General features: G+C 39.6%; 2 protein-coding genes across 2 annotated transcripts in view; both read right to left on the reverse strand.

The window, feature by feature from the left end:
* Positions 1 to 25,777, reverse strand: part of ARHGAP15 (Rho GTPase activating protein 15) — a 313,756-nt gene extending 287,979 nt beyond the window's left edge. Inside the window, exons 1-2 of the mRNA XM_059820503.1 lie at positions 25,742 to 25,777; positions 25,225 to 25,404 (exon numbers count right to left, since the gene is read on the reverse strand). Of these exons, the coding sequence (XP_059676486.1) occupies positions 25,225 to 25,404; positions 25,742 to 25,777 (216 nt within the window). The remainder of the gene's footprint in view (positions 1 to 25,224; positions 25,405 to 25,741) is intronic.
* Positions 25,778 to 58,086: 32,309 nt separating this feature from the next.
* On the reverse strand, positions 58,087 to 117,075 carry KYNU (kynureninase). The gene is made up of 14 exons (XM_059820633.1): positions 117,008 to 117,075; positions 112,105 to 112,294; positions 106,613 to 106,733; positions 99,778 to 99,860; positions 93,650 to 93,711; positions 92,276 to 92,347; positions 90,800 to 90,874; positions 89,323 to 89,469; positions 83,159 to 83,257; positions 82,307 to 82,380; positions 64,962 to 65,014; positions 63,363 to 63,448; positions 59,787 to 60,017; positions 58,087 to 58,239 (listed from the first exon to the last, which is right to left on the reverse strand). Exons 1-14 carry the CDS (start codon positions 117,038 to 117,040, stop codon positions 58,087 to 58,089), a joined length of 1,479 nt encoding a protein of 492 aa, XP_059676616.1. The 5' UTR covers positions 117,041 to 117,075.
* Positions 117,076 to 144,179: the final 27,104 nt, after the last annotated feature.

Raw genomic sequence — 144,179 nt, forward strand, 5'->3', positions numbered from 1 at the left:
CACCGAATCATTAAGGTTGGAAAAGACCTGTAAGATCAAAGTCCAACCAACAACCCGACCCCACCATGCCCACTAAACCATGTCCCGCACTGCCACGTCCACACGTTCCTTGAACACCTCCAGTGATGGTGACTACAGCACCTCCCTGGGCAGCCTGTTCCAGTGTTTCGCCACTCTCTCAGTAAAGAAATTTTTCCTAATATCCAGCCTGAACCTCCCCTGGCACAGCTTGAGCCCATTTCCTCTTGCCCTGTCGTTAGTCACTTGGGAGAAGAGACCAACACCCACCTCCCCACATTTCTTCAGAAGAAAAGGTAACAGAGACTACAAGGCAGTATAGTGTGACATTAGCACACTCTGCTTTTTTTCCCCTAAGGCTTGCAGGGAGATAGAGGCACTAAGTGCAGTTTCAGACCTGCCCCCACCAGCCCACATTTACTCCTCACCCTCCCACCCCATCTCCAGACCCCCCAAAAACTCACTACTACGCGGGTGACCAAATGCTTTCCTCGGGAATAGGAACTTGCATGTATGGAGCTTTTGTGCACTGGCTACAGACCAGATAATCTCTCTATGCATCATTTAATAAGAAAACCACTTCACAGTCCTTACAGGCTTGAGTTTGTTACATATGACATACTCTCAGCAGAATCTGCAGACTGAAGTCAGTGGGGGGAAAAAAAAAGAAAGCAGGATTGTGTTGCATTCCCCCTGCATGTCTCCCTTTGAGCACACTGCCCTCTATATTCAGTTCAGATCTCCAGAGCCTGTGAAAATAATGATAATGGTTTTGCTTCCCTTGACCTCTTGCTCCCTTATAAATCAGAATCCTATAGACCTTTCCCACAGTGCGAGGGTCCTCCTTCGTACTTGAGCCTGTGAAGGCAGGTATTTTATATCAAGGCAATTTAATCACGTGGGCATGCTCCCTGGCTTCAGAACTTGCTGTAGACAAGCACCACAGTGCTTTTACTGCAGAAGTACCTCCATTTATTCAGCCACATCATTCATGAAATAAGAGCAAAATAATTATTTGGATCTTATTTTAAATTTCAGCCAGTGTTAAGATGAGGTGATTCTCTGTGATCAGAAAATAAATAATCATGAATTTGATTACAAAACATGGTCTATTTGAAACTATGTCGCCTTCTTTCCCAAAATTGTTGGAGGGGTGCTCCAATTTTGGGGTACCCAATTTGGGCTAATATTTTAACTCCAAGGATAAGCCTACATCAGCCACTAAGTACTTTTCTCCATTAATGGCTTGCTGTTTCCCAGGAGCAGATTTTCCCTAGAGTGGAGCCCTTTTGTTCCTCTCTAGCTACTCAAATGGACTTTGAAATTTGTCCAATTGATCCTTGCTTTGAGGGAGTCCCAGCTGATGTAGTTGGCTTCATTTTTAGCCTTTTCAGGAACAGGAGATCTGCCAAAAGCATATGTGGAAGAGGAGACAGCCACAAAAGGTTCTTACCACCCATATAAGTTTGAGAAATCCTAAGGCTGCTGTGAATCTGACTGTGGGTCGTTCAGATCTGCATACCTGGGGATCAAACTATCACAAAGGGACCAACAGCTGCGTTGCCTCTAATGCTCAGGATTTCCAATTGGAAATCAAGCTGGAACCTGGTCTCAAAGCTTCAGTATGCTTAATTATATTAAATACAATACTCATTGATTTGAGAAAAGAACATTTAAATTGAGGCTTTTTATATATTTGTACTAGCCTTTTCTGTTACAGCCTGTAATATGTAACAAAAATACAGCAACGCGCACACTGTGACAGTATTCATCTAGCCATACATAAAAATATATATTATGAAATAAAATATTTTGTAAGTTTCCTATTCAGATTTTTCTATTCATAATGCAGTTTTTACTTTTGGTTCACCAGGATACTAAAATATATTAATCTTAACTACTGCAGGTGCTTTGGTAAAATTACAGATGAGTAGTGCACCAATGATAGAGGAAGTAAGGAGTAAAAACAGCAGGAAGAAAAATGCAGTAGACATCAGTATTTCAGTGTTCTTTGCCTCTGACATCTATGTCTGCAAAAATCTGTTCTTTGGTGTTATGTCTATAAAAGGTAAAAATCAAAGTTAATACAGACAGAGAGTAATGATAGATTATCTTTTCGTGTCCCCTTTGGATCTTAGAAAAATAAAGACAATAAATGTGAGAACTCAGCTATGACAGCAAACTGTGTCAGCAACTCTCACCTGAAATTGCACCCCAGAATAGTATTCTCAGGGCGAGGGGAAAGCAAAAAAAAAAAAATCATTAAAACTTAGTAAGTAAATGTGCAAATAAATCCAAAAGAATTGCCTTTACAAAATCACATCCAGCACATATACTACAATCAAAATGCACTCAAAAGCTCAGTCTCTCCTGAAAGGACTGTCTTAACAGAAAGAGCATAATTAACATTGATGTCACACTCCTGCAAGTCATCAGTTACTGTATACCATATAAATACCCTTGTATAAAATATTATTAATATTCCTAAACAAATGCTCAGTCCTCTCCCGTGGACTGCCTGTTAGTGCATCTCTTTATCCTGCCTGCCTAATTCTTTCTCTCGGATTTAAACAAGCCAAAAACTCACCTTATGCTACTGCAGAAGCAATTTTTATTTTTGAAGGTTAATCCAACTCAGCAGGATTTAGGGATGGCACTTTTGCTTGGTCGTAGGCATGTTGGCTCAGGCCAGACAGCTGTTTGGACATTCTCCACTGGGAATCTTGCCCTCAACACCCACAGTTGATGCACATACATGGTCTACTGGCTGCCTACTTCCATGCCCATCTGTTCAGATGGCATGGTGCCCACTCACAAGTTCGCTGGATCCTTGCCCTTAGTATGTAGATGCCAGGCAATGATGGGCTTAGATGGGCAGCCTGCAAAATACTGAAAGTGATCATTTTTTTCCTGTAGGAAGTCCTTCCTCTGCGATAGCACTGAAGCATGGACACCACATGCTACCCTACACTTAATAACACCTGTGGACATATATGTGCCAGAAATACAAAGCGGAGGGGGGAATATATTGGGGAAAAAAAAAAATTTAAAAAAAAGGAGTGATACAAGGAAATTGAAAAGATCCTTGTGTAAGAATACGCTCTACATTGTCAATGGCAGTGGAGGGATACCCGGGCTAACTTGAAACAACCTGGCTCAAGCACCAGAGCAGCATAGCCATGGCCACATGAACCAGACAGAGCACAGCCTAGTTTACACTGCTTCCCAGGCTAGCCTGCTTCCGAGACCCAACTTAGCTTAAAACTACCCTGGGCGCTGCACATCACTCAATGACCATAGCCTATAAAAACACATTCGAAGGTAGATCATACTGAAAGCAGTGTGAACCAAATCCAGACCTGTCAAAAATTGTTTACCCTCAATGCACATTCCATATATATAGTATTGCATAAAATATTCCACGGTAAACAATGGAACCAGTAAAGATTGATAGTCAAAAAGTCATTTTAATAAAGATTCATTTTAATTTGTGTCATTGCCCTTTGAAATAATAACTGAGAAAACCCTGCTTCGTAACAAGGGACTCTTTTTATAAAAATTAGTAGAGAAGAAAAGCTTCTGTCTGTTTTTTTGAGTCCAAAAGTGAACATTATTGCAGATTTTTTAAGACAAAGCAATAATGTTAAAATTAAAATATAATTTTCTTCCCAAATATAGTTTTATTAACAGCAAATTGACAGCTAATAATAATTTTATTACTTTAAATAATAAGCCACATTTTAATTGAAATTATTTGAACAACTTCATATGTACATATAAATCCCACCGTATTTTTACAGGCCATTTATAGTTCTTTTGCTGTCCTCCATACACTGTATGAGAGTCATTAGAAAAGTTACATCTATAGTTTCTCCTCTTTGATTAGATTACTCAAACTTTGAAAAGGAGAAGGGAGAGGAAAATCAAAGAGATCTCTGCAGCAGAGACTATGTCTAACGGAGTCTTCCAGGACTCCTCCTTTCTGCCAACACTCTGGCGAACAAACTATCACACTTACAAACACTCATGGAAAATTAATAAAATGACTTGCAAATACCCACAAATCATAGTGACAAAATTATTCTAACAAGTGTTTTTCTCTTTTTTCTTCCCCTTCCCCTTGCTGAGTGCGCCCCAACACTGCTTTAACGATTTTGGACGCTTGCTAGCAGGCTGAAAAAGAGATATAAAAGCTACGGCATGGCTGGGTCTGCAGCCTGGCTTGGGGCTCTCATCTAGTCAGCAGTGGAAGCCTGGGCTTGAAGGCACATTTAAGCTGTGTCTAACTTAGTGTTTACTCTGGGGTGACTGGATTTGAGCGCGCTGTCCCTACCCTAGAGAATTGTTTGCTGCGCGGAGACATCAGTCTTGTCTTTGAGCATGCTCCGCCGAATCAGTCATGTGTGACTACTTGATCTGTTTTGGTCTGGACATATTGTCAAATCGTTGTGTCCAAGTTTCACAGGAGCAGTGCCGAAAAAGTCCTGGCTCCAGAATGAAATTAGATTTATAAGCAACACAAGCCAAAAATGTCGCTATGAACATCCAGTGACAAAAATCAAAGAACCTGCATAAAAGCTATCTTGCTCTGACTTCCAAGCTTAGTTCAGCTTCTTTAGTCTGAAGGAAAAAACCACTAAGACTACCTCCTTAGGTGAAAAATTGGCAACGCAGAGGTAAGACATTGGCTTTTACAATGGAAGGTCCTTTGTTTTTGTCAGTACAGGAATTTTCACAAAGTACACTTTTAATGTGATTGGAAGGAACGTCTTCTAACACAGGTCACGGCTGAAAACCCCATAGCTAAATCTTATTAAAAACTATTCAGAGATCAAAATTAGAGACTGTAATACAGAACCACTTGGATACCTGTCAGATTGACAATATCTAGATGGCCATCTAACTTGCCACCTGCTCCCCCTTCCCTTTGCACTAATAACCTGAGTAAGCTTGTGAATGCTTTTTTGTCCACCACTGTTGGCTCATATTAATCTCTCATATCATCACAACCTGTAATCTCTAAAAAAAATATAAAAAAAATCAGCGTTGCTTATTAGCATTGTTCAGAGCACCAAAGGGCATACTCAACAGAAGAAAGAATGCAGCAAAGTTTTCAAACAGATTTTCGCAGGTGCCATTATAAACACTAAGACGAAAGAAACAGAGTAATCAAAATAATAACTGATCTAATTCAAGTAGCTTCTTAAGCAAATTGGTGATTTTGCAAAGGGCAATTAGCAGGATGACTGCTTCCTATTCTAGTTGACATCACGATATTCTGCTAGGAAAAGAATGAAAATATTTAAAAGTTTAACTTTTCCTCACTCTTCCTTTGAGATTTTTAGTTTTATATTTAATCACAACCTTGCAGCAAACCAGGTAGGACAGCAGTTATTGCTAATATTGTTACCCAGCTCTGGGATTCTCCAATTGCAATTTGCCTTCATCTCACACAAAATTATTATCCTAGCGCTTTTGCCAAAATCTGCTGACACAGTAAAATACTGTAATGCAAAGGTCAGGTTGTTGGTCTTTTTTAAAATACCAAGATCAGTTCTTCAAATTTGTATTTGGCTTCAGGGTTCTTGATTTGATTCTTTGTCACACAAGTTAAAAATGAAAAAAAAAAAAAAAGAAAACCTGCCATCCATGTGTGTCTTGGCAAAGTAGGAACTACAATTGCAAAACGCTATTGTCCGCATCGCTTAAGTACTATTTCATTATTTGCCCTTCATAGAGAAAGAAACATTCTAAATAATACAACACTCCCTTTTGTGCTGACTCCACAAATTGGTCCATGTACTGAAGAGAACCTGTAAGAGAGGGAAGTGCATATTTCTGATCCAAGCACACTGAATCTCCAGGTTTTACTCTTGTGGCATTGCACTGACAGCAAACCACATAACGCTAATACGGCGGATAAAGAAAAGAAGAAATGGAATTATCCTGTTTGAAACTTCTGAAGCACCTAGGCAGGCTGGAAATTGCCCCGATTTGATTTTCCTCATTCTGTTCTGATAGAGAAGTCACCTACCTTGCATATAATAGAAAACCCTCAACAAAACAAGAATCATTCACTGCCACCTGAAATGTGAGCAGTGTATAAAGGCAGCACTTAATCTGGGTGCACTGCCAGAGAATTTGATTAAAAAAAAATTAAAAAAATTAAAAATTAAAAAAGAGAAAATAACACACATCAAGAAAACAAATGAGTCAAATGTTATTAGAAGCTTTAGTGGTACACAAAAACAGAACTTTGAGTATATATTTCAGTGCAAATATACCATGCTGTACAAACATATACTACACTATCAGCAAAGTCACAAAGACACACCATGTAATGGAGAGAAAAAGGCTTTGATTTATCACTTATGTGCTGGATTTCTTCTTCTTTCCTCCCTAGTCCAATGAAGGCTTTCAAATAGCACCTGCCACTGAATATCTTTGCTTCTCCACCCCTTGACATGGATGAGGAATCAAGATGGCACTGTTTATAGAAATGTTTATATAAATATTTTATCCAAACTGTGCTGGACTTCGCCTAGGAAATTTCTGTTTGATATCTCCCTGGAAGGGATCCATTCCTTATTTGAAGGCATGAAAAAATGATGAATTTACCAATTCTCTTGATAGTTTCCCCCTAGTCTTTGCAAAATGTACTGTAACCCTCATTTTATTTGGGGGGGGGGGGTCCAACTTCCAGACATTTCATCTTGTATTGCCTTTTTCTGCTACATTAAAGAACCGTTGTTCTGCCCAATGTTGCCCCTTAATGTACGTAAGTAGGAAATCAGTTGCTTTTCAATTTCTTTCAGGTGATTTAAACCTGCTGAGGTCTGTAGGTCCTTCATTGGCAAGATAATTTTCCTAACCTCCAATACTTTTTTTTTGCCTCTTCCTTGCATCAATTTCATTACTTTAGAATCACTATTCTAGTTTCCTTTTCCTCAGTGCCACTGACAGAAATGAACACAAGGGTCAGCTCAAACTTTTTGACACCGAAACACCCATAGGAGCTATGTTTTGCAGTAAAATCTCAGAATACAGTTCCTAGTTCTGGGAACAGCATGGCCTGTGTTTCCCATATATACATAAATTTGGATAAATTAAAATGCACTTTCAGCCATTAAGCAATCCAGATCACTCTCCACAAGTGCCTTTACCCAGACCTATTTGCCAGTCCATCAATCTTCGCTTTATTTTAAAATGTTATTAGAACTGTTCTATTTACTTCCATATCATGGATAAAAAGAGTGATTAGTGTCAAGCTTAGTACTAGTCCCTGGAGAACAACTCTAAAAATTCACCCAGTTGATGATGATTCCCCAGGGACTACTTTCCGAAACGTGTAAATTAATCAGTTCTTAATCCATTTAAGATGTGCTTCACTGATACAGCACATAGCTAATATTTAATCAGAATGTCACGTACTATTAAGTCGAGTGTCTTACAAACTTCCACTACACTTCACAAACATGGCTGCCTTTTTCAACAAGACTTGCATCAAAAAAATAATGCTGTTTTATTGAGGTTTAAATTTGGTTTTTATTCAGTTATGATGATTGACATCAATGATATTCTTAACTTCCTTTTTTTTTTTTTAATTAAACCCTGCAACAATGTTGCCATTAGTTGACCCAATACTCCGTTAGGTTCATCTGCCTATAAAATTTTCCAAGGCATGCAATTTTCCCTTTTTGAGTATTGGCACAATGATTGCCCTCTTTGAACCTTTTGTAATTTCCATGACAACCTAATATTTGTTTAAGATTGAAATCAACAGGCAAGGACCACCTCAGAAAACTCTTTAAGGCTCTAGCATGATATTTATTTACATTACCTAAAATTTTGCCAGATTTTGCTAATTTTTCTGAAATTAGTATCACTGGTAGATGCCATTCAACATGTTATTAGCCATTAATACCATAGAAAGGTCATCATCGGTTTCTTGTAATCAAATCACACCCGATTTTAAAACAAACCCCCACAAATATTTACTGGCTGTTCCTGTCTTTCCTGCATCACTATTAACATCTGCATCACCTGAACAGTGTGCCTGTAAAAGTGCTGGCATTAAGCTTTTAAAAATCAGAGATAAACCAAGATTCTAGCCATCATTCCTGTGCACAGAGTTCAGAACTTAAAGAATTTGGAAAACTCCAGGACAGAGTAAAAGCATCAGTTTGGTCCAGCACTGCAGTGCTTGCAGGATTTGCCTCAGCGATACAGTCTCTGGGTGAAGTTTATTACAGGGAAGATTTTATACACTGTTTAGCATTTGGCTGCTTTTCACTGTGTAGAGGGCCTGTCTATCTCCATAATGGGTGCCATTACAAAAACCAGTCAATATATCTCAGTTTGTCACTACCTAGATTCAGTGACTACAGATTTATAAAATGGTGAATGCACGGCACATTGTCTTATAAAAAGAACAAAACTACCTGGAATCTACAATTTCCGCATGCTAAAATAACAAAGTTGATTTTGCGCTGCCCTGCATTTTATACAATCGTCTATTTATCTGTAAGAAAAGTCACCAAATCAAAAAACGGGATAATTTGTCTCATTTATTCAGGTGCACATACATTCAGAAAGGCAGAGGCAAGCTGGCATACTGCGTCACAATAATTTTTAAAATATCTGCTTATATCTTCTTGCAGGTTTAAGCATGCGTGTGTGTTAAAGTGGAACACAATGGAAGATAAATCCCCTGAATCATGATTTCTTCAGTAATTTATTACACATTGCCATAGAAACTAATTTGCAAATTATTTTCTATGTGGCTGTAGAAGAAACAAAACTTAAACAGTGCTCTGAATAAAAATCTTAAAATGTTCTAATGTCAGTACACAAAGGGCCATTCTCTTGCCACCTCAAATATCTAAAATGCTGTAAATGGAGACTGACCTAAAAAACCCTACTCCAGATCTGAAGATCGTCAGGTCTATTACACAAACCCATTCAGGCACAGATATAGCAGTTGTTGTAAATGTTCAGAAAAATTAGCATAAAGGCACATGTAACTCTAATAGGTGCTTAAGTATAACCAGTGGGAAGTGGAAATGGTTGTTTGCAATACTACTGTGAGAATTCATCTATTTATGGTGCAAACGCACACAGAAGCGTGCGATGCTGAATTTTTTCCCTGAACTTTATTCTTTTAATAATTACTGAAAGATTAAGAGGTAGTCAAACGGTATAGATGGACTTTTCTTTTCTTAAAATTGCTTGCATATGCTTTGTAAGTGATATTTTTCTGAGCCTAACACCCTCTGTTTTGTAGGTCATACGGATATCTACAGACTGTGCGGATACCGAAGGCGCTTGTCCTTTAGCCTTCTGCCTCACCACATGATTGAGCATCCATATACCTTACAACCATACACCCTGTCGAGCGTTATTCTCTTACATATCACAATTTACCTCGCTTTCTCCACTCAAACATGCAACCAAGCTGAGCAACAAGCTGCTTCAGCTGCCATGTCATTTCAGTTTTTACACATCTTCTCTTTTTATGTGTGCTCTACATCTCCGTGATGTCTCATCTCCCCGTTCCACTGCCATAGGCTACAAGTCAGGAACAAAGCTCAGGCTCAATGTCAAACAGAGTGAAAATGGGAAAATATCATAGAAGAGAAAATTAATGGGCACAAACACAGCTCTAAAACTTCCATCCTTGTGGGCTTTGCAACTTTCTCTCATTTCTTGGCAAAATGGGAAGTGGAGGAGAGTAATAGTGTTTGTAATAGAAAATGCCTTAAAAAGGTATTTAGCTAAGGAAATTACAAGTCCAAAAAATTCAAGGTGGAAATGTTATGCTTGCATATTAAGGAACAAATAATCCCGTGAAGTGTGCAATCAGCCCCCTTTCATCTGAAACATTAACTTTTTTCCACTCCCTCCCATTTTCCTGCCTTGCCCTTTTCCTTGCCTGACCACCATGGCTTGTGGAGGTTCGCATTTCCAAAAATGCCTCAGCAATCGATAGTCTAAGACACAGAAATGGACTCCAAGGCTTCTCTGCCTGAACCGAGGCCTTTCTCTCATTTCAAACTGGGAAATTTCAAGGTGAACCACACATGAAATCTCTCTTTTCTCCACAGGTTCACTAGTATGTCTTTAGAACAACAATGTTACCTTTCAGCTTTTCTCATTGATTTTTTTCTGTAATAAACATTTTTGTTTTCCTAAGGAAATTATGAAGTTTGCAACCTACATTTGAAAAAAAAAAATTAAAACCCCCAAAAATCAATACTTTAAAATGTCTGATCATACCCACACCGACATGGCCAGCAAATACACAGATTTCCATCACATGGAATCATGGTCTTATATGTCATTAGTCATTTGGTTACTATGAAATTTAACTCATAGCGTAAGACTTTTTAAAAAATAGGGATTGTATATTTCTGCAAAAAAGTAGAGGTCCCAGAGCACACTAATGGATAAAGAAAAGGGGATATTTTGTTTTTAGCCTTACACTATAGAATTACCTTATTCTAGAAAATACAATCTGGTTCAGAACCCTGTCTCTCTCATCCCCACGAGTTTATTTTTCAAAAAATAACACTCGTCCTCTTTTTGTAGATCCCCAAAATCAAACACAAGAGTAAATACTAATATCACAAATATTAACTTTGATATTTTATTTGGATCCAGATACTTGATTTGTCAGCTAAATTATTTGTTCAGGAGTTAGCATCATACTTTATGTGACCCTGTTTCTTATTGTGTATAAACCTTTCCTGAACATATTATATGTAAGCTTAATAAACCCTCTCACATTTAAATTTCAGTACTTGATCTTTTCACTATTTGAAACATATAATTTATATTTTTGAACTAACATGCTATAATTGAGCTTAACATATATTATGTATATTTTTTTTTAACAACTTTCAGATGAGCAAACTAGAGTTGAAAAATAAAATGCCTCTTTTTTGGAGGTGTGTGCATTCGCGATGCATCTTCAGTCTGTTTATTAAGTAATCATATCTGGGTACAAGTGTCAACACAATTTACATTTTGAATAATGTGAAGCAGATAACCTCAATTAACAAGTAATTAGAGTCATTTTCCTATTAAGCAGTTTCCCTAATTGTTTTTGAAACCTGGAACTAAAATTGTAATAAATAATAAGCGGCCAAAACATGTCCCTGCATTAGCTTAATCCACGCTTTTCCACTGGAGCCTGGGAAAAACGCCGCAGAAATACAGGCTGAATACCCACATGATATCGAGAGAAGAGGGAAATGTTTTGTAGCTGCAGACCTCTGCATAATCCACTTTTTTCTGTGGTTGTTTTGTGGGTTTGTTTTTTTTTTTCCTCAGCATGATTCTCTTTCCTTTCCCTTCCTTCTCTCTTTTCACCCCCATGATTCCCTATATGAACACTTAATGTATGAAGTATTTGACTTAATCATTACTGTGGATTGACTAGAGCTTATCAGGGAAAAGCCATCCCACAGTGAACATGTAGCATACTGTCTCTGTTGAACTACAATTTATAGTAGTGCAAATTCATTTGATACCTTATACCTTATATCCTACCTTGCCAGCCTTTTTTTATGTACCTTTTTTTATGTAAAATAATAAATATGACCTGGTTGTCCCAAATAGAACAATTTGTGGGTTTGCTGCTGGTCATCAAAAAAACCAAAAGTCCTTCCCTTTGATAGCAGTCTTCAAATAGATACATGTCACATATCAAGTACAATAAGTGAGCTCAGAGAACAAAAAAATTTCACGTGTATTTCCTCTGCTTACACTACATGATGTCATGGAAAACACCTATGTTGCACTCTGCCTGCCATAGCCAAAAGTGTGTGTGTGTGGGGAAAAATCTACTTAAATACAAAAAGAAATCCAGCAGCTGCTCCTCACCCTAAGCCAAAACAAACAAGCAAACTAAAAACTAGCAGAAAACCTACCCAAGAGTCCCAGGAAAAAAAAGCTAGTGCAATAATAGTCTCTTCACCCACAAAGTCCAGTCTAAGTCAAAGCCTCCTGTCTTGCAGATACATTTATCACAATTGCAGCTGGAGAGCTGTACTGGTAGGATATACCATTTTGCCCTGAAGGTAAGGAAAGAGAAAAACTTCTTATAGTCCACAAAGGAACCAAAGTACCTGTGACTGCTCAAAAAGGCTCTTAGCTAGTAACTAGACAGCCTCCCTGCCCCTCAAATAAACACCTTGCTGTTGTCTCTATGTCTACAGGAAATTTTGCCAGCCTTGGAGGAGTACAGGACTTATATTTTCTCCTTTTTAAAAAAAAATTCAATAAGGTAATAAATCAAAACCAGACTCCTGAAAATAAGAAGTGAAGACCCTCGGAAGATACCCTGAGAAATTCCAGGAAAACCTCTGGCAGCTATGGGAGGACATGAGCTCTTCAGAAGGAATACAAACATTTAAATAATATAGCTTGCTAGAAATTAAGCTTTGTGAGAAATCCCATTGATTTCTTTTAAGTCATTTTATTAAAAGGTCTATTAATGCTTGGCTTGCACTTTGTGGCTATGAGAGATGTTGGAATGAAGAGCTATCAAAGGTGGCTATCAAAGTTTTTTCTTTTTTCCATTTAACTTTTTCTAACTATTAAGCTGCTCATTTTGTGGAGACAATCATTAGTGTCTTTAATGTGAAACAAAGCTTCTGGATAAGAGCTGCTAGCTGAAGATCAATATGAAAGATATCATTTCAGTTACAGCTTTAATAACTGTAACAATAGGGAGCCTGGCATCGCTGGCTTTATGCATTAATGTAATTTAGGATCTACCAGGTACAAATCTTATCAAACGTTAGCAGTGGCTGCATTGGGATTTTCTACGTAAGGAAACTGCCTGATGAATGGGAAGTATTTTAAAGGTAAACTTTCATGTAATCAGGCTCATCTGCCATAAAAGCATGAAAGAATTTACATGAAGGAAAAAAAAAAAATAAAAGCCAAAAGAGATTCTTGGAAAACGACGGCAGTTTTTAAGGAACTGGTGGTGCATAGGCACATAATGTGCTCAGAGTATGTCGCTCTTGTTTAGATCGTTGTAAAAACCATACAACCCACAAGACTGGAGGATTAGGAGTTTCAGCCAAATTCAGTGCAATTAAAGTTTTTCTACAAATCACCATATGTAGAAGCCCACACCTACCTGGACATGCGTTGCATAGCCTTCAGCCAAACCACAGAACAGATGAGGAGCTTTTTCCCAGGCTGCCAGCAAAGCACCAGCGCTGCAGCCCCGGAGCGCGACCCTTCCTCCAGCCAGGGCCCACAGCTCCACGCAGCTGCAGCAAATTCACCTTTCCCACCCCATTTCTTCCAGCCCACCTGCCTCCAAATCCCTCAGCTCCCCACTTGCTCCGTGCTTTTTACAATCACCAGCCCATTACCCCAATCTTTCGCAGGCTTTTGAGATTTGCATGGTGGTATCATCCTTATCCTTCTGCAACAGTTTATCTTCAGTCATGTTGTTTCTTTTCCCAGCTCTTCAATTTCTTGATTGGAAAAAAAAAATCACCCCCCTCAAAAAGAAAATCATGCCTGAAAATGTTAAACCACAAATTTTAGATTTTCCCTGCAATGTTATTCTTAAAACCTGATGCAACCAATTGGCAGGTTTTTAAACAATTTGTTCAACTTCTGTCCAAATGTCTTCAGGTTTTAGTGCTTACAGGTGGCCACTTTAGATTTACACTTTAATTTTGAGAAAGATCTAAACTGGGAACACTGAATTTTCAGTTTATCATTTGCTGATAAAAAATGGAAAGCTCAAAGTTGAAGTAGCCAACTACTGAAAAGAGTTGGCACCTGGCACTTTAATTTTTAAACATTGTTTTTTTGTCTGTAATGAGGTTATAAATTAAGAGTCTGACTTCAGGACCACAATCAAGAAGAATGTGCTCTTAAGGATGACAGAACTGCTGATGTGGAGCTCAGTTGGTCCAAAACCCAGGTTTAGTCCAAATAAACACACAAAAGTTTGGATGCTCGTCTGGATTTTCTACCTGCCTTGGGGCTAGAGATGTCATGAGAACAGATTCGCTCATCACAGCTGCAGTACTTCCAGTTCTGGCCATGGATGAAATATCCAGAAAAACAATCTTTCTTGCAGAGCTCTGGGGGGTGGGGGGAAATAAGGGAAAATGGGGTAGGGTATTTCACAATCTTTCAAATTTGATTCCAAAACTGGGAGAAGATTCAGAGACTAGAAAGGATAGCACTTTTTTGCTTTACTTGGGTTGTGGCTGTACTCTTAAATGCAACATTTTACTGTAACTGTCAGAATATGTGGCAGCTCAGATAGTCAATAATCATGAAGAGAAAGGCATAACTGTTTCTAAAGTTTAGGCATACTCAGTACTGTCCTAAAGTAACAAATAAAAAATCGTGGTATCAGTCTCTGAAAGACAAATTTTTTTTTTTTCTACAGTCTGTATACTGAACAATGAAGCTCCTTCTTTTGATCAAGATGTAGGATCTTGGGCCCTTTGAAGGGGAAGGTTTGAATTCCAGTGGTGCCATGGCTGTGAAATCACAGTGTATGTGTGCATGCACACCCATAAATGCAAAATTGCAGATGATCAAGACCTATTTCCATTAAGGCTATGAACCTCACCAAACAAGAAATCAGAAAGAAAATAAAATATTACCGTGTTAACGTGACTGGATCGGATCCTGCACTTATTGCCCTTGAAAAAAAAAAAAGGCTGACTTCAAAGGGAATTTGATCTGATTTGGGGCAGGAGAATGCTGCTGTCAACTATTTGACTAAGAATAGGCATGTTGCCTAACAAGGACACTCTACGGTCTGTTTTAAAACCTCTTCTGCACTAAACAACATTTAGTAAGCATGTCCGTATATTGTGCAATAGCACGTGTATTTAGGGCATGCACAAAATAATTTGATCCCCGTTTCACTGCATCAGTAGTACAATTATTTCACTTCAGTAATGAAACAAACAAAAAAAACCCCTAGTTTTTTACCTCTCCTGTCATGTTGCATTGGGTCACTTTGTGTCACATGATGTGATATAATGTAACTCAATGCAAGGAGACACATGTCCCTTCTCATTGGAAATTTAAAGAAATGGAGCTTACTTTTCCCCTGTGGGAAACTGTACAGGTCAGGTGCCCAAGACTAGCTATGGGAAGTTTGATATCATCTCAGTTTCAGTACCTACATATTTCAAATCTTATGGCATTTTGAAAGGAAACGTGTTAGATGCCACAATTCAGCTGTAATACAGTACTTAATAAAGATAGTGTAAGAGTAATATAAGTCCACAGCTTATGTTCCTTGTCACGGTGTGCACTGACACATACTGCCGAAGAGACTCTTTTAAACAATACTTTTAAGCATACTTTTTGAAATATACACTATAAAACATGAAAGCCCTCAGAGAAACCTAATGCCGCTAAAAAGCACATGGGTAGAGAATCAAGGGAACAGAACTGATTAATGACGAAGCCAAAACAAGACTTTTTGATGAAAAATAGTGAAATAGTTAAGCACAGAGAATATAGATAAGTAAAATGTACAGGACCTCAGGCCAAGTTCCCCTCTCAGTTACACTAGCATAATTGTGGAATAATTCTGTTTCAATTAATAGAGTTAATATGATGAGAATAGAATTATCTACGTAATGAGCATGATTGAAACATAACAGTCGACCCAGCTCTGTGGCAGACTCTGTAACGCGTGCAAAGGAGATATGCATCATCCTCAGTCATGTTTTACAGGTAGAGAAAGAGAAGAAAGGACTAAAAATCTCTTGGCAGGCCAATGTCCAAGCTGGGACCGGGAAAACATGGCAAATTCCAGTCCAACCCCTTCTCCATTTGGTTGCAATAAATAAATACAACAGAAGGCTATCATGGAAGCCAAGTGAAATATTACGTGTATAAAATATTATCTCTCTAACATCACGGCATGTTGCTATCTCACTCCTGAAGCAAAGAGGTGTAGCTTTATAGTGTGTTGGGACATTTAGCATCAGGGCAGTAACTTCAGTGTCATTAACATGTCTATATATTTGAGTGCCACTGTTTACAGGATAAAATAGCAGAAAAATTAGAAGCCTGAGAAGCACATTCAGAACAGATGCAGGAAATAAGTTTTTCCTATTAGCAAAAAACACAAGGATATGTGGAATGGGCTATGAAATAATGAAAATGATATAAAAGAACTGGAATCATTTCAATTTGAATTAGACATTAAATTACAGAAAATAATACTATTGAAAGAGTTCTGTTTAGTTGAAACCTCATGTCTAGGTTTTCTTAGCGTGCTCAGTTGCCTTACCAGGACAGGCCAAAGGCTTAATTTTGCAGTTTTGGAAGTTTTGAGCTACAAGAACTTGATTCAACCCCATGATTGTCCTTTGGCTTTGAACAAGCTAAGCCAAAGGAGAGAAACTTTTAGAGTTGCTACAGTTCACCTCTTTTAACATCAAATTCATCATTTTTGCACATTTTTGATAGAAAGAATGAAGAGGGGGGAGGCCTTTTTTTCCTTTTTCCTCCTAAACTCTTGCTGGTTACACAGCCCCAGTCACCAGTTACCACGGAGAAACGAAAACCTCAGTCTGCACCTGTACCCTGCTCTAAAACAAGACATCCCACTCTGTGTGATTTGGCCAAAAAAAGATATTACCATAAGTTTGCACTGCTATTGCATAGATTGCAGTAAAACCAATAATTTCAAAAGAAGAAACACATATTTACCCCTTGAATTTCCCTGTGTTACTGAAGAACTACTAACACTACCCTAGAAGATATTTTCTGAGCATTTCTTTGTCTGCTTTTCTATCAGTTTGGAAAACCATGGTTTACTTCCCGAAGTGTCTTGAAGAAACAAAGGGAAAAAAATGCTATAATATTTTCCTTTTCCAAAAATACCTAACAGGGCAAATGAACAATAGGTAGCATTAGATTGAAGGGAAGAGTGCTCAAACCACCCTGCACCACAGGAACATCACCTGATACTCCCTTGAGGGAAAGGATCGTGTTTTAAGGGAAGCACCAACTGGTTAGGCAGAAGAGCAAGGTCTGGGCTGGACCGCCTGTCATCGCCTTTCCAGCAGGCACACATGCCTTGGTGTCGCCAAATGAAGGTGGGGACTGTGGCCAGACATCTTACAGGGTGAGTACAGAGTTCCTGGTCCTGCCCCAAGCTCTCCCACCAAGTGGTGACACCCCAAAGCCCCAGATCCTTGAGAAGAGCCAGCACTGGCATCTCATGTTTCCACAGCTACTGCCAGCATCAGAGACAAAAAGCACTGTCAAGAGGCAAGCACAGATGAAAAGAAACTATGAAACAAAGGAAGTGGAACATGGCTTTCAGATGGTAAATTAAATAATTTTTTCACAACCAAGTTTTCTTTTTTTTCCCCTCAAGATAGACATTACAACAGAGAGAAATGCCACAGCTGAAGAAAAATAAAACCCTCTTTAATTATTTTACCCTTTTTTAGTTTGTCCTATCAGCTTAAAAGTATTTTCTAAATATTTACACCACGCTTTCTATGAAACTCAAAGGGATTTACAGGCTTTGAGGAATGCATTGATCTTGTCAAACATCCCCCAAATTGTAGACAACTCTATTAATGATAATACAACTGTTTCATTCTTTCACTAGACGCTCAGAAAATGACGGGGAGATATTCGTAGAGAGGATGGAAAACTTCCTAGCAATGCATTCGGTTAGGAAGGTATTTCAATATCAAGCACTGCTTCGAACAATCGTATTTTCAAGCGACGGATGATGGGAACGTCAACGTTTCGGAGTCAGCAGCTCTTCTAGCTAGCATCTCCCCAATTTTTAAAGAGGGGGGAAAAAATAGAAAGGAAAAAAAGCAAGCCAAGCCATTTGGCATAGGCCTGGGCTTCTGCAGCATCAGCTGCTTCACCTGTAATCTCCAGTGCTGCTCTGCCCCCTTGTGCTGCTGCAACTGCAGAGCAGCCGCCCGCGCCTTTGTGCGGGCACCGCACGCCGAAAATCCCCCACTGTCACTTCTCACTTCTCTGGCAAGTTCAAGGTCAGTGCCTAGCTATTTTCAGCTCATCTCTTCTTGATCCATGCAGAGAAATGACAAGGTAACGTGATTTGGGGTCAGCTGTATTACAGGAACCGTTACATAAACGGAGAAAGTGGAAATCAATCCTAGCTGACAGTGTCTTCAGGATAATCAGCGCTCACTCCATGCCGCTGTCAGCTCTCCTGCATCAAACACCATGTTACTTCTGTCAGATCTCTTTAACAAAACCATATTCTCACTTTTGGCAAAGTAAATAAGTATTTCACCCGGGCTTGCATTTAATTCATTGTTTAGAGAACTTTAACACTTTGGACTTGCAAAGAGTCCCCATTTATATGGGAAAAGACGTCTTAGCCTGTCATGTCCATTACTGCCTGCGAAGGGCGTTGGCAAAGATACAGTCGAGTCTTATGAAATATCCCATTCCTCATATTTTGTGCTCGATTTCTTCATGCAGACGATTGTCCTCCAATTCTCCGTTATCGAGCAGAGCTCGGCTTCCCAAAGTGCTTACCTAACCCACGGTCATCCTCACCCCAACCGTATCAGGGCTTTTCCTCTAATGTTTTAGGACACCTTTCTCAATTTGTTTGATTATTATTATTTTATCTGAACCATTTCCTCCCCTAACTAGACATCTTCCCTAATGCAGAATTATGAACATATCATTTCACAAGATGTGCCGCGTTAGCCGTGTCTCGGTGACAGCACATGGTATGTCAGTTTAGGGAAAGAAGAGCGATTCTATCCCACCCACCTTGTGCTCCCATGAAACTGCCAAGCCTGCCGTACTCTGCCGAAGAACAATTTACCATAATATTAGTTGTCAGTAAATTCAAAGACGGAACTCCTAAAGCTATAAAATGGATTAGAAGCAATTTAAAAAAGAATTAACAAACTAGAGTAAGAGTATACTGTCAACAAACAAATGCTTCATCATAGCACTGTAATTTGGAATTTTAATTACCCCTCTGCTTCTGTAACAAAACAATGTCTGAACTGGCAGCCATTTGAATCTCTCACAGGTCATTGAGCATTCTAGTTAATTACTCTATGAATAGCCTGTTTTTCTCCCCTCTGGAAACACGTTTCTAATGGCAGTCAAGGTCTGACAAATGTGTCATCTACATAATTAGCTAGGAAGCAACACAAAACATTAAACATGCTTTGTGCCGACAACTATCAAAACATTTCATTTGTTGTCAATTATTCATTACTTTGTAGGTTCTGAAGGGGTTGTTATTATGGAAATAAGTCCAGATGCTAACAAGGTTAGAGTTTTTTATTCAAATTAGTAATCAGAGGACTAACTTTAAAAAATGTATCCCGTGTACGTTTATGGCAGCGTTCAATCAGTACTAAATTATAAACGAATTTAGTTAAGTTCAAGTTAAAATAGCCATGGCAGAGCACATACACTAATTTGTAGAGTTGCATCTCTCTTTGAAGTTTTAGGATCTAAGCTGAAGTAGCAAACTTTCAGAACCTTTGGCAAGACTAATTTGTGCTTGGTAAATAGAGTAAAGATTTTCACAGCATGAGATAATGTAAGATTGCAAAAAAAAAAAAAAAAACCTGGAGGTTTTTGAACCTTTTTTCTACCCTTCTGTCACACTGAGTAAAAGTCAAAATCAGCAATTCCGACTCATATAATATCTCGTCTGAACTTCAGTTTGGTTTAACAAGGAAGCCAAACCAGTTATATTCACCACTCCCTTAATAGAGCTGAAATGAATTTATCCCCGCTTTTAAGAAGAAATAGGTGCTGGTTATTTCTTTTTACTATGATCTCATTATGATGCTGCCTATCAAGCTATGCAGCTGAAACGCTGCAGTGAAATGTTTGGAGGAGAAATAAATGGGGAGTTTAACAATAAAATTAACTTCTTCCTTTTTAGCCAAGATTATTTCGGTTGAAGTGCTATAATACAAGTATACAATAAAGAATACCTTCTCACAGGGCATATATAAGAAAAAAAAGGAAAAAAAAAAAATCAGAAAAACAAAAGGCTCGTTCTGAGCCTGAAAAAAAGGCCTGCACACTAAATGCTGATCCTGACAAAGGGTTGGGAGGCAACTTGCATTGCTCCATTGAGAAAAAATGCTTATTGAAGGTAAACTGAACCCTCAAATATTCTAATGCATTAATATTCTGCTTTCAGCCTCTACATCAAAGGAGTTTATGGCATTCAGGACATACGTGAGCACGTAGGGGTGCGTCTGGGAGCGGTGCCCAGTGCAGGCTGAGGGCCTCTGCCCCGGAGCCGGAGCAGCTCCTCAGGTGGGAAGCAAGGGACACGCCTAGGAGACGGCTGAAAAACCGGAGTCAAGGGCCGAATGAGGCAGTCTGCAAGCACGACGCACACCAGAGAGGAGATCTAGGTTTTGAAAGCACAAAACCAGTTTGAATACAGTAAGGGGACATATGACACATTTCATTTCTCATTTTCCTGCTCTAGAAAGGAGAACGACTAATGATACTCAACAGATTTTTTTTTTTTTTTTTTAGGGACGACAATATTCATGTTCAAGAAGTAAAACTGGACTGTGTTTATGGACTCACTGCTTTTATACCTACTCTGAAATATTTGGGGCGAGCAAGGTGTAAGCTTGCATTTATTAACAATTACCACAGTTGTCATGGGAAGCTCATATATTTTTCTACATCTGCCCCTGTGCTAATACATGATTTGTGTAACAGCTTGAAGGGAACACAGCTAGTTTCTTATAGTGATAAAAGTAAATGCAACTATAATGGACTAGTGTATGATGATAAAATTTGCCGAGAATAAAGCCCGGGCAGTCACTATTAGAACACAATAAAGCGAATATTTTTCCCCCTCCGCCTCAAATGTACACAACTATGACAGAAGGTTTTCTGCTTTTAGAAATATTTTGTCATGATTTGTTTTTTCCTCCAGGAAATAAGTAAACTGAGAAAAAAAAGGAATCCTCAAAAACTTTCCCTAAATAAACTGTACCATAAAAGAAGCCCTGATGATCTCTCAGAGATTGAAATAATCCATTTTCAGCTAAAACTACCCATAGCAATGAAACTGAAAATACTCTAAAAGAGGGCTGGAGTCTGTCTTGTCATTAACATTAAACAGATAACATATTTATGAGGGAGTCAAAATATTTTGGAAGCCGATAATCCTGTAAGCTTAACGTGGTATAAAAACAACAAATAAATGCAAAGTGTTACTGTTACACATGCCTGCCTGATCAATGGTTTTCACATATTGATCTATAAATGGAGTTGACAGTCTGTGTTGGCTGCACATTTTCCAAGCAGCTCTATTTTTGTACAAAACCAATACGGGCAATTACCTTTGTTTGAGATGCCAAGTCTTATCAATTCAATGTGATTTAGTGTCATTTTAATTAAATATCAGGACCTACTTCGGGACAATCTATACAAACAAAGCCTCAAACTTGACTATAAGCTTGATTTGAAGTAAACATGTACAAGCCCTGCAATTTCAAAATATGGCTGAAAAACTCTGCTAGACAGAAGGCTTATATTTTTAGCAATTTTATTTCTGTCTTTTTGGCTAGCCATAACTTTGGCAAGTGTTCTATGATCACAGGAGTAAGAAACAAAAGAAGATGTCTTCCGCTTTCCCTGATAATGTATTAGGGAGATGAATAAACCTACCAGTTTGTTTAACCTCATCAGAAAAAGCTCTAATACATTAACATTTTGGAATGTCTAAATAGGTTCTAATTCTTAATACAGACGCCAATAAAAAAAGACATTTCATTGTTTGAAGTTGCTCTGAATGAAGCAAAATGCACTTCCCTGGGGTTTAACAGATGAAAATAGCAAATATTCATTTACATTGCTAGTTCAGACACTAACATTAAGCACAGAAAGAGCCCTTGCTTACCACAGCCTGTGCCCAGCTTCGTGATTCACACTCCTAAAACTCTACATTAATATCAATTTCAACCTTTGCACAAAGCTCAAGCATTTCCATCAAAATAAATAACGTAAACCCCCAAGAATCTACATTTAGCTTTTGCATCAGTTAGCCTATGCATTCCACATTTGCATCTTTACTACTATAAAATGCACAAGTGCATATGGCCCTACCGACGTATGATGCATATCCTTCTTTGTCACACTATAGAAAATAATCTGTCCACCTTCAAAAGTATAGCCCCAGGTGTGCTTACAAGCATCACAGCAAACGCTTGAGAATACAACAAATCCCTTAGAGAAAATTATGTATTTTCTTCTCTATAAATCACCAGTGATCGTTCTAGTTTTGTGCCTGGTTTTTACCCTTTATTGTCTGGAGCGTTTATTTTTTTTCCAAATATGTTTTAGAAATATGTATGTGTATTGATTGTTCAAAATGTGCCAAATGCTGATTGCCTTAATCCAGTGAAGTCAGTAGGTTTTGCATAAGTTGGGTAAAGAGGATTTAACCCATTTATTAATAGAAGATAGAGTACAGTGCACATGCTGAATATGGGCGATGAAAGAGTAATATGTAGTCCCTTATTCACCTATTTCTAGTTTTTAAAAAGAAAAATCTCTCTGATGACGGGGCAAAAATATTCAGTCAATGTGAAATAGAAAATAAGCATGATCAGTGGGTACCTTATAGATTATATGCATCATCTAAACAGAAGCAGAGTGTTGAAAAGAGAAAATTACCATATAGAAAAACAGCATAAATCCTTTTTATCTCCTAGCAGAAAATAATTAGCTTTGCTTAACATACTGGTAATATGTCTATTTTGGCAGGGTTCTATGTGCCTTTAGAGGCAAAAGTGAAAATTGTGTATTTAAGTGCACTGGAAAAGAGTGCCACAAATTTTAAAACAAGATTACTAAATGTATATATATACACACACATACGTGTATATCAGTTGGACCCTGCTTTTTCAAGATACTTGGACAGACAGAGACTATTCTCCTCCACCCCTTTCCCCCAAATCCTTCACAAGTCACATGCACAGATTCAGATATGTCAGCATGCAATTGGTACACGCAATTGGTATTTCACTGCTCTTTTAACTGGAATCTCACTGCATTTAAAGCACGTATTTGACAATGTTTGGATCCTTAGGAATTTTGCTTTTAGTTTGGGCTTTAGCAAACAACTTTAAGAGGCTTATTTAAGTAAATACGCCAAAACACTTTCAGTCTGTCAATATCTAGTCAGAAAATTCTGCACGGCAAAAAGAGATGAAAAGAATTGAAATAGAAAGGAAATTAGTAGCATGGCAAGCTTTCAATCTATTATGTCGGAGCCAAGTTTGCTTGGTAAAATGACATATACTCAGTAAAATTCCACTTTTATATAATTAGCTACTAAACAAATGTAACACAAAGCAACTTTTCAGCGCTCAGCCAATGAACATATATCGTACCTGCTATGGTTATTGGAATGCGGCAGTGACTATTTACATCTAATTTAACTTTTTAGAGCCCTTGCTATGTAACAGTCCAGCATACTATCCCCAAAACTAAAGTTATGTAACAAGGTAATATCAACAATGAGAAACTGCATGATAAAATCCTGCCCAAAAGTGAAAAATGCTAATTTTGTCTCATTTAGCAGCTGGATACAGAAATGCTCATTAGTTTTAAGAGGGTTAATCCTTTTAACTTTTGCATATTGATATGCCAATTATGCCTAATTGTACAAGAGGCATCAGTCAAGGTAATAGTGCATAAACACATGAAAGTTATTAAGTACATCCCAACATGTAATAAAGTAGGTGTTAATTGGTAGCTGAGTTCTGCAGGCTATTGAGGTGGATAATTCATTGAGAGATGGATCACTTGTAATTTCTCTACATAATTCCTTTTGCAGTCTCATGCTGTGATGTTTTCATGCTTGTCAAAAACAACTGCAGCCTAGTGCCTTTTGTTAAACACAGCCAATAAAATATGTTAGGCATCATTAAATATACTTAACTTTTAAACTTTTTCAAAGGTACAGTTCTTCCTGATAATACATTATAGTATTCCCAGTAAATTACTATAAGCATCGTTTCAGGTTTGTAATGGAGCAACATTTCACATCAGATAAAAAGGAAGAAACATGTACAGTGTGTCTGAGGTGAACAATATCGTTTAAATGGAAGGTAAATCAGTACCTTATCAGCTGCTAAGATCTAAACAGATTTTTCTCTCCACAGATGCAAGGTGAAATGAGTTAAGCTATACCAGAGAAATTAATGATTAAAACAATGCATTTCTAAATAAGTTTGAGTTTTGAGTTTGGAGTAAAAAGGGAAGAAAATACAGCTGTTATTGTGGGCTTCCTCCATTTAATAACTTTGTTAGAAAGCTGAATATTTCATAGGAATCCATTACATCAACAAAACAAAAAATTAATGGCTGGCATGGCTCTGAGAAGTGACTGAGACCTGGGACTCTGTCCCCAGCCAGCAGAGTTTTCTCCCTCATTTACATTCTGTGAGAACAGAATGGATCTGGAGTCCAAAAAGTGGCTAACATTGCATAAATAATTTTGTAACATCATATGGCCTCAGCTGCAAGTTGCCACCATTATGGAAGAAAATTAACCAGGGGAGACTCATACCAATCAGTTTGTTTAGTAGCTCAGAAGGAGTACAGGGGCAGGGACGCAACTGGCAATAGAGTTCATCGCTAACTATTTAATTTCAAAAAAAAAAAAAAGTAATGGAAAAAAAATTACTCAACTCTTTCAACTCTGTCAACTATTAAAATAATAAAAGAACTTTAGTGTCTGATTTTTACAATTCATTCACTCTTACAGCAAGATTTATTTTTGTTACTGACAAAGCTGTCTTGTATTTATTGAGTTGTAATTTCCATTTCTTTACTTTTCTCTGGTTTTAGCATTTGCCTTTTGAGAAATTGTGGCATATACATAATACTGCAAGTACTCTTCTCTACAGCAGCCGTATTCAAGTACTGTAACACTTGAGAGTTGAAATGCTGAGTAGATGCTTTAATCCTGGGCACCAAAGCCAAATTTTGTCTTTCAGTGAAGGAAAATTGTTATTCCAATGCCTAGCCATACTCCTAAAAATGTATTAGTGCCATTAAATCCCTCCTTGCAAGGGATGATCATGAAACCAGTATCTTAACCACAAAAGAGAATTCTGTAGTTCGTAAAAAATTGGAAGACTCAGAAAATATTAGTTACATTTTACTTACAGGCTCAGTGACTTTCACATTCTCGGACAGAATCATAGATTTGCTTTGGCTCAGTCTATCATGGTGACTGTTGGCATTTTTGATCCTCATTTGAACAGCCCCCGTACTGTGGTGGGAAGGATTAGGCTTTTCAGAGGACATGTCAGAAGTTGTAGACCTTTGCACAGTTACTGGGTTGACCTGAAGAACATAAAACAAGAGCATTAATCTAGGGACCCTTCATACAAAAATGTATCAATATGTCAGTTATATGTCACTGCAGTCAGGAGAAGAAGCTGAGTTATCTTGCTGGCAAGATCTTGGTCATCTTTGAACACCAGGATAACTATCAGCTGTGTCAGCCTGTAGTTTCATTATTGTCCTTATCACTCACCCATCCAAACTGCCTTGGAAGAGTTAGTTTATGTAAAAGATTATCCTTATCTCAAAAGCCATTCTCCTCTATGGTGTAATCTCCCTGCAAGCCTCTGTCACGTCCAGCTGGCAGCCACAACACTTTGTCTTTGGCCCTGCTCACACTACACATTTTAAATCTTGCAAAGGAAAACGACATGCTGTGAAGCCAATTAACATATCTTACCTCTACAGTTCGATACACGCGTGTTACAAGTGCACTACAGGACCGCACTGCAACCCTGCTAGTGTCCTAGATTCAAACCCAGATCTAATAACATTTCCCTTAATTTTATACAATTCTACCAACAGCGCAGATGGGATTTTTGTTTCTCTGTTAATTTGTAAAATTTTGAAATGAAGAAATGGCTGAGCATATCAGCTCTCAAGCCTTTGGAGGGACTGGGGGGAACTTGTGCAGAATGATCACCTTCTCTAGCAGTGCTGCTGTTCAATCTCCTGTCTCAGCAATAGTGCAAATCAACAAACTGTTCTAGCTATTCAAATTGCCCAAACATTTTCCATCAACAAGAGTTGCTTTATATTTCCTGCACAAAACATCAGGACAGTGATGTACAACACTTGCTCTATTTTCCTCCCCACTAGTTCACCCTGGCGCTACTATACATAAATTGTGGGTGAAGTAATATGGTAAGAGTCACAAGAAAACTTGCTATTTATATTGCTATGTAACTGTATGAGATAATGTGTAAGGAAGAGATACTATATAAGCTGGAATTGCTGGTTTCCCTACTGCGGAGCCATGGAAATGGAAATCCAGTCAAGTGCGGTTTATATTATAAACTGTTGAAAATCAGCATTTTCTGAACGGGTTTGAAAAGCACAGCTTTTTCTAGCAAAATCTCCCCAACCTCTGAAGACTCTAAAAGATTAAATTCCCTGATTTCAAGAAAGTCCATTTCTATGAAAGCATCAGAGCAGAGGAAGGTATGGTGCTGGTGTGAAGGTGGGAGAGGGAGATGAGGAGCGCTACTGCATGTCTCTAGGCAGGACCACAGCCGTTGTGCTGGTGGAAGGACACAGCTCTCATAGCTCCACCCTCTCCTAGCCCTGATAAATCAATTCCTTACAGGAACTGCCTTAGATGTAGAGGACAATAATCAGAGGTCATGCAGTCACAGAATGGTTGAGGTTAGAAGAGGCCTCTCGAGGTCATTTGGTTCAACCGCCCCTGCTCAAGCAGGACCACCTAGAGCAGGTTGCCCACCACCATGTCCAGGCAGCTTTTGAATATCTTCAGGGGGATTTAAACTCAAACAGCCAGAGATATGGAAAAGCAAGGAAACACAGCACTCTTGAAGAGAGAAATGAGAAGAAAGAGTTTCAATATTAGCTATTGCACACTCAACATTACGTGCCATGATAGAAACACTAACTTTAGAAAAAGCAACAGTTAAGCTTATGCTTGTTGGCCATTTCCTGCACTGAATTAGTTACTCAAAGGTCCCTACAGAAGTTGAGCCACAGAAAGAGAGGAGAAAAATTTGGCTAAAGCTGTTTCCTGCTACTCAGGAGTATGCATGTCTATTTCTGCTGCAGAGCTGGTATATGACACTGGAGAAAACTCTTTACATGGACCTTTAGGAGATGGCACTATGTGTTCTTCCTCTCTGAGACACTTCTCACCACCCTTTGGAGCAGTTACCACTCAAACCCATGTCGCAGGGACACTTTGCCATTTTGGCAGTAAGGTCTGCAGCAGCGCTAAGCAGGAAATGATTTTTTCCTCCTTCTAAACTTGGAGAGTCAAACCATTTTGTATTTCATGTTGGTATCAAACCAAGATTGCTTCTCAACAGATTTTCAGTAGGCTCCAGGCTGGAGAGCTGATCAGACTCGAGAGACGAGAGCAACACTGGCTCTGTCACTGATCCAATGTTTGGCTGGAGCACATCTCTCAGATTTTCTTCTGAAATCTCCCACCTATAAAACTCTGACATATTTCTTCTTGGGAGCATTATGAGTTTTAATTAGGTAGTCTCTGTCTGGTGTTGTCAGTACATGATGTGCTATAAAAAAGTTTAATAGTATGACAAAGTCATGCCCTGGATCTCAAGTAGTAGCACAGTCAGTAAATGGCAAGTCTGCAAAGACTTCTGAAAATTTATATTCTAATCTCATTGAACCTTAGTTAATTTTCCCCAGAACTGGAACTAATGCACACACATCAGAGCATTACAAGGAGACTTTCTGAGGCACTGAAATTACAGGAACTACCATAAAAGAAAAGAGAAAAAACCCCAAACCTCAACGTTTCCTCCATTAGTTTTTATTTGTCTTAGTCTAGAGCATGGTGAGATCCTGCTGAATGTGAAGGAGATCTTGCAGAAGATGAAGGAAAGGTACAAGGTACGGAAGTTGCTTCCTTAGGATTTCCATGTAGAAATCCTTTGCTGCCCAAATTCCATTAAGACTCCTGACAGCGTTATCGGCCCTGCATGCCAGTAGATGGCAGCCTGAATATGAGCTCCACAAACGCAACAGCATTGCATTCGCATTTGCGAGAAGAAGAATTCGGTAGTGCTTACACGCTGCCCTCATTTTTTTATTATTTTTTTAAACTTTTAAAAAATAACAGAGGGGAAGACAGTCAGGAAACAAATAGAATATTAACAGAAAACAGAAAAAGGATCCTATCCGATGCTTTTATGATTTAGTGCTTCCAAACTGTTACTAGCAGCGTCAGGGCCAAGTTTGGGCTGGTTTTGCAGGGGAATTCGTTTCACTTACTTTGGAAGGCAGATCCGCCAAGCCCTGTGCAACTGCTCGTGAGGCACTCCATGTTCATTACATAATTAGCTAATTTGCCTTTTGGCAAATAGTTAGCATCTGGATATAAATTTTAGTTCTGAAACCTCCTACGGTTGATTTGCTGGAGAAAAGCATTAAACGAAGACAGACTTTCCCCCCTCCCCTCCCTCTTGTTTATAGGGTTCCTGGAGCAAAAGGGCAGCAAGACTTTAAGGCATTCACCTAAGAGAAGAGGGACAGGGGAATACCCTGAAAAACCCTCTTGGAAGTACCTTTTTTGGGGCACTGTGGAACAGAAGCTGCATGTTGGATAAGGGCGGGGAAAAGTCAAGGAACACTACGGGTACAGGAAAAATCCTTAACATGAGGTTGGATGGATGATACAGGAAGAGGAAACTGATTCACAGAGTGGGGAAAAAAGGTTACATTGGATATGAGAAAGAAGAACTTTAATTTCTGGAGAGTGGGTAGATCAGCTTACTTATGGGGTAAGAAACACTACTGAGCTGAAGGGACAAAATCATCTTTCTGGCTGGGACAGCAAAACCAATTTAGTCCTACACAGACAGCCACTTTTGGAGATACCCTCAGGAGTTCAAAAGCCCTCATTGAAGGCAGAAGCAGTTCATACTTTAAATGAAATTTGCAACCTCAGTGGGTCAACACTTGCAGTCACTTTTCTCATTAATTGGTCCCTGTGTTTGGGATGCTCCGAGAGGAGATAAGCCTGCTTCAGCAAGTAGGACAGCATCTCCGTAGTGAATCAGGTTGAACTGAAGCCAGAGCTCAGACACCAACTACAGGTGTGAGGTGGCTGCTAAATAGTCAAGTGACATTTGACATATCTGGCAGAGTAATGGTTAAGATCTTAAAACCCATATTTCTAAATGTACAGTTGACTTTCAAACTCGTGGTGTGGAAGTAATGAGTATTACAGAGGTGAAAAACGGAAAGGTTATTGCCGATGCAAATCCGTACACACAGTAAACCCATCCCATTTCTGAGAATCAGGCCCAGGTTAAAAAAGTAACACAGCAAATTGTGGAGATCAGATTTCGGTCTTCCTCACAAAGTGCTGGGTCTTGGCAAAACTGATTTTAAGAACTTTTTTTGTAACGTTTCTATTTAAAACAGTGTTTTCACAAAACCTTGATGCATGATAACAGTGAAAATATTTAAATTAGTTCTGATTTTCCTTTGATAGGAAAAAAATACTTTTCTGCCCTTTCTCTTCAAAAAGAGAAAGGAGATGATAAAGGAAACAAAGTAAAATTGTCAACTTTCCAATGAAAAACAAAACAAAAAACCTCTTTCTTTTGCTATTTATAATTTCCATTAAAAAAAAGAAAAAAATATACTTTTTAGCTTTTTGCAAAAATTAAGGAAGTGAATTGTTCATCTCACTGCCATTCTTATGTCTTTGGTAGCTTAATTATTGTTTCCGTCCCACAGTGACAGCCAGCAAGTATTCCTCTCCTACAGCAGCCATGGAGCTAGAGGAAGTTTCATATTGCATTTATCAGATTTTTAACACATTTTGGCATGTTGCTTTGTCCAGAAATGGATCATATAATGAGTGGGCTGACTGGTATTACCCAAGAACTTTATTTCATGAGTTTTGGTACAGTATCGGTAAAGTTAGTATATAGGTTTTCTACAAAGCAAAGCAAAGCAAAGCATTAGTTCTTCAAGAAACAAGAGGATAGCAGTATTTCTAAATTTTGGCTTAAGCTACGCCTCTTTCCTACAGCTACATACAGTGAAAGACGGAATGCGAATGTTAATTCATTAGCAACTTGTACCAAGTAGTAGTTGCAGCAAGTACTTTTATCCAAGAAAGGAAAAAAATCTATCCATGATTAATATAATTTGTTGCATTTTTTTTCTCAAGATTATGAGATTAAAAACATTGTATATAATTTTCAGTATTTATCAAGATAAGCTTTTAATTTCCAACTTCAGTCCTTATGACATATCTACCAGTATCAAGTCAGAAGCATAGCGAACATGAAAATACTCAACATAGTAATGTGAAAACACTGCAAAATTAAAGTGTATTTTGTTACATTCACTAATTCCATCCTTCTGCTGAAGAGCATACTGTATGTGAAGAACATCCATTGAAACCTAATACAACAATATTACAAAAGAATAAAAATCAGCACTAGGTTCACCATTACACTAGACCCGTGAGCCTGAAAAACCATAAAAATGGAAGAGGAAGTAAGAGTTAACAAATGAAAAAACAAGCTAATGCCACACACGTGGTGAGTCAGAGCAGTCTTGTAAAGGAGAAAACTTACTGCTGTGTCTGTGAAAGAAGTGTTTAAAATCAACACACCTACATAAGTATTTCTGCTGTTGGGTTTTGCTCTTAGCCTTTGCTACACTGTTTGTTATCTCTGACGAAGTACGGCTCAGGGGCAGTTAAGTGCTTAAACACACAACTGATGGAAATAAAGGGGGACGGATGAAAAAACTATAGGTAAAGAGAGTGGGTAACAAGTAAACTGCCACATAGCTTTTTTCAATTATTCTTACCTGCACTCTACTCTGTCTTTATTTTTTTCTCAACCATCCCCACCACAATGCTCTCACAGCTAACACATCACACATCCGCGCCCAGGGCACAGACACAAACAGCAAAGGCTGCTGAGGGGCATGGTGTCCTGGGCTGGTGCCCAGAAGAGTCCTGAAGCCAGTGTATCTGAGTACTAGAAAAACAGAAAAATCCATTGTAATGAAAATACAAAGCAGATGTAACATTCCTATGCCTTTTCCTTTGCAGAAAGATGTCATGCAGCCTGGAATAATTTGTACTTAGGAAGCAGCATTAATTTCAACCATCAGTCATATCTCTAGGCAAAGTAGGAGATCAGAAATGACACTACATCACCATTGCCTGGGTCTTTACTCCAGTTTTATCCTTTTATATCAGATAGACAATACAACAGGATTTCATGCCGAGTTCAGTCTGCTGTTAAATGTTAAATGTCCTAAACTCAACAGCACAGTTTCCCTCATCAACCAAACTCGCATTCTCATCAGCAAACATCAGCGAGTTAGTTGATGTGTCCTAAGTCCTACAGAAGCCATGCTCATCAGCGTTAATTATCATACCCTCTTTTAATTTTTTTACCTGTTGCAGCCATATTAGACTTTTGGTGGTGTCTCTCAGAACAGGCAACACACTGAGCAAGGATCAAGGCGGTCATCTTACCTCATGTGTCTAAAGGCTGGCTTTGTAGTCACTCTTTTCTAGTCCAGTGTTTGAGGACTTTCTGCAAATAAAAGCAGAAATGGCCCACAGAGTTCTTCAGGCAACTCTAATTTAGACCTACAGTTATCCACGCCTCTCCTGTGATCAAAGAGCAGAGTAAAACATCTTTTCTGTTTTGTTTGCAGCAATATCTCACTGCCCAGCATTTCTCTGTTACCACATGTGGAATACCTTGTTCAGCACATCATTCACAATTTTATTTATGTTCTGAGCTATATAATCCAGTCTCTATGAAGGATGCACCTAAAGGTAAATTTCTTGACACAGTTTGGCCCGAATCATAGCAGACTTCCTAGGCAGTAGCGCAATACAGGAGGTAAAGCATTTTCAAGCATCATTGCTAAACAGCTGTTAGGCTACAGAATCTTTTATCCTCGAGATGTTAGCTTGATCCTTGACATAATGACCGTTTCAACATTCTCGGTTTATTCTCTTATCTCAAGACAGGGTAATATTTTACAATAACTCTTGGTTAATAACTACATAATTCTCATGACTGAAATCTGACAGCCTAATATCCAATAGGATATATCATTTAAAACAATTTCTTCCTAGTTTCTGTGATACAGGACACACAGTTCCAGACAGGTCTTAAAGGCCTGATCCTGATCTCAGGTTCGCAGTGAACCCACTGAAGTTAATGGAGTTACAGCAATGCAAAAGTAACATTAAGCACACCCAAGGAGGAAAGCCTAACCATTTATTGCATTACGGAGCCAGGTATGGAAATATACTTTATAACAGATTGCAAAAAAGAAGGACACAGACTTGCACCATTGTACAGCACTAACTATGTTGTTTAATTTTGGGTCTAAGAACATACTCTAAGGTCATTTTGATTACTTACTTCCTAAGAATTTAAAGTCTTAAAATGCAGTACTTCATTTCTCATTCCCAATAGTTACCACACATATTAGGAATATGTGATTCTCCACTTACAGTATGTCACAGACCTGCATGGGTGTGGAGTCTACACTGCACAATAACTTACAGACTGTTACAGTTTGATGCTTTAGGGATTTCCTGTCCATTGACCGCAGCACTAAAAATATGAGTGGCTTACTGCTCTGAAGATTGACTGCAGTTATTTCTATTTTTTCAACCCTAGCACCACACACAACCATAGCACCTTACACGATAAAAAAAGGGTGAAATAAAATAATAGAAGGATGATATTGAGTCCCACTTTCTAGCAGATGGCAGCAAAATGTCTTAACCAAATATACAGTTTTAGTGGAAATACTGTTAATCTTTAGAAACTGTTGCTTGGTTTGTCTCAAGGATTGGATGAAGAGAGACGTGAAGGCAGAAAATTTGAATAGCTGTGCTAGACTGGCAATAGCTATCAAAGAGGATTTAAGCAGGGAGCTAAGGTCCTCCTTTGTATCATTCTGAAATTTTGTAGAAGGTGATAGCTGAAAACCCCAGGGTCTGTTCCCTGCTATATGTAGACCCTTAAAAACAGCAGGATCAGATGTCAAAGAAAAACAGGGATCTGGAAAAGCTACTTGTAACCTATAGGTCAGAGATGTGTTATCTCTGGAAATGCTTTCCTATCTGGATAGAAATGGCTTGAGAATTAGAAAGAGAAGAGAATGTGAGACAGTTATTATTCCAAAGTTGTGTAAATACAATGACAAACTCTTCACATCCATATTTAATGACTACAGATCCAACTCTAATCCCGTAATCCTCTATGACCTGCTACCTACAGGATTTCCTTGCACAAATAAAAACTCGCTAGGAAATATCACTAGGATATTATTGGAAACAACAAAAACACATGCAATGGGGTAAAAGAGCTTCTTCAAGTCAGCAAGTGACTGCATATGGTCATGTCTCTTCTCGCATCACTTAGTTTCTTAATTATATTACATGTGAAGGTCTCAGGAAAGGTAACAGCTGTTTCAAAAGTTCGTCTGTCCCAATATATCATATGGGATAGCATAATGGAGTCTATTTTCACCACTCCTATGTCAATTTAATATCTCAGTTTCAAGTGGAACTTGAAGCTAAAAGTATCCTTTGTGTACAGTTTGGCCTGCATATGTTCTGGGAACAGTCGTCCATAGTAGAAATTCAGTTGAATATGTAAAAGAACATGCCTGGGAAACATTGGTACTTCTAGGTCTTCCTGCTGGCAGCGCGTTTCATTTCTTTCTGGAATGCATCTGATCCACGACACCTGCCTCCATTTTCCATGCTGTGCAAGCTAGGCTACAATCCTTCAAATGATGAATATTGGTCATATATACACAGTATTAAAAAACCAAACCATGAATATCATCCGATATGTAACACCTCTAACGCATCCTACGACACTGAATAGCAGAATGAGTATGGTTTAGTCGTTAGACCAATGTCAGCAAGTGGTTCCCAGCATCATAAAAGTTCATAACAATTTAATTGATTTAACACCAAGTAAGACCTGGGAAGTGCTAGAAGGGCCCAGAGGAGTACTGCTTGGTTACTCCTCACCTGCCCGCACCTATCAGGTGAGGAGAAGATAATTTCCTTCCACCTCCTTCCTTTCTGCTATACATTTATGTACTGCAGATAAGTACAAATTAGAGTCGTGTCTTTCTAACCACCACAGGTAAGACTGTTCTACACCTGCATGCGGTGCTTGGTGCACGGTAACTTTTTAGGTTAAAGCTGTCTAATTCTGAATAAAAAGAATCCAATGTTTTCTCTAGGAAGATCATATAAGAATCACAAATTTTCTCCGGTGCTTGAAAGAAATCTGTTCCTATAGCCTAAATGTTCAGAAAAGTGTTGTTACTTTTAATGTTGCCAGATCTGAAGTGATGAGATACTATGGGAAAGGTTATTCTTGCAGTATTTACAGATACAAGCAGAAGCAGAAGTGACAGAAATTTCAAAGTAAGACTGCTTGAAATACTTCCAGCTCAATTTTGCAGAACTTCTCACAGAGATTCAGATATTCATCCAAACTTCCCATGCTTACCTGAACTAGACATGTGGTGATGGTAATTTTGGAACAGCCCAAACTCTCTGGAGAAGTGGAAGAGTTAGTACTGCAAGACAAACTGATGTATTAGAAAAATATTTATAAGCGCCTGAAAGTGCTGCAAATAGCCGAAGAAAGAAACTTCCTATAAGCTCTAAATTTCACAGTTTTGCCAACAGAAATTTCGGTTTCAATTCGACAGCAGCTAAATAAACAAGCTGTCACAAGGCCAGCTCAGGTAGGACATTACAGCACATTTGTGACGTGCACCACATTCACGTACATGCACATGCTCCACTGGTTGATCTGCAGTGGAGGAATCACCTCATGTTGATCACTGAGTAAGACTATACACAAGTTTTATCCCACTCTACTTCTAAATCAGTTATGCGCTATTGAACACTTGGAGCAGTTGGAAGTTGTGCCTCAGTTTGCCTCCTGGTCCTTAGTTCCTGTAGCAGCAGCATCCCCCTCACTAGCAAAAAAAGCCTTCTTGAGCTCTCTTAAGCCTTTGGTGGAGCAGTGGCAGTTGTTTTAACCTCTTAGAGTATCTCAGAGTCCCTCAACTTAGTACTTTAAATGCACATTTGCCATGTCTTAATCTATTTTACAGTTCCATACACCCATCATCCTACAGAAGACATGTCTGTCATACTGAGATGCTGAGATTATTGAACAGGAAAGGCTTTAAAACTTCTCAGACTTTAAAAACAAATTAAACAATAAACTTCTAATAAAACTATTTATTTCTGACACTACCTGCCTCAATAGTTTCTACAAGAGGCTCGCCCCTTATTTGGAGAGCCAGACCCCCTCCCTGCCACTCCCCAGGATAATGCTCAATTCCCTGTGCTGTGCACACGAAACTGTCCCTCCTACCCTCTCTCAATCTTCCTCCATACATATCTGCAGCAGTTTTTGTGCTGTGATCCTGCAGCTGCTCCCTTACTTCTTCTCACTGCTCCCACTTCCCATCTGAGGGGGGAAAAAAAAAGCTCCAGACACTTTTAATCTGTTCCCACACTCCATCTCCACTTTCCTTTGCAGAGCTCCCAGTGCTGCTCTTGTAAGAGACGCTGCTGTGAAACGCAGCAAAGCCGGCACCTACAATTTTAGGAGAAAACTTTTAAGCTACAGCAGGAACTAGAAGGGGAAATTCTTTGTGGCTTGCATCAAGCAAGCCCCTCTTCTGCATTTCGTGGGGCCCCCGGCTTGCTTTCTTCACCAGCCGCCTCTGCCGTGGCCCAGAGCAGAAGGCGGCAGGGGTGCCTGCCCCACCACGCTGCTCTTCAGCACCACACAGCAAAGCGAGGAGAAGACAAAGGCGTTTGTTTTATGTGATAGCACCTGATATCACATTGCGCAGCTAAGATGTCTGCTTTCAGCAAAGGGGAAATACCAAGGATACTGTGGTGTCAAAAATACAGTTTCTTTGATTATGCAAGAAGTTTGAGCACAGGCTCTGTTAATTACATCTAAAATATTTACTGCAAATGTACATTGTTTCGTGAGGGACCAGTGAGAACATCATTTCACTAAGGTGGTTCAGGGTGACTCCAGAAACCCTGTATGCATGCTTTCTGCAGGCCAGGGGAGCAGAGCCCACCTGCACCACCAGTCCCACCACAGACGTGCTGCACTTGGTAGGAGCAGTCAGAGTCAGCAGCAATGACAGCAGGAGTGCGATGGTGCCAGATCCACGTGTGAACACCAACAGTCATAGTGAGAAGAGTGGCAGCCATTCATCTGCCCCCAACATTGTTAGGAGAAAAAATACCACAGCTGTCGGCTGTGGGTTTATTAGGTAGTGTGGGAACATGCAGAGCTGATGGACTCCTCAAATCCCTTGGTGGCTGAAATTGCTGCATTCAGCTCAAGTGAGCCCTTGCATTCCTATGTACCTGAGTTAAAATGTCCTTACACTGCATCAACATTACTCCCTAAACGTCTGTATCTTGATGCATGGTACAACTCTGGTAAGAAATCTCTGCATTTAACTCTTTTCATTCTTTTATTTTATACAATCTTTGCTCCACATCTTAATAGATTCCCTCTCTTCACTTACTCGCGCTCTAAGAAAGATTTTATAAAAAGACCCAAACTTTAAATGAAAATTAAAACTAGAAAAGAAGTTTCCAATTAACACACCTGTGCAGGAATTCTGAACATCTCAGGTCTATACAACTACACACTACTCAATCCAGAGCCAGTGCTAGACTGTCCAAAGGAAATTCAAGAATGGTTTGAAGACACCAGTTTCTCTAAGCCTCTGCTAAGACTGGGGGCACTCCTTGCCTTTACCAGGACCTAGGGGTTAATGAACGAGGAGGAACTGAGATGCATTTACTTGGGCTGTTTCCGCTTCCTTTGCCAGTCCAAGAAGAGTGGATGGATTAGTGCCACCTCCTAGTCCAAAAATCATCACAAGAATTTGATTACTCTTTACTACTGGTTACTATACTTTGCTTTTTTTGTTAATAAAGTAACAAAGCTGATAACAGAACTGCTGATAACAGAAATACTAATCTTTCTAGATCAAGCCTCAGCACTAAGCCCAAAGCACAAAAGGCAGCATGTATCAGAGCAGCTCAGTCAGTTGGAAAGTCTGATGTAACACCTTCCTAGTGGAAAATGTTGATTCATTTGTAGCAACACCATTCGTTAGAAATGCATTTTGCTTGAGAGAGCCTGGGGAGGCTTCTGTTGGTGTTTGCTGTGGATGCCTATTGCGTTACCATCAGGCTGTCCTGCAACATGTAGGGGAGTTTGGCTCCGGCCAGCATCACCATGTGGGTTGAGGATCCCCCAACCCGTGGGACACACTGCCAGTGTTGGGTCCATCTCCCACTGTGGACTGCTCAGTTCCTCCAACTCCACCGTCCCAAGCAGACATCTGGCTGGCCCAGCAGGAGGTGTCTCCTGAACCAGCAGAAACACCAGAAATGCTGAGAGCATCCTCCCAGCAGGCTGGTGATGAACCCACCAGCCATGGAGGTGACTTTCCTGAAGACAGAACTCCAGAGCTTCAATTTTCTTCACAAAATATCTGTGTCATTTCCCTCCTCACCCACAAAGGAAGAGAGTTTAGTAACATCCTGAGCAGCAGACAAACAAGTACAGGTGCTAAGGACTATGCCTTGCCTAGGAGGAGCTTTGGTATCTGGTTCAGATAGGCGCTTCGGTATCTGATTCAGCACCAAATACAGTGGTGGCTTTGCTCAGGGTGTGGCAGGAAAAGAAATAAAAAACAAAGAGCAAGAGCATACTTAAAGCATGTCTTTTCAGCTCTAAGCTACATTCACTTCTGGTTTTTCTTCCTCCTTTTCTCTCTCTCCCCTCTTATTATGTTGCAGTTGTGCTGAAAACTGATGGATGTCTTGAAGAAGGAATCAGAAGTCACTTTAAGTTCATTTTTTTCAAAGACTCTGCCTGTTTATTATATCAGGCACAGGCTTTGGAAGAAATATTCATGAAAAACCACAGTACAAACCCACAATACCCAGCTTAACAACAAGTGAATGATTTAATACCTGCCAATCTCAAATGGCAGAAAGTGTTATATTGTGTCTTAAACAACCTTAAACCACTAATCATAGCAATATCAAACTTGCTTAGTTAATTTGTTAAAGAAATGCTTCAGTAGGTATCTGTGCACTGTCTGAATTAGAATTTTACTATGTAACTTGCAAATACCCCCAGAAGTTTAGAAGCTAATTTGGAGAATACCAATATCTGTTAAATAACCTTCCAATATCTTTCCTACTTAATTCCCAAAACAGTTCTTTCTCACCCTAAGTAAGGTGAATGAGAATACAGAGAAATGAAGAGAAAAAGGCCAAAATTTTCAAACACGTATGAATTTTGGGTTCTTAGTTTCCAGCAAACAGGACTCATTTTTACACATGCCAGACCTCAACACTCCCAGGTGACTTGAGCCAATGATGCACTGAAAGTCTGCTCCAGCTTGACGTGGCTGCGTCCACAGACTGAGCTCTAGCATAAGTTAGATTTGCTCCATGGTCAGTTTGCAACATCTAAATATCCATGCCTGGAAAATTAATGCCTGTTTTTCGCATTCAGACAGCCTTCTTAAAACAAAAAAGCCATTAGCATTTCTTTTGTTCCTGTTTCAGCCAGCCTGGAAGTTTGCACCCCCAATGTGCTTCGAGTTGTAATGAAGATGATGGCAGTCCACGGACTCTGTGATAAGAGGTCTCACTCTTAAAATGAAAACAGATCTGCATTGAGGAAGTCCCTGTGCAAATGAGGAGCTAGCAGTGTTTGTTTTGTAGCGAGTCTCCAAAACAACCTTTTTATAGTATTTCTCAAAGCAGGGAAGACTGACAGAGGCATGTCAAGTGTGTGAAGGCACAATCTTAACATCCAGCACAGCAAAAGCACAACCACCTCAGTCCTTCAGAGGTCAATAAGAGAGTCGTCAGTGAAATTAAGGTTCATTGAGAAGGCTGGTTGAAGAAGACCAACCTTATGAGAAGGTTTCAGAAGCAGGTAACACCAATGCCTCCAGACCTAGACCAAGCTCACAGGTTCCCAAATGCACGCCCAACATGGAATTGTGCCGTTGTGAGCAAGATGAAGGCAGCAGGGCCTTCAGCCTACTCTGAGACTAAGAGGACATTACAGCAATTAGTTCGATGGTGACAAAAGCTGTTGGAAACCACCACAGGATGGAAAAAGGGACAGTTTTGTGCAAGTTGTGTAAGCAGATAAAGAAATCTGCTGTTGTGCTCTGAATGGCACTTGAATTACCATGGAAGATACATGGTCAAAAGCTGGGCCAAAATTTTATCCCATCTGTTTTCTTCAGGACTTCATGCTATCAACAAATGAAACCAGGAAAATGATCAAAGCATCTTCATATAGATGGTATCCACAAGTACCAGCTTCTGTTTTTGTAGCACTGAGAAATAGGTTTCATGCATCCATGTGGAAGTCTTACTTAGGAGAAAAGTGAAACGCAGAGACTTTAGCTAGAGCTCAAGTGATGCTTTGTTTTGTCTTCAAAAGAGATCAGCCCAAACAACGCCTACATATAACAGGATTAGGATACATTCTGTTCAACTGCCATGTTTCAGGTTTCTAATTAAGAACACACCTAAGCACTAACAGACTTCTCCAACACCAAGAGACAGTTTTTAGCAGCGTGCAGGCTTTAACAACTCATTAAATGGTTAACAACTCACACTGATGTAGCTGACACAGCACAGAGGCATCTAAAAAAATAGTCAAGAAAAATAGGCAAGTATCAGAATTACATATTGTGAGCCTCAAAAAATTCAGAAGACACTGCCTATAATCCACCAAGCTCCATGTGACTCGGTAGAAACAGGCCGTGAGAAGACAGCAGTTCCCACTGCTAAAAGTCTGTGGGACTTAGCAGCAAACCAAGCTGAAGTCTCAGAGCAGCACAGCAAAAGCCATCCTCACTACAGCACTAGAGATCACGATGGGTGCTCCATCCCACTTGTGTGGGATACAACTTTTTAGAGCCTGGCCTGAAGCTTGTCACTGCAAAGAAGTAATAACTTCTGGGACGAGAAATAGATAGAGAAATCCAAACCAGAGCTGTGTACAACTGTTTCAATTAAGCTAGCACCACACCAGAGGTTGCAGTGTTATGCCATCCAAAAATCAGGAGAACTAAAATGTGTCTCTGTCACCATTTTAGTTTCTGGTTCCTGCCTCACTCCAGGTGGGGAGGAACATGCCCAAGACCATGGTCTGATACAGACCTCTCCTTTGCTGCCCTGGTAATCCCAGTCCTGGGGAGAGGGACTACCGAGGGGGCCACACACTCATGCTCGGTCGGAAGAAGATGGAGTATCTCTTCCAAGCTAGGGTATCTCTTGTATCAAAGCAAAAGGAACTTTCTACAACAAATGCTGCCAAAAAGGCAAAGTTTTTTTGTAATTCAATAATAGTGTACAGCAGGAGCTTTAAAATACAGAGAGTGCTTCAGCTGTTCACTCTATTTGGAAAAGAAAATGAACAAATGTATGTTACAGATGTAATTGGATTGAGAGGTAAAGTGAACAAGAGATGCTGCTTTTAAATGAATTTCCTTTGGACACAAAGAGGTAAGTTGCAAGGAAGGGAGAAAATAAAGAAAAATAAATCTGAGAATTCAAACTACTTTACCAAATCTCACAGCTCTGTTGAAAACGCATTTCAAATAACTCTAAGACATTGCAGCAGTAACATAAAAACCACTACAAACACAGCCCAGGAAGAGAACATGTTCTTTTTATACAATTTCCCTGTCTGTGCTGATTTCTGTATGCAGGCAGGACAGCTTTATTTCTCCAAAAAGTACAGAAAAATTGAAATGTAATCTTAAAACACTACGCTAAAATCTGTCTCCAATTAGCATGCACAATTTCAAAATGTGCTTCAAGCCACGTGTGATATCTTTCAACTCTGACCCATATTTCCAAAAGAAAAACAAGTTGCTTCTTACGATAAGGCTATCAGTTACAAACATGAGTACATGTCACAAAGTTTGCAGCAAACTACGTGTTAACAGAAAAACAAATCTTCACCGTAGAACAAATCTTGCTAATTCTGGCTTTCCTTTATGTGCCCATATTCAAAGCATTATAGTGTGTTATTTGAACGTCTTCCTAAATTACTATTTCCTTGTAAGGCTCTGAAGGCCAGAAAGCAGTGTTTGCCCACTGACGGCAATGCAAAGCAGCCTTCCTGATAGAAAGCTTTGAGTGAGATGGGGACTCAGGACACACAACCTTTTTCTGGCCCGCTCCAAAGCAGAGGAGGAATGAGTTTGGATCTAAACAGCCTCATGCAGGAAACATGTTACCGTGACATCTCCATTGAACAGCTCTACGAGGAACAGCATTGAGCGTGCCCATAGACAAACCAAGGATATTTTTTGTACAATGTCCCTTATGCCTCCCCGTGTCCTATTCCTATTAGCACCAGCGATGAATAATAGAGTGGTACCAACCTTTTTGATACAGAGCAAGGCAAGAGATCCCTCTATCGATCTCTTCAGCCTCTAGCGATACTGAGTATCAACTAGATACCTGCCCTTACCACTCACTAACTCTTACAGTAGCCACTGCTACTAATCACCTCCCTCACGGTCAGCAGCAGGGAAGCCAGTTAATCAGAGTTAAATTGCACCTGGAGAAGACAAATGCTGGAAACGTGATCTAATCTCATTTCCCAGCCAGTGCCACCAGCCTTTTCTACCTTTTGGCGACAACTAGTTAGTACCGGCAGGGATAAGAGAAGTGATTGTGGTTTAGGAGACTAGAGAGGGTCAGATGTAGTTGCTTCTTGCGTAGGATGCAACAGATTTGCTGGATTCTGAATACTAATTTTACCTTTAAAACATCGTTTTACATCTATACCCTCTATGTCGTTGTTGCTCATTGCTTTCAAATTCACAAATGCCAACACAAATAAAATAATTGTGTAATTAACACCATCCTTATTGAATGCGTACAAGATACATGCAGTTATGATTATTTTAAAAATCTTTAGCAACAGGTTTCCTAAACTGCATTAAGATGAATTTAAGGCTCCTTACCTACAGCCTCACAGATGTCGTCGTCTCATCTCAAACTGCCATCAACCAGCAACAGTTTTAACTATTTCAAAAAACGGAAAACATCTAGGTCACATGTCTATAGACAGCATTCGGGTTAATCTCCCACAGCTCATAAAGACAGAAAGAAAGCAGGAAAAAAAAGTAAAATAAAACCACTTCCTGCAACAGTAGAAGCTAACCATCTCACCAGTGAGCAACTTACACCCAGGTTTAGTGCAAAACTCTTCCGGATTGGATAAAAAGCCGAATTTTAAAGTATGAAGGCAGAGTCCCTGTTAAAATTGCAACAAACAGGGAGGGTTAGTTTTTGCAGAAGGTAAACATGAGGTTTAAAAGGAAATGCTGAAAGGAATTACGATTCTAAGCCTCAAGACAACTTCCCTTTTCTTACCTTCAATGAAACCCTTTGAGTACCGAAATAAATAGCTTGCAACAAATCTGCTTTGCTGTTTTGAAATGTAGCTTTAGTAAACAGGACACTTACATTTACTTTAGATTTATAAAATAGAAAATTCTGGCCAATCAGAGAGTTTGCTACTAAAAAGACATGACTTGTACTATTGCCTGGTAAAAGTCTCCCAGATAAACACTTCTGTTTGTTTGATTTTCTGTTTTAACACTTCTCCATGAAGCAGCCCTTGGAGAAGCACAGACACACACAGCTGCTGCCCGGCTTCACTTCCCGCAGCATCTCGCACCGTAACGGTCCCTCTCAGGCGGGGGCAAGCCAGAGAACCAGCAGATTCAGATGTAGCTCTGAGCCTTCAGAGCTCTAGAAAAGCCCCTTGCATACGCCTTCACCAGCGTCTTCCCCCGTGGCCTTTTTTTTCAGCGAGGAACAATAGTATCTTTCTGGTATTTCTAGCTCGACTTACAGAACGAGGGCTCATCTCCCCGGTGCAGCGGGGGTTCCCTTGCAGGTTGGGCTGTGTGTGCAAGGACCACCACGGTGCTGGTCAGGCTGCAGAGCCCTCTGCTGATGCTTGGGCAGAATAGAGGCATTTTTTTTTGGTTGTTTCCCACAATAAAACAAAGAGCTGCCATACGACCTGAGAAAATCAAGGCCATCCTGGAGTCTAAGGATTTGTCCCAGCAGTGCAGTAAAATGAACCATCTTGGCAGTGGTTGCCAGTGGAGCTCCTCAAGATGTGCTCTGTCTGTGCAGATGTCCAGCAAGCAATTCACTGGGTGCCCTGAAGGAGGATCCCGCAGAACATCCCATGGAGCAAGAGCAGAGAGAGTTAGGAAACAAGGGCAGGGGCTGGGGCTGGAGTAGAGCTTGGGAAGACCTAGAAAGGGATCATGACAAATTTTACAAGGCCGCACAGAAAAGACTGATTTGCAAGCAGATCATTACCTATTCCAGCAAAAAAAAAAGATGCAAGAAAGTTCCTGTAGAGAACAGCCTTAGTACATCATGCACTTGCTGAAGCACATGGGAAGCAAGAACTTCAGGGACTCAAGAATACCAGAAAGAAAAAGGGGGAACATAGCACTGCTGAAGGAATGGCAGAGCTATTAGGCTACAGAGTGACCCTTACAGTATTATTATTGATTTTGTAATAACTTTTACAACCTCCATTTCATGGCCAAAGATCCAATTGTGCTAAAGGCCATAGAAAGCCAGAACCAAGACCACCCTTGTTCCCCAACGCTTACTACATATGCCAAGAAGTAACACACACGTACAGACAGGAGAAGGACTTGAACAGCATGACAGCTGGTCTTCACTGTTCTAAACTAAAATATCATTTCTTTGTAGGTTCTGCATTTTAGGGATGTATTTTAAAGATGGACTTTTGGAACAAAAAAGTAGATGTTGCCTACGAATGGTGATGAGTTGCTTCTCCCAGGTGTGAGGAGGTGAGAAAGCAATACTGTGTTTTTCTGTAAACTAACAACCGCTAGTGCTTAAAGAACCTGCAGCAGCACTAATCAATTGCTAGCTCTTTTAAAAACAGTATATGTTTCAACTAATTTTGTCATATGAAATACATTTTAATTGAAAAATCTATTGTAGCCATGCAGATCTTAAGATTTTCCTCAAATAAAATCATTGAAAGCATTTTTACAATTACAAAATATTTGTGAACAGTGTGGACAACAGAAATTCCTCCCTAAAATGTGAAGAAACCACCAGCAAACTTGTAAAATACTGCAGCAGAACTTGCTTATGTTACCTCCAAAAACCTAGATTACCGGGAACATGACATTTTTCATGAAAATGTCTTTCACTGTACACCTAACATTTCAAGTCAAGTTCCATACTCCGTCTGATTTCCTTCGCATCCATTTGACAGTATGTCAGTAGTGACAAAATTCTATAAAAGGATGGCAGCTTTGCATACTGCTTAAACTTATGCAGCACAAGCCTCCTGTGTGATCTCTGGAAGGCTGAAAATACTCTAGATGTGCAAAAAAACCAGTTTAGCAAAATCTAAGAGCTCGTTTAATCTAAGTAAAACTAAACAGGAAACAGAAACTGCACAGCCATTACCTGGAGCAGATTGCTGCTCAACAGGTTGGTCTTTGCGTGTTTGCTGTGCAAGTTAAAGATGGAGCATCATTTCTAAGCTCAGATTTCTTGTCCCTATTTCAGTGATTCATGGCGTCATTGCTTATGAGACATGTCATCAAGTTGGTGAACATCCAGATTTCCACATCTCATAACTGAGAACACAGAGCATTAAGGCTCAACCAGCAGTTTTAAAAAGCACTGTTGACTGAGGATGCTGTATAACTCTCTTATAATAAATTCAAGAAGTATCATAAGTTTCATCAGGTGTTTGAACAGCGATTCCATGACTTGTTCCGGACCAGCAGTCTCCTGAGGGGAAAGAAAACTCGACTTCTTTTCTTTTTGCGTCATTCAGTCTTTACTCTCTGTTGGAATGGCTGACAGGCAGACCATGGTCTGGCTTGTATAGGGGACACCCAGTGTTAAATCTAATTCAGTGGGTAAATCAAACTGTAACAGACAACACAAACCTGGATAGCATGCAGGCACAAGCCTGGAAGAACAACTGGGCATGCAATGGCTGATTCCAGAAGAAAATAGCTTTTTATTAATGAAAACGGATAAAGTTCCAAAACTTTGCAATTCACTGGGAAAAACCCTAGGAAACTAGTAGACTATGTGATAATGAAGAAATAATACATTATTTCCCACATTCTTCCCCAGAGAAATTATATTTTTCATATTTGTAGTAGGTTTGAAAATATTTAAATTAAAAAGGAGAACAAAGTTTTATGTCTATATGGACAGCAATTCATATTCTTGCTCAAAGCAATTGTTTGCTCAGAGAGATGATGTCCATTCAGTAGCTATTATTTTTTTGCTGTAAGGGCTTAGAATATTTAATCCCAGTAAAAACATTTCTAGGAGCACATTCTTATGCATCGAGAAGGCCGTGCATGTGGCCATCTAACAGCTCCAATATTCAGAGAATCACAGAATCACTATGGTTGGAAAAGACCTGTAAGATCATCAAGTCCAACCATCAAATAACACCACCATGCCCACTAAACCATGTCCCACAATGCCACGTCCACACGTTCCTTGAACACCTCCAGGGATGGTGACTTCACCACCTCCCTGGGCAGCCTCTTCCAATGCTTCACCACTGTCTCAGGAAAGAACTTTTTCCTAATATCCAGTCTAAACCTCCCCTGCACAACTTGAGGCCATTTCCTCTTGTCCTGTTGCTAGTCACTTGGGAGAAGAGACCAACACCCACCTCTCTGCAACCCCCTTTCAGGTCCTTGCAGAGAGCGATGAGGTCTCCCCTCAGCCTCCTCTTCTCCAGACTGAACAACCCCAGTTCCCTCAGCCGCTCCTCATCAGACTTGTGCTCCAGACCCCTCACCAGCTTCGTCGCCCTTCTCTGGACATGCTCCAGCACCTCCATGTCCTTCTTGGAGTGAGGGGCCCAACACTGAACACAGTATTGGAGGTGCGGCCTCACCAGCACCGAGTACAGGGGCACGATCCCCTCCCTGCTCCTGCTGCCACACCATTTCTGATACAGGCCAGGATGCCGTTGGCCTTCTTGGCCACCTGGGCACACTGCTGGCTCATCTTCAGCCGGCTGTCTATCAACACCCCCAGGTCCTTTTCTGCGGTGAAAGTTATATATAGTCCAAGTTAACAGCAGTCTCTAATATTACCTGCTTGGGCAATAAATGCTCATTATGTAGGAGCTTGTATGTAAATGTCAATGTAAATATACAGTAATGGTTAAATTCACACAACCCTCTCAACCATAACCTGTATTATAAGTATCCTGGTATCATCTTCCAAAACCTTTTACTCCGAGCTGATTTTTCCCCTAAACAATCCATTTTACTTACCGCAGTCTAAAAAGTGCAAAAGGTATTTTTAAAAAAATTGTCATAGGTGGTAGAAAATAGGTCTTTAGAGATTGTCCAGCAATTTAACGTTGGCTATATGGGAGGAACATATGTGCTGTGACTTGAGGTCTAAAACTCAGAACATTCAAATTTTAGGAGACAAATGATCTTGCATTAAAACATCTCTTAATAGCTGAGCTGCTAAAGTTTTGATAGCAGATATACTTTACAAAGCAGCAGAGAAGTTTAGGACAGAATTCTCTGGACCTTTACTTCCTAATAAAGTTTATTTTGCCTTATAATGAGGTTTGGATTTAGAAATATTCATAGCTAAGGAAATAACATATTTATTTATTTTTACACTCATTATTTTTCAAGCCTACCTAATGTAATTGCTCACTAGTTAAAAAAAAATTAGGATGCTGAAGTTAATGAAAACTACTAGGTAAGAAAGTTCTACATAAATCCAAACCGGTCCTTTTTTCTCTCTTTCCCAGGTGTTTTAGGGATCTTGACACTTTAAAATAAGGCCAGCCTTGCCTAGGGCTATTTTTAATAGCTTAGCAAAGCCACTCCAACCCATTGTATAGCTATACTGTACTAAAAAAGAGACAAAACCCCAGCATATGTTGATGCATTATGTAAAGACTTTCCTTGACAGGATTTAGTTACATGCAAGCTTTAAATGCAGTGTAAATGCATTTTCTGGAGTGTTAGGCCTCTGAGTGCTAAAAGCGCTACAGTACCAAACTGCCAAAAAGGTGGTTTTACATCACACAGTAACGGACCTTAAAAAGACTAATGAGTCATGCACTTTGGGTGACAATATCTTTATCTATGCACCCGTGGCCAAGTCAGAGTTACAAAGTGGTGCTAGCAAAATCCTCTTCAAAGCCCTTCTCTTCTCCCTGGTGTTCACCACTGGCTTCAGGTGTGACCCAAACTCTTCACGCCAATAGCTTGTTGACTGGAAATGTTCCAAAAACTGTCAATGTTTTCACAGTAAAGGAAGTCTGAAGTGGCTGTCCCTGATATAAAACTGATAGTCTAGCCAGTGTTATTTCTAGCTCTATTAAAAAAGCTTCAGCTACATGGTGAATAACAGTGGGGAAAGTATCAAGCCCTGTAAAATTCCACGCTGAGGATGAATGCAGAAGAAAGCTGAAATGTTCTGGGATATTCTCTTCTTTTGCTTCAGCCTTTGAGGAAGAAGAGGTTCTTTTCTACAGTATCAAATTCCACATTCACAAAAAGATAAACATAAGCATACATCAACACAATGCATTCACAAAAATAATGCTGCCCCCATCAAATCTAGTGGTAGGCTCTGCTCTCGCTCTGCTCCCTCCCGCACTGCCATTGCAGAGTGAGTCAGAACTGCCCGAGCAGTCGTGCCAGAAGAAAGAAGTCAATAAAAACAAGAGAAAGTCAGATGCAAGAAATAAAACTTCTCTGCAGACAGATGATTGTCCTCTCTCGTGTCCAGAAGCTTTCAGGGGACACTATACTGCCTGACATGGAGTGGAAAATAAAAAAAATGAATCAGTTTATCAAAGACTTGAAGAAGTTAGTTGAATTAAATAATTCAGTATGTCAGTTCCAATCGCTTCCTGTGATTTTATTTGCCCATATAATACAAGGATACTTCTAGTTTTTGTACATGTCTGTACTCCATTGCTCTTTTCCCCAGCTCCCTCCTTCTGACAGGCAATCGCTATTGTACATTCTCATATAATCTGGGAGGTGTCAGGAAATCTTACCGGTTATTGGTGAATGGGGGTATCCAGATTTGGGGCAGGAAAAAAAAAAAAAAGACAGAAAAAATGAAAAGCACCACCAGTGCAACTAATATTCACCAGGCTGAGTGTTAGATATCTTGGCTGTTTGCACTTCTTGGGAGACTTCTTCACAGCAGCCACTTACAGAAAATAAGGAGGTCTTTACTCAGACCACTCCAACACATCCACACAAATACATTTAATTTCAGCTTGCTTCAAGCAGGCAAAAATAGAAAACTGATAGCCTTCATTCTATAGCTTTTGAGATGGTTCCAGTTTTTCAGTTCCTTCTAATCTTTATAGTCTGTGGTCTCTGAAGTCATATACTTCCTTTTCCCTTGTTTCTCAAGACCACTCTGCCCTCCCCTTTTCTCTGGTTCATGCTTGTAATCTTGCTTTTATGAGCCCCTTTTTATTCTATATCTGCCAAACTTAATAAGGACTCTCCTAAAGCAGGTACACAGCACTGTCATAGTCTGATGTGTAGTTGCCTATGTAGGTTATCACAGAAGAATGACCTTTACACTGTGATAGGAGGTGCTTAGTGCCATGTCTTACAACGTCTCCACTCTTGCCTGATGTGGGGGTGTGTTTCGCAAAAATATTACAATGTGAATTTCTTACCAGCCAGAATTACACCTTCTGAGCTGTGAAAAGCATTCATTCATATCCATTGTTTCTATTAGTCCAGACAAGCTCTAAAACAGGAAAAAGTGTATCATGAGCAGTTCAACAGGCAAGTGGTATTTAGGGTTAGGGAATATTTTTAGGTTTTTGGGAGTATTGTGGATTTAGGAAAGAGGGAGAGAGGGCGTTTAAGACATCAGATGTGGCACTGCAGGTAGAAGCCCCCACTCCTTGGTCATGCACATAGACAGGAGTGTCAGCAGAACCGCATCTCTGCTGCAGCTTCTGTGCGTTTATAAAGACTCAATTAATTATAGTCCCTTTAGTCCACCTCCCCACCTGTGTTATCAGTTCACCTTTATTTCAAGCTTCAGTTATCATCACCCTTCTTGTTCTTCTGAGCAAAAAAGCATTGAACGTTAGGCCTGTTGGGAAAAATATTCTCCACGAGACTTTTTAATCCTGGTTTAGTCTTCCCTTGGAACAGGGTCTGCGAAACCAACTTGCACTCATTACTCATTTCTTCACAGAGCCAAGAGGTTTTTTTGATAACCTTTAACAGCAACACTGCAATAGGGGCACCAGCCCTTTTCCCCTCGTGCACAAGCTTGCAAATCTAAAATAGGACCTTACTGAAAAAAAATTTAAACATTATAATTCCGCAGTGTATGTCATTATGATACACTGAATGCAAAGCAGCTGTTCCTAACAGATTTGGCGTATAACAGGGGTAACGTAATTTTACACAAATCATTATGTTCATTATATTAATTTAATAGATTAAAATTAGTTAGCAATATTACTTAAGACCATCTTACCCATAGATCCCTTTATCCATACATTCTAAGGGTGTTGGGTTTTTTTCTCCTCAATATTCTGTGCAGAGAAGACATAAATGCCCAGATCAGTAGGAGCATAAGCCCCTAAATTCATGGCTGTTGAGCCTCTTCCAATATAAGCCTCTGAAGGAAAGGTACTTAAGGGAAATAGAAAATGACATCATCTGTTTCCTGAGCTTTTGAAGAGTGAATTACTTTTTTCACATCCTACAGGAACAGATTCTGGACTAATTTTTCCTACTAAAGGCTTTAAAGTTGAAAATTCATCAAATAACTTTTCCTCAGAGACAATGTCATCCAAGTTCAAAGGATCTATAGCCCTGCAAAACTGATGTCTTATTTCAGAGCTAACGCCTTTGTTTTCATTGAATGTTTGATTTCATCAAATTAAACCACTTCTTATACTTCCTATAAATGTGAAAAAAGGTAGCATACAGAACCAAACTTCTTGATTCTCTGAAGACGCGTACACATATACACACATATAGATGTACATATATCTCATATACATTCAGTTGGTATGTTTTTCTGTCTAAGATTTTTCCAGAATAGATTTTTTGTAGCTTATGGGTTTTTTCAGATGTTTTTTGAAGAGCCTTTGAATTGAAAATAGTAGTCTTTCAAGGCATTTGTTTTAATGAACATCATTATAATTAAGAGCATGCTTTTCATAACTAAACATAAAAAGGATTTTTTTTTCAAGTAAAGTCTGGGCCTGATTACTGATGGAGGAACTTCAAGATCTTTTTTTTGCTAAGCATTTCAATATTCATTCAGAAAAAAGTCAAGATAACAGACTTTAGCATGTAATTTTGGTGACTCATACTTTTTCTGGTATTTTATCACTTCAGTTTTAATATCCAGTTAAAGCAAGAAAGTTTGACTAAAATAAGAATACTAACGAAAGTGAAGCAGTCATATGCTATGTCCGTACTTCCAATGAATTTAGGATCTTCCAAAAATTGACCCATAGCAGTATCCATCATCCGTATCTGATGCAGAGCAATAGTCTTTGGTTTGAGAAGTTGAGAGTAATTGAGAAATTTGAGAAGTTGAGAGTAATTTCTTTCCAGAATTCAGTGTACTTGGCACTCCTGCTTTGGTCCAGAAGGAGTTTACCTTATTTAACTCAAGTTCATTCAACAACAGATGAAACTTGCTATAAAGAGGTTTATAAAATTAAGTTAATCTGCCACTGAACTATGTTCAAACTAGAAGTCATAAACAATGATAATGAATGGCATTTTCACATCAATTTGAGAGTCAAGTTCCACTATTTCACTATTTCCACTATATTCAACTATACGTGTTGTATGCCATTATCTTAATAAGCCATTTTTGCACAACGGTGTATTAAACAGGATATGATCTAGGAAAGCAGGAAGCATAAGGTTCTAGAACCATTAAGTTCTAGAAACCAAGTGTGTGGTCTCGAAATGCACTTTAGCACGACTTCATAATCAGTAAAACTGAAATACCTGACACCGGCATGGTGAACCACAGAAATCAAGTTGTGTCCTGAGGTTCCCTACTGGGTGGAGTGGAGGTCAGGCACCCCAAAGGCAGGCTGCACCGCCAGCGAAGGGAACTAGGCTTCACCAGGGCTTTCCACTACCCCTGCACTGAGCAGACTCACCCTAAACTCAGCAGTGAAAAAAGTCTCTACACTTTTTGCCCATTCCCACTGGGCTCAATGGCTCTGACATGCTTGGTAGCACACCTCTCCAGGCTGAAGCTCGCATGTTACCTGCCCGTCCTCCCCCACCATAACTCTACGCAACTGCAGCTGTTGCTTAGCATCTATTTATAAAAATGGAAAAAACATGGAATTCCCTTAGGCTGACAATGGTGTAATACGCAGAGGCCCTCCTCCCAGGGTTGTGCTCCCACCAGTGAGCTCTTTTTAGTAGGGCTGATGGCTCCACCACACACTTTTCTCTCCACCACACACTTTTCTACCAGAGTTAACTACCATTGCTCTACCTGCTGCCGAGTTTTACCCAGTTGGGGTGTGCTAGGGAGGTTTTCTCAATACTTGCGTTGCCTGGGCTGTTCAGGAGACCAAAGCACTGCTTTGGTCCTGCATCATCAAGGTTGAACCCTTCAGTCCTCCATTCTGGTGGGTGAAATCTTTTCCAAGCTGATGTGCTGAAGAACTTTTAAGATAGCCTCTTGTAAAGAAATGTATGTTATTAACCATTATTTTTACCCCTCACCCATGGATTCTACATTTTATAGCTGTCATATCAAAACCATTTTTACAGTCTTAGTGATACAGAAACTCAGCTGTGGAATCAGGAAAAATAACCCTTTCAGAGGCAATTAAGAGAACTCAGAGGCAGGTGAATATGGATTTTCACTCAGACAATTTCTCTAAGGAGACCTTCGCCATATTTTTCTCTGTAGGAAGCAGCAGTACAGGAAAGTCTAGGAGCATCCTTAAAAAGAAATGTCCAGACAGTTACAAGTTACCCAGTTGCAAGGTGTTGTTCTGTCTAAGAAGGTAAGAATTGGCAGAATGTGTTGCCTTTTGACCACACTGGTTTAAATTTGATATCGCACAGAAAAGCATCTGAGCACTTTGCATAAAGTTGCAGATAAGACATTAAAACTGCTTCTGGGTCCTATCTGAAGGATCAATATTTCTGAAAATTGCCTTTCTCTTCCCAGGTGGAAATTCAAATAAAACACTCATTAAAAAGAAACACAGTGTCAATATGCATGAGGTATGTCAGGCATCCCTCACTGCTAAAATAAAAAAAATATTACAGGCCTGTTTCTGTTGAGATTCGTTAATGACATTTTAATAGCTCCCAGTTCTTAATATCTTGTGCTCAAGTATCAGTGTGAAATTTGCAGACGTCCTGCACACAGCCTTGCAACAACCACCTCACATCATGCTCTCTCCCAGGTGGCAAACTGAGGCACCAGGAAAATTCGCGAAGTAGCAAAGTTGCACATTGGACCCATGAGGTTCGATTCGTACTCTATTACCACAAACATACGGTAACACCTGTCCCACTAAAGACGGTCTCTCCAGTAGCAGGGAACTTGCTCTGTGTTGCAGTAGGTGAGAGCATGAGCCATGCTGCAGTCTATACAGGTATCTACACAATCGATACTCCACCGGGCAGGTGGCGTCCCAGAAGGTGTAATTCCTTTCAAGCTGCAGTGGTGTCTCTAGTGCTCAGATGCTTGCTTTCATTCAGAACATGCTTTATTATGAAGAAAGAATTGGGAAAGTTTATATATATATATATATATAAAATTTATCTTCATATTTATACCTGGCACTGTGATGATAAGACTGCCATTTGCTTTCACTTCAAATCAAGGGTTTTCAGTGCTGCTTACCCCATGCTTATTTCAGAAGCCTGTATAAATCTTGCTCCACATGGGAGTCATTTTGAGCATATTAAATAATGATTTTTCTATGTCTCTCCCACTTTGATGTAGCCTCCTAGGAGAAAGAACTATCCTGAATATATGACTTGGTCATGTTTTAAGAATTTGATGATCTCTTCAAAATCCTTCAATAAAATATAAGTTTAAAAAAAAAAGAACTTCTGCACTTAGCTCAGTTGATAAGAGGCCCTGTCCCCCACAAACTACAATATAGCAACTTTTTGAACATATACTTTAAATTCACAATTCGTCTCTTATTTTTAAAGCTATTTTTTATCATTTGATTAATTGCTTAAAACTGTACACAAAGATAAAGGGAACTTTGAAATTCATACCTTGGAGTATTAACATGTACTCAGGACTAGATGTAAATGTCAGAGAGAAAAAAGATCTAATGAACTCTTTATTGGTGAAATACTGTATTGCAGCTGCCTGGAATTTTAAATGGTTTGTAGCTAGCTCCAAAGCAAAATAACTACAGAAGTTTACTTACAGTATGGACTCTCATTCAGCATTTCTAATGTCTTCTTCCAGGGTATATGGAAGCCATTTGTTTTGCTAGAAGTTGCAGCTACTTCATTTTTTTGAAGTTTGGTGGAGCCTCTTAATGTTAGCAAAATCTCCAGGGAAGAAAAAAAAAAAAAAAAACAAAAGAAAAAAAAAAAGAAAGAAAGAAAAGGAAAAAAAATGCAACCGCAGAAGTATTTTTCTGTCTAGAAAATTACATGACCATAAGTTTTCCTTTTCCCTGATGTCTTCTCTGTCATAATAATGGCTTCAGGATTTAAATCCTTTGCTGCTATTGTGACTTCAAAGCCTTAAAATGGCAATTGAATGAAGTAGTTCATCTGTCATTATTCAAATATGAAGCAATTATGATGAAATAAAGATAGAATTCCATTGAGAAATACCCCAATCAATTCTCACTTATATTTAACTAGAAACATAAAATGATGCTTACAAGAGTAAGTTTAGGTAATAAAAACTTGGAATATAAAAAGTATGAATTACTGATCTATAACTTATTCATTTCTGAATAAGTTTTCTAAATATATTACACAAATATTGACAAAAGTTTAAACTTACAATGCAAAACTATCTCTCAGCCAGTTGTAAAGAGTGACTATCTTTTCAGAAACTTATTTTCATCAGTTTGGGTGCCCAGAGGTTCAGATGGGAACCTGCTGAGATTTTTAAGGGTCTCTGAGCAGGTCAGCTCCCTGTGAAATATCTTCAATCATGACATGTTAATTGCATCTGGAACCATTGGGTTTTATAAGTGAGTATATGAAATAACACACTTACCTCAGCCATGTCTTCATTATATTTCCGCCACTGCTTTGATGTCTACACATCCTGTAAGGCCCCTCTGTGGATTTAGCTCTAGACGCTTATTTTCACCTTTCTGCACACAACCAAGGCCCGTCCCTACCCCTGGGGCTAGAATTTCACAGGAAATTCCCACCTGTACCCAGCTGTATTCGGGAACATGACAATAACATAAAGTAATATAGCTTAAGAAGTTAATGATTTTGTTTCATTATCTTCCAACCTTTCTTTTTCTAGAACTTAATATATTACAGAGCCAGATTAGGTTCAGTTTTTTCTCCCTTTCTTTCTCTTTTCATCTTTCTTTCTTAATCTACCAATATATAATACTCTGCTGATGAAATGAAAGCAAGGTGGATTCTGCAGTAGTCAGACCAAGGGCTCCCAATGTTTTGTATCTTAAACTCTTCACATGGGTTATGTCCTTCCCATTCTCAATCACGCAACAAGCTCAGGTGATAAAATAACTATATTCATACCTTTTTTTCCACACAGGTTGTATTGTTCTTTTGGAAAACAAAACCGTCCTTTTCTGCTTATGGAAGAGGACTTTGCCCTCTTTAGTCTTTCCATGGCAAACCAGGGTAAAAAAATGCACAAATGGATCCTATAGTATTTTTCCCTCACGTTTTCAACAGCTGCAGTGAGTTTGAGAGATCTGTACACAGTACTAAATTGTGTTGTGCTGAGAAAGATCACGTACAACCAGGGATCTACATATTGACGTTTGTGTTCCTTCATTTCATAGGCATTTTATCACTCTACCTGGGTATCAATTTTCTGTCATCTACAAACGCTCGTGTCTTTTAGTTGAATTTGAAAAAAGTAATTTCTTCAGACAATCCCAAAACTAAATGTTATCACAATTAGAAAGCAGTAGAACTTAATACTGAATTTTAAATCAGAGATGTAACTAGCAAGAAGCATTAGGGGTATATACAATTAATTATTTCACGCATAGTGATATTACTCTAACTGTGATAACTTAGAGCATTTAAAAAAGCAGACGGTAATATTGTTTTTCCTTTTTTTTGCACAGAAGCTCTTTCACTTGATATTCTCTTGCTAAATAATATGTAAAATACTGACACCTAATGTTAACTTTCAGTATTATTCATTTTGCAAAACTTTTACTACAAGTAGGGAAAGACCACGTGAAACTGGTGCTTATGCTGCAATTTTGTTTCAGTAAAATGCAATATAGCCTTCCCTCATTTTTTTGAAATCATTTTTTGAAATTATATATATGTCAACAAAAGCGAGGAGCTTTCATATTTATCTTCACAGATCATAGGTAGAAAAGACAGAGTAATTCAGAAAAGTTGAAATTAGTGAGTTCTGATGCACTGAATTTAATCAAATCCATCAGATGGAACACAAATGTTTATTTATAAAGTCAATATTTGTACCTGTAGCCTGAAGTGTTACTAAGAGACAAAATACTATTAATCACTTATTAATAATCTGTTATCTTTCAAAACCTGGACTGCATAGATTCAGTAGGTACTTTACCTGCCCTACTTGGTTCACTTTCCTCAATCAGAGACCCAAAGAATTGTTTTCACTGTTTGTGAATTTAGTGCAGATGCCAAACTGCGACCTCAGCGTTCACCACTTATCTCCCTGTAACTGCCAAGGCAGCTAGTCCAAACCTGTACTCTTCCTGGGTCTGTGCACAACCAAGGTCCAGCTGATATTAAAATAAGGTCTATTGTCCTATGACCTAGTGTCATATCTGGATTTATATTAAGCTTGCCTAACTCTATAGGGAAGACAGAAGTGACTGTTAGCCAGAGCTGTACGGCAGCACAAGTGCTTCAAAGGCAACGACAGTGAATTAAACCACTTTCCAACACTGTGGACTGTTGCAGTTTTATAATCAGTGCTTTTTTCATCAACAGTCACTTTATGGAAAATGGACCTTTTCTAAGATCGTGTCACCTGACAGATGAAAATAGCTGTGCTGCTGATGCAAGTATAAAAATAAAACCACAGCCACTGAAATACAGATACCTGGTCTGCAATACAATGATAGTCTCAGCTGAATTAAAGAGCGATGACGTCAATGTAATCAAAACCTCTTGAGCGAGCCAGAGCTTTCCAAGTGATTAAGACTCCTGTGCTATTCTTTATAACAATATTCTAGTTTAAGGAGCTGTTCTTACTTTTCACAGGTGCTAAAAATACCAACAAATGCTTTATTTGCAGTTCTTTCAGCTTTCCCCTACACATTACAACCAATGAAATGGGTATTACTGCAGCAGAGATTTTAAAACTACCCATTTTTGGGGAATTTTTGAGCACAGGTAGACACTGCGAAGTCCCTTGGGTTTCCCTGTGCAGCAGGAGATGCTCAAAAAGTGGGAAAATTTCAACCAGCAAAAATGCCCTTGAGGCAAAATAGAGTAGTCCTCACTTCTTCCCCCAAATCCTCTCTCACCCTTGAAGTGGAATAAAAAGGACAACCAAAAGTAATTTTGTAAGTGTTTCACACCAAAAATCAGGCACAAAGAGTATCATCAGAGAGAAAGTTTTAGTTGGTTCTTGAAAAAGGGTATGTGCTGAATAGCTACAGACTTAGGAGCTTAGCTGCCATTTATGCCAAGGTGTTATTTATGTCTTAAAACAACTCTGGGTAAAGCGTTGGTTAATTGTAAGCAGTTTTTCTTCATTGCTTTTAGCTGTCTAGTGCAAATCTCGGTAAAAATTTGGGCCAAGCTGTAAGTTAACAATGAAATATTTTGCTGCTGCTTAAACAGTTCAGAGTTCATTTTGCCTAATTCAAAATAAGCCTTGTTAAATCTGAAGTGCTCATACAGCCCTTCATACTGGCTTACACAAATTTAAAATTGTTGTCAGCTTTCTCAAGCATATCATATCCAAGAAGACTACCTAGAAAGATAAAGAGTACATGGTTTGGTTTAGGCAACTGTATCACACCAAAGAAGGTTGCTGCAATATAAATTCAGTGTTCAATTAAATCATTATTTAAACTAGATTTTCAAAATGTTGGGCCCTTTGAAAAATCCACTATGCAGCAGTTAACAGTTTTTAAACAACTAATTGTTAAACTTTTACTTTTCAAGTATAGCACGTACTTTAAATAGAATTGATAAATTAAAAATGTAAATTGGACAGTATCTTTTAACTGTTGGTGATTTGTCTTTTTTCCACTTTTTATTATGCATCATTTTTATAATAAAGAAGGGATTTTTTTCTTTCATTCCTGTTCTAGTAGATAGCAATTCTTCCATGCTTCTCAAAGCTAATGTCATAAAACTACATAAAATGTTTAAGAAAAGCCCCATTAAAATATACAAAGCATACTAATTCATGAAGTCAATGTCAAAGCAGAGTGGAAATATGAGCTTTAATAAAACCATGTCTGTTGTAAATAACTATTCAAGCACAGTCATTTTTTTGCAAATTGCATGGGATATAGCTCAGTCTACTCGAAGCAAAGAATTGCTCAGCGGGATAAATGCATCTTAGTCAGAAATAGATTAAAAGATACAGCTGAGCCATCAATAAGAACCAGATACTGCAGTATTGTTTGCTGTTTGTTTTGAAGATGTAATTGCAGATCCCAGGATTTCAATAAATCTGTGCACATCATGGAAGGAATTGTAGAGAGGAACTGGGGCAACGCGAAGAGCATTTGGTTCTCGCATGTCACACTGCAAAATAGAAAGGGAATGCTTAGTAAATTCAGGTCACTTCATATTTCATTGTCAGACTATATTTTTAAATGTCATCCTTGTCTTCATGGAGTTACAACAAGGAAGAATGACTAGACCGACAAGGAGACAAAAAATCTTGGGACTCCTAAGAAGCGACAGTAAGGACTATTATGGTGAAGAACATAGCAAAGAGAGTAGTGTGCTGCCTAAAAATGGATGCAAGGCTCAGGATGGGCAGGACTCTAGCAGTGTCATGGAGGGGCTCCAAAGCAGCTCTGTAGCCCCACAATTTACCTTAGCACCTGTAGCAACCCATAGTTGAAGAGGCATACAGGTGACAAAAAAGCCACCACAAAACAGAAACATGCCCGTATGATAGCGTCTTGTACTACAGGACCAAGTAATGTTGCAGGGCTTGCAGTATTTTTCTTCCTCCCCTCTGTGAATGCGAACATTTTGCTGAATAGAATAATCTCTCATATTTGAAGCATATTACTGCATCACAAAGACAAGCCAACAGTGTAAGGCCCCATGCCCTCTTAAAAGCAGCAGTTCCTGGAATTCCCTGGCAGCACCAAAACAGCAGCATATTCAGCCTAGAAGAGTTGCCCTTTGGGGACACAAGTCACCATCAGAAATAAAACTCATCTATCATTTATATGGCATTACGCTATCAGCCTCACCTCCCAGCACTTCTAAATCACCGAATGTATAGCCTTAAATTTAGCTTTTATTCTTTTTGAGCAGTGCTCACCGGTAACCGTGCCATTACATGGCGCTGCCGTTCAGTGGCCTCTTTTTCTGAGTGCTAAAACGCCTCTCCGAAGTAAAGATAGCTTTTTAATTCCTCCACCTCGATGCCTCGCAAAGAGCAAGGGTTTGGCCATTTGCAGATTGGGAAAGGGCCTGGTGGAGGTTCAGAGCTCCTTGTTATCGTTGGGCTGTAGGTGTGCAAGTTGTGATGCTGAGGATGGTGAGCACCCCTTGAGCTGTGCCAACTGCCAGCAGCCAGGGGTGGCTCAGACCTCCTCTTTGTGGTCTCTGGCCTCACGCCTGGACCCACGGCAGGGGACCTGGACAAGCACACTGAACAGGAGAAGCCTGTGCAGGCAGTACATTGCACTGGACAGCTCTGACATACTCATATTCATGTTTTTCCAGTGATTTGAGGTTTTTTCTTTTTTTTTTTCCTCCTATCTCTCCTGTTCAGACCATCAGCTTCAGATCTGTAATGCCTCCCCCATCGCAATGCACCCATAAAGCAGCTCGAACCTCAGCAGTGACTCCTGGGTGCTACCCGCAGAACTACTGGAAATAAATCAATAGAGAAAGGGCAATATACAGACTAACAGTTTATAAAATAACTCTACTTATTTGATTATTTGCACAAGTAAAGACTGAAGATGGCGTGTAAGCAATTTTCATCATTCCCAGTCTTTTTTGGCCTTACATGAGACTACATTTGAATAAAAGCAAAATTATTATTTTGTTATGGTATAGGTTCACAAAACAGCTTGTAAGAAGATGAAGTTTGATTTACTCACAGCTACTCCTCTCTTCTCCAGCTCTTTAAACACAGATTTGATTGGAAGGGAAAAAGATAGCGTGAGTTGGCATCCTCTTTCCTCAATCTGAGATGGCGTGATTATTTTTACAAAGGGCTTCTCTGGATTTTTTTTATCCTCATTGTAGTAATGTTTTATCAGGTATTCCAAGTAACCAGTGAGTAGAATGGATTTCCTTCTCAATGCTTTCATTGTAGTTTGACCAAAAACCTATAATGATTTTAAACCATTAGAATGATAATGTGTTGCTATAGAAAATAAAAAAGAAGTAAAGAAGGCTAAAACAGTAGCAGATTTCTCTATACATTATCACTGGAATCAAATGGTAACATCAGATAGACATTATACATAAACGTGGCAGGATTGGGCTTTTGAAAACACAGGATAATGTTATTACTTTAGATAATGAAAGACATTTCTGTCTACTGTTAAAAAGTTTTACACACATCTGTATCTGCATAAATGAATTTGCACACAAAAACAGTTTGCTAAGAGAGCATTCATTTGCATATCTGAAGAGGATCCATAAATTCCCTATAGATGCAACAGGGCTGCATGAAACTCAAAATCATATACAAGTTTTCCCCTGTATGTACCTCAAGTAACAAAATCCAAAGGTCAAGACTGAAACATCATGACTGATCTACAGATTCTTGTCTTTGAAAACACAAAATTTATAATAATATATTGACTTTACTGCTTTCAGTCCTGTACAGGCTCTGTCTCTGTTAGTCCTCATGAAGAAAAAATATTCACATCATTCTGGTTTAATAGCTCTACACTCTTACACAGCTACAAGGACTGGCGAGCTGCAGAAACTCAAAACATCATGACATGTGCAAAGGTGATGGCTTAAAAATGGCAGTGCTACTTTGCCACACAAACAAGAACAAACAATGTGCAGAAGAGTTTGGGAGCAGGAGAAAGTGAGACAGCTTCTGTTTGTGCTCTGGAGAGGCTCAGTTACAGGGAATAACGGAAGACATGACCCTGGAAACAATTTACCCCTGCCTTCCTCAAACCCTCCCTTTTTTTCTTCCCACGCAAGTAGCTTCAGGGAAAAATGACAAGATATAGACATGCAAGTACCCAATAGTCACTTCAAATCACATGCTGGCACATAAATGCAAAATCTCTGCTCATGGACAATTATGCCTCCACTGACTGCAGCTGCAAAGTCAGAGGTGAGGCAGAGGTCCTGTAAATCCGTGATCGTCACTCTCAAATCACTGCTCCACGCTGAAGGAGTAACACTTTTAAGATTACTTATATCATAACCTGGAAAAGTGTGTAAAGAGGTAACTGAGAAATCCTACTCAAAATACAGCAAAGTCTGGTTTTCAGCAGCACATGGAAATCACTCTTTTGTCGAGTATCCCAAGGATTACCCCATGATGCTCTCACAACTGCTAGATGCTGCACAAAACCAAAAGCCCCTACGTGTGCCTTCTGTGAAACAAAATATGGCTGCTGTAAGACAGACTTTGCACGGAGGCGGTGCAGTCACGGAAATGAATGTGACAGGGACCAGAGCCATCAGCAGTCAGTACTTGCCCAGGCCAACAAAAATCTAGAGGTGCTTCCCTCAGCGCACAGGCAGGCAGAGCGTAGACACGACTGTTCAGCACATTACCAGAGGTGAAATGGAGACCTGCCTCCTATTCCTCTGGGCTTTGAGGCACTATGAGGGATGGATCTCCTTAGGCTGCGTGCAAAAATCTGTTTGCTCAGGCTTTGTGCAAGGAATATTTGGCCTCCTGGGTGAAATTTTTTGAAACAGATCTTTTAAATGTGGCTGTAGAGCGCTCCCCTTTTTTCCATAAAAGGGAGCAGCTACTGCCATAACAGTCACTTTAAGCATTATTGAGGAATAACATCCATTAACACTTGCAGTTTTCATTGTTTCCATTGGAAACACTGCCTTCTGCTTAATGTGTCCCAGTGAAGGTGGCATGCAATTTCACTAGCCATCTCTTGCCAGACATGAAAACTATTTTGTTTCCCACTGTATTAGAGCAATTAGCACTGGGAAATCCTGGCTGTGCCAAAAGGTAATGCAGGCACGGAAAGGGGAGGCGATGGAAACTGCTCAGCCTTCATTGTTCGAGGCTCCCTGCAGTGGGCTAAATGACATCAACCCACACAAACTGGAGCACTGACAATCTGGGTCATAGCAGAATAGCTTTCAGCTTATCTCAAAGGTCACATAAAGTTTAAAAAAATATATTGGATGTTTAAGGGCTAACAAAATAAATTGTCAGGCAGAACAAGAAGCATTGCTGTGCCCTTTGCAGTCCTTCAGCATTGCATCTAAGCTGGGGAGAGCACAACTGGCAATTTTCTGACTTTGTTTGCTTAAGATACTGTTTTTTTCAGTAAATAAAGAAGAGGGACATACAGTGTATGGACATTGCTCTTTGTTTCAGCATCAGCTTTGCCGTGACACTAACATTAATGGAATGCTAGCAGAAATAAATTCCTCCCATTTATGCCAATGGCAAAACCTTGCTAACCAAGGCAGGCTTGAAAAGTAGCTTAGGAAAAATTTTAATATAGTATCATACGTAGCATACAGTAGGGAAATCTATGTAAAAGCATCCTTTTTAGCCCCAAAGACCTAGAGTCCTGCATTTCAGGGGTGAACCATCCATAAAAGAAATGCTGCTATGTCTCGATATGAAACGCAGCGCGATACAAGGTGTTTGGAGGACAGCTGCATGCCTTCAGAGAGGGCTGAACTGTGCTTTCCAAGGTGGACCAGAGGGCTTTCAGCACACGGGTCACCCCTTCCGAGCCAGGAAGGGATCAGCTCTGGATGGCAGGACTGCCCTTCCCACAGCCGCGGTCTCAGGGATTCGTATAGAGATGGGGCTCTGCTCCTTTGGCCACCAAAAAACTAATGAAGAGATGAAACAAACCCCATTCTGGAGCTATACCACACTCATGAATTCCCCTTTTAGGAAGCATTCACAGACAGCGTCTGTCTTTTCTGTTTGTGCCAAAAGGGACTACAGCGGAGGATAGGTTCCTGGAGCCACTGGTTCAATTTAGACTCCAGGACGCCAAGTGGCCACACCAATTTTCTTTCAGAAAGGAGCTAAGTCTGTTTTGCCCAGGGAAATATATATAGAAGCAACTCTGGATGCAGCTTTTCAGAGTTATGTGATTCCTTCCTAGGAAGATCTCTAACAGCGTCCTTTGCATGAGTTGCACTGAGGCAAGCCCCGAATATCTCTGTGGGAAAAGCTGCTGTTTGTACGGAGCCCCTAAAAGCCAGGACAGACACAGTGCCAGTGGTCAGGCTTGGAGGTGCAAACCTTAAGTATACTGGGTCCAACAGTAAAGTCTGTGAGAACAGTGAAGGGATGAGTATATTTATTAAAGGCCTTGGTCTCTCAGGGTTGTGGGGTTATTTTGTTTGTTTTTCATTTCACCCCCGCTTCGCTTTCTAGCTATTCGGCAATATTTTTTAGGGGAGACAGCAATAATACACGCAACATTCATTTAATGTTTTCATACTCTTAAATTCAGGCTCAAAGTAAAGCAATTACTTACCTCTAAACTAGCTTGCAGGGCACAGACCAGTAAAATTGGAGGATTCGATAACCGAAATCCATTAATTCCTTCACTTAGTTGTAATTCTGGAAAATTAATAACTTATATTAGTGTTTTTGATTTCTTCCTTTTAATGGATTGGACTGTATCTTGAAGTCTGTCCTCACGCAATAAAGTACTTCACTAATGTGGCCTGTAGGAATCAGTCATTAAAAGGAAATCGTAATCTATTCACAGCTAATACTTTTAACTTCGAGAGAAGCTCGATTTTATCCAGCGGAAGACTTCATTAGCGGCTTCATGGGAACTAGAGAACTGCAATTAATTTGTTTAAATGTTGTGTGTTAAAACCACCTTTACACTTGACTCTCTTTTCACACTGGCACAAAACAGAGAAATTCCAAGTCAGCAGAGGCACGCTCGTGAGGATCCATGGTGCTGCCGTGAGCGGGGAATCATGTTCCTTAACTTTATTAAACTGACGAGACATGTGGGAGACTGCATACGCAGCTAAGCGTAGCTTCAGGCCACATAGAGAAGTTGCATAGACTTTAGCCTGTGAAATTTCACAAAATCTATTTAATAAATCTGTAAAGCCTCACTAAGTTCTGTGTCACCGTTTAAATTTCATGCTCCAGCACCAGAGCAAGAGGGTGCTGTGGAGGAAACGCTTTTCATGCACAGCAGACTGGTTAATTTTATAATGATCGTTGCCCAACTTCTCCCCTATAAATTGCCCATGGAAATGACTAAACAATGTTTTTCTTCTTCTAACAGTATTTCAAGGCAATTTGTGTCTCCTGCTGGCTTTCCATAGTGCCACTCTCTTACATTTGGTCAGAAAACAAAGAGCAGACTGAGGCTATTAGAGGAGTGTTCTCCAGCCAAAGTCACATCAATAGGCGCTGCCATAGAAAATTAAAAATATATTAAAAACAAAATGACCAATCAAACCAAAACTCTCCTTTCTCCTCCTGATCCCTCAGGATATTCTCTCTGCCACACTTTAAAATGGAGCTGAACAGTCTAGCTGTCAGATTTGGAAAGGAGTCCTCGTTTCATACTGGGACAATAAATACTTAGCTATTTCAGAGCAGGTTTGGTTTTCTCTTATAAACCATCCTTCGCTAGTGCAAGGAATTTGGAGCTGCTGAAACATTAGTGGTATTTCATGACTTATGTCAGGTTGCCTTACCTGTATTCATATAATTTCTCATTAATTCCAGTGGAACTAATCCTAAAGTAAGATATTACCCAAGTGAACGATAGCAGATCCTTGCTCGTCAGAGACTTATGAATTTAATTCACTGAGATACTTTGAAAGTTTCATCCATATTCTATATCTGCCTTTTGAAGGTATTTCAGCAAAATGCGTAGAAACAGACAGTCAGACCCATATGCCCAGAGACCGAATTTATTCCCACATTTATTTTGTTAACTCCATTGCATTACATATTTGGGATGAGTTTAGCTTAATCCCTTTAACATAAGCGAGGAAATGCAAAGTTCTATCCTTTCTACTCAAATTACTATGAAAGTGACGCTGGTTATACATAAATGCATCAAATAAGGTAAAACTGAAAGTGTAAAAGTACATACTGTTTTCCATGAGGAATCGTGTTTTGAAGTCATGACCCCACCAGCCGATTAACCTAAGATTTTGTAAAGAAAGTAAATTAACAGCAATCTTAGTATAATGTCTTTTAATTTAGATTTGAGAGTTAAAAACTATATATGTTTCTAACAATACAATGTATTTCTAACAATGACATAAAAATGCAATAAATTCTATAAAAAGTTAACACTAAAAACTTAATACTACTATTTGGGAATTTCTTTTTAACTACTAATGATAAAATGTACCACATCTTTCAATTAACTATTGATTTCTAACAATATCCATTTTGTCTAAATTCATTTCACAAAACGAAAAATAGAACAGAAATATTTCCACTGTTTTGTTCCAAGGCATTAAATTCAAACCGCCCCTTAAACTTAGTTTGATGACTACTGAAAGCTAAAAGGTGTTATAAAATCTGATTTAGGTTACCAAGAAAAGTTAGTGATGGACAGCAGACAGACAAAAGGACCTCAGAAGAAGGATTGTGTGGGCATTGCCTTTTCCTTACTGTGAGACAGCAATGTGAATTCCAACTAAACTTTTCTTCTCCTGAACTGAACTTATTATTCAAAAAACTTTCTTTAAAATAAAAACCAAACGAGTTTAATCCAAAAATTATTTTTTAAGATCATCTCCAGAAAAAAAAATAATTAAAGATCAATTACTTTGAAAATCATTTATCCAAGCTTGTACATTAAGATGACATTACATTATTAACTCTCATTTGCTGAAAAATATGCTCAAGGACATAGCTATAAACAGTTTTCCACAGCAGCTGGATGCACTGGATCACTAAGGCACTGCAGATAAGGTCAATACTGCAAAATCAAGGAGTCTCTCCCCACCTCCCTTGGGTTCTTTACTTCTTAACTCAGTACGTGGTAATATCGGTGACTAATAATGTCAGTACTACTTGAAATTTCCCATATATCAATGCTATTACAATATTAGGAAGTCACCACCACAGACTCCTTCCTGACCTTCTAAGGTCTCCAGGACTGGATGCACTGGGCACCATTTCTTCCAAGGCTTTGCTCAGTTTTCTCTATGCCAGGTAGCAGAGCTATTAGGAGTGAAGCCTGGCAAGTGTTCAAAATTTGCAGTAGTAAAAAAATCTGTAAGTAAAACTTGGTAGATCAGCCTTCCTGGAAGTAAACAAGGAAAAAGAAAATCATTGTCCCTCTCTAAAGCAGAGAGCTTAGCTCTGCAGAATTAAGACCATATTTGAGTTAAAAACTTGTTATATGAATACTGCATAGTGTAAAATAAAGTACTTCATATTTCTGTATAACAACACAGGGTTTATGTTTATTTCTATGAAAAGCTCCAAGCTGCATCCAAACATAGCATATACAGAAAAAGCATGCTTTTTTCTTTATTGCTGCATGATGTTTTTATTATTCTAAGACCCATGAAAATCAATAGTGCAGTATACATTCATTTCAAAGGAGATATTACATTGCCAAAATGGATATACCCCTAATAAAGTATAATGCAGCTTCTGCCCAAGTGACTCAGTTACTGATGCTTTGAAGCATAAAAGATATTCCAGCTATTTAATATGAACGGTATAATATATATAGAACATTTTACTATAAACTCTGAATATTGTATGTTACTACAACATACTACTAATGTCAATGGCACACTCCTTTCATGAATTCCAAAAGTTTTAAACAGAAAAAAATTCCATGGGAAATATAACATATGTACTATTATTCTGTAGCAAGGAGAAAACAATACCGTGTTTTATTTGGACCACATCCTAAAGTCAAAGGCAAAATAAACATCAACCAGAATATTACCCAGATAGAGCCTGATGAAAAGCACTCTGGTTGCATTTTGAATGCTCAAAACTTGCTAACTCTGAAGCTGGCTTAAAACCAGATCTCTGCTGCAGCACCGCATTTGCAACTTGGAAACAGAAATTTCAGAACTTTTCTAAAATGACAGAATGAAGGATTTTTTTAAAGACAGTTTTAGCTGTCTTGCCCTTTCCTACCATAACTTTGACAATTTTCTTTTTTTTTTTTTCCCCTCTTTTTGGCTGTCCTAGAACTTCAGAGGTGTCACTACAGGATGTGCACTTTGAGGCAGCTCTGGTCCTACACTCTCATTGATCTAATGGTCCATATGGATGTCACACTATTTGACATTTAAGTTGACAGGCTTCAAAGTGTGGAAATTAACAAAATCTTTACAAATTAGCAATTTGCTGTTTACAATTTTCTGTGAAATTTTTGAAATGAAGGTTGCCACTGCTATGCCAAATTTCAACCTGTTACGACGAGAAATAGCTAAGGTGTTAAACCCCAAACATAAGGCTTTATAAACGCTCGCTAAAAATAATAGGCAATAAAACTGCACATTAAGATACTGCAGTAAAATTTCTTATTAAAGAGTTGTTACTCTGCATGCAAAATGAGTATTTTGAAATGCCGTCACCATTTTGACTATTCCTGCTTCAAAAACAACGGCACCATGATCTAAATTGATTTTGAACTCCAAACCATAATCTTTGCAAAATGCATAATGTGGAAGGGTCTGACAAGCCTTATATGATGTGCTTGTGTTTAAAAACATCTTCAATTTGTTAGTAACGGGACTCTAGTCTTACATCCTTTCCATTGCAGATAAAGCCCATTTTGTGAAGTGTGTGAAAAAAATCAGTGTCTGGGCAGAAAAGGGTCCAACTTTGTAAATGTTCCACTATCAACCTTTGAGAATAATCTTTTACTGCTCACTGCCCTTTACACGTAAATGTATCTAAACTGGGCACTTGTCTTAACACAACACTAATCAAAACGGTTATCCCGGCGACGGCCGGCTTGTGGTGTGTGCTTGGATGGCATCCTGCTGCCAGTCCCAGGTGCCCATGGCCTCCCAAGGCTGCTCAGCAGAGGTGCTCCTGGAGCACCTCTATGGCTAACATCTCTCCACCCGGCAGCAAAAGCATACGTGAAACCCATTGCAATCGTGCCAAAAAGGCAAGTAAATTGGTGCTGGATCAGCTATGGGTTTTTCTGTGAGGTGTGCATGTTCTTCTATAAGGAAATAACTTAAAATACGCATTGTTCTATTTTATGCCTCAAAAAAACCCAGCGCCCTCATGGTTTGATAACACTGAGACTTTCACAGGGAATTCTGCAGCTTTCCAGTCTATGCACAGAAGCAGTTTTTAAATGCGCCACATAAAATTTAAAGCAAACTGCTATTAGCTCAGTTTCATGAAACGAGTAGGCATATAATGAAATATTGCTGAAAGGTTTTCAAATTCCTTATTTTTACACCAAAATGTTCTCCTATTTTACAAATCAACGAACAAAGATTTGCTGGGTTGGAAAACGACTCCAGAAAGAAACAGTAGTATCCTCTTATTTAGTCATACTCTCTTTAAGCACATTTACACCAGGGAGCAATCCCTTCAATAAGTATTTTTATTTAGCTCATTTTCCTCCTTCATATCTGTCTGCGTTAGACTGAAGTGCTGGTTGTTCATAACTTGAGTCACCTCGTTTGTAGTTGCATTAATGATGCAAGAGTGCGGGATATAATGATCGTGATGTATGTGCAGTGTAAACATCAAAGAAGATCCAGTTAAAGAACGCAGAAAAAATAGAAAAAAACCTCCTTTGACCTTTGCTTCGAAGTTACAGATGATCATGCTACTCATTTATAATTTATAGCCTGAAGCAACACAAGTCTCATTTCCCTTCTTGGCAAGAAAGAAAAAAAGAAACTCTTGAGTAGTGATACAGGAAAACAGAAATACCATTAATACGGTCCAGCGTTTACAATCCAGGGCAATGCGCTGGAAGTATCCTGTTGTTATATCGTGTGAGAAATAATTTCATGTCTGTGAGAAAGCATGTTGAAAGGCTACAACAGGACTGCAGTGTGAAATTAGTAATACTTTATATTACACTTGCCAGCTTCACTGAACATGGAACAGTTTGTCTTCTCTCCATTATCAGGTCACAACGCTATCTAGAAATTTGATATTCATTACTTAGATTATATCTGTGTTAGGAGCATATACCAGCAAAGCATGCTATGTTTATGAAACCATAGATTAAGCTAAATCATAAACAGGCAGTTTTGGGGCGGACTGTGTCCACAAAGCAGCTGATGTAGCTGCTGGGTGGCAGCTAACCCCTTCATTCACACATCGCTTTATTTTCGCAAAAAATTCCAGGTGTTGGCAAAGATTTGTCTGAGTTTTCATGCCACTGTTCTAGCTATGAGTAAGAATCAGCTTTGAGGAGTTAATGAGACGTGTCCCTGCTCCCAAAGGTTATTACACAGGACTGAGGCAGATAGTATGCTCCATCTGCAAAGGCAGCCTCACGCAGGAAAAGGAATGAAAGCGCCAACAACAATCATTAAGTTCAGTTTCTTGCAGTCCTAGATGTCCATGACACAACTGGCTGGTTGAAGCGCACATCCATAGCTCATCCATTCCCTGTGCTTATGTCTCATGACACCTTTAAGAGCTATAACAGACAACCCAGAGGCACACTACAGTGTGAGACAAGCTTAGAGAATAGAGGTTAACTGTGTCTCCAGTATCACTCCATTGGCAGGAAATGTGTTACATAAACAACCCACAAGGGCTTGGGATTAGACTTCAAAAGAATACGGAAAGCCTGGAAGCTGGAGCCAGCCTGAAACTAGGAACAAACTACATCTGACCTCAGTTGTGGCGATTTGACCCTGTTTGATCATCATCCTGCTGCCTAGGAGAACGTGGTGGTACCACATCACTAATACCACATCCGGAGTCCAGCTCTGCCCAGCTTTCATGTTTCCAAAGGCAGGTTAAAAAAAAAAAAAAAAATCAAACCAAAACCACATGGCACAGTCAGCTCCCAGAGACCAAAAGTATTCCTCAGCATGCCTCACATCCATCTATGACTCTCCAGCTCAACTGAAAGTTTAGTTCCAGACCTTGAAGCACATTCCTCCAGTGTCCTGGGCTCCACGTAGCACAGTACAGTTAGAAAAAGTAGCCAGGACTCAGGTCTGGAGCAGGAGCATCTCCTAATGCTGCTGCACTCAGACAAAAGTCAATCCCAGAAGCCAAACTCAAACAGTTGTGTCACCCCCTCAAAGCCACCTTATTCTCACCTGGATTTACAAACAGCTCTCCAAAATCTCTGAGCACAGACACGATCCCCAGGCTCAACAGCTGGGGCACAATCTTTGCGTTCTACTCTGCATTAATTTTATTGCAGTTTTCTAATTGCAAATGTTTTATATGTTTTAATTTCATTTTTATTGCATTAGTTTTATTGCAAGCGCATGAGCATGATTGCGTTTCTTTGGATTTCATGCCAAAATTCAGAATAAACAGCAAGAATGACCTGGCCCCCTCCCCCCAAGAAAACAGAAAAAACTGTTCATTGCTTTACATAGCATATTTTTGGCTCACTGACTAGAGTTTGAGAAGGAGTTTCAATTTTCTTCGCTATCACAGACTTCTCTGATCATGGATGAGTCATTTAGCCTTTCCATGCCTCAAGCCCTCATCTCTAGAAATGCTGCTCGGTACTGCCCTAACTCTCTAGTGAGTGGTGAGAATATATTTGTTAAAATGTTTTCTCATACTTAGTAATGAAGGCCATGTCAGAATGGAGAAAAATATTTCCTTGGAGTATCTTATGTGGGAATTTTTGAAATAGATAGGGAAAGGGGATTTGGAGGTAACGGCTGACGCCACTGTTTTCTTTTTGCCCTCCTCTCAGCCTTTCCCCAAATTATCCTGTCAGGTTGTTTCCAGTGTCAAGTTTCTGTTGAGTTCAGAATGCAATATTTTTCTTGATCCATGTCACCTAACTGGCTCTTACAGCAAGGAAAAAAACTAAATCAATATTTCTATTGCTTAATTCCTCAGGATGTTTTACAGCTGTGCTGAAACAAAGCTGAAGCCCAAGTGGATGGACAATGTTATTCCACTGCAACTCCATCCCGGGCACCACAGCAAGGTCCTGCCCTGACCCAGGGCTCCCCTGCCGACAGCTCTCTGGAAGGGAGAAAAATAGTTCAAACAGTATTTGGCGTGGTGATGAGGGGTCTGTTTAATCAAACCAAAGAATAATTGAAAAATGACTCCCAGTTTCATCACCGATATGCAGAATTCGAAGATTTTAACCCTCCTGCGTAGGTGAAATTCTTCATATACTGTGAAGCTGTCAGTTATGGAGTGTACTTCATAGTATATATATACGGGCTAGGATTTGCATGGGGGACTAAGGGAGTTAACAGCTAGCCCCTGTTAGACCCTTGCAATATTTGGAAACCTAACTCTCACTGTCTCCTTCAGAAAACCTTGCTAAGATTGCCAGAAGCTATATTTAAAGCTTCTTTTCTTTTTTTTTTCTCCCTTATATCTATTTAGATATCCTTTATCCCAAATGGCAAGATTGGATTTCTTTCATTATCCTCTTCTGAGCGATGTCTGTTGTTAATTTTAAGTAGGATCTGTTGTTAGAATCTGAAAAGCTTTTGAAGCCCAGGTAATTATTAGCCTCAGACTTTTGTAGTTTTGGACTTGCACGTACTCTGATGCTTTCCTTACCCTTTTAAACTCGTTACAAATGTTTCCTAATTATTAAGCATATGCGACTTGTGAGCAATGCCATACATTATTAATGGACCAGTCTCTTAGAACTCAGTGGAAAAATCAAAACTTCTTATGAAAAGTTGCCACTGTGAAAGTAGTAACTTTTCATATTTAATATCAATGAGGCTTTACTTTGTCAAAAGACCAAAGTAATATGATTGTATTAGAGGCTAATAACATGACATTTTTCTTCTGTTAAGTAGCTTGCATTTTCAGTACCATCTAAAGGGAGACAATTTTTCTCCTCTATTTTGAGGCTTGTCTTAGTTAAAAAATAGCTAATTTTACTTTCTGCCTAGCAGCAAATTTTAACAGCAAAGACCAAAATCCTGAAAAACAGTTTCATAATGTAAACAATGACACTTACTTAACTAAGCAGCTGCTTTGGGTGAAATGAAGAACTCTCTAGGTTTGAGTGATCATCCTTTTTCCAAAAGTAGCCGGGCAGCTCTCAGCAACCAGAGCTTCGCTGCTCTCCGAGGTGGGGAATTTAATGCGACTGTTGCCACAATTAGAGACACTCTTGGGTGAAAAACCTAGGCTGTTCGGTCAGTCAAGTGCAAGGTGATTTACAACTGATAGGTATTTGAAGACAGAGGGTACGCACGCTCTTCTTGAATTGATTTTTTTCCTTGTTAGTCTTTTAGACTCAACACAAGTGGGAATACACCAATTTCAACATGTCCCTCCATATTACCCCTCCAGGTCAAAACAAAAGGAGATTGAGTTCACTTTTGTAGCAGGAAACAAGTTGCTGCGATCAGGGCATGAGAAAGAGAAATGTCTGCAATGCCACGAATCCAATCAGGGCCCCTTCGAGTTGCACAGAGCTCTCCGCCAAACCTCTGAGGCGCTTGCAATGAGGGATGATAATTTCATTCGCCATGATCAGGCAAAAGAAAGGTATGATCAAGCAGCAGACAAAATTGGAGCCTAAATTAAATCCCGGGAAAAGATCTCACAAAAAACAACCCCTCTAAGGCTAATGAAGTTGAATTAAAAACTGTTAAATCAGCTTACGAACAACTATTATCACAAAGTGCTCGTATATCACTTCTACTAGCCAAATATCAGATATATGAAAAGGGGGAATACAGCCAACAGTATGTTAGCACATTTAGTAAGGGGAAATCAAATATTCTGCCTAACACCAGAAATTAAAAATCAAGCAGGGAGCCAATTTACTCAGAGATATTAATAAAGTTCTCAGTGATTTTTATAAAGTATTGAATAGTTCCCAATTATATTATGGTGATAAACCCCAGCATATTACATTCTTTAAGAATTCAGTAATTTTTTCTAGGCTGTTTCAAATAGATTAAATTAAACAAGAAGCAAAAGCAACAATCCCTCCTGGAGGTATTTTTAAATGTGGATTCTGACTTAAAGGAGACTCGGATGGCTTTGATTACTATGATGCATTTACTGAACTATCCAGTCTCCTCAATCCCTTGAATGAATCTTTGAGGGGATGATATCTAGATAGATTTCTAAATAATACATGTATCTGACTGAGCTATAATATAAAAATTTTAAGATCTGGGAAGTTGCTCTTCCTCAGGTCTTTGTTGTTTTTGACTACAGTAATCACAATATTAATGCAAGACCTTTATCATACTAGAATCCTTATTAGCTAAAATGTAAGAGTTATCTCTGGTCTTTGCCTGAAACAAGAAGCAATCCACATGAGATGATTTTATTTTTTTTTTAATGTCAGTGGCTGGAACTAATTGAATTCAAAGTTTTAAGTGCCAGCAGAGTTGCCACAGAATCCAGTAGTTATGTTATGTTACTAAACATTTACTAACACTAAGTGATATTCAAGGAGAAAAGAACTCAGAGTTTATTGAGCTGAAGTCTAAGACATGAAATCATTAAGGGAAAACAAATGGGCATCTTTCAGAGTTGTTTCAAAGAGTCCCTCCTCAAAAAGCTGAAATTTCATCCATCACTAGAGAATATGAGAGAGCTGTGACTTAGGGACCTTTCTTTACAGGACTGTAGTTGCTCTAATTTTCAGTAGCACATAAACTACCAGTATTTTAGGCCGTAAGACACGAGGTCCAACACAGGTCTCAAGAGCTCCCCAAGCTCTTCTCACTGCAGAATCAGGTGAGAAGCCATCAGACGGAGACACCCAAATCAGCTTATTCTCCTGTCACAAACTAACTGTATCTGCAGCACTGACTGCCAACACACACCGACCAAATCTCTCTGCACTTGCTTACGATGGGTTGCTAGAAAGTCATGTCAGAAAACTGTCAGTGAAAACAGAGGGATACTGAAAAACTAGATTAGCTTAGGAAATCATTAGATTTTTGCTCAATAAACTGTACACAGCTAAAGAAATTAATAAATAGTTCTTCACTTTGAGGTGCTGTTTTTCATGCCATGGGATGGAAAGAACCTACAAGTTTCCCAAAGCAGTTGCGCTGGTGTGATTAGTTCCCTGGTGTGATGTCACACCAACTGAGAAACTAGGATAAGGAAGGGGAAGAGAGAGGGATACAGCGTCCCTCCCAGCATCTCACTGGGACGAGATACTCTTCAGACGCTTGAGTGAGCACTGCATTGCTGTAGCTGCCCTCCAGTTTCCACGCAGTAGAAGGCACCGAGAGGCACCTGCCAGCAAGCGCTGCCGATGGCTTCAATGGCAAATGAGGAGTAGTGACTGTGACGGCAAGAACTTACCATCAGCAACAAACAGCTGTGAAAATAAATATTTCAGAAATGAAAAGTGAGCGGAAGGATGGCTTAAGTCAAGTAGGCAAGAAGAAACAATACATGTCATGAAGGTCTCTAAGAAGCTCCTGACTCAGCGGAGATGTGCGGAGATGGGCAAGAAGCAACGGATGGCAGGCTATGGACTTGCTTTGCTGGACTCAGCGAGAAAGGAGCTGGTGTGGGAACAGGCAGAAGAAATGATCTAGCTTACCCGCAGCAATGGCGATGATAAAATGGACTTGACTAAGGGAGGCCAAGGAAAAAGAAAAATATGAAGATACATGCCCTGATGAGACCATCTTCTCCTGGCTGAGCACTGGAGATGAAGGTTCACCCAGGAGAAAGAGGGGGTATGAGGACCAGAAACCCCATGAACAAGTGGAAACAAATAAACTCAAGAGGTAAACCAAGCAAAAAAGAAAACTGATACAAATTCCCCCAGTGCACACACACAGAAAACCAACTTTGCAAGTAATAGAGGCTGAATTATTTCCTTAACCTGGGCAATGACCTTCCAATTACCTTTAAAAAATGCTTATGGTTTGAATCAGGTGCTGGCTGTGATATGAATCACAATGTGAGCTATATGCATGATCCCAGAGCTGCAGCTAATGCCAGCGAGGTATTCAGCCAGGACAGGGACACGAATAGCTCTGGGAGACATGCACTGCAGGAGACCCCATCTGAACCAGTAACTGACAATTACAGGAATATACTCCAGGGGACACAAATGGGAAAAAAAAGGTAACTGTATTAATGGCACAAAAGCATAATGTCTATTGCTGGTACTTTCAGCTTAGAGCAATTTCAAGGCATACCATGATCTTGAAGCACATTCAGTGAGGAAAAATTAGAAACAATTCCCCACTGAGGGCTAACGAACTAATACAAAAGCATGAGCAAATCTCATTTTTAAAGACTACAGCTTTATTTGAGAATCTTAGGAAAGCTTCACAGAAAGTACCAAAAGTGGGAATCTGAAGTAGAAAAAGTGAAAAATGATCAAATACTGAAAATGAGTCAACATCTAGTAGGAAATCCCAGATGCAAACCTGCATTAGTTCCAGCACATTTCTGCACAGAGGTAAGCAAGCTCTTAGTGGAAACGACAGAAGATTTACTTGACGTTTTTTGTTGAAAATAAAATTTTTCCTCCCTAAGAGAGAAAGGTTCTGTGAGGTGGATACAGAAACATACAGATTGAGATAAGCGTAAGAGGGGAGATAACGTCTCTGTTTGTGACTAATTAAAAAGGCAGGCAAAGAAGGTTTTTTTCGCATTTTGTTAAAGGCATGTGACACCAGCTCAAGTGTTGCATCTCTGGAAGTTCATTCAGCCTTCTCTTATTGGGAAAAATCAAGACACAGCAAAGTGCTTTCAAAACTACCTGTCTCAAAGTGGAGAACTGAGGCACACAGAGCAGGCAGCTAACAACACACGTCCTTTGAAGTAGGGGAAGAAAAAAAAAAAAAATCACAGCAACCATACAGACTCTGAGGAGAGCCCCAGGATCTCTTCCTTGCTAGTTAGTTAATGGGGATGCAAGAGTTGCCCCCAGGCTACATTCACCTTTCCATCAGGCTAAGCCTGTTGGGTTCCTTTCATGTGTTAGAGCAGTTATGTCTTACACCATCTGATGAGAAAAGCTAGAGGCAGCAGATGGGAAATCGCATCCGCAAGGAACGCAGCCACCTCCCTCTCGTTTCCAAGGCTGGGAGTGGGAAAGGCCCATGGCAGAGTAGACTAAGTGGTGTATGTCCCATCAGTGTGGTCCAGAAGGAGAGATGCATGAGAAATTTGAATCTGCTCAGATCTAACATGTAGACTCGCTAGTTTAGCGAGTGATTACTGAAAAATGAATGCCATTGAAGACCTACTGCAAGAATTTGACCAGCCTCGACCTTTAAAATAAAAATGATTAAAAAGAAAAAGGCTGTGACAATCATCATGTTTTAAATGACATTTCTTCATATTGTTGATGGAGTTTTGGACAAAAGAAAGATCAAGTTGTTGGGCAAAGATTTCAATATACATAAAATCCCCAAATCAGCCCCCAAGATATCTGCAGATGTCTGCAGCGAAACACACCTATGCTATAAATACTATTTTGGAGAAGACATGACTCATAGCAGCTAAGTGCCTTTGTTTACTTGTTTATCTCTACTTATCCCAGCATTTTGATGCCTTGATAACAGGCACAAAAAGCAGGAATCAGTCCAGCACCATGCGTTTTAAAAACAGTACCTTATATATTTGAGAAATTTGACAGGAACCATGTCTCTGACTTTCCACATGCTCCATTTTAAGGTTTGAGTTTTCAAAACTAAGAGTAAGTTTCTAGGTAGCATGAGAGTACACACAGGGAACGAAACCAGCACATTACTTTCACACTCACTCCAACCATCCTATAGGTGACGCAGACTTGATATACAGCACATTTACTCGACGTATATAGTCCCCTGAGTTTATAAGGATGTATACAGCTCCTCTCTCAAACACCTTAAAATCTAACCAGGGCAAAGATGACAAAACATAGGGGAAGACCTTCGGGGGTGGGGGGTGAGGGGAGAATGAGAAGATTATTTATAATGAGAAAAAAAGCAAGATTGCTTGAAGATACAACTTAATTACAAGGGAGGATTTGAAGGAAGATAGAGAGAAAATGCTTGACAGAGAACAAGGAGACAATCATGGGAGCCACATAAAAGGATGTACAGAGCTGAAGAAATGAGAATGGGAATAGATGATGTGAGCACACATTAACCTCTCTCTTTTTTTCTCCCAGAGACTCACTCCAAAGTTAAAAAACGCTCTTGGATATTTGCCATTCAGTTGGTGAATCTGAGAACACAGCCCTGCAGGCCCATCATGGGTCTAGATTGGCCTAATAAATCACTTGTCCCAAGACAGTGCAATTAAGCCTAATTAGCTGATGCCTTTATTCCTAAACAGTCTCTTCCCAAGGGAGGTTTTAACTTTTGGTTTCTAAATTAGCTCAAGGAGCTAAATTGTTCTCATCTCCTTGGCAAAGAAACAGTTCATTTCTACCTTAGTACAGGAAACTTTATGCAGTCGGGGGACACGTATTGCGCTCCACGAATAGCTCCACGAATAGTTTATCCATACATTAGTCCACAACTGGAGCCCACTAGGACCAGTGACAAACCCTTCTGCAAAGAGCAGCGTGTACGCTTCCCTCTGTGATCGCTGACCTTCCACCGTGCTGCGTTCAGCACAGCTCCCTGGAAGTCTCTACACTGCGTGTCCAAATCCTCTCCCTGGCTGGTCCAGAGCGCTCTGTTCTGCTAAAACTTTCAGTAGTGCTGAGATACTCAGAGCTGATAGACTCCAAGGGTCATTGAGAACTGGACCATCTTAGTCTATTATTCCTAGAAGCATTTTAAACAAGAGCAGCTTTAGTTCTTTCCAATGCCGTAGACATAAAACAACCTTCCCAATCTTTTTATGACTGTTCTTTGCTCCCAACTCACATTGCTCCAAAGCTACATTATTTCCAGCAGTTTCACAGAAGCTTCGGTTATTTGGTTTGGGGATTATGGGGCTCTAATACAGAAAGGAATAATGTGGTCCCTCCTCACAGATCAAGAAAATAACTGAAGAAATACTCAGCTGGAGCTATCAGCTCTGCAAGGGGTTGAGCAACCTCTTGCAAAACGAAGTTACTGGGTAGAGAGGGTCTGCACTGGAGCAGGGTGGGGACCCAAAGAACCTGGGAAAAATGGGAAGGGGGAGATGCATGGAGCTGGAATAGCGTATTTTTGTTTATATTGTGCCAGGGTAAAAGTTCACGTACCAAAAAGCTGTGCAGGTCTCTCTAAAGAAGTAGTGAGAAGCCATTTGTGCTCTGGCATTTTCATTGGAACCAAGACACCAAAAAGGAAAGTGATCCAAGAGAAAGGGTTGATATCGCACCTCTGCCTCTGAAGAAATTGTCTGAAGATACCTTGTCTTTCTCAAAGCTAGTATGAAATAGTCTTGTTCTTTGATACTTTTTTTTATCCTATAGTAAAAGCTGACACACTCTTTGGACATCAGCTGCTTCCTGCACATACAGCATTTCTTCACATCACACAAACTTTTTAATTTTAAACTCTACCTGCTGCTAGTCTGTGCTAAAGTTAAGTCTTGGTAAATCCTTTCATTTTAAACACCAGACTGTGTACAATTTTCATTTAATCCTCTGCCAAGGCTTATCTATTATTCTCCTGGCTGCTTTACATACATTTATTTCCCTTTCATCTTTTTAAGTTGTGCCTTACTTTTTCTTACAGGGATTTGACTAGGACTTTTTTTCTTCTCCCATCGCGGGACTCTGCGAGTTTGTCCCCTCCCGTCCCTTATGCCAGCTGACAGCAGAGCTGAACTCACTGTACATTTACAGCTGCAGATACTCTGCTGTGAACACCTGACTTCTCTTGTACCTTCTATCCCAGGTGCTCCCAAACATTCACATTTCATTATAGCTAACTTGCTTCATAGATTTTAGTTATCCGTCTTTTTATAAATGGAGAAATTGAGAAACAGGAAAAAAAAAAAAAAAAAGAAATTTTCTGGAGCCCAAAAAGCCAGTCAAGCAACATTTCAGTATCAGTAGGTCACCTTAGTGCTCTCTGTGTCTTGGAAACCTCCCCTCTGCAACGTAACTGCATTTATATAGAAACTTGGTGGCACAGGATCAGCCTGCACTGACCAAACACTTTCAGTAGTGTTTCATAGCTCTGCTCCGTCCAGGTCTTTTTTTATTTGAAACCTTCCCATAGAGAAATCACTCTAGTACAATTAGCCAAGAATATATTGCATTGTGATATATAGAACAGGTATTAAAAAAGCTATTCAAGTATTAAAAGACTTCAAAGGAGGTGAGATCATGAGAAAATAGGGATATATTGAACCCATATATGTCAGATTGATTCAGTTTTACTGCTCTAAGAAGAAAGATAGAGGACTAGCAAAGGACTACCCAACATACTCGGGTACAGGTGTTAATTAGGTAATTGTACAGGTTACAACATGTAACTTTTAGACCCATAGGCCTTGCAGTGAATCAGAGAACTACGCCTAGCTAAGCCAGGGAGTGTAGGATGGTGTTTGCAGTGACACAAAACAAGGGGACATACAAGTCTGTATCATCCATAACATCCATCTGCAGCCATCAGACCTAAGGATCAAACCTTGCTCTTGGGCATAAATCCTCTACCAAGTTACTGAATTACTAGCTTTTAAAAATCTTGCAGGAAGCTTGCATATCCATAAAGAAGAGGAGCGGGATTGGTTCTGCCTTTTGCCTGCTGGGATGTGACATGGTATTACTGAATAACACTGGTTTTGGGTTGTGTAGGTTTGCAGTCAGGCTGCCACAACCTTGGTCTGCAGAGTCAAAGCAGAAAGCACTTTTGGCATGGCCCCAGCCGTTGGTGGTAAGGCTATTAAAGACATTAATAACTCTTTCTCAAGTTGCATTTTAAAAGAAAGCAGCAGCAAACATCTGTTTTGCTGTCCAGGGAGCAGGCTTTGGATGGAGCAGCACCTGCGGGGAGCAGCTGGAGGGGAACCCACTTTCTAAAACCGGGCATAGCTACAACACAAGCACCTATTTGCTTAACACTGCTCATATTAGCAAGACTCAGGGCATGGACAAAAGCATGCCTGTGGAACTAAGGGAAGTTAAAAAAAATACCTAAATGCCTTTGGTGATGGGCAGTAGCTGGGCTTGGGGGTTTAAAATTAAGCTTTTGGATGGAGCTGTTTAATTTTCAATAAGTACCTAAGTCTTTTTTGCCACAGCCTCAGTCAGTAATGGGCAAAGGCACTTGGCAAACGTTCCGAGTCTGCCTCTCTGACTTATGGTTAGAACGTACATTTTTATGTTAAAATACAATACATTATTTGGATACAAAAATAACTACCTAGTCAATAGCTTGCAGAAAATATGAAGCATGAGACAAATTAAAGAAATCTATGTAGGTGGGTAAAGTGAGTTGCACAATACTGTCCGTGATTTAAAAACAATATTTCAGACAGTTTAAGTGACAAAAGGATATCAGCTGGCTTGGAATTTAATTAGCCGCCTATGTGTGGGCCGAGATGCAAAGAAACAGTGTTTGGTGCTTCTGTTTCTGACGGAAGTTTTCTGGCCACTGGGTGTCATCCTTGATTCAGATGACAGCCAAAGACTTTCTAGATACAGCTTAAAACCTGCAACTTCCAGAGCAGTTAAATTCCACTCTATTTGATTGCACAACGTACAGCAAATTGCTCTGCATTTAAATCAGCTGTAAAATTGAATACTTTGACATAGACAAATTCTCCTTTGTCTCACTGCCTTATTTGGAGACCCGAAATGGCTGCTTGATGTGGAAAAGAAAGAAAAGTAATGCAACCGGGGCATATTAACTACAAATAATTTGATGAGTGATTATCAAATCTCAGGAAACATGAAATAACTATGATTAAATAATGCAAAAGGTCTATGCAGGAAGTTTGGAATTATACCCTTAATTGGGCCCCCGGCTGAAAAATCCTATTTCCTATAGGCAATTGTATTTAAGACATTCAGTATCCTGATTCAGTACACAAGTTAATGATTATGTATGAAGAAGCTGGTTCAGGAAAAACTAATTTAAGCTCTTACCTATAATACCAAGCCTGTACCCTCACAGAAGTTTCAAAATTTCATCAAGGTGGAAAAAAGACTCGAAGTCCTTGAAATTTTATTCATTCCTCCTATTGCTATTCTGTGATTTCTAGCTGGCCTACATTTTCTCACTGCTCAGCATCTCCCCAGCTCCCCGCAACCGGGGTCCGGAGGTTTGGCCATGCACCTGGACATGTCTGGAGGTTTGGCTAACAGGGAAGCAGAAAAGAAACTTTCCAGAAGAAATATCCAGATATTCGGAATATTTTGCCAGTGTTCACATGTGAGGATCGAATCAGCTCACAACAGGTCATATGTCATCCTAATGAGTTTTCTGTTATGGGTGACTGAGAAGAACTTACCAGTGTTATTTTGTTATCTCCTGGAAGTCTAGACAGTCTGAAACCAGCACATAGTACAGCGAAGCTGCTTATTATAATATTATTTCTCTCTGAAACCCGATTTAGTTTGCCTTCTTCAAGCTAAAATAAAAGTAAGTGCCAGCAATTTCTCCAAGCATTATAGCCAGAAAGAAATGTTTACATTTGTCAGTGCATCAAAAGTATTAATCCTACTGTTAATATACATACATAGAGTACAGTTGTATAACATTTTAAATAACTGTAGTTTTTTTTTAATGCAGCTAACCTCAGTTGATAGCACAGCTTTTCATGGATTATACAGTCTTTGAGAACACAGATCTCCATGTAATGCTTCCTAGCTTTACCAGTGGATATAATTTAATGAAAACATGCCAGTATTAAAGAGCTATTAGACACAGAGTTGAAATTGTCTTTGATTTTGTTCACCAGCCAAAGACTTCAATGATTTAAAAAAATCCATTTTTAAAGGAAGATGTTAAATATTCTCTTTACATTAAACAGTCTCATAGGCATTATTTAGGTTACTTGTTTTTAATATTATAAGCATTCTCTTTTATGATTATATTTAGTTTAGAACTCATAGCAGACTTCAAGGAAGAAATGCATTTAAGATGTGAGCATGTACATTAAGAATTTCAAAATTTACTAAAATTAACATAAAACAACCCTTCTGAGGTAACAAAGTCAGGTAACTGAATTATGTAAACTTGTACTACCCTTTTCATCGATGCATTAAGTCAATAGCTAGGCCAAGGAGGTTTTTTTGATGCAGGGAGTTTCTTCTGCATCTATACATATATACATACATAGATACACATGTCCATAGTCTATGACTAGGAATCTATACACTTTCTCACTTTCAGATCTCAACTCAAGGGGAAGATATTTTCCCATTTAAACTTCACAGCACCTTTTATTTGGGTATAGAAATATACTTACGCTGGTTTAATACTCTGGGAATGCTTCTCATGAATGTAGGCACCAGCGAGGCCTCCTGCTCCAGAATTTAAATACTGCAAAGAATAAATCAACATGTAAGTGGCATGCTCATTATCTAAAAAGTATAGCTTTCCTTCCCTCACCCCGCTCTATAAAACAGACCAATTTTAACATTTCTAGTGGTTTCTAACTGGAGATCTTAGCATTTGTCTCAGAGTCCTGATGTAGGTAAAAGCAGATTCATTTTTTTCAGATTACTTCTAAAAATATCTTTCTTGGCTTATATATGATATTTGAAGTCTAACAAACAAAAAGCTAGAAAATTGAAGTACGGCTGAAACAGTCCTATTCAATAATACATATAGCAAAGTCATCAAACAATTCGTCTGACTATATCTGTTGATTCTTAATATCGAGAGAAGTCAAAGGAGCTAAAGATACCTCATCCTATGACCTGAAATTATTTGAGTTTAGGCAACAATATTCTCTTATTTAGGGACTACTTAAGAAATACTATAGCCGCAAGACCTTCTCGGTGTGGGAAATAAGAGAAGAGTCTCTGACATTGTGACCACAGAGCAGACTGTGTTTCAGAGCAGATGTTTAACTAACACTAGCATCCATCTCACATCCGCAAGACTTTGCAGGTCATTGCCACTATTATCTTTTGGAACCTCTCATAACAAAGCCACCACTAAAGTCAGTGTCCATCTCCTCGTTGTGGCCGGTTCAAAGATTCAGCCAAGCCTTGATCAACAGTTCAGGTGCAGTTCTCACTCACCTGACCTGTTTGCTGACCCATCATATAAGTGACATTATGGAAAATAGGCTCAAACAATGAATCTATTTTACCTTGTAGGAGCACCAGCAGGCAAAATCTACTCCCCAGTCATGCAAATGAAGTTCTACATTCCCAACAGCATGAGCCAGGTCAAATCCAACAAAGCAACCCTGCAGGAAAGAGATAATTAATATACTACTTACCAAGGTAATCATTACTATAAAATTATTCTGAAAAAAGTATCTTTAGAACTGTATGTACTTGCTCTCTATACAGGCATGCTAGCAAGTCCCATCTGCTTTGAGTTATTACTAGAAACAAGCTTTCTATATCATAGATACATAAAGAAATCATGAATCCTTTCCTGAGCTTGTCTTCAAGGACGCTTGGATATGGTTTAGATTCCTAAGTTTTTTCTTGGGCAGTAAAGTGGAATCCCTTGAAATAAGTATTCAGAATGAATGCATTATTTCAAACCGTTGTATAACATGACAAGTTGTAGACAGAGACAAAATAGTAATGTACATAATGATGCCAGTCACTCATGAACAATTGCGTTCTGCTATATACTTAAGTTCTCCCTGATATTTAAACTATGAGGATCTTGCTCTTTGGGAATCCAAATGGGTGAGATAGCACTGATCTTCAAGGACTTTTGTACTTGTCCCTAAAATGTTGCAAAAGCATTCTGTCATTTCTCTGTGAAAAGTGTTGTATTTTTCATAACAACAATTTGCACAGGGCACTGAGGAAAAAAAAAGCATGTGAGGACCACAGATGTATGGCTCAAAAAGTGGCAGTTTCACACAAAAAATAACCACTGGATGGCAGCATTTTTAAAGTAAAAAGTTCTTCCAAGCTTTGCTATTTATTTAAGTGCAGAGAAATAAAACTGCCTTTTGTGCCTGGACTACAAATTAAATGCTATTTTCCATTCTGCTTTTAAAATACAAACAGCCTGCTTGCAAGCAGCATGGTAGGAATAAGAGTGAGAGCACAGGCTTCATAAAAACCAGCATCCAATAATAAAACAAAGGTTTTTTTAAAGGATCTCTTGCTGTTTCTTGCATGAAGGGAGCCTTAGCTAAATTATTTAAATGGAACTTTGGTATATTTAATCTTCTGTATAAACTAGATGACAATTCGAATGAAGCAGCATTTTAAGAAGATGTGACATACTAATTCTAATGGAGGCGTTAGTGAAGTTATCAGCTTGAGAAGTCGCTCCAAAATGATGGAAAGAAAACTCACTGCCTTAGCATTTACACGATCTAAACATTTGCTCTTAAACAGAACCAAAGTTCCAACAAATAGTCTAGCCTTCACACCCTCGGTGGCTTGTCTTAACTCACTTCTGAGTGTCCCTGTGAAGACAAATCAACTGAAATGGTGAAGCTAATGCATAGAAGCTTAAGCACACTGAATGCCCATGGGAATATCCTCATTCAGAGATAAAATGACCTTGGTTCAGAGAAATAAGCTACAGCAACTAAAGCCAACCTGCTTTTGAACGAGAAGGTTTTCGTAGGCATTTAAGGCATTAACTTCAAAACTTCAGTTGACTGGATTTTAACATTTACAGGTATTCCTTGTGCATGTCTCACACAAACTTTTTTGAAGAACTGCTATGAGAGATTCATTGGTTGCACTGGAAACTGGGAATAATATGATATGCTGAGAGTCTTGCAGAATGTATGTGTCTGGCAGTACATTAACAAAATTAAATAAACAAAAAAACCAGCAGTTGCTCATAAAAAAAAAAGCCCGTAAGAAATTTAATTCTATGGTAAGTCTTGTGTTAAAATCAGTTGTCCTTTCCCTATCAGTAAACTGATAAACTCCATAAAAAAATTGCATTTAAGCACAAGATGACAAATTAGGAAAAGGCAGTAGATGAGAGGTAGGACAAGACTCCGTAGGACACCAGCAGGTTGGATGCCCTCGCTGTCATGGTACTATAATGAGGCTCCATAGCCACATCTATACCTGTAACCTCAACGCACACAAACTTTTCCGGGCACTGACACCGGCTGGCACGGATCGGCTTGCACCCATGCTGTGGGCTCCTAGCCCTCAAAAAGGACAGCCACCGACGTGCCACCCATGGGTCATCTTCCTGAACTTGCTTTAACTGCTCCTCAACGCTTTGAAATGGGTTGGTAAATCCTGCCGGACACCGTTTAACTTACTAACGAGGCACAGCCTGAAAATCCGGGTTCAGTGCTGGCAGGTTTCCCGCATCATCTCGGAAACCCTTACTCGTACCGTTTTGATCAAGTTGTCATCTGCAAGATGGGTGGTGCTGGTTTGCTTTCCCAGGGAAGGCGTCTGGCACTCGAGTCGCACAAACAGCAAATGTTTAGCCACACAGATTGCATGGGAAAAAGTAAAACAAACTGAAACAGCTCTCCCTGCACAAGCCACGCAGAACAAGGACTGCGTGGGAACATCGCTTCCCCAGACTAGAGGGAAAACAGAGCTCTCCATCTGCTCTGGGCAAAGAAGAGGACGTGTGCTCTCCCCTGCCTCTTCCGTTTTATTCTAACATCTAAAAGTCATTTCTGCAAAGTGTCTGGGTAGCTGCTGATAACCAGCAGGTAACAACTCAGCATGGACAATGACATTTGCAGAGAGGGAGAGAAATGACAGCTTCACACCAGCAAAGCTGGGACATTTAGAAGGAGAGACAGGAAAAGAAATGAAGATGAAGGATCTTAAAGCTCTTCCTACTGGGACTCAAGAGATTAAAATACTTTACATACGGTACGGAGTCAGTGGAAAGTACAATATAACTTATGAAATTAAAATTGTATTTGAAAGCTAGAGTCTCCTAGAAGTCAGCCATTTCTTCACTTGTAGAAGAATAAAACGACTCAACCCCCTCCACCCTCTAGAGCACGCTCAGAAGTATCAAACAAGGAAAATGGTTACATCCTCTTCAGCCTGCTGATGAGTCTCTTGCACAATACGTAGTAATTTTGATTTATCTGAGAGACCTAAGATGGAAAAATAGCCTGAGGTAATTTTTCAAGCTTAATTTAGTTCATTTAATATTTAATGACTTAATGAAGCTGTCTATGTGCAGAGCTTTCACTCTGGGAGGAATCTTAACATACATAGAGAACTTAGGAAATTGGCTTAAAAAATGTAAAAGGAAATCAGTAACTTAATTCATAAATGATTGACCTCAAGAATCCTAGGACATTTTCCAGACCTCCTGAGCTTGCAGCTCAAATCTCTAGCCAAGCCCTGATAGGGCACGACACTGCAGGATTTTATTTCAATTGTAGATTAAAAGAATTATGAAGACCATCTGTGTAGGACTTTTCTCTCTGCTACACTGGCTGACGAATGATTTTTTTCCCTCTTCTTCTCATATGACACTTCCACCTTGTATTTTCCCCTTCTGACTTTCTTGCTTGTCAGCTCTCCCCAACCTATTTTCTGTTCAGAAGCAAGGGGTCATTCACTACCCTTCATCACAAGGAAGGGGAGCCTTGCATTTTTGCTATGAACATGATTTCTTGGGCTTATCCTCTTTTAATATACATTTTGAAGGACTTCCAACATTTCTGTGATAATGTCATGTATAAGACGATCGTTCTAACCACTGCTGGTTTCATCAGGTCCAGAGGCTCTTGAAGGAGATGTGGTCTTTAAGTCCACACATTTACTGTCCTGAAAGCTTGTCAGCCCGGGGACAGGGACTGGTTGGATGCCACCAAACAGAAATTAAGCCCATACGCATTACATAGGTGCTAATGACTCTGGTTCAGCAGTTGATTTTTTGTTCTCCTCTAACCCAACAGCAGCTGCTAGTATCAGCTCTGACCTGGGAAAGAGGAGAGGAGCCAATTGCTTTTGAAGATGCAACATTTTGGGTTTTTTGGTAACCAGAAGCCCTGAGACTGAAAGAAGCAGCAGAATGCAGGACTACCTCTTACCAATATTAAGGCAGCAAACTCTTCATGAGTTGCTGATTTCTTAGCTATTTAAGTAAATATTTGCCATATGCAGATGTTTAAGTGTGGTGTAACAGTATGTTACATAGCGGTTTTGTATGAACATGTAAACGTCGCTTAACCCGGAGGGCAGAATCCGTAAGGACATTGAGCTGAGTGTATCTGACAGTAGGGAAATAAAAACAGGGCTGGCTCAGGCTTTTCAAGCCTTATGGGTACTCAAGCAGTTCTTCAGGCTGAATTACTTTTTTTTTTTTTTAAATACATTAATGACATTTTAGGTCACGAATCTACCCGGACCCCAGTCCTATGCGCTCTAACCACAAAGATGCTGGTAATTAATATGTTTTTTTTCCCCTTTTGAAAAGTCTCTGGAAGAAGAGATTCAATTCTTCATTATGGCATTTCTAACAGTCATGCAGGTGGAAACGGGCCTTTGACATCTATCTGTGCCTGCTGGAGTACTGAACTGCTGTCAGAAAGTGCTCTCCTCTTCAGTAACGTGATACAGTCTCCATATAAAGTGTGCAGTGTTTTTGTGTATATCATGTGGAAGCACACATGCCTGAGTTAATATTATAGTTTGCACCGCTTTATAGAAATTTTAAGCTCTCTCCACCAAGTCCTGATTATCTCCTCAGATAATATAGACATCAAATGCATTTTCCCTCCATATAATAAACTATCAGTGAATACTCTTCCCCCAGAACACAGGTTCTCAGCCACTTTGAGGTAGCTTATAGCTTTCAGTGAAACTGCATCACTTGCACTCATCCAAGCATGTGTCCCACAGTCCAGAGAGCATCTTTAGAGAGGCCGTAAAGTGACAGGCTTTTCCCAGGTTGTTCATATTTACAGTAGAGAAGAAAGATTTCTCTCTCAGACACCTTTCAGACACATCACAGAGCAGATTTCGGGGAAGAAGCACTGTAGGCACGTAGGCGTGGGCTGCCGAACGAAAGCTTTGCTGCCACAAGGAGCAAGAGCGAGCAGAGCGGTGGGTGGTATTGTCCTATTAATAACCCATCTTCCCTTTCAAACATTTCAGCATAGCCTTTCGATTATTTGTGTTCAAAGTACTGGAAGACCCTCAAGGAAGGCACCATGAAGGTGTTGCTTTTCCAGCTACACGGAGCTAATACACAGACCCATTTCCCCCTGCAGCTGACTCCCCCCCATTTCTTTCTTCCTTGGCTTCCTGCATCCCTGTCAGAAGTCGGTCTTGTTTTGTACTGTGTTCAGGACCAATTTTGTCGCCAGGTGCTGCTCTGTGAGAACATTTCCTTTTTATATCCCACGGGCCCTGCACGAGCTCTCACACCTGCTGTGCTCTCCCAGGGGAGACTTTACCATCACTTTCCAGCAGCATAACTTACTCCCTGACCTCTAGAAAAATTTCCACTGCCAAACCTAAAGCAACAGAAGATGCATAGCTGGATGTGAGCCGGGAACCTCTCCAGAGAGTTAAAACATTGAATATAAATAGTTAGCTGGTTTGCCATAATCCAGTGATACTAAATAAGTTTATCCATGAATGGTTTAATCTTAGATGAGATAAGGTACATCCAGTAAAAGACTGCTCCTACGGAAAGTCTGGTGACCTCCTGTTGATAAGAAGACTTAATTAAAAACTACTTTCTCCTGGATTCCTGAGGCAATTGAGATGGTTAAAGAAGTTTTACAGCTATGTCCACAGAGCACACTGCCTGCAAGCTCCAAAGGCTGAGTCATCACTAAAATACAGTCCTCTTGTGACGTTGATGTGCTCCACGTTGTGCCTGTCTCCGAAAAACCGATCAGCTGAGTCTGAACACTGCTGGCTCTGTGGGGAGCTCACCTCTCTGCTCACTGGGGGTAAAAACTGCCACAGCGTGGCTGCGGGAAAGGAGGAAAATCGTGAAAGTCTGCCAGAAAGCAAAAATCTAACGCAAGCTAACATTTAAAGAGAGATTCGAGCCGTGATTACCTCCTCCTCCACCGAACCTCTTGAAATTCTATCCTTCAAGAGAAGCCCGGTAGAAGTTAATAGTCACGAATTATCTCTCCATATAGCTTAAGTCACACCTGCAAGATTGCTCTCGCAGGGCTATTTCTTCATGCAGCACACAGCCCCCAAAAGGATCTGGGCACAGAGTGCTTTTACTTTTTATCAGAGCCCCCCAGGTTTCCACACGTGCTCTGGTTTTTTCCACAAAAAGTAGAAATTAAAAATATTTCACAAGGAAAATTGATCTAAAATTGGTGTTAAAAGGACGGGTCTGAAGCAATCCTACCTTTTCTTGGCCAGCTTTTGTTATTCTAGGGATGTCAAACAGCTGTCCCGTGTAGTACTGCACCCCACTGAATAGAATGACAGCAATAGAGTCCCCTTCCTTCTCAATTACAGCAAGGATATCTTCAATCCTCAAGGTGTCCTCCCCCTAAAACAAAGTTAAAGCACACATTTTACATCAACTCTGGCAGTAATGAAACTGTCATTTCTTATTTCATAATCTATATTTTACCATGAGCTGTGCTGCTTGCATAAGGAGATCAAAAGCAAATCCTTAGCATGGTAATGATATACAAAGGTAGTGCTATGAAGTAGCCTACAAGTAAGTTACCTCAAAAGAAAAAAATCATTAGCAAACTTATCTTGAAGGTGCCAGTTACAAAAAGCCTATTCACTTCATTTTCTAGCATGCTTCATACTCTTTAATATTTCAGACAGTTTTAATTTACAGTAAAAAAATCCTCATGCAAACAGCATATGTAATGATTTTTATGTGGCATCTGAAATTTGTGACACCGACAAGACTTGAAAGTTGTCTATCAGTTTTACTCTGTACTTTTCTGACAAACTTCATATCCCATAGGAAGCTATTATAAACCTGCCATATTTATATTTCAAAAACAATGAGTCTCACATCATCAAAAGTACAAAAATCCCCAAACCTGAGGTCATTAAGTATAGAGGAATTTCAACCAAAAAACCAAACTCATTCTTGATTCTTTATAGGAAAATTACTGCCTCATCCTCCTCCCCTCTTCCTAGCAAGGGATCATGTAAGACATACCACCACCTAGGGATCAATTAGACAGTGAAAGCCTGGAATTAAATTAAGCTTGTTACTGAAAAAAGCTTGGGCAAGATTGTTGAATTGCAAGTAACTGTTATTATCTCAACAATCTTTGCAAATCTATCAAGCGTTCAGGAGAGGGCTCTTTGCTCACAAGATGACTCAGATTTCAGAAGCAAAAGGTCACCATCAGTTTATAGTCAGGTGGCAAAGTTCTTAATACGGCAAAAGTGAAGCAAGGCAGTCTTTCAAATTAATCTGAATTGCATATTACTCAAAGCAGACCTTTCCCTTAGTCTGTGCTAATACACAGACTGCTGTTGTTCATGTTATGGCAATCTTTTACCTTAGGACATTAAAAGGACATTGGGGTTTCTCAATGAGCTCCTACATTTTGCAGTTCTCTCGAGATGCTAACAGGTTTTGCAAACAGAAAAAATAACATTTTTTTTTTATTCTATAAGGCAAATGCACTAGTTGAACCAGACAATTATAAAATGGGTTCTAATACCAAAAAATATACACAGAAACAGAATACACGATTCATGAATTTTATCTAAAAGTATCAGTAGAAATAGACTATAACTTCTACAGGCAGACAGTAGAATGTCTGATAATGTATGATACTCTCCTATGAAATATACTTCTGCCCTTAGCAATAGCAAGCAGCACCGACATATTTCTCACCAACCTCCCGTGGCTGCATCATGAGCATGCATTTTTCCACATCAAGTCCATGAAGTCGAAGCTGGGACTCAACCGCGTACTGGAAGAGATTTCCATGCAGAACATGTTAGTGCAATTACATGATAAAACAACTAAAATTAAAACACATCAGAACTTCAGAAAAGGGATTCAGATGCCTGCCTTCCATTAAAATTAACACTTGAAAGCCTAATCCAACTCCACTGAAAACTTTCTAGATTTCCCTTAGTTTGAAAAAGGTCAGAATTGAATTCATCTCACCAGACAGCAAGGATAATGTCACAGCCTAAAACCTACAGGGTAAGTTCACGGAGCAGAATGAGGGTGGAAATGTGATGGAGAATGTGCTTTACCAGACTCCAGCAAGCAAAGCCTACATGGATAACAGTCACGGAGAAGACTGAACATCGCCTCACCAGGGGCCCTGGGTACCCACTTTGCCTGGTAGCACATGCTAAATCCCAGGCTGTCACATATGTGCTGCTGTCAATGCAAACAAGGTTTGACTAGCACATATATGCTGTCCCATGCTATTCTCACATCTTAGATTTGCTGCACAGCTGGGAGGAAATGAGACCTCTAAACTCAAGATATTTTGAAAATCCTACCCACTGATTTTATCAATAAATGATGGTTCTGGAGATAGCATAAAAATCAATGAATAATACTATAAAATAATCTAAAATTACATGACAGGAACGAAAGTGACAGCAGTTGCACAGGTTATCACTGAAGTGCTGTAGAAATTTAAGAAGATGGAGTCCAAATGTATCAGTGCGCCTGGAACAAACGTGGGTTTAGTATGAACATTACTTAGAATAAAGGCAATTTGAGGTTTATACACATCTGTGCCATTTTCATTACAAATAAACCTGTTAGTAGCTTGAGTCATTTTTATCGCACCTTAGAGATCAAATTTGTTATCAATTTCCACGAGTTTACGGAGTTGATGATAAAGTAGCAGTGGGCCACAAACCCAAAGATTAATTTGCTCTAAGCTGTGAAGCACGGACTATTGTCTTCTATTTTATAGCAGACAAATTGTGTTTGAACTAGTAATCTAAAGTGCTAAGAACAAACATTTCCATCTCTGTCTGGGGATATATAAGTGTTAATGTTGTGAGTTTGTATTGATTTGGTTTCATAAAGTAAAAGAGCAACAAGAATTAATAAAACATTTACAACTTCAGTTGATTTAGGCCAGTAGTTTGCTCAATGTCTTTAAAAAGACTAATAAATCAATGTACCCATTCAATCTTTTCCTCTTGTAACATTTTTTATTTGAGCAAAAGGAATAAAGCTACAATCTGTAAAATATGCTGAGCTCAAAAGCTTCTGACAGATTTTTTTATTGTAATGTTACTTGGACAAGATGAGCTAATAAATATTCAAATCAGGCTACTGAAATTCTTTGGAAAAATATAATTAATAATAAAAATATGGTGAAATATTAATTTCTTACATGGTCAGAGGGAAAGGCTCTGGCTTCTAGAAGAATTTTATGGCGTCTTGGAGTAGGCTTAAAGAAAGATAGCTGTTAAGAACAAAAAAACCAAACAGACATGTTGAAATGTATCTAAGCAGAGATGAGAGAGATGCTCCCAGTATATAACTTAATAAAGACTGCTTTACTTTCATGCAGACTACAGAGAATCCCCCAGAAATTGCAAATATTTCTTCATCCATATAACATTTATCGAAGTAGGAAAGCATTATAATACTGTATTTCATATATCCATAACAAAGGCCACAAAAATCCAGCAGTGAAAACTTGCATTTACAGGAATCGACGGCAAAGCTTTGACTACTGCCAGGGAAGCTGGGATTTCACCCAGCTCCACCCCGCAAGCAAAAGCAGCGGCTGAAGAGTAACAAACAGTGCAAAGGAGTTGGATTTCCATTCCTGCCCTAAAACATCAGTTATTAAATCATCCCCTCCTCTGAAACAAGCCTGACCAAAGGACTAAGCCTTCTGCAAAGACCTCGTCTCAGCACCTTTAGGTGAATGGCCTTTCCTTCTCAGCTCCTTGCGTGGAGGCAAGCTGGGCTTGCCACCATACTGAGAGGACTAGGAGAAGACATAAAAGCCCTCCTGATCCATAAAAGCAGCGGTTACACAGAGGTCAGCATAGGCTGTGTACCCAAGTAGTTTGGCACGAGTCTGGGTTACAGAGGAGCAGATCTGAGTGATAAATCTTTTTGTGTGAACCACACAAAATGAACCTTCACGTCTTCATTAAGCTGAACCAGGTCTTTGGCAATACTAGAGAAGCAGAGACAGGCTGTATACAACAGAAGAGAGACCTGCCCGTAAGAAAACCACATCTAAGGCCACTATGTCATAGAAATCAAAATGAGCTGCTTTACCATCTTTATATAAAACAGCATAACTCAAGATGCCATACCTTGTATGCAACTGCATTTTATGCTTGACTGAAATTACAGCTTTGTCTTGCTCACAGTTGAACTCTTGTTTCTTAATCTTTGAAATTTGGTGTGAAATTCAAATTTGAGAAGTTACTGGTAAATGTTTCTTAAATAATAATATATCCTCCCTGAGGAATGACATGCAGCACGTGCAAGAACAGCTCAAACTTCCCCTACACAGCCCTTGAAAATATTTCTCTGTCCTGCTTTTCTGCTTAATATTAAGTGGAGCCAGGTCTTGCACAAGCCAAAGCATCATTCAAGATACATCTCCCAAGGCTTAAGAAAAGTTAGGCTATCATCCAGTGCTGTCTTTGTGAGGTCCTCAGAAAGCACGTTGCTTACATTCCCAAAGAAAGGAAAAAAATATTTGTCAACACAACATCAAATAAACATTGTAAAGACATACCATCTGGAGGTGCAAGTTAACAGTTAGCCCGTTCATTAGGGCTACTTCATGTCTTTGGGACCCTGAAATAATAATAAAATAATAAAAAAAACTGGTTAGGGGTTTTCTTTATCATTTCAGAGAAATCTAGTACAGTGTTGAGAAAGCAAAAGTATGTTTTCAGTCAATGTCTCTCTAAAGACTGGAAAGTAAACAAATGTTTGCAGTGTCATCACAATGAAATAAAAAGATTTCTTGTCTGACTCACTACACCGCACTGGCAGGAAAATATTTATTTTTTCAGGTCAGCCACAGAAAACAAGAAACAATGAAGTATTTTCATTTCCCGGCAAACCACCGGTGGATTTATTATCATTAACATCTCAGACTAAAATCAGGTCAGAAGACTATACGTAAAGCAAGACTTGCAGGCTTATTTTTGTCATAAGTTTATATGGTAAAGCAAGTCAGAGAACATATTGAGACAATCATCTATTGTAAGTGGTTACTGTAATGTCAAGCTAAATCTCACCCTTAATAAAAAAAATAGCAAAATTGGCTTATTGAATATAACAGATCATTACTAATACAGCAACTTAGCAAGAACCCGCCATGCCCACATAGTTCCAAGGAGGCTTTTCGCTACAGCTGATCACAGGCAGAGCTAATGGAGCAACAACTAATTGTTGTTATTACAAAGTATGTAGTAACAAATTCTCAAACCCTTATCAACCACTGGTGAAAGGGTTTAGGCAGGACGAGGGACTGTGCCTTGGGCAAGATGCCACTGAGATATGGAGAAAATCTGTTCCTGTTTCTTTCCATTTTGCCTGATGTCTGTTGCTGAAAAGCAGTAATTCACCCTTGACACAAATCTGTGCTTTGAGAGTCGTCTTCAGCTGGAAGATGGGCTCGTGCGCCTTGCCCTAGTCATCGCCCCAGCAGTGGAGTTCGCCGAAGGTGGAAAGAGGTTGCAGACGGGGAGGGATGAAGGCAAGTATAAGCAGGCAGGGAGGGCAACAGCCGCCCTTGAGATCAATAAAGAGGAAAGGAGAACATGATGTTGGGGTAAAAAGGGTAAGGGGAGCCACAAGAAATGGAGAGGCGAATCCTGGGTTACTCCTGCCTTGGAGGGCACACAAGGTCCCAACCAACACAGAGGAAAGGCAGCAACAGCACCGAGACACTCCACACCGAGACATATCCCACAGAGTTTAGGTTCATTGAGGTATTACTTTGCCAGCCTAGGAAAAAGACATAACCACGGGTTGAACTTAGTACAAGCAAATATAGCCAGAGAACGTGGAAATTTATAATTGGGAAAGGTTTATTCATAAATCCTTGCCAAGCAGGCCTTAGCTTCTGCCACTGCAGGAAAAGCCAAGCACTGGTCTGATTGAAGTATTCAATGGCCTTTCTTTGTGTTGCTGAAATCTGTAAGTATTGGACAAAAGATCTGTCAATAGCTGTCAGTGACTCCGGAGGACCTGGGGGGGGGGGGGGGGGGGGGTGTGTTGGGGTGCAGGAGGAAAAAGAGATGTCATGAATAAGTTCCCTCCTCCAGACACCAGGAAAATCACCAAGTTTGTGGGAAGAAATGTAAGTGGACCTAGTTCTGCATAAGGAAAAATAAGCTCTTTTCCTCCCTTAAACTGCTTTCCTCTGCTCTCTTTTCTTCCCTCTGATAGCATTGCATCTGCAGGTTCCATGCTGCTGGAAGAGGTCACCTTGTGGCTGTTCTATTGCAGATACAGAAGACAGCTAGAAAGAGTGATTGCAGCTCAAAACAGTATTATTTGCAGTCTTAATATTTCTATGGAACTCTTGAGGCTCAAAAAAGGGATAGCATCAAGAAATGGTATTGTTCTTATTTCTCCCTCTGCTCCTTCCATGAAATCTGTGGCTTTCACAGCAAATTCTGCATGAACAATCCTCTGCCTGCTGTATCTTTTCCATATAAAACAAATGGTTAATCTGTAGATCACTTTTAGCTGCATGCTAGCATCCCAAATTAAATATGACACTACATTTGTCATGTAAGTCTTGGTCTTCCGTAAATTATATATTTATTAAAAGCTTTCCATTATTGAATTTCATGCCCACAAAACAAACCTCATCCGTGTCATTGGAAAACTGTTATCCTTTATAACCTGCACTGCGTTTCAGAAAACAACCTTTCCATGATCCAATTAACCTATTACAATATTCAAAGACCCGGCACACAGGAGACAAAATTATGTTTGCTTTCTTTATTTCCTAACTTTATACCATATCTCCAAGACAAGCTAAAACCTGTATGTTCTGCCTGATAAATCTCCTCTTTAATAAAAGGAAGCAGCATTTGCAAAGTACAACTTCAGAGACAATTATGATTGCGTTAGGCAGACACTGCCATCCTTCTCCTCTCTGACTGCAGTGGGAGCCTGATCCTCACCAGAGTAAGTAAAAAGCATTTTGTAAAATGATTGAATAAAGGCTAAAGGCCCCAATTCTGAAAACAGTTTGGTTATTTCAAATAATCCTTATCACTCAAAGTCACTACAAATCTGCCCAGCATTCAGTCTTCCCTCAACAGAGACCTGCCTGAGCACATCGTACAGCAGCAGCCATACAGTTAATCTTGTTCCATCAGAAGGTGATCCTGCCAAGGTTGTAATGTTTTAATAAAGTCTAGTAGGAGAAGCCAAGACTACTGTCACCATGTTATGCCACTCGGCATGAGGATAGGAAAAAAGCTTTGGTCTCCACTGACCTTGGCTCTGCATTTCACAGTGTATTTACTACTGTAACTTTCATTGAACAAGAAAATGTGACTGCATTTAATAAGCAAGGTGTTATAGCACTATACACCATTAAACGGACAAAGATATTTTACAGCCTTTAGTCCATTCCTGAATAAATCTCACCAAATAATTTTTACTTACTACTACTACCACTTAGAGTGAGAAGTGACAATTCCTCCTCTATAACATATTAAATATTGAATAAAAAACAGGGTAAAATTCTGTTTATGTTCTTACATTACATTCACTAACAAAGGAAATTCAGCATTCACTCAACTCATGCACACTCAGTATTGCACCTTGCTGAAAAACAGTATTTAATCCTAAATACCACACTGGGAAAGAGCGTTTTAACATAACATTTTTCCTGCATTTATTCTCTTAGCCTCTTCACTATTACCTACGATTTTAAAAATCAGATTTTATTACAATGTATCCATTATTTGGGAAATATTAATTCATTTGCATTCTAAGAATCACTCACCTAGGTCCTGAACAAAGCTATGAGGATATTAAGTAAATAAAACCCTGCTGGCATGTGAATCTGAGGGCCAGATTTGAACCCAAACCACATTTTATAATTCAATTAAACATAGTCCAAAAAATCCAGAGAGCAAAATCTAAACTGATAAGTTTGACATGTCCTTTACTGCTGAGGAAAACAAGACTATGAAATTCTTCCCAACAAAGAATTTTGAAAACAAGAGTATGTTAATGGTAGGGTGACCTCAGTCATCATAATTTTTTTAGAGAAAACTTTAAAATATATGTTTAAAATTAACAAAGTTGTAATAAGTTCAGTGTAGTCTGGCCATTGTGATAAAAAAAGCACCAATGTCATAGAAAGAAGAGAAGAGAGAAGAAGAGAAGAGAGGAGGAGAAGGGAAGAAGAGAAGAGAGGAGGAGAAGGGAAGAAGAGAAGAGAGGAGGAGAAGGGAAGAAGAGAAGAGAGGAGGAGAAGGGAAGAAGAGAAGAGAGGAGGAGAAGGGAAGAAGAGAAGAGAGGAGGAGAAGGGAAGAAGAGAAGAGAGGAGGAGAAGGGAAGAAGAGAAGAGAGGAGGAGAAGGGAAGAAGAGAAGAGAGGAGGAGAAGGGAAGAAGAGAAGAGAGGAGGAGAAGGGAAGAAGAGAAGAGAGGAGGAGAAGGGAAGAAGAGAAGAGAGGAGGAGAAGGGAAGAAGAGAAGAGAGGAGCAGAAGAGAAAAGACGACTAGAGGGACTCATAAGAAATTAGATGAAGTTTAAGGAAAGCTCTCATTTCCATCTCCTTACACCCAGAATACTTTTAGTTACACAAATATTATAATACACTCTGAGCTGGCAGCCTCAACAAGACAGATGGTTAAGGGAAAAAAAGTCCCAGCCTGACTCCCTGCTTTCTGCAGCGACTCTTAACCTAAAGCTGAGGCCAAACTGATCCTGTCACTGGCAGGAGGTCAGTGCTCAGCCTGCCCCGACACCCTGCGGGGAGGTCACAGGGGCCCACGTTTTGCAGAGCAGTGGCAAACATTCACAGAAGGTGATGCAGGGAAGGATGATAATTCAGGTGCTTCAAGCTGACCTTTGGGGGATCCTGGATCTCTTATATGAAGTTCATCAATGGTCTGCCCTGTTACTTTACTAATTTAGGTGCCTGAAATTATGTAGTGTGACTACTCTCCCATTCTCATAAGATGTAAGATAAATTCTCCACCCTGCAGTTAATTAAGTTCAAGGTTTCCAATTTAAAAGCCCTTACTATGCATCAGGCTAGTTGTGTGACAGGTCACATTTCCACACCTGCCCACAGCTTCCCAGTTATACCCTACCAGAACGAGAACATCCACTTGCCAGGAAAGATCAGTCACACCAGAGAAATCCCTAAATCAGCTGTGCTCAGCATTTCAACACCCTCCACCCCTTTATATTCTCACTTCTTTATGTTCTATGATAGTTAACGGGTGAATGTACTGAGTTTGCCCTTGAACGTAATGAAAGCAAGAAAAGTAATTTCTTAACCTCCTGAGCAATACTAGGTACTATGGTAGCAACTTCCAAAATCAGAACCACCAATCTGCATTTTTGGTTTTATTTCATTCTGCAGATGGGATCGCTCCATGTAGCCCAGCGATGCCCAATCTAGCTGCCCTCATATTTATGTTATCCTAGTGCTTACATCATAGGTAGACCAACTATAACAGTATTTTCTTATATTTGCTCTGCTCCACTAATAATGTCCAGTATTTTAGCTATTTGGAAACTTCATGAAGTCAGGAAGTTATTTTATTCATAAATATATAACTTTCATGAAACATTCCTTAATGTCTTTGTTTCCAGTTGTTCAGACCCCATTTGCTTCTCCTGAAGGAGAAAAACCATAACTTTCTCATTGAACACTTGTCTATAGTTGGAGGAGAAATTACTAGACAATATCTAGCGTACGGTAGGTCAACTTAACCATAATATTTTTCCTTAGTGATGGCACAAATGAACACATGATAATTCAGTTCAGACAGTCAGTATTGACAGTTGCCTTCAACAGCTAAATAGAAATACTGGCCAAATCTCAGTAAAATCTGCTAACCTCACCTTGACAACGGCTGTAAGGGTTGGGGAGAAAAAGGGTCTGTAAGAGACCCTACCAAAATCATTCCTCTTCCCCCTTCTGACAGCAACAACTCCAAAGGAAATCCCAGTGAAAGATTATTTCAGCAACTACAAACAGGTTAGAGTAAGAGGCAATAGAGGAAATTTGCATCCAGACTCAGACGACTGCTTTCATGGCTGGCAAACTCACCAGGAGAAGTCTCCAGGGCTCCTTCTCAATCTCTAGAATAACCAGATGCATTTACTGCCAAGGTCCTGCAGCACTGCAGACTCCTCAAGGGGTACAGCAGGGTAATGGGAACTTACAAATAGCAGGTCCTGCCCCAATTATCTGCTTCATTGACATAAGCAGTTCTCAAATATGAGACTGGATTTAGTGGCAGGGAAAGGAGGAAAAGCAGAAAATGTCTAGATAGAAATAATTTTTCCAAGGGGAAAGTTCATTGGTTCACTTCTAGGAGAGAGACTGAGAATCTGTAATGCCAAGTGCCCTTTAAAAGGGCTTCACGTGTTACACCAAGTGGTTTATGACGCTCCAAGAAACCCTTTGCTGCAATTAGTTTCATGATATGCATATGCTCATATATTATGGCATACATTCATCTCTTAAATCACTTGCTGCCTTAAAGTAAAGTGTTAGTCCATGCACAAGGGAGTCAGAAAAACTACTTTAAAACAAAGGAATGCAAGGAACTGAATTCTTCTTACAGAGTTTCAGGACTTTCAATCTTAAAAGAAAAAAAAAATTGTTTTCAATTCATTTTTCCCTGCAGTGCACACCTACCAACCAGTTCAGCCATCAGGTCCAGGATGCACTCATCTGCCAAAGCCCACGGGCGCTGACCATTGAAATGGCCATGAACACCTCTGAAAAGGAAGAAGCAAATGATGAAAACATATGCTGTTCCCTTTGGATCAGTCCTAAGAAACATACCTGACTTGGAGATGCCACCTTTGGAGGAGGAGGAGGAGAAGACTCGCCTAAGCTGAGCACGGCATTTTTATCATGTCATTAAAGCTTGTAGCAAATGCAATTCATTTGTTGGTTTCTGACAGGTTTTCAGTTGCTTGAAAACCACTTATTTTGGCCCCCAAAATTCCTCTAGAAACCCCTCAAAACTAGAGCTGGGAGCGGGCACGCCGGGAAAGGGCAGGGCACGGTGGTGCTCAGTGCAGGATGGCACCCTGCTAGCCCCAGCTCACGTAAACTGCGCAGAGAGCAGAGATCACCCTGCAGAGTTACTCCATCGGCATTTCTAGCTGAACATTGCATGGTGCACAGGATGGTAGACTTGAATACTGCCTTGCTCCCAGACAGAAATATTTCTTGTCAGAAACAATTTCTATCCTCCTGAATCTCCTGTCTGAACTCACCCTTCTGCATAAACCAGTAGGTACTTAATGCACATGCAGGGAAGTACCTGCCCAAAGAGAGCTGCTTGCTAATTTTTATTGCTTCTCTTCTCCCTGCCAAATTTTTCTAGATCTAAGTGTGCATAAAGCTTTTTGGTTTGACAGAGGACATTTAAAAAACTTTATTTTGCAAACTGTTCCTGTCTTCAGTGGATCATATGGGCACCTTAAACCTGAATGCATCACTACTCTGAAGTGACAGATATGTACATTCAGTTCTGGATTAAGTGCTCTGAAGCAATTTTTGCTTCAAATGTGACAGAGAAGTAAACTTCTAAGGTAGCCACCATGCATATATAAATAAAAAGTTGCAAAGTTTCTTAAACATGCAGGATATAGCGTACAGATTTAAATGCAAATGAAGGCAGATTGAGAAAAGTAATAATGGTGCTAATCCAGGGGAACATTGCTCTGAGCTTCCATCTCACACTGGATGATTTTCATATTTGCTGAGCACCACAGGCTACTTGTAGAGTTGGAAATGCCAGGCTGCGTGTGGCTGAGGCAAACCAAGTATAAAGTTGTTTCAAAACAGGGACAAAGCCAGTAGGAAACTGGGTAGAGAGCAAAAAAAAGCCCTAAAAAGCTGTGATGAGAGAAAGAAAAAAAAAGAAAAAGAACAAGTGATAAACTTTTTAAAGAAGAACAAGCCCAGAATGTTCACTCCAAATCATGAGAAGACTTCTGGCAGATTAAGACATAAGAAAGGAGGGCTTATGAGACACTACCAGCCAGTCCCCCATGCTTAAGGCTATTTAAAAGATTGGTTTTCCCTATCCACCTCCTACTTTCCCTTCTCGGGTAGAATTTTGTTGTGTCTCCCACACAAATTATCTGGATGTTTTACAGTCAGACCGTTTCTGATTGACTTGAGTCTAATTCACAGCTCCTAGGGATATTTCCAAAAGAGCCACAGTCCTAATGAAAAGAACTGCTGCAAAAAGCACAATTTCTATTAACCATTTCATGCCACTTATCCTTACAAAGTACCATTTGCTTTTGGACTAGTTTAGGTCAACAGCTGAAGGAGGGCACAGGTACAACTGAACATCTCTTACAGAGAAAATAACCTCCGTACGTTCAACAAGTCCAGCCCCCCACAGATGACAAGGAGGACCCCGATCCCTAATTTGGATAAGGTTGTGGTACACTAGCTGACTGCTTTTTCTCCGGTTTAGAATTGCTCTCTGATGAGACCTTGATAGCAGAAAGCAGGTAGTGCGAAATAGCACTCATTTACAAGAACATTTCATAGATGAGGAATAAAGGCAGTAGGTGGGTAGAGGAGAAAATGCAGTAAGGGGCAGGATTAGTGCTAAACATTCTTCCCTTCTATCAAACCATATTGCAGCTGCTTTCCCTGAAGACAGTGGTATGTGTTTCACAAACAGCAAGACATTTATTGCTAATTTTCCTTCTTATTCTTAACTGTAATATAGTGATCAAGGGACTTTGAGGTAATACAGACTGTTAAAATAAAAAAACCACAAAGATTTTCAGTGGCTCCCAGCCCAAGGGGATCTGCATTTCTGAAAGAGGATAACGAACGTGATATGATAGGAAAAAGAAGCCCTAACTGCCTATGGAATTCTCTTTCATTAGCTTTCTCTGATTTTATAGCTATTAGTGTCCTTCTAATGGGAATTTACTGACGAGAGCTCTCTCTACCAGCACACAGGACTAACAAAATTTCAGAATAAATTTCCAAGTTACCATCAAAACTGATATGAGATTTTGGGCATGAGAATCTTTTATTTTGAGAAGAAAACATGGAAATTTAAGTATACTGAAAGAGGGGAGAGCCAGCATTAATTATTATTCATATTATTATTAGTATTACTGCACAGCTTACAGCTTGCCTCCCCCTTGATGGCCAATATAAATGCCAAGAGACAAAAATTATTGCAGCTAAAATGGTAGTTAAAGGCATATTCTTGGACCCTTTTTTTATTTTAATCACATGAAACTCTGTAGCCTTTGCTGATGGCACAATACATCCTATTACACTTAGGTTGTAAAATTCTATGCTCTGCCTCAGAGAATTTATATCTCTGTATATTATGCCACCCCTCTCTCAGCTCTGGTAGGCACTGGGCGTAATAATCTTTAAGGACACAACTGCAGCGCTTCTGGCATTCCCCTCAGACACAGATAGCCTACGTCTCATTTTGTTTCCTCTGCACCCTAGGTAGCAAGAGAGAGATTTAAATCAAGGTACCCAAATTATTGAGTACACAATGTGGCCCATCAAATCATAAAGCATCATACAAACAGAATTATTTCTTAAACTACTGTGAGAGTTCCTCATTGTGCAAATTAATTTTTAGTCAGTTACCATTTTATTTTCAATTTGGCAAGAAATCACAATGCCACATTTTATTCGCTGAGGTCTGGTTGATTTAAAGCTCGCTAGAGGAGCTAGAAACACATTTTCTGATATGATCCCAGGGTTTCAAAGGAGGTAACAAAAGGGATTTAAATTAATTGCCAGCTTCAGGAATCTTCTGCGCTCGTCCAAATCTTGTTCAAGTGGAAATTTCCTTCTTGCTTCTTTGCCAAAAATGATGCAAGGTATTTAATGAGCCAATACAGGCTCTACGTTTGACTATGGTTTCAAGCATAGAAATAGCCAAAAGAAAGCAAGACAAATCCAAAGAAAAAGAACTGTATGGAGCAGTAGATTGAAGGCAAAACTAAAAAACTCAGGGCATTAAACCAGCATTTACAGCTGTAACATACAACCTGCTGAAAGGTACAATGCAGAGATAACTCCTGACAAATGGCAAGAGAAGTGGATTTGTCAAACAGAATATGACCAAGCCCCACCACGCTGCTTTTGTGCTTACAGGGCTGTTATATCTTGCAGGATTAGTTCAGCATGTAGAACCAAAGATACCTTTTGACTCACTGAAAACAGACCTTTGCTACTGCAGGTGCCTTATTATAAGCCCTCCACAGACCTGGATTTTTTTTATCTACTTTACTCATGTCAGAAGCCTGTGGGCAGTCTACTTTGACACTTAGAAGTTTATATACATACTTAGTTTCTAGCCTAAATTTGTTAATTCCTAGCTTATATTTACTGTGCCAGCATGTTATTTCACATAAGTGGCTCCTTTTTTCCCCTGTGTTTACCACTTGATATATTCTGAGAACAATAATTTTTCCTTTCAGTCTTCATTTTGCTCAACAAAACAACTCTAATCCTCAAGACTTTCATTCAGCAGGTTCTCCATCCCCCAATCACCCTACCAGCCCTTCGCAAGAGCATAACAACTGGCTACAGCAGACTACCTCCTGTTTTAATAGTTCCACTTTAATGAGTTACTTGGACGTGAGAGACATTGCCCACTGCAGCGAGTGTGTTCGCATGCAATAATGATTCTATAAAATACATTAGTTGCTTAAACAGTTGTGGTGGGGGAAAGGGAAAAACAAGACACTGCAAAGCACGTATTGGCCTTTACCCAACCAAACAAGTCACTTGAACCTTGGTCTTTTAAATATCAAAAAAATGGAATATTGGCTACTCTAGGCTAAGCACAGAAGACATGACTCTTCATCCCTTTTTGACCCTCATTCAATAAATCTTCGATTTCACTGAAATCAAAACAGAAAGAAAGATGAAGTCTCAAAGGATCTTTTTTAATCCATACTAAGAATGCCAGTGGCTTGAATTTGCAGTCTTTATACATTAGCATAAGAAAAGAGGACTAAGGAATGTGGAAAGAAAGAATACAAAACCAGAACAGGTATGTGGGAGGCAGATGTAAGAGAAGAAAACTATAACCCACTATTTAAGGGAGGGTATGGGGAGAAAAAAGGGACAGAGACACTGTAAGAGGGAACACAACAAGAAAGAAATGCATGTAAAGGCCTCTTTCTCTCCAGGCCTTACTCTGATGAGTTGCCGTCACCATGCAGAGCTAAAGCTATGAGCTTCCCTGCCCTTGACAACAGCTACCAGGTAATCTTCCTTTTCACTCTTGCCGTCAGCTGTAAGCAGTGAAAACCATTTAAATAGACCAGTATAGTAGCTGTTTGAGATGTGTCCCAGGACACAATAAACAGCAAATGCGATAAACCGATATATAAGAGAGACAGAATCTATATCATTGCTGACTTGAAGGATGTACCTAATTTGCATGCCATTTCTTAGATTCTCAGTACTTATTTATCTAAGTCACAGACACTAAATTCCATGCTGCCAACACACAAGCCATTGAACAGGCTTCAGGTGGTAACAGCTACTACCTTAGACTGGGTGTTGCTAAGCTGTCCTTGGTGACTGGAATAAAAGCATCCATTTGTGCACCTCCAACCACCTATTCCATTGCAGTCCCCAGCACCCGATCCTGCCCATCAGCTTCTTTAAGCGTGAATTGCTCTGTTCAGATTTAGCTTGACCTCACCCTGACTTTCTCAGTTGCCTTAGGTGCATTGGCAACTAGCAATATTTTGTTGTGGATTTTTGTTGGTTTTAGTTTGTGGGGTTTTTTTGGGTTTTTTTTTTTTTTTTAAAAGTTCTGATTTATTCTGGGTACAGTGTTTGGGGACAAGCTGTATTTTTGGCAAAGACCCTTCTAGATTTGTTCCCTCTCTTCCAAAACCTTGAAATCATGTTCAGCCATATTTCCCCCTTAGATACAGCTACTGAAGGTACTTTTGATCTTCTGAAAGAAAAGGGTAGCAGCACATTTCTTCAGATTTTTATAATCATCAAGAAAAAAAAATCTTTCACTGTAGCAAAGACAAACATACGAATGGAATTGAACCAATGAAAAGGTACAGTGAAGGAGCCGAAATATATTTGCACTCCCAGTGCATCACTCTAAGAGATAAGAGTGCTATCTGACTTTTACCTTTCGAAAGAGCTCAGCTGTTTCCCTGATAAAGTACGATAATGATACAGAAATGGACAGGGTTGCAATTTTTTCAAATGACTGGAGAAACTGCAGTGTTGTGCTGAATGAATAACCAGAAGGAACAACTGCTTCCCAAAGTTCACATTCATTCCCATTCATTCTCAGTCTTCTTCTCACTTGTAAGAATGTAGGTAATAAATAGGAAACAGTAAGCCATTTTTATTAACCCACAGCATTCATATATTAACAAGTGAAATGGCAGCTACAGAGTTTTCACATTCCCATTGCGAAGCCTCCATCTACAGCATTTCTCCTGAAACAAGGCTGCCCAGTTAGCAGAATTAGCTTCTCCTCTTCTGCCTCCCCACATTTCCTCTGCTCTCTCACCATGAAATCACATCTGTTCCTTATATCCCGCACCCTGTAAAAGTGTTCATCTCTTTTCCAGCTCACTCGCTCATCTGGATGTTATTTTCCTTTCCCACCTTCAGCTCCCTGGTTTTTACTTTTTTTCTTTACCCCTCCCTGCTCCAGCTGCTCAGGCAGGTGCTGACATCTCAAAGCACTGACTCTCCATAGAAGCAAAGTATAATATTAAAAAAAGCTTCCCACCCCCCCCATATATCTAAAAGTTTCCCATCTGTCATGATGACAATGGCCCTTTTCCTGCAGTGCTGAAACATGTCCCTCTTTTTTGTCTCCTCTCTCTCCTACATCAGCTTTGTTTGGCAGAGCTCATTGTGATCCTCCCTCAGCTCCTCACTGAGATGCTCCTGAGAAGACAAGAATGCTTCTTTCTAAATAAAATGAACTTGTCAGGCAGAGACCTGGTTTAAGAGGAGCCAAAAACCTGCCAGCACTGGCAGCGGCCCCACCTGCGCTCCGTGCTATTTCAAGGGGAACTGCCCATCACAAGGCCTGCAGGGTGAATCACCTGCAGTTAAAGATACTAATTAGAAAATCACAGGGCCTGAAACTGAATCATGTTCACCAGCAAGCAGCAGTAACCAAATGAGTTTGTGTGTCTTGTGTATAAACACACATAGCAATTGGATGGGGATGGTTAAACCGTGCGGGTCCTCCAGATGAGCCAAAGCAGAGCCATTGCACCCAGCATGGGTTATGACAGCTGGAAGTTTCTCTTTGCGTGTTTTACTGCTCATACCCTTAAAGGCAACTTAAATAGTGCTACGGAAACACCGAACATGTTTCACTCCAGGGCTGTAGCGGTTTTAACACATTACTCTTCTGTTCAAGCACTTTCAAGGCAGATCCCAAAATAAAACGAAGTGCTCATCTAAAGCATGAGTTAGCATCTTGCATACCCTGCTGTGTACTCACGTTCGTGCCCACTTGTCCAGTTCTTCATCCAAGTAAGTTTTAACTTTTCTTGGCTGGAGCCCGAGAGAATTCCCAGCAAAGTATACGCAGCTCTCCTCTCCATTCACCAGGCTCAGATCAGCTGCGGAGAGAAACCACAGAAACAACACGGATGTGGGAGTGAGCACAGGCGGGACAACACACGCATGCCACCACCCAGAGCTCTGCCCGTTCTGCAGCTCCCTCGGACATCGTGGTCCGCACGTGTGAACGGAGGTGCCGCATCCTGACCTTCCTCCCAGGACACCACGCAGGTGACCCTGCAAAAGTATCTACAGAGGAGGACAGCCAGGCAATTTGCAAGCAGTTAGTTCCCTCATCCGCCTGCAATTTTTGGTCGAGTCCATCTATACCTGTTCTGAAAGTAACGTGAGTTCAGGCAGAATTAAATCCCCAGGTCTCTGGGGCTGTGTGGGAAGCAGCCACTGGCACCAATTTTGTCAGATCTCTAACCAATGGTGAATGAAAGGGAGCATTTTCCTGACCATGCTATCCACTTTTCTTCCATCATCAATATATTCCTACTCCGAGTCATGAAACTACTTGAATTGTGCATTTAATAAGACCAGGTAAATCTGTGTCTTTCATGTAAGTTCTCCCTGCACGATTAAATCGCTTTTTAGAAAAATGTAGTCATTGCACAGAATATTTTAAAGCTGTCTCAAAAGTTCTTGTCTTGTCAGCATAAATTGTGGGCTGCACTTCATGTCATCATCATCTGAGAAGGAGGAAATCTATGTTGACAAATCCTTTCAATGATTAGGAGAAAAGCAAGGCGGTAGAAATTTATAAATAATAGCTCTAGTGAGGTTCTGAACAATCTAATTACCCAGTGCCATCATCTATCAATCCAAACACTGCCTTTTTCTATTATTCCTCATATTAGAGATTCTTGAAGGGACAAGTGATGGTGACCTTCTAGAAGTAGTAAGTAATTTGCATTCATCTATACATATACTTACAATACCCCAAAAGCTAACATTCCATATATTTTTTGTAAATATAGTTGATATACCTCAGAAAAAAGATCAAACAAACAAGTATGTTAAGATACATGCTAGAAACAAATGATAAGATTGCATTTCTGTCTGTGAAAATTTTATGTAAGGGCTGTAGAAAAATAGATTAGATGCCTGGAAAAGGTCTTTTACTTCCTTTTGCACTAACAATTACCAACTTCATTGAACTTCACCAAAAACGCATTTTTCAGAAGTATAGACAACTTGGGTAATTTCTTAATTAAGGATTTAGAAGCTTTTAAAAAGCATAAGTCAGCAGTTTCAGCCTAATCTGTTTTACAGATACCATGTCTGGTTTTCATCTCTATTCTAATATGAATGAAAACAGAGAGGCATAAATATTATCCATGCTCCTAAATTGGTTCTATTAACAGTTCTTTTCCTATCAAGAAACACAATGATACTGTCTCACTGGTGATAGAGAGAAGGATCTTTGGAGCTCAGTCTCACTAATACTCTTTACACTCCAGTCAAGCATTAAAACAGGTAAGGAATTATAAGCAAGTTAGCTTTTCTTGCACCACAGTCTTTTCTAAATAAAAACGCCTCTTGGGTCACTGTTGGAGAGAGATGGCATTACCTCTTTGAGAAAGTATATTTTTCTACTTTTACGCCTGCTACTTTGGATATTATTTTTTGGCATGTTACCAACTCTGGTTTGGGCTGTACTCCTTTCCTTTTCACAAAAAGCTGTTTACTTCCCTCTCTCTGACATCATTAAAAGACTCATTTTGGACCGCTGCTGCTTCCCGTACTAGGTTTGGTTTTTGCAGCATCTTTGTCATTTCACAGCTTCTCCTGACCAGCACACCGTTGTGCTCTAACATTTCCTCTCTCACTGTGATATTCTTTAAAGTAATGCATTTGTTTTCTTAAGACTAGCACTTGTCTTTCCCCAAATTACTCTACCCTCATTTCTCACAGTATTGGCCCTTTTTATTTCTGGAGGAGCTGTGGTTGACATGCAATATATATTGAAATAAGCATAATTGATGAAATAAAGTCTGGTGCAAAACAAACAGGAGATAATTACTGGAATGTGTCCTTAGAGTAGCCTGCATAAAAAACCATACATGAACAATAATTTACATTAAGATTAGATACATTATAAATTATTCTCACATTTACTCAGATTCATGTAAACTAGTCAGATCTAACAACGTACATTATTTTGCCTACTAAATATACCTATTCATCTACACTGAAGATGTATTTCTATACCTTTTAAACCTCAAAGAAAAATCAAGTTTCTTTTCAGAAATATTTAGTCAAAAAAAAAAAAGTGAAAAATACAATGTCTTTATCAACCAGAAAGGAAGGACTAAATCGGCTTATACATTATGAGTTCTATCCATTGTTGAAGGATAAAAGATCACCTCTTTCACACCTTCCTCTACCCGCCCTCACAAACCCTCCAAAGAGTCAGATTTACAAGATTAAGCACTACCTTTAACCATCTCTTCAGGGAAATATAGCTCAACACTTTCACTCTGGGACATCTTTTTATTCCCAAGAAACCCAAATGATGCTCTATTCCTTTACAAGATGACAAAGCACAAGCCATAACCTTAATCAGATTGGTGATTTGGTGCCCGACTGCAATCCAGTCATCCCTACCTCCCCCCAGTGCACAAAAAAGCGTTAAAAGAGACTTTGTTGTCATCGCGGAGAAGAGCGAGGAGATCCAAACACTTCTCTACATCTTCTGCTGTCATGTTTTCCTATATGCTCACCTGAGCCTCGTCCCTCATGCTTGCACGTAAAAACTCGAAGATTTGCCAGGGAGTTAGCCTGCTAGTGGTTGCCACTTGATTGATATAACATATAAACAGCTGTGACAGTTTATAAGTTGATTACTAAATTAAACTATTATAATGACTTTCTAAATATTTTTATGTACGTAATCTTACAATTGTCTCGCATGGATGTTCTCATCTGCTTCTTGTAAGGCTTCATTTTAAAACCTCATTGTAATGTTTTATGTAAATATATAAAGAATATTTGATGGCTAATATCTGTAATGACATTTATCTTCAGAAGCATGTTATCTAGGATCCGCTCCTGTGCTCAGATAAATGTCATGGGAGATCAGTCTCTATCGTATAGAGACATTATATATATATATATTTACACCCCTGCTGTTTTTCAGCAGGGAAGCTGCTCCTGATGACAGCTGAAGCACGGAAAAGAGAGACAGGGGAAAAAGAGGAGGAAAAAACTCCTCAATTTGGGAACACAAGAATGGTGGGTTCTCTGTGCTGTTCAACTCATACTACTGTGCAGGCTGCTTATCTTCACTAAAATATACATATCCACAGTCTCAGGACTAAATATTATAGTAACTGGGGAGGGAGGAAAACACACATCAGCAGTCTTTGGGTCTAAATGTTATGGTGATTGATAAACAAACAATAACAGAGGTTGGAAGGGAAGCAATGAAAACTGTCACAGGGATACCAAAACCTCTACACACTTCTCAAAAGATCCTTTAATCTGAAGGTGCTGAGACACTACACCAAAAAGTGACCTTTCATATTCTTGTGAGACTTTTCACACGCTGCAGTCGAAGACGCGGCTGCAGTCCAGGTGCCCTAGTTGAGCTGGATTTCCATAGCACAGCCAGATTAAGGGCAGCAGCACCATGGCCACGTGAGCTGCCTTCCAGCATCTTTCCAGCTTCAGAGGGACATTTTGCAGCAGCACAGTGGCAGCTGAAGTGGCTTTAAGTACAGAATAGTCATACCCAAACAAACAGATGGGGTTTAGGAAACCCTCTTAAGCAGTCAGAGGGGAAAAAGGAAAAAATTGCTTCTTGGCAGACAGGCTGAGAACACCTCCTCTGTGCGGAGGAAGCACCTAGTTTAAATATTTGTAGTGTCCAGTTCTGCTCTGAATAATTTAAATAGCAAAACTCAAGGATTTAAATGTGGGGAAAGATAAGCCAATACTACCAGTACATAGAGAACTAAGATTTATCATCCTCATGTCCTAAGGACAGGAGCAGACTGCATTCCCAACATTCATCATCTCTAGGCAGAAAGATACAGATGACAAAGATAGTTTCAAAAGATGTCCAGGAATTCAGACAATTGTTACCATTTTCTATCACAGATCTTTACTAGACATAATTTGGTGAATGTATCTGTAATTTCTCAGGTACCATCAGTACTGTTCTTTTCAGAAAAAAAAAATCTGCAGAGAATTGTATCTGCATTTATTAGAAAATGAAAATATTTTGCAAGAAAGTGCTATGATATTTTTTCCTTTAATTTTTAATAGAAGTTTTTTTGTCAAGACAGAAAAAGAGGAGAATGACTATGCCTATATATGTTCATCATCTAAGGAAATAATATTTCTTCTGCTTCCAGTGTGCTATGACCAGGGCCTGCAGAGCAGGAACAGCTTTTACTCCCCATATATTTGACATGTGAGCTGAGAATAAACCCAGGCAGGACTCGGGAAGCAGGAGAAGAGCCCAGGACCACGCTGCCTCAATAGGTGGGTGCTCCCACCAGGTTTCCCTGCGTGATTTTGACCAGACACAGCAGCGTTGGTGGACACAAAAAAACCCCGTGGAAATGTTTCGTACTTCTGCTGGGCTAGGAGTGCTGACTCGAAGCAAATACTTCCCTCTCAGCTTGCCAGCCCTCCCGCACACCCCTCCTGCCTCCCTGCTTGCACACCAGGTCCTCTCCTAATAAGTCAAAGGTACCCCTGCTCCCACGCCCAGGCACACCACGGGCTCCTCAAAACAACCTACAGACCAGGAATGAAGCAGAAAATTTTGAGAACCATTTTGCATGGCTACATTGAAGCCACGTGCAGTTGTCTGTTTGTAGGCAGTTCATGGGGGAAGTAGGAAAGATCTTCAAATAAAAGGTTTCATTATGAATTATTTGCTCAGATCAATTATTTGTTCTAAAGCACAGTCTTCCATTTGGCCTCGGAAAGAAAAATCATCTCCACTACTAGCAATTAGGCATAAATGTTAATACATGTGCCATCTCTTCCATTAACTAAAATAATTGTAACTAGATAGATAATACCAAACTGTATTATACCAAGAAAGCCACTGCCCCAAACTATTGTAAGCTACGTTGCCGTTTCAAACCATTGGATAGAAATGCTTCTGCCTATAATTTTCAATCAGTCACTATATTGTTGAAAGCAGCTGACTGACAGCATAAGCACCATGTAAGTACAGTATCCTCACATTTTATTCAGGATGGGAATGAGAGCATAAAGCTTTTGGTGCTAGAATAAGCTGATGGATTGATTTAGCAACATCAGGGACATACTGTGCTCAGATATGACTGCAATTGCTCAATTATCTCATAAGTGACAATGATTTCCAAAGATTTGTGATAAACATATGCAGAAGATGCGAAGCCCCACCCTTTCCCTCTGCTCCCCCACTGTAATTATCATTCTCACTTGGAGGCAGATCCTTGACTTTTGGGATACAGAAACAGTCACGAAGATGCTTTAACTCATCTTCTTCATCTAAGCGAGAAGCAAGTTTCTTGTCTGCGGGACTGCATCCTAGCCGCAAGGCAGTTTGTTCTAAAATGGTTGCTGGTAACTCAGGAGAAGACGGATCCATTTTCAGGTCATTCAATTTCACCTTAAAATGAAAAATGCCACAGTTTAGCTTCTGCACTATGCATATTCACGAGTGGCTGATAAGCAGCCACTAAAGCTGCGTCATTCAATACCCAAACTTACTTGATGTAAAGCTTTTAAAAAGTGAAGTATTTGAATAGAATGGTAAACCTGATCAATTCAAGTATTTCCAAGACAACATATTGCTGTAACCCCCAAAGGTGCTTTTTTTTCCTCTTTAGATACAGTGGCGTTCTCTTTTTAAGCTATATCAGCAGCTTCTAAGTTCTCCCACCAGACCGATAGCGGTTACAAACGCTGAAGTGTCATTCACAATTTTGAGATCTCAAAGCCAGAGGCAGCATTATTGTTTCTGCAGTCTGTACTCCTAAAAATAGCAGGTGCACAGCCACACTGAAGTTGTTTCCAGGCTGTGCATCGTTCATGCTCTTTCAGCTTTTCTTTCTTAAAAATAGGAAGGGGTGTTTGTGTACAGCCATGCTCACGTACAAGGGCAGAGCAGGCAGGGTACAGATGGCAGACAAAGGCATCGTTAGAAATGTAGCTTTCAAGACCAGGACCTTGAATTAATATTTCCTTCTAGCTACAACAAATATCCTGGTGTTATAGCTCTGTTTGTCCTGGGAAAGCAGAGAAGCCCAAGTCAAGCTGCAAACATGACAGACCGTAGTTTCCTACAGAATATCCAAAACTGTAACTGCAAAATTTACAAGCTCATTGATCTTTGTAAGAAGATAGTTCTGTAACTGCAGCGCTCAGAGACACCGTTGTGTTCAAGATAGCATTTGTGCACTCGGCTTTACAGATCTACTGGCAAAGAAAATTTATGACACATACTCTATACTTTAGGGCAAAACTCCACCAGTGTTGCCTGCTGCATTCTGTTGCACAAGGCAGTCAAGAGGCTCACTGAGGTACTTGGTGGTTTCCCCAGTTTAGGGAACTGTATAGTTAGACCACACAATATTCTCTGCCTTTTTAAACATCCCCAAGAGTTTTGGTGCAACAGAAGAACTCTGGGGGATAGGCAGACATGGGACCAGATTAGCACACAATAGGCTGCATAGAGCCACCAGAGAATACAGCTTTTCCCCCTCTGTTTGAGAAAGAAAACTCTAAGTACTTATCTTCCATAAGTACCACCTCTCTTTTCTTAAAACCAATAGTATACTACAGGCTAGAAACAAGCTGTGGAGAGAACAGTTGATTATATGGGTTGTAGCCAGCTGAGCATTACATTCATTGTCACTTAACCTAGCTCGGGTGTTTGTGGAAAAGGAGTTCTGAGAGTCAGTGTGATGGTATGTTCCAAGTTATAGGTATTTTTTAAAATTAAATCCCTTATGACACATTTGTCTTTATTCTTTTTGGTACAAATAAATGTATTTGGTTTTTTGTCAAAAAAGTGGTTTTTTTGACAAGGGGGTTTTTATCAAATTTTTATACCAAATCCTGAAGACCATCCAGAAGAGCTTTATCGACACATATGGGAGGGACAACTGTTGGTATTTGCATATAAATCCCTAAATAGCACAGCCTCATTAATGCCAATTAATCCAAACCTGTTTACACTGTAGCCAAATGGCCAGCGTGATGCTAGCTACCTGGTTTAATTTGCTGTCATTTAGTTTATGATGAGAATATTTTCTTTTTCCCCTCCAGACTTGGTATCTTACACTGTAGAAATTTTTCCTCTCCCACCAGCACGTAGAGTCAGAAAAAAACCATGCCGGTAGAGCTCTTTAAGACAGCAGTTTTTATTTAGCTAATGTTCACCCTCTCTTGGGAGGTATTGGAGATATCCTATTTTTGTGCTGTCTCCACAGGTTTTTCACACCTCCTCATTGTCACCAGATTTATCATTCCCACTCATTCATCCTAATCATCCCTTGGCCAGTAAAAGGAAAATAAAATGGCAAAAGTGGTTGAAGAAAAGACATTTTAACATCTTGGTTCTCAGGGTGTTTTCAAGGCTTCTAGGAGGTGGAGAGCTACATCTAGACAAGTAGCTGGGTGTGTTGCTAAAGTGGCTGAGCTGGCTGGAATCCATACACCAAACTGGCCACTTCCCAAAGAGTTGCCACCCCTCCGAAAGCCCCATGAGAGATGCGACCAGATCCCTATTCCCCAGGGAACCACTACGCAGTTCCTCTACAGCTGAACAGCAGATCCAAGACCTTGCCTCTGCCAGCTCCCCTTCCAGGGTATTGGTAACAACATGTGTGCTCTTCTGCAGGTCAGAAGAGACTTCACCTTCTGGACCTCATTTGGCAGTCATCAGGGAGGATGGTTTAGAGCTCTTTATTTCCTCCAGTAGATGTTGTGAACCATTTAGAAAAGCAAGCTAGGTTCACAGACACTATGGCCATCACTAATACAGGCAGCTCGTTATAATCTAAAGACACTGTAAGGTAACTTAAGTTTCACTTCTCCAAATTACAAATTTTAAGAACCCATGGGCTTAATTAGTAGGTCAGGGTTTATTTTCAAGCGATATTGAGATCAGCACTTGGAAACTAAAACTATTTTTTGTTTCCAAAGGCTTTTTTCTTTGATTTACAAAACTAGCATGGGTGTCCTGATCCCACAGGCATTATCAGAACATGTCCGGTACATACTCAAGTAATCAGGATTTAGTCCTCTATTTTTAATAATGAGTATTTAATGCAAATTATGGAAACAATCCTTGAAGAAGGGGCTGGAAATCAGGTCTCCCTGACAGTCTCCTTCCAGATGAAGGACCACACTAGTCTGTGTAGTCTTTTCTACACAGTCAATCTCCTTCCCACTCAAGTTAATATCTGGATTTTTTTTCCTCCCCAATGACATAGGTCCTGAAGTAAGGGAAGGAGCCTTTTAATCTGTCTAACCAGACGACTCACTTGAGTTAGGGATATTTGTTCAGGGATGCTCAGCTCCCCTGGTCCCTAGGAGGGGGACTGTGCAGCATTGGTATTGCCATCACCTATGTCCTCTCCTAGATACAGCCTATGAGGAAGGTTTGGGAGCCTCCAACGTTAATCTCCTGTGGCCCACAGAAGCAATGCCAGCTAATTCCCCTGTAATTTATGACCAGGAGATGGATGATAAGGGTTCTTGAAGGACAGTTTGGTTTTATACACCAGATCCCTCTCATCTGGTCTGTAGATTCTCTGCTTTACACCACGCGAACACAGCAGAGCATCCTCGCTTTTGTCTTCTAGTCACCATTTTTCAGTAAGGACACACAGTTATTACAGTGGATTAATGGCTATCCTATTCCAGGTCATCTGCTGACCCATCTGGCAAGCATAAATGGGTTTTGTTTCCATTTGAGGCCTGACCCAAAACCCACTGAAGTCAATAGGTGTCTCTATTACAGACAAAGATTTCTGGATCAGGCCTTTGGTTCCCTGTCATTGCTGTAGCTTGCTGCATCTGATCAATGACTTTTGTTTATTATGATTCTTATTTTTATTAAATTTTGACAGCAAATATAATATTAAATACAGAGATCTAGAAGCTAGAAATGATTAAGTGCTCAGAGGTATCTGATTTAATACAAACATTATGAAATAAGATAAAACAACTAAAATAAAATCAATCAAAATCCTATTGAGGAATGAAATCCCAGAGATCCAGTTCTGAGACGAGAATAAGAAATTACTTTTGTCCTTCAAATGGGAATTAGGTTTCATAGAGAGGGAATCCCAGAATTGCTTGGGAGGTTTGTTTGTTTTTTTTTTTGGGGGGGGGGTGTTGGTTTAGTTTTTTTTTTTTACTCTGACTGGCCTTATTGCATTTTCTAACTGCTGCAGAATAGAGTCCCATGCAATTATTTTACAATAATTAATGAGTCATTTGCTGTTTTCTACATGTAAACACATTCGTATAAGAACAGCACACCTTTATTCCATCCAATTATTTTCATTTAACTGAAAACTATATTCTGTATCCTCTTCAAATTAAAGTTCAGACCCATCAGTACAAAATGTAATTCCCACCTTGAGAAACATGGTTCCTTATCAGGATTTTTTTCCTACAACTTAGAGCCAAAATAATCAACATTTTAAGAGAAGCAACTTGCCTCCACCACCTACTCTGGAAAAAGCATTCAGGTGTTTTCTCCCTTTTCTTGAAACTTCCTTACACTGTTTGACTTAATAGATATAGATGACATGATGTCAGCGTTTTTTTTTTTTTTGACTCACTCTTTGCCCTCTTGACTCTTCCACAGAATTTGCTTTTACTGCATACTGATTCAATGTAAATAACTCACCGATGACTGCTGGCAATCTTTCATTTTCAAAAAAAGCATATGCAACTTAATTTAAGAAAACAGTCATTATTACATTTTTATCAGCACAGATATCAGCCCCACTATTTCACCTCCCATTTTAAAGCTATAAAAGACAATGGATGAGAATTACTCAGACACAAGTGACACGAATGTCTGGGTGATTATTTCTGTTTTGTCCTTTACACATAATTTACTGACTAAATAGAAAAAAATTGTGTGAATATTAGCAAGCCATCTTATCAAACTTACACAGGAAGGTCCATTAGGCTTAATTATAAGAATGATAATTTGTCCTATTTTTAGATCCACTTACGATATTTTTTATAGATCTACCCTCGTCTATAATTGTATCTTGATGTCTTTATTAAAAAAAAACCTGTAAAGTCCCCTCACCCCCCTTAAACATTTTTTTAAATATTCCAAGATGTTACTCACAGTCTTTCTACCCAGCACAGTGCTGACAAGCATACAATGAATCCCTATTTAAAAAGCTGTATCAATAACCTCAGAGAAAGAGAGTTAAACATGGAAATAGCATGTCCTGCACTTCTGCCCTCCAATAGCTGTTTACCAGGTTGCTAAACGCAGCTCAGCCCACAGACCTTTGACATTTTCAGGTTACCAACCAAATGAACTCTTTGGAAGGAAAACTGGGGCTGTGCACATGTACAAGCACACAAGTTTGCAGTATAGGTCCACGCTGTCAAAATACACCCACTGAAAGCACCAATAGCACTAAGGATTGAAGTTGCTTTTAAAACAAACAAAGAAAAGCTACAGAAATGCACAGCGCATAAGGGCTGATTCAACTTCCCATCTTTACACAAACAAAATTACTTTTGTGACTATAATTTTGCAGAAGGAAGTTCCTAAAAAAACCACAGCCCAAAGCAACACACGTTCTAGATTACTTCAGGTTAAATACACTTCAGTGGATTTGTTTAAATTACAGAACTGTGGAGAAAGAAAAAAATCTAAATATTCATAGCATACCCAACAACAAACACACAGCAGCAAACACTATATAATTAAATAAGTTACACAGCACAGTGTCACAGCTGTAGCAAGGGAATGTGACAGAGAGGAATTATAATAAACTCAGTTACTTAGAGTAATTTAGGCACATATTGACCGTCATGTCAAGAAATGTTTTGGTGTTAAAAGTAATTTTACAGATAAAACTCATCTTTTCCCCTCCACAGTGAAACCACGTTACCCTGCGGTTGGCAGCCGTTCCTGAGAGAGGATGATGAAATTCTTGTGCAAATACCCGGCGTCGCATGAAGAAACAGCCAGTCACGTGCCTGCTCCTCCAGACTCTGACCCGCACAGTGACCGAACACCTGACCTCCCACAGTTAACCAAAAACCTGGTGTGTGTATTTTTTTTCCTTTGTCACCATGGCAAAATTTAAAGCTCTGATTAAATTAAGAAGGCACCTTTCTCCCATACAGGCACAAGAATACACACACATTTGTAATGAAAACGGCTCTTGCTTTAGTGAACGAGCAGATCAATAGCATAGCAGGTGGAAGTCAGCAATGTCTGCAGCCGCATGGCAGAGGGAGTGGTGGGAATCTACATGGAGCATGGATTTGCCAGGGTGGGAAACAGAAGAATTAGAGGTGAAATTAGAGAAGAACAGAGTTGATATATCTCCTTATCCTCTATGAACGTTATCTCAAACCAGCCATGTGTTAGCCCAATTCCCTCCATTCAAGCTTGAATAACACCCATTCCTAGACATAGCTAGAACATAATCATCTGGAAGCAACAAAAATAGTTTCTCTCTATTCAGCCTCTGAAGTTTCATGGAGGAAAAAAAACCCCATCACAAAAAACCCTAAACAGTGAGGAGAGATATAGGGGCAAAGGGGTCAGAGTTGTGGGCTAACAATGTAATTTAGAGACACAACTCCATCCTGGTGTTTTGCATGCACAGACTCCTGCAGTAATGCTTGTTTATTATCTGATTTCCATTTTCAGTAAGCACCAAGATATTTGACACTCTTGAACTGTAACACTTCATCTTTTTTGCTAGAAAAACCCAACAAAACAACCACACAAAGCCCATCAGTTCTTGTAGTATCCTTACCCTGTTTTGCACTGTCAAATGATTTTTTGGACTCCCCACTAACATGTCCTGTTTACTCCACCAGCAAGACAACTGGACTGCTGCTCAAGAAACTTTGTACCACCAGGAATTTGGGCCAAGAAAGAGAAGCAGAAGGTTGAGGCACTTCAGCTACTGAGGCAAGAGAGATCCAATGTCAAACTCACCCCAAAAGGCTATTTATCTCTTGTTTGGTTGGCTATTTAGGTCAAACCAAGCTGAAATACACTGCAACTTTTCACTTCACCCTTGGAAATAAAACTACACCATCAGTACTGTGAAAATATTCCCACTGCATCTTCTTTTGAGGAAGTGTCTTGAGTTTTACCCGTGATTGTCAACAGTGGCAGGAAAACAGCTGTGCTGGCAAAGGCCATGTTTGTAGACTTTCATGAGAGTGCGAGTATTGACCCCTTCTTCCCAGCTATTCTTCCCAACTCTTCAGATGGAATGAAAGAAAACCAAAGACAAAAAGCTTTTCCCTTAAATTCAAGGCTTAAAAATCAGCAAACATGTCGCCTTAGAACTTTTTTAGCTGCAGAACTAATCTAATGGTCTGTATTTTTTTTTACCTGTGATGCTGCGAAGTAACCTAAGGGCAGGAAGAGAAGAAGGACCCCTTGCAAGCCACAGCAAGACCAATGTGCAAGGGAGCAAGGCCACAGGAGACGGCCAAAGTCCCAGTGGGCGCTGGCTGATGTGTCAGAGAGAAGACAGAAAATGCAGCGGAGGGCAGCCCTGCCATCACTCTCTCAAAGAAGCTGTTAGGACAGTGATGGAAAGGCAAAGACATTTGACAGACAGTTTAGTGTAGGCAAAAGAAAAAAGAAAAAAGTTTGCAGCTTTGTGAGAACATGAGCTTTGCACATCTGTAACTGAGGGTTGTATGGGGTACACGGGGTAGAGAAGGAATTAAAGAGTGGATGGGCAAACACACGTCTCATACCAACAGCTTCCCCAGTTCGGAGGTGCTTAACCACATTAAGCCATGTTCTGCCAGACACATCCACAAGCGTGCTGATACAGCTTCATATCCTCCTTTGCCCTAACCATTTGCCATACCCGCCTGCCATCCAACACTGCTAGCCCCAGGTTCACCAGAGCACGTTCAAGCCCTTGTCATGGGAGCCTTGTCCCTTGACTGAAAGAAACTATATGAGCTTTTCCCCAGGAACAGCAATAAAACTTGTAATAAATTAATTTGACAAACATATGCCTTCTTCTCAAGACATGTGACAACAACAAATAACCAAGGGTGCCCTGAAGCACACCCACCCCATGCCAGATGGGATGCCAGGACACTTGGTCCATCAGGTCATGAAAGCTTGCCTGGCCACTGCTAGCCCAGAGCACTCTTGCTGTCCAGAGGGTAAAATGATTCAGCAAACAAAGCAGGATTCTCTTTAACAGAAAAAGGCAGGTCTTACCCAGGATGAGATGGCCTGGAAGACCCTCGGGCAGGAAAACGCTGTGGTTTCTACAGTCTGAAAAGCAGCGGGAAGGCAGCGATGGGTCCAAGCAGCACACGCTGCACCTGCAGCACAGAGCTCTGCTCAGTGCACAGCTGCTTAGAAAAACTAAGACTATCTGTATTTATAAGGCAAGCCCCACAGCTATTTTTTAAAGCATGCCATCTGCACCTTATGATGGCATGATGCATTTCACCTCAGGCCTAACAGCAATGGCTTAGTAAACAACAGCATTAAACCTTTGGTCTTCTTTCTGCTGAGCTTGCTCCACCAACTTTCTTATCACTTTTGTTTTCTCTTCACCCCATCAACACTTCTACTCTGCCTGAAAAGGCTCCTCTTTTATCTCAGGCCATATTTAAACCCTACTTGATCAGGATGCCCTACACCTGCTCTCACTTACCTTGTTCTCCTCCCTCCAAGACCCTAGAGAGTTATATTTTGCTTTGGAAGTGATTTGAAGGGAACATGCATATTTGGCCTATTTACAGCAGTAGATCATTCTGGTTGTGGGATTTTGACTTTTGGTCTTCTGGTTAAGACTGAAAAAAACCTCACTCAGTCCATTTAGCTTCACCTTAGAGAGAGTTAACTCTCTATAACTATGATCTAGGGGTTGTTTTTTGTTGTTTATGGAGCAGTTATTAGTAGCTCCTGCTAAATTATTGTCTGCCTTTTGGGTGGCCAAAGTGAGCCCCTGAAATCTCCTTGCTTGTCGGAAGCACTTTTCCTTATTTTATATCAGTCATACTGTTAGACACACCTTCTTAAATACATATGGATTTTTCCCTGTTTTGTCACCTGTTCTTAATATTGTTTTTCTCCATGCTCTGTATCAGTTATCATTTTAATTTCTTTTCGAGTCTTTAAACACAGTATTTGTCCTTTAAAATCTATTCTTAAAGTAGAGTTTCTATGGAAGAAAAAAATAAAAAAGAAATTATTTACTTTTCTGCAGTAACATTTAGGGAGAAATATTCCACCGCTGCACTAATAATAGTAATACCCAGAGAGGGACAATAAAGGAATTAGGGTCAACCGATTTCCATGTAAAGAAAAACAAGAATAGTAACTCCCCCTGGCTTTGATAACTCCACAGTAGCTGCAAAAGCAAGAGAACATATTTTGAATACATGAAACTTCCTTTTATCTCTCCAAGTTAGCTGCTGCTAATAAAAGACGACCGTACTTCTGATGCCCTCACCCGCATTTCCAGGTGGAATGCACATACACTTGTTTTAAAAGCCTCTTGCTGTAAGGAATGGTTTATCACTGTTGTTTATCTTAATGTTTTGCAAAGGATAAGAGCTTTTTTTTTTCCCCTCTGGTCAAATATTTGGGGTTAATATTTGCTTTGGACAGCAAGGACTTTTCGAGACGTTTTTACCAAACATAGGGTCTGGAGGGGGGATGTGTCCGTCCCTTCCCAAGGGAGCGGTGGTATGACAGCAAAGGGGCAATGTGAGAGACTGAAAGCAAAATGGGGGACCAGGCACCCCCTTTTCTCATGGCAGCTGCTTGCTATGTTTTGCATAACCTGAAAAATAAATGTGACTGCTTTGGGGATGGATTTACAGCAAATCTCCCAACTACGCTTTCGCCAAGGTCCTCTCAAAGGCAGGTAAAGGTGTCTGTGCGTCAGACACAGCCTCTCTCTACATAACCACTGTTTCATCTGCAGGTCCTCACCCACCAAATGACCAGCTGTGTGTCCAGGCTCTCACAGTACAGGACAATTGCCAACTTCTTCATCTACTTGTAGCACATTTCCTGCCTGTGGTCAAAGAGCTTCTGAGAAACGGGAAATCAGAAATCAGCTACAGGCCAGATGCAATGGGGTAATAACAAGACGACCTTATTGAGAGGCTCCCTGCAATACCACAGCTTTCTTTTTTTCTTAAATATTTGTGTAGCATGTCTTTTATGATGCGCTTCATACCACTGCAGGTTGACTAACGGCTGAGGACATTAATTGAACCAAAGTGGACAAACGATCCCGGGGTATTTTCCCTCCTTTCCCTGCCCCCTGTTTGCAGCTCCATGGAAATGAATGCACTTCACACTTTCATTTTTATTTTTAAGCTCTTGCAGCAGTTACCGTCTGGAGCAAGACTCAGGGAGGAAGGAAGGAAGGAAGGAAGAAAAGACAGGTCAGAAAATAACGAGCTGAGCTTGTACTACATGTGTGTTGTATCAGAAAAAAAAAGAAAAAACAAGGAGTGCCACACTCAGCGTAGTACTGATTAATGAGAAGCACCACATGGATCCGGACCCTCCAAGAGCTGAAATTGCAAAGACGGGCTATGCCTGATTTAAATAGCACACTACTCTTCTGGATGGCCTCGAAGCAATAGAGGAAGCAGTAGTACATAAAGGATCGTGACAGGCAGCAAAGTGGTGTGTGACAACTGAGGGAGGCCACCATAAAGAGCCAGTGGTGGCTTAGGAAGGGGATATACTCATACACATTCTGTGATAAGAAACTCATGCAGCAGCTTTCTATCAGAGGGGGTTTAACAACACGCATTCAAACAGTGGTAGATCATTTCGGCAAAGCTGAAATTCCTGAAAAATACTTTAATGCCGAATAACACAAGAAAACCAACAAGCTCCTGCATTAAGGCCACTGGGGCATGGCATCGCTCTTGCAAGGGGACAGAAGTGAGGAGAAAACCTTGCCCTTTATTCATAAACCCAGCAGGTTCCATGGGAACGGCAGATAAGTACCAAACTCTTTCTAGAAGAACAAACACAGGTTCTCCTGCCGCTCAGAGCAGCCTTTTGATGTCCATACGCTCACTCCTTCCCTCCCCGTTCCCAGATTTGAACCTCCCAGCCCTCCCTAACTGAAGATTTTATCTTTCGTTGATTCACCAATAAACTGATTATGCAGCAAATCAGACCGCAAACTGGCCAAGGTCTAAATGAAGCTTTGCCAATACCCGACTTCCTACCGATATTTATAATCCTCGAATAACCTTTTGCTTGAACCCCCAGTTGCAGGCAGTGACTCAGCAGTCTCAGGGCTCCTATTAGTATTCTCGGAGCATTTCCAGAGCGTTTTAAACTGTCTCACTTGTGCTGTGATCAGACCTATCAGTTTGTGGTGAATTGCTCTGAGGAAGGTTACAGGTCTCCATAGGGACTGCACATGATCTTTGAAAAGTGCATTTCCCTCTAGCAAGTCATAAATGCTCAGGAGAGTTGCTAAAGATCACTGAAAATATATTATTGAATATTTTGATGCCATACTCTCTTTCTGTGTTATCATATACTTAAAGTATATTTATTAAAAGCTTGCCTAAATACCAAGTGCATTTGAGTGGAGTAGATTTGTGTTTTCCAAAGCCAGAAGAAAATAGCTTTGTATTGTTACAGGATATGTAACACTTTTTCTGCAATTCTGCTATAAGCATTTGACAGTGCTTTTTTTTTTTTTTAAACTTGTTTTTTTTTTCCCCATCTCCAATGACCGTTGTGATAGACTTTAGTTAACTTCTTTGGATTGGTTTTTTTCTTGCTAACAGTCCACAGACAAAATGAAAAATAAGAACCTTCTGGATCCTGTCTTGATAAGGTCAGATTGCAGAATTTTTCTTTCCAGCAATTTACCCAGGCTTTCTCCTTCCAGAATACATTTACTCAGTAATAAACATCTTCAGACAGCCGGGCTGTACAGACTGGAAACAATTAAGCCAAAATGGGGGAAAGCAGCCCATGAATAAGTATTCCACTTTAATGAAATTAGACTGAAAAATTCAGGACCAAAGGAAGTAAAAGCATTTTCAAATTGTATTAATTAGACATATTTGTAAAAGTCTGCACCCGTGCAAGTACCTTATGCATTTTTAATATCAAACTACACAAGTGCTGGGTAATCACAAGCCTTTGGTGCTGCAACGCTGTGGTCGAGCACCAGGCACACCCCAACATTTGGGGTACGTAATTTAATATCTAGTAGGAAAACAAAGAAGTTTAGCCAAATTTCTTTAAGCTATATAAAAGAAAGCCTGCCAAGCAACAGGTTAAAAAGGATTTGTCTTACCAAAGTAGAATAAGGTTAAAACCCAGCTTATTCTAGAAATGAGTTAATAATTTATGCTATGAAGAAGCCTCATCTCTCAATTAGGTAAGCAATGAAGTAAATATGTTTAGCTGTCCCAGCTTGTTAGAGATCCAAGTAAAATCCCTCTGAAACGACCCAGAGTTTTTCTATCATCATGAACATTTCACCAGATTCTAAATTTTATAGTTTTCTAATTTTTGCTTAAATGCATTTACCACTTACTTAGACATCACACACTTAATTGGAAATCCATCACCTGTTTACTTGCAGTAAGAGAACAAAAAGCACCTGTGCCATTATCTTTAATTAGGTTATCCTCCTACACCTCCTCTGTCCAACATCCTCAAATAGTTTTTACAGAAATTCTAAAATAATTTGGAGTTTAATAATTACATATTATGTTTGTGACATCTCTTGGTGTGGTTTTCTCAAGAGACTCAAAATTAGTACAAAACTAAACTTGGTTTTATAAAGCACTATTTCAATTTGGAAAGTTCACAGCGTTTTCAAGAGGAATTAATGAACATTGCTAATAGCTGGATCCAAGTTCTAAGGCATTAGGAGGACACAATCATGAGGAAAGGCAATATATAACCTTTAGATGGGGCAATTAGAGATCAATTATTAGAGCCAGAGAAGAGCATTCGAAAGCAGCTTCTTCATTAATCAAAGATCATCTCAAATTAGAATGTTTAATTATTTGCCAAGGTTCTTTGTATATTCTTCTGAACCAAAAAAAAAAGCCAGGGGCTTTTGTAAAACTGCTAGCTTTTTGAACATTTCATTTTAATGTGGTTTTAAAGCTAAAATACCAAATATTTTAAAGAATACGTAACACAGTGAAAGTAGCAGAACTCAGAAAATTACATCGAAGATGCCACAGCTACTGGTTTTTAATATACTAAGTCTGGTGGGTATTATTAACTATTTGGATGTCTGGCTGCATGGGAAGAATGTTTTAATAGAAATGACACTGTAATGATTTGGCTCAGGATCCTAGGATCTGATGTTAGATTTAGATCAACCTCGTAGGCGGCTGAGTTTTAGGTTCCCAACCCACTGAGCATATCCAAAATCTAGAGTGGGAGGCAGCATCATGTACAGGCACAGAAAGGGTGATTAGACCAGCTGGTGGGTAGAAAATGCTGGGCATCAGCATCTGCTCCCCTGCCACCACACGGAGAGCACCATCTCCCATGTCAGAGGCAGTCCTCCAAGTTCAAGCTGCAAAACATGCTGGAGGCTGGTTCAGCATTACCTTTCCTGGGCTAGTAGCCATCACTGACCAAATCGCCATGTATATTTGTATATTCTGACAGTTTAGATGATAGCTGGGAGGAGATACACCTGGATTGCAGGAAAGGCCTTTTGCCAACAGGAATGTTTTACAAACACAGGGGAAGGAGAGGTTTGCTGAGACCCCTTTGCAGTTTATGCAGGTGCAAAGTACGTGGCTCAGGAGGAACGATAACTCCTAATCATCCTTATAAGAGCTGAAGCCCTTGGGCAAGTCCCTTCTAAAATGTCCCTAAAAGCTACTACCTTTATGGAGCACATCTTCAGCTGTGACTGGATGGACAGGAGCAGGAGCAGCCGAGCTGTCCCGCGAAGGCATCATGGCCATCCCAGAACACAGTTCTTATGCTCTTAGGGAAATGCCATCCGCCGGTTGTTTACGATGTAAAGTCTGTTCAACCTGTGCTGGGCACACTGACCATTTATCTCCTATGAGGGAGATAAATGCTTGGCGGGCACAACGCGAGCTGTCCACGGGGCTGTGGGCACCTGAGTACAGTACCTGCTCATGGATCTTCTTGGGAAGCGTGTCCCAGTGCAGCGCCTGGGCAGTTATTTTTCAGTGACAGCCAGACACAGATATAGATGTAGTCTGGGGAACCAAGCTGTTCCCATTATGAAGATATCTTTCTTACACAATTATATTTTTCCTCATAGCCAACCTTATATTCAAGCCACAATGAAACTCTTTTATGTCTTTATTCCTCGGTAAGGTGTATTCTGAAAGTGGGTACAGACTTTCTTCTTCTCATAGCTGACCTTCTCTCCTTGCAAAGTGCCGTCCTTTCTGGGCTAGGTCAGGATGACCCCAGGCATGTTCAGAGTCATTTGGACTAGACTTATGCACATATTGCAACCACAAACCTTTCTGGTATAACTCCACTTTTAATAAAAATGTCTCCTGAGCTCATTCAGGACAGAATAACTAACCCTGAGATATTCTGATTAAAACCTGTCTCTGTTTGTGAGAAAGTGTACTAGCAACCTGCCACAAACAAATGGTTCTCAGTCTCTGCCTTTCACCAAGTCTCTCCCCTACTAACAGCAGTTAGTTTACCTGCTGTTATAATGAAGATTTGTCAAACATGCACACTTTGATGCAGCAATCTACTCAGTCACCACTAAAGAACATAGCAGTGATACCTCTGGCACATGACAACTCTTGCTGCTGTAGTATAACTTGTGTAGGATGCACAGGGCGAGGTTTGAATTCAGGCAGTGCAGAAAGGCTTCCTTCCTGCAGAGTGCTTAGCACGAGATCAGAGAGGAGCTCCTCCATAGATGGCCATAAGAGAAGGCAGTATAGGGGATACCGGGGTGATCCTCGCTGATAAAAGGAGGAGGTAAATGCAAAGGAAGATGAAGTCAAAGACGTAGGAAAATCCATGCGAACATTTTCAATGGTCTAGAACTTGTCTTTACAGAGAGCAGAACTTAGGGTCCTGCAACGTCTGTTGGCAGTGTCACCAGAACAAAGCAAGATGTTTGACCCTTTCCCTACCAAATTGTGAAGGGGAAGGGGTGCCATGCATGCCAACATCTTTTTATTTAGTCCTTACCTTTTTTTCCACTTTGAATTTTTGACATTCTGCTAAATATAAGGCAAAATGATGGATAGCTAGTTATGCTGTGTGCTGTTTGCTGCAATTACAAGTCAATCCTTGAAACTACTTGGTCTGGTTTTCCTTAGATGCAGGAAGGAAATTATTTTCACACTTCCCACAGTTTTCTTAAATGCTTTAATTCTTACTGGTCTAAGTACATAACAAAATGAGGTGCTGTTTAGAATTACTCAAATGTTCAGCTAATAATAGTGCATGACATAATTATTGTATCAACTTTATCAGAGAGGTGTAGCCAAAATAGCTGTCTATGGGAATATCATGCAAACATATGTGAACATTCAATATAATAAGTAGAATATAATACAGTTGTTCCCACATTGTTCCTATTTTCTGCAGTAGGAAAAGCATCCAGGTCTGAGGAAACAGGACCGTGGCCATGGTGTGTCTTACACCTTATTGATTGCTGGCTGCTTTCTCTGCCCCTTGAATCAGCCACTAATTGCCTTGGTGAGAGCAGATTTCAGGATGCTCAAGGTTAGTGTCACTCAGCCCAACTATGCCAGACTCTACTCCATTTGTTAATTATTTATGCCTCTTCGCAGCATAAGTCACACCCACCATGGTGCCCTGCACTTCACGTGCCATTCCATAAAGCTTTATAGGTAAGATGCATCTTTCAGGTTGAAGACAGGAGCTAAAAGGTTGCAGTTCCACAATCTCTTTAAGCTCATGCAAGGCTTGGCTATTGCTGACAGGTTTGATCTTTCTCTGTCTAAACTGTGTGTAAATGCTGCCCCCCTCTCTTTTTGCTGGCACTAGGACTTCTATAACCAAATCATGAGCTGCAGCTATATGCATTGAATTGCTGGATTAATTTTCAGCTATATATCTGCAGTGGTGCTAGAACTCACGTGGGGAAACCAGCAAGAATAAATAGGTACTCCAAAGCAGGGTCGCCCAGACTTCAGTTGTCCATGGCATCACAGCCTGAATCGACCACTGCACCACCTAAGGGGGTGGCTACTGCATCATGCATCTCCATTTCTTGAATGCACAGTTTAGCAATGCAATGCTGAGGCGTACGTAAATATCTGCCCCAATAAAGAGCAAGTAAATCACAGTAGGATGTCCACATATTTGAAAACTGTTAAACAACTTCATTTTTTCCAAGTAGTAAATTCGTGTGGTTTTAGACTAGAGAAGCAAAAGCCCAGGCTTCTTCACAGGTCGGTTCAGGGTTGTGGCAACTCAGTGAAAAGAGTCCCCAAGTGATGGGCCAGATTTAAGGTACACACTGTCCTTAGTGTTTTCTAGAGGTGAACTCTATTTGTTTCTTTCTCAGCGTGGTTGATCTTACTTAAAAAAAAAATTAATTCTCACATATAACATAGGAAAAACTTCAAACTGTTCTATAGACTAAATACTTATGGATGAAACACTTGGTGGGTTAAATATATCCTCAATGGAAAAAATATTGGTATAAATTGAATTATGCAGCAATCTCTCTGAAACCTGAAAGAGTTTCTGATAGTAAATATCACTCAGTTTCCTGATAGAGACTTACGAATTTGTGGCAGAAGAGCCACTCTTAGAGCTGCCCATTGACTTCAGCCACAATTTGAACCAAAACAGTGAGATCCAGTTGCAAGTTCTTTGTTATTATATAAGTGTGGGAAAAATGACTTGTCCCACATTTTAAGAAAGCACACAATTTACTTGTAAATTACAAAAAAGTACACCAATTCTACCATCTATTGGCATGAAAATTGCTTATTGATTCAAAGAAAATGCTAGAAATATTTTACATAAAATTACTGTGCTAAAACTAGCACTGAGAACTTTTGTGAAGAGTCATTAAAGGGAGGAAATTAGTTCTATGATACAAAAGAATAAAATAGGTTTTAAAAATGTTTTGCAAAAAAATTAAATGCCGAAGTTTCGTGGTTTTTTTAAATAAAGCTATTTCTATTTAAGAGATACAAATACAAAAAAATAAATATATTGTTTCTTCTAGCTCATTGTAATTCATACCAAACCATTGTTACCTGTATAGAAGTGCAGGTTTTTTTCTTCAGAAAGCAGAATCATTTATATCAACATAATATGTAAAATAAATCTATTATATTAAACAATTCAGAGTAAAGTATAAATGCAAGCATTGTGGCTATGCTGCTGTACCACAGAGGTAGCTTTCAACCTGTTTAATCATTTCCATTCTCTGCACCACAGAATTCTGTGAGAGAGGGCAAGAGAGCCAGGAGAGAGCTGGTACTCGTGCGACAGCACCGGCTTTGCCTTGTCAGCGGTGAATGGAAGTGAGCGCCCTGCCTTGACTTCACAAAGTTATTCTTTAGGATTATTCGCACACTTAAAATGAAACACCCACTTAAGTGTGGCTAGATCAAAGCCAGAGGTCCCCCTAGTAACAACCCTTCCCTGTTCTGCTGGTGGAAAATTTGTATTTTTGATTCAGCAAAGCATTTAAGCATGCAGGTTGATTCACGTAAGACCCTGTAAATCAACATAAATATACACATGCTTACAGTTAAGTACGTGCAGAATTGCTTTGCTGGAAATAGACCTCTATCAACAAGGGAGCGTCTTGCCACTCTGTTAATCCTGGTTTATCGTACATGAAGCCTTCAGTGCCAAAAGTGTCTCTAAGAGAGAGAGTTGGAAGGGAATTTGCAGACATTTGGGCTTCTCAGGACAACTTGTGTCCCCACACGAGCTCAGGTCCTTGTGTCTCCTCGCACTGCAGATCTGAAGGTGCTGGATTACCAGGGACTGCATTTACCTTTAAAAGGGAACCCAAGGAATGAACACTTTTGGAAGGAATTACTGTTTCAGGTACCATGTTTCCACCCAATCTAGCTAAGATGAAGACACTGCTCTCTGTGCAGTTAAATCCTCTTTTGCACAAGAGGTGGTGAACAGGGGTTGGAGGGTCCTCCTTGCAAAAATATGAGAATACACAAACCCCCTTCACTTCCTCCCCTAGTTTTTGGCTCAGAAAGGTTATTCTATAATCTTATTTTAATGAACTAAAGGTATAATGTGCTTCCTACTGGCATAAGCTGAAGAATTTACACCAGCCAGAGATTTTGAGAGACAGAGCCCATGCAAATTATGTTACCTGACAGTGGCACAGGCTGCACATTTCTTGCACAAAACAAGTTTTGCTTGACCTTAGAGGAAAAAGTTCCCAATAATTTAGAACCAAGGGCTTATCCACTTACCTGTTTCCACAGGCTTTATCCGTGAGTTCTCCATCATCCTTCTCCTATATAGTGTTGAAAAAAATGAGGCCAGGACTTCACAGTCAGTTGCAAAACTAAGTTTAAGATAAACTTTTTGCAGCAGGGTGCATCTTTTCATTATGGATATTCTGAGTGTGATATAAAAGGATCTCAATACCTCCCTGAGACCACTATCAGCTTTTGCCAAAAAAAAAAAAAAAAAAAAAAGGAAAGAAAAAAAAAGATTATGATTGTATTAATACAGGTGCTGGAGCTCCGGTCAGCATTTCAAATTGTCCCACTCTGTTAAACATATTAACCCACCTTTGAAAATAAAGTACCTGCCTGGAGCAATTCTCAATGAATTTCCCATTTAAAAAAATCCCAGTTCAGCTACTTGAAAATTGGTTGCATACGTGATGAGGTATTTCTACAGTAGGCCAGGCTTAACCCCCAAAATGTCCCTAGTTATTCCTCTACACTCTATTACAAATGCCTGAAAACAGGATTTGTTACAGAAATGCTTGATCATAGCTTTACAAAAGACAACACCGTAATTTTGATGTCTCAGGAGCTGATTGGAAAAACACCTCACTGCAGGTTATCACAAATTTTTCTTAGTCAATATCTAATTTTGTTCTGTATCACACATAAAATATTACTGTTTTCAGGTCTGTCAGAGCAGTGCTGAGATGCAGTATCCGCCAGGTAAGGGCCAGTCCTCCCAGACAAGCTCTTAGCTTCACTGCAGGCTTTTTCTACAGTTCCTGTAGTGCAAAATGTCTATAAATACCACCAATAAAACCTTTCACATGTCTTCCCAGTAAAAAAGTCTTAGGGATTTCACCTCTGGAGTGGTACCCTTCTGCGCCCAGAAGGTTATCTTTACGGAAAGAAAAAAATAATAATGTACAGCTAAAAAACCTCAGTGCCACTGCAAGCACTACTCATGAAATCAGTCAGAAACTACTGAGAGCTATAGCAATATTGTTCGTGATTGCGCTGGGGGTGAAGGTGCTGCTCAGCAGACAGCACGGCAGAGGCACAGAGCCCGGTTTCCTTCTGCAGAAGGTGCTGCCCTGCAGAGGCGGTGGTTCCCCCCAGGAATCAGCAGTGACCCCGTGCACAAAGAAATTGCAACACGGGGTCCGTGGGAAAATGCATCCTGAATAAAAATGCTAGTGATAATTAAGCAAACGGAAGAATTCTGGGAGAATATTCATGGCGGGAACAGCCACGTATATGTGCAGAAAAATGGAAGTTTTTCTTTAAAAATTGGTGTTTTAACACCAAGTCTCAGTAATAAGGGGTGTTCAGTTTTAAGAGTCTCATATCAGATGCTGAACTAATTAACAATGTGTTGCGAAAAATCCCATTCTCTACTCTACTTTTTCCTCTGACTTTTGAAGGACAAATGTGATTAGCAGAGAAGACATCCACCTGCATAAGAACATTTTCTAATTATTCATGTGGCTATAAATGACCCCTGGCAGCTCATAACACGATGAAAACGGAAGATGAACAGTGCATGCCATTGGGAAAATAGTTCAAATCCTTCCCCGGTTCCCTTGAAATGAAATTTTTGGCCTTGTTATAGCAAAGAAATAAAATTGAACACACAGTTTTATAACTGGTTTAAGGTCCTCTCTTGTCTTGGCCATATGCTTCCGGCACCTCTTGTGTGCCAGCACCGATAATCATGTGGTTGAGAAATTATTTTTTCTTATCCTTTTTTTTTGTTTATTTTAAAATCTATCTTCATTTTCAGCCATGTGAGCTCCTGATCCAGCTCACTATAAGGTCACTCAAAAGTAGGACAGCTGGCTTATGTGGGAGACGCCTAGATATTTTGCACAGACAGAAGAGGGGATGAAGGGATGATATATTAAACACTAACATGTTCTTGGAGCTGTTCAAACTAGTTGCAAACTTGCAGCCTGATTCATCCTCATCTGAGGTAGCATAGATGTCCATCTTACATGAAGACCTGTACAATCTTTCATGTTGTGTTTGTAACTATTAACTGCAGTGCAAACACCGCACAATATAATAAAACAAATTGGTTCTGTCTGAAAATGGGAGAAGCAAGCTTGTTAGATAAGATGAAAGTCCCTGCATTTCACTCAGAAACAAGCTTTACAGCTTAGTCATAAGTAGCTAAAAATCCTGTTTTCTAATAGAAATGTGAAACAAGTTAATATGTTTCATTTCTGGGTGGCACATACAGCACTAGAAAATCCAATGTGTCCCCATGGCAAACCTATGACTGGAAGATGCAATGTTAGTTTTTCGATACAGCTTACCTACAGGAACCAGGTTCAATCTAGCCCCAGCTGAGAGTTAATTCAGTTGTAGTGTTTATTACAGCAGCCCACAAAATAAATTGTATCATACTAGTATTGCCATTAAATTATGGTATGTAATATTGAGGTAGCAATGCTAAATAAATATTTATGAATTCCTTAGTGTAGTGATCTTGAATAGTGGTTATTTCACAATTTGCTTTGTCCAATAAGCAGATTAATTTGCACATGGAAATACTAAACTTTTTTCCTATTATTTCTGTTTTCATAGAAGAATATCCTTACTGACCTATTCTGTTTCACAATAATTATGCTATACTGCAATAGCTTTAACAATTCAGTAGCCAATTAGAAAAAAACTGCCAAAAATGTTTGCAGTTATTAAAGTAACATTAGGTGCTTTAATAATCATTTTTGGTCAGGGCACACACATTATAAATAAATTCAAATGCCATATTAACCTGAAATTAAAAAATAGAAAAACTGCAGTCAGCAAGAAAATTAGATGTCTTACCAAACTTTGTATTGCAACTTTTAAATTCCCTGACAAGATTTTACTGGAAGTGATACTTAACCTTTATATGTCATGATCTTGGAATGGCAAGGTCTACACTTCTATGGCCAGGCCAATTATCTTCAATTAAGCAATAAATGTGCAAGGCTTGTGCAGTGCCTGTATAAATTCCCTAGCTTTATACTATACCTTCAGAAAGACACTAAGAGTTAAAAAACAGAATCACCTTCCAGTAACATTTTAATGAAACACACCTTTATGTAACTTCACCATTTAATACCTTTCATTTAGATAAGGTTTACAGCAGCCTTAAAGAATAAAACTGCTTGGCTACCCTAATTTGAAATAGAAAGCATATTGCCCTAGTGCCTTACAGGGGTCTCTTAACTATCCGACACGTGTATTTCTTCTGGACAATGACCATATAAAAGATTAACATGTTGAGTGTGTTCATTGTAAAACATGAAATTTATCGGAGCAGTTCATTTTTTTAAAATCTGCTATAAAAGACTACAATCACCTATCCTGCAGGAACAATGGTAATATATCTGCAACATAGCTTACTCACATGGGTCTTTTGTTTTTGTTATTGAAGAGGTATATGAAATAGATCTGAGACCCATGCTGAGATTTTTCTCAAGATGCATCAAAAACGTTATTTAATTTTTCTCCAAAGTAACATATTCTACTGAATTGTTTTTATTAGACAAAAGACATTGATTACGAAGGTGTAAAAGAGTGGCTGCACAGACTATTCTGGTATTACCAGGGCACAATAGAAAAGATCCAAATGGGTAGGAGAAAAATGAAATACAGGGTTCTCCCTGATTTTCACTGAGTGTGTATGGGCCACTTTTACTTCACATTTTGCTTTATAACACAATCCCAGCATGCACAGAAGTTTTAGGATTCACAGAAAAGCTGTTATGCTTTCCCTGACCCCAAAAAATATCAGAGAATTTTTAGTGCTTATAGAGAGAAAGCAATACAGGAAAAATAAACCACAAATGATTTTACAAAATGCAGCATGGCATTTATTACCATCTGATGTGCCTTTTAAGCACACTTATTCACTTATTCCTCCAATATGTGTTTCCCAAAGTGAGTCTTGCAAATAATAGTGAAATAAAAGATCACAGTAACCATGTCCTTTCCTTACTAACTGGTGAGCCCAATCACTTCTATATCACTTTGTATGCATAGCCACTTTTTTTTACCAATGCATTTCTTTACAAAATTGCAGGGCCAGATCAGTCCTGCTATATTAATGTCACATTCACCAGGGTTCACCTGGGTGATGTTTTCCAGCCCAAAGACACCAAGCTAAATTACCAAAGGGTTTGAGAGGGGAAGGCTCTGAGGCAGGACAGGGCACAACAGCACAGAGAAGGACACCAAGGACCCTCAGAGAAGCACAAAGAAGCTATTTGCTAGTAAATGGCAAATATCTCCAACAAGGAGGTTGAGGATATCCTTCTTGACACAAAGAGAGAAAAAGGTGGTCCAGCCTCCAAGAAATATCATCAGCTGTTGACAGGAGGCAGAGAAGAAATGCAAAACCGTGATGCAGAGGACAACCCATGGCTGCAGCTCACCGCTGGGATTCACCTGGGCACGCTGAGAGCAAACTCCTCAGCTTTCTAAATTCACATTTCCAACGCAATGGGTGAGTCTCACCAGAAGCATGCTGAGAATTCTGATCTGCCAAACATGCAGAAGCCAAGGTTAAAATATGCAAAATGTTTGATGCTACGTCTGCATATAAGTCCTCTGCTGTTCCACGCATTTTTTTCTGTGTTTTGCATTGCTATCTGTGTGTGAAATATGTGTATGTTGACTGGCATTGAGAAATATGGGTTTAATCACTCAAAACAGGCAGAAAGGACTCCAAAGCACCAGACAGCTGAGCAAGGGATAACACAGATTGCTGGATGGAGCCGCTAGCCACATTTCCCTGCCCTCCAACTTATTGGCACAAGGGAACTCACTGGGCTTAACATTAACCAAAAAAATAAAACAATAGTACCAGCTGCCAGGCAGCCTCAGAGAAAGTACCTCATTATTTACTGCAGAGAAAAAATATTTAATTTGTCCTTAAATATTTTCAAATGTTTTAGGATTCATTCTTCAAATTTTGTTAAATAAAGCTGCTGGGTTGTAAAACTTCATTGTTCTGTATTAAAATAAAAACCTTTGCTGGCATTACATATATTTTGCTGCAAGATTCCAAAGCATATATGTAAATTTTACATCTAGTGTATTTGTGTAGATATATTATGATCATCCCACAGAGTCAGGTTTTAACATGACCTTAAAAGAGCATGTGTTTGTTAATTGGATTCTCCAGAGCTCAGAAACTCTTTTTTTCCCTCTCAGTCAGAATCCCGTCGGCAAAGTAATATTCAAAAGATGCTGTCGTCAGATCCCTCATTTTCAGTTCTCGCCTCAGTTTCTACGAGGAGAAGTGCTGTAATTCATAGTCAAAGATACGCAGGTCATTCACAACCAGAGAGATGCACATATTATGATGCAGCTTTCCCAGCAGACCTTTTTCATGGCAGATAATTGAAAAAGGAAGGGCTAACATCTATGCAACAGCTTTAATACATGTACTGTAACTCTCCTCCCACCTCCGCTTCTCGCTGGTTCAGATGGTGAATCTGCGAGACTCCTCTCCTTAGTGGAAACTTTTTGTAGAGTTTCAAATCAACTATTGAACACATCTAATAACCATACTGCTCTCAGTGTCTTTGAATCCTTCCAACAAATTGCTTTGCCTGGCTTTCAATAGAGATAAAAAGGATTCAAGTAAAAATATGTGATGTCTCATGCCTCCTCTTTCCTATTACCCTCTCTGTCTGTGGACTTTAAAAATGAAGTCAATGCTGTAGCACAGGGGTGATTCTGTGATAGAAATGTGGTCCTTAACTTCCGAACGAAGGAAACGGAGGCGCTTCCTTTAGCATAGTTTAAGATCTATCACAAAAGCTAAAAAAGGAATCCATTTCTCAGGTTTGCCTTTGTTTGGCTCTAGCCAAATGAATTTGACAGTAATTTTTCTTTAATTTAGTAATGAGACCAAGGAAACAAACACGCAATATTCATACACCTAATCAGAGCCTCATATATACTCTAACTAACTGAGACATACTCTAACTGATACATCAGTTGGACATAGGGGAGTAGCTATACCATTAATGCAGCCTTTATTTTGTGGATGGCATTTCCTGATGGTGAGTTATTTTACAATGCAGTGCTTTTATTGCTGTGGCACTGGTAGCTATGATAACATTTCTTTTTAACTAAATAAAATATAAGAAATATGTATTTTTGATGTCTTTGTTGAAAGCCCAATCATAATGTCAGCGAGTCCATCAAGAAGTGGTTGGAGGCTTCCGTACAACCTTTTTCTCTGAAAAAATTTTATTAGTAGCGTGGGTATTTCTATACAGTATGTGTTAGGTAGAGCACGTTTTCCTTGTGCCTGGCCAGCGCATATAGCATAGTCTACAGCTGATTCGCATCTACAAGTCACAGCGGCAGCACTGCTCCGTCAGAGTGTCACAATCATTTAAAGCGTTGTGAGCTGATGTCTTACATCTTTCTGCTCCCTTTCTTAAACCAGCATTAATGCTCATCTGTTTCCAGTATGAGCTGATGTGAGGAATTATAAAACAACTCACCAAGAGAAGAGCAACTGGCTCAGCTTGCAACAGTGCCTGGAGCAAACAAAATGCCTTGAGCCTGTACCCTCTTATGAACCCCTCGCACAGACAGCAGCTTTGTTGTGTATACAACTCTTCAAGAAAAAAAGTGGTAAAAAAGATAAAAACACCTTATAATTTTGTCTAACTTAACGTTCTTCCCAGAGCTGAACCTCAGCATCCGCAGAAGAGCTATAGATCTCAGCATCACGCAGGCCAAAATGCACTGCTACCTCCCTCCCAAGACTGAGCATATCCTGAACAGAACAAATACAAAAGCAGAAAGGTGAAAAATCAGGCATAAGAGTACTTCCAAGGAAATATTATTACCACTGCCTGAGATGTTGGAATTAAGAAAATTTCTCAGATTTGAAATTTTATCAAGTATGCCTCTCTCTCTTAATCTGAAAAAGCTCTGAAATATTAACTGTTTTTCTCCTGTAGGCTGCACTTCAGATCTGAAAATAAACTAGTGGCTCTGCTTAGAAGAGTCTTTGTGAAAACAGAAGACCCATTTCTGTGAAGGGCGACAAAAAGGACTGTCGAGAGACTGAGCAGAACCGACACCGGCTATTTGCTGTGCCGGTGACCAGAAGGGGATGGTCACAACCCATGTAAGCACTCTGGCCACAGCCGCTAGCCCCACAGCAACACCTAGGTGAGCCATTATAGCACAAATATGCAAAAGAACAAGGATAAAATTGCACAATTACACACTTGGCATTTCTTAATTCTGAAGCGTTTAACTTCACAATTAAATTACTGCTTAACCGATAGAGTTATTTCGTATGTAATATATGCTTTATGAATATATATGGAGCTGCTGTACTAAAATCAATGCAAATATCTCAAAAACACTTTGAAATTTTTTTGATTAAATAGAACCAGTGGATCTGCTACTCTCTATGTGTAAATCTATTCATTTCAACTTAATGTCCCCCCTTGGTTGTTTTTTATTTCTTTGTCCTGCTTTGATCAGGCTCATGACTGATTCCAAATTGTGAAGCCACTCCTTGGGAAGTGCCTATGATGTGATGTACCAAGTCTATGTGTTTGAGAACATTAACATTAATAAGGATTTGAAGTTTTTTGCACATATCCAAGGCAATCAAATTAGGATTATATACAGCAACTGGAGAACTAATTTTTATTTCTGTGGTGAGTATCTATTTCTCTTTCAAGATGAGATTTTTTATAGAATGCCTCCAAGTGTAACAGTTTTTATAGGAATTTGCCATTGATAATATTTATGAATTTCAAGGACATTTTAGAATTGTCAGCATGAGGCCGACAGTATTATGTCACTCAAACGGAACTCCTCTTTGACAACACAGCATTTTCCCCCAATATTACTGACAGATTTCTCAAGAGCAAGTCACCTGTTACATTCAGTGGTCTGTAGCTGACACTTGTCTTATTTTATATGCTAGAACATATTACTCCACAATAATTTAAGATTATTTTTCTCTTCAATGGCTTTGAAACAGATAAAGCCATTTGTAACACAAGCCAGACAATTTTTACACTGTGGCAGCACATCACGCATCCCACATTTTTCTCTTCTGCAAGGGTTTCACTCACAGCGGGAACAAGACACCTAGTTAATATCATCCCAGGTAAAACTCATGAATTTTTGTGTTCAATTTACCAAGAAATGCAATGAGGTTCTAAACATTTAAAGTAAAGGCACCCCACGTGGCTCTGTATCTTGCTGAACGGTTTGCCAATTCAAAGGGATGTCAGGAAGAAGCAACATTTAACTAGCTGCAATATGCATTGATTTTAGGAAAGATTAAGTTTTACCAAATTGCAAGAATCAAAAATTAGGCTTCAGAAATTTGCTTGTCATAAGGAAATGAATGGTGGAGGTTCACCAGTCTATAGACTATCAAAGTCTATAAGGACTTTATTAATAACCTTACCTGTTAGTTATAAAGGAAAACAATGATATTTTAAAACATTTAGAACATTTAAGGTACCTGCATGAATTGCCTTCAGTAGAAACTACGTTCATCCTTAAGCTCCACTAATAAGATGAAAATTGCTGATATCAGTTTGAGGAAAACATAAAAGAGTAATTTGGCCAAAGATGCGCTTGCAAGAATGCATAGGTAATGAAAGCATCTGAGAGTAGTTATCTGGAGCTTTCCCTGGGCTGTATCTATTGACACAACAGCATCTCAACATACCAGACCACATTAAAAAGTTGTAAAAGTGAAAAAAGGAAAAGAGCTGATGTTCATCGTGTTTGCTCTCTTCAATGACTTGACATGGACGACTGTTCATTTTTTAGCACATGGTGCCCAAACCAATTCTTTACATTTTGCATAGCAAACCTATTAACTTTTGTAATTAGTCAATGAAATGAATGCAGTTAAGCCTATCTATCTCATCTGAACTAATCTGGACAGTGGACTCACTATTTTTGGGACAATGTCAGGTTTTGTGGTTAAAGGTTGATTCTAGTCTAATTCTTAATGTACCAAAATGTTACTCAGAAAGCATTTGAAAAAGGTCATTCCCAGCTATAAAAGGATTCAGGGAGCAAAAATTCCAGGAGCAGATATACAACATTGCTAATTAGGTTATTGGAGAATTGAATTAACCAAAGTTTCTGTAGTGGAAGCCTTATCCTGAACTTTGATGCATACTATCTAAAATTATTTTCCTATTAAATAAATAACTATATAAATGAACACAGACTTTTTATGAATGTTCAACCAAATAGAAAATATATGCTATTCCAGTTTACATAATCCTTATTCTTCAGCTGCACAGTCCTATTCCTTTTATATTTTACTTTAAATCTTCCTCTTTCTCTGCAGGATTATTCTGCACAGCATTTGGTGAAGACGTCCACAAAGCATATTACTTAAAAATAAATAATATCCTCTATTTCAGTGCTTTTGTTCTGGTGAATTTCTGTAGGTACCATTAACAAAATTATGACCTTTTTTAGAAAGACCTTGATGTAGAACCACTAAATTATCTTTACTGTACTGTAATGCACCTCTACAACAGTATTCAGTAAAAGCAATCAGGCCATATTTTCCACTCACGCTTATGTAAATAAAAAATAAATCATTTGAAGCCAGCAGGCGTGACCCAGTGAGAACAGGTTCCCAGCTGTTAAGTATGGGCTTAATCAGGAAAGATTTGTTGGATTCCGTGGTTTAGGCTAAATGCAAGAGCAGATTTATCTTTGCTCCTGGTTTATAGAACACGCCTGGAATTTGGGCTTTTGTCACACACCTTATCACTTTGTTCTTCCCTAAATGTATACAGTGTGTTAATTACTGTAAGTAGCAGGAGTTGTGATCCCATTCAAACTCTGATTCAGACCCAGATACTCTCTGGCATCCATCCTACTGTCGCCTGAACATCCTCTTCTTTACACTTATCACACACAATAGAGGCAATTTACTGACAAATTGCAGAGCCAGGGAGAGAAATAATGTATCCCCTATCTTAACCATTCTTTTGGATTCATTTCTTAAGGGTTTAAGCTAAAATTCCCAACCCAGAGCAGCTTCAAACACCTGATCCTTTTTTCCTCTGCATTTATCCTACTGCCTGGCTCAGAGCTGTCCTTTGCAGGCTGTACCGTGAGCCGGCAGGGCTCAGAGAAAAGCCACAAGACATGCCACAGGGTTGAAGGGCAGCATCAAAAAACATTTTACATTTCTTGATGTCTTATTTATCTATTTGTAAAATGCACTAATCACAGTCTATCTGATATAACCTGGCTCGCCTTGTGGCTATTCTGAACATAACATTTTATATGTCTGAGAAGAGATAAATAAGACTGTCTGGTCTGGATAAGGATAGAGTTTCCCCACACGGTGACAGACAAATATACATTCATCCTCGTACAGACCCGAGTGCATGCAAACATCAAAATAAAATTTAATTTCTTCTCTATCAAATCACAGAATCACAGAATCACTAAGGTTGGAAAAGACCTGTAAGATCATCAAGTCCAACTATCAACCCAAATAAGACAGAGCATACTGTATTCTTCAAGCAATCAGTATTATCTACTCAGGCACTGATATTTCTCATCTCCTAAACTCTGCTAGCTTGGCCTTTGGAAGATCTTGCTCTGTGATTAGACAGTGGATATAATGTGGTCAAATGAACGGTTGTATCAGTTTAATACACAACCACCAATGTCTAGGCATTGATACTGGGGAAACAGATCCCTTCTGGTCTGCATCCCAAAATCTGTGGAGAAGGTAGTGGTCTGTTAAATAAAGTAATATCAAATTAGAGGTAACAGGCTCTGCTTTCCCAGCTCTAAATTTACTAAAATTTATCTAAAATTACTCAGTACAAAAAGACATGCAATATCAAATCCCACATGTAAAAAAAAGATTCTCCCCAGAACCTGCTGAATCACTGGTTAATAGAGTTACAGATTGAATTAAACTAAGGAATGATTTTTTTCCTTAGTATGGTACTTTCTGGGGAATAAAATACAATAGTTGCTTCAAAAACATATCTTCCAAAACTAGTATTTCCTTTTAATAATGCAGATGCATTGAGGGATTAAGGCCTTATTAAATCTAAGCACTGAAATTACTTAATTGAATGTTATACAGAAGCAAAAAGTTAAATTGCTGGCTATCGGCAGTCCTGAGCTGCCGTGGGCTTAAAGCGGGTACTTCTGGACAACATTCATCAGTCAAACCCAACTTCCAGTCCTCCAGACCTGAATAGCTGATGGTAAAGTCAATGGCCAGGGTTGTGTTGAGGTTGAGATCTAACAGTCCCGTGCAGCCTTCAGAGCTCAGTCCCTGTATGTTTAAGGGCTTTTTATAATCTGCCCAGTGTAATTACACCCACTATAATGCAGTCTGTCTTTGTGGTGGATTCTGGTCTCCACAGATCACCCTTAGGCATATGGGACCATTTCACCAGACCTTGTGCAGAGCCACAGCTTGTCCCTTGCTTCCACAGCCATCAGCCTTTTCTCTTACAACTCTGGCTTAGTTTAAAAGCCACTTAATTAGGGTCTAGTGTCTGCCTTTATGAACAGATATTAGTATATGTTTGCTTTTTATTATTAAAGAGTTACATTTTCCAGTAAAAAATAATAACTTTAATAGGTTTCTTTATATGATTAATTCTATTTTTAAACAGACATAGCAGCAGCAAGCAACAGAGAGTTCAGATCTTCTTGAGTCCTGGAATCAGGAATCATTCAAGCAAGTAAACTCAAAACAGCTGCAGTAATTGGCTGAAATTGCCACTTTTAATGACACAAATTATACCAGCGTGATGTTTAATGAAAGCTACAATTCCCAGCTTCTATACGCAAAATTTAAAACATTCTCCTAAATTGTGTTGACCTCTCTTGTTTAATACCCTGCTAATCTTTGAAAATTGGAAACAAATGCTTCAATTAAGAGACAATTAATTGACAATTAATTCAACAATAAGCAGATGGCCAGAAAGAGCATCCTGCTATTAAAAGAATCAAATGCGAGAGGGAGCGTTTGACCTTTCTTCTGTAAAGCCCTCCCCCCGCCCCAAAAAAACCCCACTTTTCTTAAAAAAAAAAAAAGGGAAGCATGTGGATTTTTTTGTGTCATACTGTGCAGAGCTATAACTTCGAAAAATGAAAATAAAAAGCTTATTTACATCAGTATTTTGGTCTAGGGGATAGGAAATGTGAATTAGGATAGGAATGAAGAGAAATAGCATGCACAAGTGCAAGAGGATTTACAATAGCTCATGCACCCCAAGGCCTAATAGAAGAAAATAAAGCCGCCATTATCATCAAAACTGCAGATGATCTCATAAAGGACTCGTCTGCATGGGGAGGTCAGCGCAGAACAAGCTCCGTTATGAATTTAAAGTGTGGGTGCAACTTTGCCTAGCTCCCCGTGCAGGCACGACGGCTGCTTTTCCACGGTTACAATGGATGAGGTGCATTAAGAGGCTCGGCGTAGAAGTGCCCGCTCTGATCCCCGTGAATTAACAAAAACTGGAATAAGGCACTGAAAGCACAAAGCAAAGGTCAAGCATGTACCTTCTGCAGGGTGTAACCAGGAACATTACTGGTTTGCATCATGTCACCCTCTTCTCAGCTGTTCTGCAGGCGGGAAAGGGGCAGTTTGGCACCCGGGGAGGAAAAAGACTCTTTACATTCATCTTTCCACGCCTTCCCCAGTAACATCCCCATACAGACTAGCCTAAGGGTTTATTGTTCTTATATCTTAGTACATATCACAGAATCACAGAATCACTAAGGTTGGAAAAAACCTGTAAGATCACTAAGTCCAACCATCAACTAACACCACCGTGCCCATTAAACCATGTCCCACAATGCCTCGTCCACACGTTCCTTGAACACCTCCAGGGATGGTGACTCCACCACCTCCCTGGGCAGCCTCTTCCAGTGTTTCACCACTCTCTCAGTAAAGACACTTTTCCTAATATCCAGCCTGAAGCTCCCCTGGAGCAACTTGAGGCCATTTCCTCTTGTCCTGTCAGAGAAATCTACTCATTTTGCAGGGGGGTATAAAGAGAAGCCTTGAAGTCCATGGCAAAACTCCCTCAGCCAAGCTAGGACTTCACTCTACATATCTCAAAAGATCAAAGCCAGATTCTCTGTGACATTGGGGATATTTTCAGATAACTTCAGAAAATGGTCCTTCTTCAGCTTTTTGCTTTTTTGAGAAGATACGTAAAATTCTAATTTTTCTCAGAGAACCGTCATATGTGTAAATATAAATTTATGCTGAATTTGTAATGGAGTGCATAGAACAGAGAAGACACTCAGCCCATGCAAAAGGGATTATGTTTGGGACACTAAGAAATTAATTTTATTAGCAAAAAAATTAATGATTTTGTCTCAGTTATATTACAAAAGATAAATTGATGAAAAAAAATAGACCTGACCAAGGTGAGAGTTCCTGGCAAAGAACCTGACCTACAGATAAACCAATGTTGCTGTTCTCCAAATTTTTATTTAACCTATATGAAAAAATTAAAAGGATTAATGATTGAGACATATAAATAAAATATTTCAGTCATCTTACACATAGCACTGCAGGAGTTCTTACTATGTTTCATTTGTTAGTGTATTTTATGCAGTCTGGCTACGACTTCACAGGTAATTTATACTGCATAAACCTTGACACACTTTGTGTGGCAGAAGCAGTAAGCCTGGCTTTCTAGGGCTTTGGCACAAGCAGGGTAATCATTGCTTAAACCTGGAGCTGTCTGAGTTTTGTTAATATTTGTCAAATACTCCTGTCCTTTATTTCAATGTATGTCTCTTTCTTAATCCCACCATGAGAACAACCCAATCCAAAAGCCGGAGCAGCAAGA

This window comes from Gavia stellata, chromosome 8, assembly GCF_030936135.1.
Source record: "Gavia stellata isolate bGavSte3 chromosome 8, bGavSte3.hap2, whole genome shotgun sequence".
NCBI lineage: Eukaryota > Metazoa > Chordata > Aves > Gaviiformes > Gaviidae > Gavia > Gavia stellata.

Bases quoted from the DNA above. Each gene is read 5' to 3' on its own strand.
- KYNU (XM_059820633.1), bottom strand. From the start codon at position 117,040: ATGCTTGTCAGCACTGTGCTGGGTAGAAAGACT. The intron at 90,875-92,275 runs GTAAGAAATTAA...AATCTCTTCCAG, and splicing joins GAGCCTTTCCCTCTGACCAT to TACGCGGTTGAGTCCCAGCT. The intron at 63,449-64,961 runs GTATGTACTTTT...TTAATTTTCCAG, and splicing joins ACGATTCCTCATGGAAAACA to AATTACAACTAAGTGAAGGA.